Source organism: Strongylocentrotus purpuratus, unplaced genomic scaffold (genome assembly GCF_000002235.5).
Source record: "Strongylocentrotus purpuratus isolate Spur 01 unplaced genomic scaffold, Spur_5.0 spur5_scaffold_8, whole genome shotgun sequence".
NCBI classification, from domain to species: Eukaryota; Metazoa; Echinodermata; class Echinoidea; order Camarodonta; family Strongylocentrotidae; genus Strongylocentrotus; species Strongylocentrotus purpuratus.
This window is the reverse complement of record NW_022145614.1, coordinates 29393058-29495056: the sequence shown is the minus strand read 5'-3', so window position 1 is coordinate 29495056 and position 101999 is coordinate 29393058. Positions and strand designations below refer to the sequence as shown.

Below are 101999 nucleotides of genomic sequence, written 5' to 3'. Positions count from 1 at the left end.
GAATGAATTCTTTTTACATGAATTAACAAGGATCTAGGAGCTTCGTTGTATAAAACAAATGATGCATGTTTTCATTCGTTCATTATACGATCTATCCACCCTCATTGATGCTGTGTGTATCTATCGCACTCTGTCTAACGGCTTCGTGAAATAGATACAGTACATGTACACACAGCCTTAACTCGAGTGCTAATAGATAGTATAATAAACTTGTGCGCATGCATCATTTGTATAATATTGAAGCCATACGAAAATTGTGCTTCAAAATGATCAAGAAGTGCCTCAAAAAAAGTAAAAGCTTTTGAGTGACCGGTTGTACCATACTTGTTTTTCCCAATAGACTGTAGTGTTATGAAAACCGTTAGGAAAATGTAAAATTTGATTTTGATTACCAATAAAAAATATCTTGATAATCAGACAGGCGCTCGGCTTGTGAAAGTCATGGGGTTCCTGACTGACCTAAAGGTTAATAATTATCATTGCAGCATGAGCTAAATCCAGGAAGGTGTTTCACAAAGATTCTAAGTCGAACTTAACTCTAAGTTAGACTTAAATATTATGGAGAGCCATTTGTAGAATTATAATGAAATATATTCAAAAGCAAAAATTCAAGTATTTTAGACTTTTCATAAATTCCACATCAAGAACATGAAATCTCCCATGATAATAGAAAATAAGAATGATTTAAATCAACATTTTATGCCTTTTAAATAACTTTTACAAATTATTTTCAATGATGCTAATGGCTTTCCATAATTTTTAAGTTTAACTTAGAGATAAGTTCAACTTAGGATCTTTGTGAAACACCCCCCAGGATTTTGTTTCTGAATCTGTGACAAAGTAACCCGATCCTTTTAAAGGAAAAACAAATACTTTCAGACATATCCATTGATTGTGTATGTGTATTTTTTTTTCTGGAAGTAATCACAGTGATTTATCATGATTTTAAGCAGTTTCAAGAGCAGATTATTACGAAAAGCGTATGAAAAAAATTGTTAAACATACTAAAAATAAGATATTAGGATGAGTGATGGTCAAGAGCAAGTGGAAGCATAAAAATATCAAGTCAACGCAAAGCGTAGCATCCCCTCGCAGGGTACAAATGGCCTCTATACGTCAGAACAAGTACCTCCATTGGACTATACTAGGCAAGGAAGTTAACCACATTTTCACATATATAATTAGGTGTTTTTGCATATTTAATGAGCTATGACCTTTCACCTTTGACTTACATACTCAGAAATCGAACTTAGGCTGATCATGTATTTTGATACCATGAACCTTCACATCAAATTTCATTCAAATCCGTCAAACAATACTAAAGTTATGGATCGGAAACCAGATTCGCATATTTAATGAGCTATGACCTTTGACCTGCATACTTGAAATTGAACTTACAGTAATTAACTTTGTATTAACCGCACTTTTTTGCCGCCGAAAAAATTCAAAGTCGGGGGTGCGTCTTATACACGGTACACACAATTTTTTTTGTTTTTTGTTGTTGATGTATGCCCCTCCACCTGGCGCTATGCCTGGCAATGTCTCCCAGCTCAGTAATCGGTGCGTTGACTCCCCAATCGGAAACTAGAACTATTTGGTTTGAAAGTAATAGTTCTGATAGATCTCAATATGTAGTTTATAATAATAATTCCTCCAATTTTTCTTCCATTACACTGGGTACCACAAGGTTCTATCCTAGGTCCTCTGTTTTTTAATTTACATTAATGATCTTACACATTGAGCTGCATCTCGCAGTCCAGCATGGGATATTTTTTGGGGGCGAAAAAGAGGGGTGCGGTTAATACACCGTTAATTACGGTGGGCCGTATTTTGATACCATGTACCTTCATATAAAAAAATTCATTAAAATTTGTCAACATTACTCAGGTTATCGAATGGAAACCAGATTCACATATTTAATGAGCTATGACCTTTGACCTACATACTCCGAAATCGAACTTAGGCTGAACATGTAATTTGATACCATGAACCTTCATATTAAAATTCATTAAAATCCGTCAAACGATACTAATTACTAAAGTTATGGATCGGAAACCAGATTCGCATATTTAATGAGCTATGGCCTTTGACCTACATAGGCTACTCGGAAATTAAACTTAGGCTGTGTTTTGATACCATGTACCTTTATATCCAATTTCATTAAAATCCGTCATACATTACTTAAGTTATCGATCGGAAACCAGATGTATATTTTTTTGCATATCAATGTTGAGTGTAAGAGGAAGACTCCGGAAGACTCCGGAAGACTCCAGAATGATCACTATTATATACCTCACTTAAGAAATCCAGCCATCTGATTGGTCGAAATTGCAGTCATGGTTTTAACTATTCCTGTAAAATTCCCGGTAAAATTCCAGTTACCGGAAAAATAGTTTAGTCTTAGTGAAATACCCATAGGTTCACATGTTAAAAACTGGTTTGAGCGATCGAGGATACCGTACGTGTGCGAAGAATTGGTCGGTATTTTTGTATACGGCAATCTTGATCGTACTGAATTCCAAACAAGGCAAAAATGGCTGAAGAAACTGTCCCAAGATTTCAACATCTTGATCATGATCAAATGCAAGACTTGCTGCCAGCAAGAACACCAAAAAGGGTACGTGAAATTCTCCATAATTTTTTTTCAAAATAGATCTACCGGTAGTAGGCCTAGATTCTAGTAGTAGGCCTAGTGCTAAAATCCTTCCCCTAGAGATTACACACATCCCTATGCATTGGCCATTGCGTGCTCATGCTTAATTGGTCGATGTTTTAATTACCAGAGATTCAAACTAATATTGCTCGTGATCCTGAAGGTGATACTCAATAAGTGAGGTGTCATATGAAAGCACAGGTTTTTCTCCATATTCCCCAAAGTGACGGCTCACCCCCAAAATTGTAAAAATATCTTGCTTAGACTAGAATCTAGATCTAGTCTACTCTCAAAGATACACTCATAAAAAACAACCGTGCAGATAAACTAGAGAAAGGCCAAGGTGGTGTCATAAGTTGACTCTTTTTTTTTGGCATATAAAAGTTATAATGACTGCTTTAATATTCGAGAAATAGTTAGCGTATAAAAACAACCATTTCTCTCGAAGCAGTCATTAATACTATACTATTGAATTCTAAATAATTTTGAGGAGACATGTGGATTATTTAACGTGCACGACATCTAGTGAGCTCTTTAGTGGAGAAGGAATAAACATGTGAAGATTGGATGATTGGAATAGAGAAAACGCATGAGTAAAATTAGTGGCTTGGTGATTTACTCTGCGGGATGGAACGCCTCAGTCCCACACATACACGCACTCACGCATTCTGGTAAACGACTATTTTATATACCTTTCTACTCTTCATTACTGAACCTTGTATGAATCATTTGAATTTGATAACACCGATATATATGGTGGCTCCTAAGGGACACGCAAACGCAAAATTTGACGTATACCTATGCAACAAATTTGTGGATTTTCACGTCAAAGACGTGAAAATCCACAAATTTGACGTATACCTTTGCTTGGTAATTTTTTCGTTTTTCTGTTCTCAATGGCCCTGAAGGGACACGCAGACATAAAAATCTGCGTCCAATATTCACGTCTGCGTCTCCCGAAAGGGACACGCAGACGTGAAAATCTGCTGGAAAATCTGCGTCCAATGTTCACGTCTGCGTCTCCCAAAAAGGAAACGCAGACGTGAATATTTGACGTGAAATTTTTTCAGTAAGCTGAGCACCAGGAAGATAAGCGTTCTGCTATGTTTTAAACAGCGTTATCTCGACATTAATTGTACACCACTTCATTCTATTTCATGGACTAAAATTGATATATACTATAGAAGGCCTAGATGCATTACGCTTTGAAATTTGTAAACATATTTTGCCTGTACCAAGCAATTACTTCTTTTTGTGCATCTTGTTACCATTTGCCCCCCCTCCTATCACATCCTTTTATTCTCTCTCTCTCTATTTCTTTCCATCTCTCTATCTCTCCTATCCTTCGATCCTTCCCATTCTTTCTGTACTAAGTGTATTCGAAATTCGACAGAGAGAGCTAGAGAGAGAGAAAAAAAAAAGGAGAGAGGGGAGAGACAGATTGGGAGAGAGAAACGTTGAAAGAGGAGAGAGAGAGAGAGAGGGAGGATAAACCATAGGGTTAGAGATTGGGAGAGAGAAGGGAGAGACAGATTGGGAGAAAGAAACGATAAAGAGGAGCGAGAGAGAGAAGGGGACATTGGGAGAGAGAAATAGAGAGGGGCAGACAGATTGGGATAGAAAGAGGAGAGAGAGGGGAAGACAGATTGGGAGGGAGAAAGGAGAAAAAGACCGAGAGAGAGAGAGAGAGGGAGGATAAACAGATTGGGAGAGAGAGAAGGGAGAGACAGATTGGGAGAGAGAAACGATAAAGAGGAGTGAGAGAAAGAAAGGGACATTGGGAGAGAGAAATAGAGAGGGGCAGACAGACTGGGATAGAAAAAGAAGAGCGAGAGGGGAGAGACAGATTGGGAGGGAGAAAGGAGGAAAAGGCCGAGAGAAGGGGAGAGAGAGTGGTGGGACATTAGGAGACAGAGGAGAGAGAGAGATGGAAAGAAATACACAGAGAATAAAAGGGTGTGATAGGAGGGGGGGGGGGGGGGGCAAATGGCAACAAGATGCACAAAAAGAAGTAATTGCTTGGTAATGAGAGAAGAAGAAAATCAACAATTTGAGCTAAATTCAATGTATTTGTATTTCTTTGTAATTTTGTTGTCTATATATTTTGTCTGAATTGAAATTGTAGACATGATGTTTAGGAGCCACATACATATTCTACTGCTCTCTATTAACATATCATATCTTCACCTTCTTTTTTCCCCTTTCTCTCACTCCTCTATTTCCCTCCTTTCTTTCTCGCTTCTCTCTCCCAATCTGTCTCTCCCTTCTCTCTCCCAATCTGTTTATACCCTCTCTCTTTCCTCTTTCAATGTTTCTCTCTCCCAATCTGTCTCTGAAAATAGTCTGCAAGCACAAACCCTAATTTGACACTTTATCAAAAAAATCATTGTGCCTTGAGAGAGGCCTAGCCCAGCTACGTACAGGTTGTGTCAGGCTATAGTACATGGCCTATGGTAGTCTTATAGTGCAGACTCTTTTTCACGACTGACCAGGGTTTGTGCCTGCAAACTACACTGCATAAGTATAGGTGTAGGGTCTGCAATAAGACTGTGAATCTGGACTGAGTATAAGATACCAGCTGGTAATCCCTTTATCAGTAACTAGGGGCTGACAAACCCATGTGCGCTTATCTTCATGGTGCTCAGCTTACTGAAAAAATTTCGCGTCCAATATTCGCGTCTGCGTGTCCCTTTTAGGCCGACGCAGACGTATATATTTGACGTATACCTATGCAAGGGTTTTATTATCTTTTTACGTCCAAGACGTGAAAAAAAAGATCTGCATCCAATATTCACGTCTGCATGTCCCTTTTGGGAGACACAGACATGAATATCGGACGCAGATTTGTTTTGTCTGCGTGTCCCTTCAGGCCCATTGAGTAACGAAAAACGAAAAAATTACCAAGCAAAGGTATACGTCAAATTTGTGGATTTTCACGTCTTTGACATAAAAATCCACAAATTTGTTGCATAGGTATACGTCAAATTTTGCATTTGCGTGTCCCTTAGGAGCCACCATAGATATACTCTCTTTGCATAAACGATTATATCATTTTCATGATCCTTGTCTTCGATGAACTTATACATGATGAGCTCTCTACAACGTTTTATATGCGACAGGGTGCAGTTGGTGTATGTGAACATTGATTTCATTCAAACGGACCTACGTTATAACTATGGATATTAATCATCACATCATCTTATGCAATTAATCTACTATATCATCTTGCTCTCCACTGGAAGGTCTACAATCAACAGTCTACTTAGATCTATAATCATCGTTCTCGTATATACTTGTACTTCATATTCCATCTATCTTCATATCATCATCATGGCGAAAGCCCAAGCGGCGGCTCTTGCCGCGCTGCCCATGACTATCTTAAAGGAGAGGAATTCCTCAGTTCCATCAAGAAAACAGTAGAATATGCTATTGAAAAGGCAATGAAAAGAAATGGCCAAGTTCCTACATCGACTTGAGCTCATCACAAAGTCTAACAATGATATCGCTGAGTTACTTGATCGTAACGACGGGAAGACAATGGAGATAGAAGTGGACCTTCAAGCTAAGGAGAGAGAAATCAGGGTTCTTAAAGGGTTCTTAACAGTAGAAATTCACAAGAAAAAGAGAGACTTGCTCTGGAAAATGCATTGCTATGAGCTCCGATTAAAAACCCCAGCATTTACGGCATCTGTAGACAAACTGGGTATTGACAAAATGGGATTTAACTAGCTGGATACTACGGTAGTGGAATTGGCATTGGACCAAACCAAATAGCAATCTGAAGGGAATTCATACAAAACTTGTATAAAGATTATCCTCACGGTTTGGGATAAGTGGAACTGCTTTGCAGTGGTTTATATCTTATTTGACTGGTCGTTCTCAGTCTGTCTCAATCAATTCTGTCTCCTCGGCGAAACATAATATGTGGTGCGGGGTCCCACAAGGCTCTGTCGCCGGCCCGTTACTTTTTATTATGTTTACGTCTCCCTTGCAAGATATCATATTGGCTCACAATATATCATGTATGACATATGCAGACAACGTGCAATTGTACCTAACATTTGATTCTGGAAATCGCTCTTCTGCTGTACAGAAGATGGAAAATTGCTTAAAGGATGTTAGAACTTGGGCATTTCAGAATAAGCTTTCTCTTAATGACTCTAAAACCGAATATCTTCATTTTCATTCCAAGTTTTGTTCTCATGTCCCACAAATCAGTTTACGAATAGGGCAGTCTGTATTAAGACATCCATTATGGCCCGTAATCTTGGTGTTGTTATGGATTCTTCCCTTACTTTGTCTAAAAATGTTGATGCCATTTGTAAATTGCTTTTGTAGCTATAAGGAAAATAGGAAAAATTCATAGGTTTCTCGACCAGAATTCAGCCCATCGTATTATCCATGCTTTCGTCACATCTAGGCTAGATTGTTGCAATTCCCTTCTCTTTGGTCTTCCTGCAAAAATAACCTCAAAGCTCCAGTGTATCCAAAACCCAGCAGCTCGTCTTGTTTCTTGTGTTCCTCGTACTTATTTATTAAAAATACATTAAATAAAGAAACCTTGTATAAAGAAACCTTATAAAGAATCATTGTATGAAGAAACGTTGTATAAAGAATAATCGTATAGCAAAATGAGCGCACAGACTAGAATATATTGTACAAAGAAATGAACGTCATAAAAGAAACTAAATTTGAAGAGGTCGAATGACATGACAGCTGGCCAATCATCAGTGAGCGCTCACGATAAGCCCCGCCCAGTTATACCATTTGCTTACAATATCACGTTCAGACTAGAGAAGGACGCCGATTGTTCATTGACTTTTTGTTCGAAAAGATGCTCAAACAGACATTCACGATGCTTTAATTGTTATAAATATGACATTTAGATAAGGACAAAATTGATTACTTATCGTATAGCTACATGTATACGATTCTGGTACATACAGTTGTACGATGACTTCTGGTAGTGTGAACAGTGGGTAAAGGTCTTCAATCAAACTATACAGTGAAGAATGTGTGATGTGTGTTGTATCCATTGCCACCAGGCTTCTAATAAAGGGACCATTTTCCAGTGCATGCGCATACAGCTGGTTTGGACATCATTACATTGGTAGATTAGATAATGAGGATACAGCACACCATACGCTCATTTACACAGCAAAATATAAAAAAATTGAAAAAACCATCGTTGTTTTGAACTGTTATTTACACTACTGGAAAAACCAACAAGTAAAAACGTTGGTGTTTGATGTGTGCATGTGCTACTTGTTGGTGCCCTGCATGTGTTAGCACGTAAGCGAGGAGAGTCACGGTGTTTTGACAGCGAGGATTTCAAAAATCACGCTCCAGAGGTGGGTTTTTAGATTTTAGGTTTTTTATCATGTTAGAAAAAACGATGGTTTTTGCATTCAGTGTAAATGCACCTCATGTTAGATGGCTTCTTGTTATCATGATTCAGGTGGTAAAAAGAGAGACAAGAGAACCTACAATGTAATGAACTCCCAAAGAACATTAACAAAACAAAACACGTAGACTGTATTGTTCTTTTAACACTGATTTATCCATGACATCAAAACAAAACCAAACAAAACCAAACAAAAGGCATGTTTCAGGTTTCGTTTTTAGACATAATAAGAAATATCGTGGGTTGGATGGATGCAGTCTATATTATGGGCCAGACAGTGTTTGTATGTAGTTTGTGAAGTAACAAACCCTTGTCAGTTACTGTGTGTAACAGTGTCTGCAGTTAAGACTAGGCTGCAGCATTCTGCATACCGGTAGGCTCTGTAGTCTGTAGCTGCTCCCAACACAACCGGCCACTGGCAGACCTAGGCTCTGCTCAAGGTTTTATTGTGGTAAAGTGTCAAATTAGAGTCTGTGCTTGCAGACTATATCTCCAGCTGGGAGTCAGTAAGGTTTGCCTGACAGTGAGCTAATGAACCACCAGCACTAAAAATAGATGGCTAGAGGCTCTAAGCTACTGTGACAAAAATCTAAATTATTAATGCCAATCCAGTCATTTAATCAATTAAGTTTTCATGGAACTATCCACAATTTGTAAGCTGTTAAAATCCAGCTGGCTATTTAATAGTACTTATGAATTTCCAATTCAGGTATTAATCATTAAACCATTACTCCAGTTAAATTGCCAAGGAAGTGGTCGGATCAGTAGTTACAACTACAGTGTAGATCATACAAATATTGTACATGACATGACATAATTGTAATGTACACAGGGCTGTCAACCCTCCCGCATTTAGAGGGAGTTTCACGCCACCACGCTCATTCTCCCGCCGTCCAAATAGCTCGTAGCGGAGACTCCCGCCAGCACACCTTTCCTCCCGCTCTCTCTCTTCGATGTAGAATCTCCCCGTTTATGAAAAAACCTCCCGCCAAAGCTGCGGGACAAAAAAAAATGTGCTCTTACCCCCCCCCCCCCCCCCCCCCCCTTATTCAGCAGCTGGGTGAGTCGTTGCGAAATTTTTGGCGTGATTTTTCAAATTGTAAAACACCCCCCTTGTAAAAATCTTGCGAACGCCACTTCCGTTCAGCAAAACAAAAATGTGCATACGACCTCCCTCGAAGCAGTTCCCCAAAGTTGACAGCCCTGTGTACATGTACAGTACCTGTAGCTACATGTACCAATGAAAAATACATTCATACATGAATTGACAAAGAATTTAATTCAGCGTGCTTGCAGAAGAATCCCAACTTGTATATACAACGATTAAAGAATATGCCGGTTCTCAGTATTTCAGTGTATATATATGAGGTAAGATAAACAAAAATACTTTACATGTTTTGAATTTAAAATAAGCATATCAGCATACTTCCTCTATCATAGAGGAAATGGAAAAAAGGATCAATGAACCAAAGATGCAATTCTTTTGAAAAATCATGGATCATGAAAGAACAAATATGAGGCCAGTCATGCATCAAATAAATGCATTTATCTCTATTTTGATCTATCAAATCTACATACTGTAATGAAACATACATTCCGTTCTATCAAAAATATACAGTAAGTAGGTACTGAATGTGATGTCAAGTGTTGTATATTTTCCTTCAACAATTGAAAGTTTATATCTTGCTATCAATAAATCTGGTATTATAACTAAAAGTACAATAATTCAATGCTGTCCTCTATGCTCACATGCATGTAGAAGATGAAATACATGTATACCCGGGGGGATACTCAGATTTGGTTTGGACAGGGGTGTGCCACTCATGTCTTGTTCGGAGATCTGAAGGTGTTGAGAAGCAAATACTGCAAGGAGCAGTCGAAGGAAAAGGGGGTAGAGGTCGTCCACCAATATCTTGGACTGATGATATCAAGAAAGTGTCTGGACAAGGAATGAAAGGTGCAACACAAATGGCAGGTGAAAGAGTTGCATGGCGTGCTCTCGTGAAGGCCACAGCAGCGCTTTACAGCGCCACCTGAAGTTGATGATGTTTTTTTTTGTGCAAAAGTGACCCATTAGAGCGACACACCCCTGTATGTCCTTATATGTGAGTACCCCCCCCCCCCCCCCCCCCCCCCGGAGCATGTACATATCAAAATATCATTAGATCCGAGGAAATAGTTGTCTGTTGATGAACTTTATATGTACATGTGATTGTGTGATTTAGAAATGTTTCAATAATATTGACATTTGTATTAATCTATACTATGATTTCTGTGGTTTATCATGAAAACAACTTCCCTAATAATTTTTTTTTTTAATTGCTCATGTTAAAAATTCAAAATTTCCGTTTGCAGGTTGTGATTGCTATAATGTTGTTAGTTCCAGCTTTACTACCGGTATATGCTTGGTTTTGAAATGTTGAATATTCACTTTTCTGATTGGATAGCTAGTCTACTTCATTCAAATAGGGACTCTCTCTGGGTCTATAGAAAAAAGACAGTATGTCAGTCACATTGTTCAGGATTTAATTGGGAAAACTGCTGCAAATTTATTTTGTAATCATTATTTAGGGTATTTTCTTTCTCCACTTTTATTAACTGTTGCAATGGCCTTTGAAGAAAACAAAAAGCATGAACCAACATGAAATTCAGAATTTTACAGGTGATGTTGAACACAGTGAGAGGTTACAGTTCACAACTGCGATGTACTACCACGGAACTATCGATCGCTGAGCTACCAAGTGTCACGCATTACGAGAATCTGAAAACGCTCTCACGGCTCTCACGCACGAGTCGTGATTTCGAAAAAATGCTATACGCTATACGTGTTATACCCTCGCCCGCGCATTTGTGCGCCGAGTCATAAAAATGTCACACATAGCTGATCTTTGAACTTGGCGTCTTTGTGATCGTCACATCATGATATGTTTTTCCAGGATATTGCTGTAATGTTCAGCAAATACAGCAGATCTGTGTGCCAAGTACCAATTTAATGTAACAAAATATTACACTTCATAATTTAAACTAGAGCATGTCAGTGATTGATGTCAGTGATTATAAACACACTGTAAACATAGACCTAAATGTACAGCGTAATCTGAATCAATCCAAATCCAAATCAATCTATCACCTTAAGAAATAAACTCTCTCTCTCTCTCTCTCTCTCTCTTGAATGTTAAAATCAACATCCGGCCTCCTCAAGGTCGAGAATGGCAACACACAAGATGGTGGCCTAGCTGCAGTGTTCAACTAAAATGTAATAATAACAAGGATTGAATGTTTGGACAACAACACTACAAATTCATCATACATGGAAGCTAGTGTATATACACCTATGAATAATATGTCATTATGTGTAGACTCTATTCTAGCTCTATACATCTACAGATAAAACTGACATAGGTCTAGAATCTATAATATTTCAATATAAGTGTGCTTTATTTATATATACTATGAGATGGAGATAGCTCTCTTCAATCATTCAATATATTTGATTTCTGCTTGTATGCACGACTTTGATAAGATGACTCATCTCTGACACTGTACAAAGTCAATGGCAATGCACCTGTTATAATCCCAATCAGTCACCAGCCCAGCGGAAAATCAACTTACCAATGCCCGAGCGCACCCCGATAAGGGTTCCATTCTCGTCCGTCGGACTCTGCAGTGTTAAATGTCCATTGAATTCCAAATCGAAGTCTTCGTCGCCAAGCTCACTATCCGATGTCGCTGAACTGACTGGGTCGTCGATACTGATGTCGCACTCGAGCTTTTTCTTGGGACTTGGAGCAGCCATGCTCGTCGGAGTATTGATTGTTTACGTTTAGAACATGGCCGGTGTAAATCGGCTTTGCATCAAAATGTTAATGAGCATCCATATCCTTATGTACATTATGCTGTGGAGGCTCTATTTATGAGCGACCAACGTAAGAGTCCGTACCAGTACCTATACCCCTCCGCCCCGCCCCCCCCCCCCTTACGTATTTTCCCTCCTATTTCAGAGATCTTCTTCTTCTGTATTACTCTCGGGGCTAAAAATCTTCTCTGTTTTTGCCTTGTGATATATGTGTCAAGCAAATAAAAAGTAAGAAAGACAAATTGCATCTTGGAGAACACAATCTTTCAACAAAACAAAAAAGGCTGATCAACTTCCTTCTTGAGGGACAATGATTAAACATATGACTTTTCACTCTTAACTGAAGATACATTCAAACGGTAAAAAAAAAAAACATTCGCCTAAAATAGATTAAAGTACAGCTCTATGTGTCATCTCCTTACCGCCATTGGCGTATTATTATACCTTGTGCTTGTCAAGTGCCGGTGTACAGTGCAAGTAAAAAGGCTCTTAGTAGTAATAAACCAGCTACTTGCTTAAGATACTGAATTACCTATGACAACCAATAAGTCTAACTAGTACAGGGCCATTCATCAGGTCTGTTCCTGATCATATAAAGCTCAAACTATAACTACACTGACCTTTTATAAAAATTCTATCTGTAATATTTCACACACTTTTTTTTCTCTCCCCCTGATATGGAATGGCCGAGAAAGGCAACATTTCGCTCGTTTGTCCTGAATATATATTTATGCATAAATGCTATCATCTCTCTGTGTTGTAAAATGATCTAAAAAAGAAAAAAAATGCTATTCATGAAGCACCTCCATCACTTTGGGACTAAAGAGCACAAAAAGGGGGCCTCTCAAGATAAAAAGGATATTTGGGTAATTTGGGACATGCGCTAAAACAAAATAATCTATTCCACAAATGTAAGATAATTAAAGGCATGTCTAATCGTTTTGGGGACCCCTTTTGTCATCAGTAAAATGTACATCAAAGTTTGTTTAAAGTTGATAGATTGGATCAGAGTAGATACTTATCAAGTGAAATGATACTTAAGATGTCAATTTTTGTTCATCACCGATTACAAGTGGTAACAAATTGGACCCAAAATGTAAGATGACATTTTCTTCATTGAAGCACCTTTACGAAAAGTACAAAGAGAAGCAATAAATAAATACATCTTGGAAGAGATTGAATCTTTTTTTTTTCTCCAAAAATGAAGGAACATTTATTAATACATTGTATCCATTGGATGCCTGCAATATCATCATTATAATACAGTGTGCAATACTAGCGAGATTGCAAGACATCATTCGGTTTCATCATGACTATCATGAGGTTTTTAAATGTCTTTCATTAGATAAAAGAACGGCATGTCACAGTGCATAACATAGAAAAAACAGTAATGACATAAAAAAAAACCATAATGGTTCACCTGATGGCTAATTTGACCTAAGATCACATATCCGCAGAGCAGAAATCTCGCATAATTATTAAGATTTCAAAGACATGAATGATTAAATGCATATTACCAGCATGACTTTTCTTTTTTACAAGGATCAGCGACTCAACGATTGCTCCTGCAACTTTTGCTCAAGGCTTCATTTTGTCAAAAGATGCAAAGCTACAGCTTGAATGTGATCGGTTTTAGATTTATTTCTGTCGTAGGTCAGCGTTATGGATTGACCTTGGATTGACCTTTGACAAATTGATGATGACCCCAGAACAATTGCTGCCAGTGAGTGTGTAGTATGATTCTTTCAGTACAGCCATTCTCATATTTAAACATAAACAAATACAAATATCTAATTGGGAACAGCAAGAGCATTACCTCTATGATAGTGTAATGCCCTCTGAATTTCATCAGTGAACGGAGTATTTAACACAAAAAATAAAAGTGAATGTAGATTTTTAACATGATATGTCTTTCACATTGAAATGCAAGACAATATTTATCACACTCGCAACACAATATCATTTATTCTGAAGATTACCATTTTTGTCATAATGTAATGCAACAACCATAAGTGTGAGCTGATATCTGGTCCGGTACTTCAAAAAGACTACAACTATGTAACATATATCATTTTCATGAATTTTTATAATTTTCAGTACAAATACATCACCGTGCTTCAACGTCAATTAGCAATAAAGTGATGCCTAAAGAGGCACACATACAAATAATCTGTACACAATCTCAGTCAGTATTCAAATTGATGAATATACAATGCAGGTTTCCATCACATCGATGCAATTAACTTGCGACTCATTGCTACTCAATTCTAATGATTCATTACCATATTTTCTATATCACAACAAAAATCAAACTTCACACAAGTGACTGTCTATTAACAAGATATGACATGAGCTGAGCGAAACGATGAAGAACCAAATGAATTAATATCCCTTTGATTCCATGGTATCTCAAAATATACAAATGACAAAGGATTTCTTTAAGATTAAATAAAAAGAAAATGAATTGCAGAATGTTACATTATTGAAGCAAAATTGCAGCCAGATACTGGAACAATTCATTTTTCAATATGTACTTCTTCTTGAAATAATTATGCAATACACCATTCTTCCCTCAAAATGTGCATATGTCAGGGGAAGAATTTATATTTGCTTGCTGTTTTACAAAATTTATTTCTCCTGTGGATTTCTAAACTTATTCTTTCTCTTCACAAAAAGCAGGAATGAAAGGAACTGAATATTTATTTCTAAGCAAATTGTGCACGCAGAAAAGGGACATTTAGTTCACTTCAAAGAATATATCATTCTAAAATAGACGGAAGTTGCAAAAATATTCATGTGAAAACTCCTTGTTTGCTTTACTTCCTGTAAACTTCCTGCTTTCAGTAAACACAACCAACTACATGTACATATAAATTACAGATATTCTACCACAACACATCAGATTTCAGGGTTGTGACTTATGGAAGTGACTGTCTAAAATAAATGCTAACATGATTAAATTATTAATCCAAATCTTCTGAAGAGTAAATACAACATCATGCACTAGTTCATCACACTTTACGCCAGGCAGCCGATTGTGAAACTGCAGCTATCAAGAGGATAAGATATATGTACACATGTTCAACATCTATACTGTTGGCCATAAATGTGGAATAATTTCTTCTTACATCTAAACATGAAGTGATTGTGAGAATGGGATTTATTCTTGATAGATTACATCTTCTCAAAAAATTGTATTGATCCATTTAAAGAGCCATAAATATTGATCGATAACATTCTGAAAAGATCAAGAATAAACCGTACTGTCGCAATTATTTCATGAAAAGAGGTAAGATTGAAAATCATTCCAACTTGATGGGCTACAGTGTATGTTAAAGGTAATACAAAGTTTTGGGAAATTTTGAAAATTGGCTGGATAGTGATTCTTTACAATTTTGATATTTTTGGATGCCCCTGTGGATGTTTTATAAGCACTAGAAAATTTAGCCCGTAAAACACCTCTGCTTTCGAGAAAAATTTACTGGTGCTCCCGGTAAATTTTAATAAATTTCAAATAGCGCCTACGGCCGTACAATGGTAGCTGACACAATGAAAATCTCAGAATATATAGTTTTGATATAAAACGGGAATAGCTAATCGCTCGATTTTAGTCAAGAAACATTGTCTTATAGCTTAATTAATATCTTGACCTTGAGAGGGAGCTATACAACACAGAGAGTTTATTATTTACGACAACGATCACTGAATATTGCAGGATATGCATATGCTTTCAATATGTTCATTAGAACTAAATTCATGACCCCATACCAAAACTTTGTATTACCTTTAATATCAACAATGATGGCCAAAAAGCTCAGAAACAACATAAGCACCTAAAGAAATAGTACATTATTTAAACTTAATACCTCATAGCCACACAATCAGTCATTTACGTTCGTTCTCATAATGCATGATTGCATAGACACTCCCTATGCTTTCACGACCAATATACATGTATGTATTCATGATGTAAACACATTCCAGTCACTCAAAAATATTATTTTAAAAAAAAGAAGAGAACTTAAACGAGCAACATAATGAGAAGCCTATCGAATGTTCAAATTCTATTGAAAAGACTAGAATGTACAGATATCTAAGGAATTACTGTATTTGAGCTTGCAAATCTTCCTGAAAATATCCACAATCACCTCCTTAACACACTGCTACATTGTATTAAACAGTGGATGTTCACTTTTAATTCTGGTACTCAATAAAACCTTTATGGCTATTTTCTATGAGTATTTTTAGTCAGATAGAAAACTTGAGATTTGAGGAATTTAATTGGATAATGAAATAGAATTTTCACAAGTATGCATGTCCCAATAATTCATACATCATGTTATATTAGGAATACAAGTGTGTTCATGTTATCAAGCAGCATTTTCTTTTCAGCCCCAGTCCATTACTGGTGAAGTTCGCATAAAATATCAACTAATTTCCCCTTGTGGTGGAATTGTGTACAAATCTAGATTTTCTGACACAAAGTCAAAGCAATATGCCACTTCCAATAGAGCTTCGATCTGATGCTGTAACTTTTCATGCCAGTCATTAAAAAAAACAGCAACATGGCTATTCCACAACCCAACTATGGATATAAAATACCTTTCTGTTTAAGCATTTTTTTTGGGGGGGGGGAGGAAGGATTGGCTTTGGTAAAAGATATATTTCCTTACAGTGATATTCATGATTTTCCTTTTTTTTCTCAATAAAAACATTTATTGTAGAAATTTCCAGAGTTACACTGCTCTTTGCCGCCCCTGCACCCCCCCCCCCTTTCCCAACTTACGGTAATGTAAGGCAAGGTCCCCCTTTCCCTACAAAATTTACACATATGGCAAATTTAAAATCTGCATGGGGATTCATGAACTCTGCTTACTTATGCCTATAACAAAAATTACAAAGTATACAATAAGTAGGGGAGCACATAAATTTAAATAAGTATTGTAACATTAATCAAATTTGAGGCATTGAAATAGAAATCTGATTATGCTACTAAACAAGACACAGTACATATTATGTAATAGCAAAGCCAAATTAACACACAAACAAATATAGAAGGGAAAAGAAATATTTTACCTCATGTACTTATATTTGTATAGAACACACAAAACCTAGCTTCAATTTAAACCTTAATCCCATCAATATACCAATGCTAAAGGTCATTGTAAATCTTATGTCTTATGTAAATGGTGTATTGTCCTTAGCTTGGCATGTTATACAAATGCAGCAAAAGAGAAACAAGGACGAGGAACTTATTAAGCGCAGTATCAAAACACAATTATGTATTCAAAATGACAGGCTCCATATTGCCAATCGAACTAAGAGTCTAGCAACGCACGAGACACGACCTGCTCCAAGAGCGGACAGTCCTACAAATTTAGTTGCAGAGGGAGGATTTGATAACCTTAACTTATGGATACACACATCAACATGCTCAAACAATAGTTGTGTAATGTTCTTAAATACTTGATGCGATATGCAAGCTACGTGTATACAACCAGAGAAAATATGTGATTGAATTCAACATCTCTATTTAGTGATGCACTTTTTTTGTCTTCTCTTGCATCTCACCAAGTCCAATTAGCTTTGCACATTGAAAATGTTTTCAAGATGAATGACGACTGTTGAGAGCTGTGTGACGCATTCAGAATCCTCCATGTAGGGGTGTAATGAAGATGATCGAAATCGAACACAGAAACAACAGCAGAGAGAAATAGAACAAGAGAGAGAGAGAGAGAGGGAGAGAGGGAGGGAGGGAGAGAGAGAGAGAGAGAGAGAGAGAATGAGCTTCACTTCATCTTGGCTTTCTTCTTCCTGATCAGGTCTTCGACAGCCTGGAGTTGCTTCAGGATCTCCTCTCTCCTGGAGATGGATTCTTTCTTGGGGGCGGCGGCGGGCTTGGGGGCGGGTTTGAGGGCCGGCTTGGGGGCAGGCTTTAGGGCGGGTTTGAGGGCGGGTTTGGAGACCTTCGACGCCGGCTGGGACTTGGAGGACGGTGGGGACGTCGCTCGTTTGCGATCGGAGCTGCTCACCTTGGAAGAGGCTTGCTTGACGTCGGTGGAGGACGTCGCCTGCTGCTTGACAGTGGACGATCCTACCTTGTGATCTGTGAGGAACAGAGGGCGAAAGCATGTGGAAGAGAGAAAGAGCGAGCAAGTGATAGAGAGCATAGAGAGAGGAGAAGGCGAGGGGAAGAGGGGGAGAGAAAGTAAGAAAGGAGGTGAGAAAGAAGGAGCAGGTAGCAGAAAGAAAGCCGTGGGAGAGGGTTTAGATGAAAGAATGAGAGAGAGAGAGAGAGAGAGAGAGAGACAGTGTTAATCTCATACAATTCTTTATAAGAACTTTTCTTCTACTCAAGGGTAGAGGCCTTCAAGGAAATGAAACATCCAATGCCTATGAAGATGATGATGATGATCAGGGTGATATCAAAAATTGAATTCTGTCCCCACCCCCCCCCTCCTTTTTTTTGGGGGGGGGGGGGGTCCATTTTTCCCAAGGATTATTTAATAACCTGGACTGATTTCCATCTTTTCTTACTGCAATTAACAAAGAGCATGTTTTAATTATGATTTCTTTTTTAAAACATATTTCATGATTAGGAATTAGACTTACCTCTCTCAGGTGCTATCTTAGATTTCTTCTCTGGTCTTGTATTGCTTGACGGCTCTCCTGGACGTTTCTTGCTTTCTTCTGTAGTAGGCTGTGGGATGGAGAAACATACACCAAGTATGATTAATTCATTCATATTTTTAGTTCTCACACAATTACCATATACAGTCAAACCTGTCTGTAGTGACCACCCAAGGGAAACACAAAAGTGGCCTTTGTAGACAGGTGGTCTTTGTAGACAGGTTCCTTTAGTACATGTTTCAATGAGAAACCGTTTTCAAGGGAAACAACAAATGTGGCCTTTGTAGACAGGTGGTCACTAAAGCAGGTTTCACTGTATATTTAATATCCTATGTCTGTTTTAAAAATATTATACAAAACAAAATAATATAAGAACGAAAGACCATATACACCTGTTTAAGAAAAATAAATTATAGTGCCCATTTGAGGAAAATAAAAGCCTATTAAAAGCTCATTCAGATATGTAGCGGCAAAACCACAGCAGTCTTTTTATGATGACCTAAAGTATAATACTGTTAAGCCTGCATGACTCAAAGTCGGACAAGTCAAATTTTTTAATCCACTTTTTTGGTTACACTTCCTAAGTAGGACTATTTTTAAGTGGTCCAACACATTAGACTTATGCAGACTTAAACGTATTGTCTTGCAGCATATCAAAGGGTCAAAGCAGTTTTACAAATTAAAAGCATGCACTTTTATATTTTTAGTACCTATGCGGGGGGAGAAGGTGCCCGTGGTATTCCCCCTGCCCCTAAAGTCCCACACGTTCGGTAAACATGTAGGTACCAAGGGTAAACATGTAGGTACCAAGGGTAAACATGTAGGTACCAAGGGTAAACATGTAGGTACCAAGGGTAAACATGTAGGTACCAAGGGTAAACATGTAGGTACCAAGGGTAAACATGTAGGTACCAAGGGTGTTCAACACTGGTGAGAACCCTGAGGAACATACCTTGCTTATCAGGTTGAGTTTGATCTCTTTACGAGCAGCATGCTTTAGAATGCCCTGCTGATTAGAGGAGCTCGGTCGACTGGTGCTAGAGCTAGCCACAGGAGGTCCACGTTCTTTCATCCTGTGAAAATAGTGTGGCATATCAAAGGTAAGATTTCTTGACGATGGATAACTGTTCAAATAATTATTGTTCAGCAATTCTTAGATGCGTTTCAAAGCACACTGTCCCTGAATTAATGATTATACTTTGCTCCAAGATATGCAGCGAAGAGTAAGCACTCTATTAATCAATGGTAAAAAGGATGAATGAACAAATTGTTTGGTAGGGAACAAAATTTGTTTAGGCCTAACATTTTCCATATTTTCAAAATGGATGCCATGGGTCTTGTGGGACCATCAATGAGATATAAAGTTGCCCATGGCAAAGGAATAGAAGGTCGTACCGCGAGAGATCATCTATAAATGCAGAATACTACTTTGAACATGGCATATATGGATCTGACCAAGTAGTAGAATAGGTGCATATGTCTTATGGCTCTACTGCTCAATTACTTATTGTAGCAATAACAACCGTAGAACGTTTTGTAAAACATATATTCGTCTCAATCACTCTGATTAATTCATATATATGACCGAATTCATATAAAGTTCTAAAGAGTGCTGTCTGAGAAACAATATTCATGACTATCTTGAAGAAAAAAAACTGAATAAACTCCCCGATACTTACTTCTGTTCTGATGGCTTTGCTCCAGTCTTTCCTTCTGTCCCCTTTGAGGGTTTTGCCTTTGGCTGCTGCGTGGTAGTGCTGCTGGGTCTCTGAGCCGCCTGTACCTTGGTGCTACTGCTGGGACGCTCTCCTGAAGATGACTTTGACAGAGACTTGCCTACAGGTCCACCTCTGGGCTGCACCTTTCCTGTTGCTGCTGCTGATCTATCAGGGGGAGGTTTACCAACGGGTACCTTGGTAACCTTCTTGGATACTGCTGGGCGGATCGGTTGAGCAGAAGGTTTGGACGTAGGTTTAGCCATCTTGTCTTGCTTTATTAGAGGAGCTCTGGGTTTAATAGAGGAGGATACAGCTGACGATGGTTTGGAAGGCCCTTTAGTACCTTTGGTTCCACGCTTCTGGGCTGGAGGCATCTCTGTGGAACTAGCAGATGATACTGGGCTAGCGAGATTGGCATACATGTTCTCAGAATCTGCACTAGACACAGATGACCTGCTGCTGACAGAACTGCTTCTTGAGCGGGACCGGGAATGCGAGAAGGACCTTGAGCGGCGTGGTGGTGGTCTTCCTGCAGCTAGTCCAGTTCCTGACCTGTCTCCTGCTGGCCTAGTAGCTGCTGACCTAGGAGCTCCTGGCCTAGGAGCCCCTGGCCTAGATGGTGCTTGCCTGGCCGTTTCTGGCCTAGCTTGTCCTGATCGAGGTGGTCCTGATCTATCTGGTCCCGGTCTAGGGTGTCCTGGTCTGGGTTGTCCTGGCCTAACTTGTCCTGGCCGAGGTTGTCCAGGTCGAGGTTGTCCAGGCCGAGTTTGTCCAGGCCGAGGTTGTCCAGGCCGAGGTTGTCCTTGCCTTGGCGCTCCTGGTCTAGACCTGGTCATGGACCTAGACCTAGATCTGGAACAGGAGCGAGAAGATGAGGAGGAGCCGGAGTAGCTCCGAGAGCGGGAGCGAGACCTGGACCGACTATAGCTACTATAGCTAGATCGACTGCTGATGCTGCTTAGACTCTCTGATCTGGATCTGGAGCGCGATCTACGGTTCATTGGCACTGGCTTTGGGAAAGCTGATTTGCCCTTCATTGGTGGCTGTTATATTGAAACGAAAAATAAATAGAAAAGCACATCAATCAAACTCTAAACCTTGTAAGCACTCAATTGCAAGTAACTTATCACACCCCCCCCCCCCCAAACATAAAATAAATAAGGCATTCCATGAAACATTGAGAGTATAACAATGCCAGATATCTTGTCTACCTGCAACATTGTCCCAACGAGTTCATATTCACGGCGGTCATTTTCATCATAATCAATTTCCAGCAACTTTTTGATATGTTAGGCTGGCCTAAAATACTTTACAACTTATAATGATTTCATGATAATAATCATAATTTTTGATCAAAATTAATGAAGAGAATTCACAATGATTGTAAAAGATGTTTCTCAAAACGAAGCCTCACTAAGTGGAGCATACCTGTTTATCAGACATCTTGGTCGGGGAAGTCTTGGGTTGAGGTGCACCAGGACCCACAGGTTTCCTGGCTGATGGCTGCGCACCAGGAGGCCTTCCAACAGATTGCTTGGCTACCACTGGACGTCCAGCCGTTGGTCTGGAACCAGGCGGTCGTCCCTGGGATGGGGCCTGACCTCTCTGCTGCTGGGATTGTGCTGGTTTGGATGATCTGAGGCAAGAAGTGAGACATTAAAAATGTAAATCTTGACAAACACCAAAATTTAGTAAAAAGAGTAATATTTCATTCTCATTTTAGCTTCTCTATTATTACCTCTGACTTTAATATCGAAAAGTAATGCAAAAACTCTTGCTTGCTAATAGTTTTTTTTCACATTATTAAAGAAGGAGTGAGATTTATTTTTGTTGTGTCAATAAAATTCAAGTTTTCAGCCCATTTTTCAAATATCCAGAGATAAATTCTTTTACTGCAACAAATTTTCTACAAATTTTTTCCATTACAAATTGTTTCTAGAAAGGATTTCAAGTCAGAATACTTGAGATGAAAAATGAAATGACTTGCCAGTCATAAGGCACACCTATGATGTTCAACATTTGCAGTAAAAAATCTTTTGATTACATTTCTCAAGCTTCCTACAAACTCACGGTACTGGTTTAGCGGTAGACTTCACAGCAGGCTTTGCCCCTGGTTTGGCTATAGGCTGCGCTGCCCCTGGCTTCGCTACCGGCTTCGCCCCTAACCTTCCCTTGAGTTTAGCTGGTGGTGACCTGCTCCTGCTGCGTGAAGAGAAGCTAGAATAGGACTGGGAGCCAGGAGACTTGGACCTTGACCTTGACCGGGAGGAGCCACTGTAAGAGCTCCTGGAGGAGCTTCTGCTGCGGGAGGAGAACGAGCGGGACCTGGACCGGGAATCTGACCTGGATCTGGATCGAGACGAGCTGGAAAGAAGAAAATGACGGGGAAATACAATGAATCAGGCTTCTAACCATTTATTATTGTGTCCAACCCTTTGTAAATGTCGGAGTAAATAAGCAAAGTCACTGAATCACGAACATCGATTTAGAAAGACCTTGACAACTAAAGCTGAAAATCAAAGCTTGATAAAGCAATTTCGGGTTAAAATATTTAAATTCTCTTCAAATTTTGTATATAAATCTGAAGACTGTTTAATTTGAATTTTTTGGTTGAATCATTTGTCATGATAACATCCATCCTGCCAAGTTTTCCAAACTGCAATGTGGGACAACTGTAATCAATTCCATTAGAGCGAAGTGTATAAAGGCCAGGGGTCCAGAGCCCCCAGAAATTCATGGGTTTTGGCACTTTCAGGAAAGGGTATCTAGAGGCCTAAAAATAAATATTTTTCGTGTTTAATTTTTTTGATGTTTTTTAACAGCATTAAAAAAAAAGATTGGAGAATAGTCCCCCAAAAAGCGAGACACTTGGCAGGTCTGTAGCATCCAGTGATACTAAACAGAACACACATTAAACTTACTATGATCTGTCGCTATACGATGCTGACGAGTTTGATCTTGATCTTGGGCGACGCCCACCTCCAACTGTTGATCTGCCTTTCTTTCCAGGTGACTTGGTCCTTGCCCAAGGATCCTGCCAAGAATCTGGTGCTTTGTCCTTACCAGCCTTCCCAGCCGTGGGACCACCATCTCCCGCCTTGATCCCTGGCTTGTCTCTTCGGGGCAAGTTCCTCATGGCCCCAGGACGCTCATCGCGACGCTTGTCCGCAAGGCCTCCTGGACTTCGCCCGCGACGGAAGGGCGGCTGCTGCTGCTGCTGCTGCTGTGGAGGACGCTGGCCTCGGAACTGTTGCTGGCGGTTGCGGTTGAAGTTGTTCTGCTGCCAGTCGTTGCGTTGTCTACCCTGGTTCATCATCCTCCTTCTAGGGTCATTGAACTATTTCAGGGTGGGGCAAAGAACAGTGATGTAATAAAGGCTTGTATTCCATACATGGAATACTCATAGGGCAGGGGTGATAGTGAGAGATTAAAAAAAAAGTTGTAGAAATCAGAGCGCTCGCAGGAGTTCAAGCAACTCATGAAACCAGATGGAACTTTGACTGCACGCAGTCGAAAATGATGCCTCCGTCATAGAGCAAGTTTACAAACCAAAACAGAAGAAATTTTTCGAATTCAAGTTTCATTCAAGATTACAAGCAATTTCTCATATACATATATGACCCTTTGATCTTTGACCTCATGACCCTAAAATCTACTCAGTTCATTGGCTCTGCAAGATACATATATGATCTAAGTTTGGCAGGAATCCATCAATCGGTTCTTGAGGTAACACGATCACGAGCTGTTTTTGCATATATAATGAGCCCTGTGACCTTTGACCTCGTGACCCCAAAATCTAATCAGTTCATCGGCTCTGCAAGATACATACATGATCAAAGTTTGGCAGGAATCCATCAATCGGTTCTTCAGATAACGCAATCACGAGAACGGGACGTACGGACGGACCCGAAAACATAAAAAAGGCACCTCATCCCCCCTAATTTTAAAGTGGATTTACATCGATCTCAAGGCCTTCCCATTTTTTGAGAAAAAATATTTCAAAAACTCAGGAGAAAAATTAGTTACTGATAAGTATTACAGGAGAGACTAATAGGGCAAGAAAAATGATGACCACAACACCATACTCACATCTTGTTGAACTCTGTAGACCTGTCTGGGAGGGGAGGGTTGTTGCTCCCTAAAGTTGAAGTTCCTCTCATAGTGTTCAGGGGGCATTGGATAGGGGTATTGCTCTGGGGGGTATACATCACCTTGCCTGTAAAACAACAGAATTGCAAAGAGAACAATTATAAAACAAATGGAAGTGAACTTGAATACGGAATTCACATAATCTGCAGATTTCTTTCAATAGCAAGCATGATATATATAAGTTCTGCAGTTTGGGTAAAGATCCAAGAAATGCATAATATGTCTACCTATTGAAAATATCACAAGATCCATCTCCACAGAGAAATATTCACCCTAAAACCAATTAAAAATTTACGCTAACTAAATTTTCCTCCAAAGAGAACTTGAAGATAAAGTTGATTTCTTGTCATGCGATTGCATTGTGAAAGGGGGGGGGGGGCTTCTAAGGCCCCCTCCCCTATGATCTTGGCCGTGAAACGACCTATCGCCGCAAAAATTTGCATGCATGTCAAGTGAAGTGTATAGAATACTATGGTAATTTCAATTTTTTCGAAAAATTCAAATTTGCATATTTATGGTAATTTATGCAAATATGATAATAACATTCACATTTTTATCCATAAATCATATATTCTTCATATTTAAACATTAATTTTCACTACATATGCTATTTAGACCATTTGGGATAATAATACAGCCAAAAAAATTGGAAGAGCCAGGTTATTCCTTATGATATTAAAACCTTACATTATCTATTGTTTTGATAATTTCTTATGTATATCTTTGTTTCTTTAACTTATGTATTTTATTGTTTTTGTTGTTTTATTTCATTTCCAACTATAATTCAACTATTTTTACCCCAAAAAGAACACCTAAGCTATAAACAAGACCAAATAACCAATGTTTTATCTTTTTATTTGGAAAATGAGATTTCCAAATGTTTTGTACACAAATCACAAAAATGAGCGATTTTTGGGCTGACATGCAAAGACAAATGCACACGTGACTTTGTAATGGTAGGTCCGTTTTTCAAACAAATTCTTTCAAAAGATGCGCAAGACTCTAAAGAAAAAAGTCACAAAATTTTCTTGCATTAAAATATTATCGCGAAAATTGTCGAGGGGGGGGGCTTTAGAAGCCCCCCCCCCCGGGCTAGATAGGGTTAAGGCCCTATGAATACTTGTAGGCCATGACCTAAGTGATTGCAAATGACACGTCATCCCAGAAATGACCTGAAAGTTTAGCTCTATCTGAACTTTATAAATACATCAAATGCAAATTCCAAAGAGTCTAGTGTTTGCTAATTCTAATACATTGTATAACTCTTCAAAAAGACCATCTTTGACACAAGAACTTACATGGAAGCGTCATCATTATCGCCTTTTTCTGGGAAGAATTCATTCTCTTTGTCAAAGTCGTTTTCTTCATCAATCATGTCCCCTATGGTCTTCTGTTCTTCAGGAAGAACACCCTTTTCTTTCAGCTCCATGGCCTTCTTACGAAGCTGTCAAGAAAAAGAAAGAAAACCCTCAGTATAAAACATCGCAGATATTATACTCAAATGATACTGTTTACAAAATAACAAAAGAAAAAAAAAGATTAAACATCTTCTTTTTCATTAGCTAAGCCTCGTGGCAATTTGTTCTTTATAAATGTCTCCTGTTCTCCCTTAAAGGCATTGCTTAACAATGTTTCCAGTTTTACAAATCTAAGAAGCATGGCCCTACGTGTATCAGTGTTATCAGCTAATTTCATTAGCTCAGACCAAAAAAAGATCAACAGCTTGTTTTCAAACACCTCTGCAGAAATTTGTTTGCATTTGTTTGCAAGGAATATTAAGTATCACAGGCTATGAATCATACTTGCTGTCTATATAATAATGTGTAACTTCAAGCACAGTTCTTACTGGCATTGTTTTAATTATATAAACTGCCACCCCCCCCCCCCCCTAGATTCTGCATGTTGAAATTGTTTCACATTATGATTACATCTCTTGCAGGTTTGGAGATAGGGGTATCGGCAATAATTAATTATTTCAGTTGCAATGATTTTCTCCTTACTTTTCTTCAGAATCTTACCCCCGTCTTTGAGAAGAAATTTCAATGTGAGAACAAACATCCATTTAACATAGAGCCTCAACCCTTTTCTTTTCTTTTGAGGTAGTATTAAATAATTGTTTAACTTTCTGGACAAAACCTTCTCACCTCTCTGGCGTGTCTAAGACCCCTCTCCCAGGCACTCTCAGGGCGTGGCTCCTCCGGTGGTGGGGGAAGGAACTCTTCTTCTTCCTAGAAAAGGACAATTCATCAACAAAGACAGTATAATGCTATCAGCTATTAGCCACTTCAGAGAAATATGTAGTACTTGTGCAAATGACCCAAAATACCCACAGACCTTAAATTACACATGAGGATGGGTAAGGTTGATGCTTCCCTTTAATTTCTTTAATTAGCAATTTCAAATTACCACCAGCTTATGGAGCATTGTCAAAAGATTTGCTTTATAGGAGTTGTGTCATAATTGCACATTTGTCTTAAATATTACAAAGAGCTCGTACACCTACACATGAACATACAAATACAGAAACAAATAATAAACATTATTATATAAGGCTTCCTAGTAGTACAATAAATCAGTTTATTCAATATCTCTAGTGCAGTACCCGGATGACTGACCAATATTGTTTTCGTATTTCTCAGTCATCCGAGAACTTCAACTATCGATATCGATATCATGGTGATATCACATAAAAACAAAGCCATATTTACAGAGGAATTTCAAATTTCGTTATTTCGCTAGTCAGACTAATATAGATAATAACAATATTGTATGGCTTTGTTTTCTTGTGATACAAGAATATATTGCTCTCGCTAAGATATTAGACTCGTCTGATATTGTCATAGCTCGAGCAATATATTCTTGTATCACACTCAAAGCCATATAAGTACAGCTCACAATCTAGCCATGAACAAGTGAAATACTTGATTATCAAACCACTCAGCAAGGGCAGGACTTCTGAGGTGTTGCGCAGGGATTGCTTACCTCAGGAGGAGGGGGAGGCAGGTCTTCCTTAGGAGGGGGTGAGGGGGGCTCAAGGGGCTGCCCTAGTAACACGGCCTGGGCATTGTGAAGCTCTCTCCTGTCAATTAATGAGTAGTTGCCTATTGGGAGGAGGAAAAAAATGAACAGAAAATATGAAGCCTCTTTGGACCTTGTGGCAGATTAGCTCTGTGCTAAACAAGTAATCAAATAAAGTCTACTACTACTACTACTACTACTACTACTACTACTACTACTAGCTACTACTAGTAGTACTTTTGAAACAGATGAATACATTTCTGACCTCTGTAAAGCAAATTTATATATTTCTTTACATCAGTGGTAACACAGTGTGATACAAAACTGTACCGGAACTAACTTGAGCGGTATTCAGGAGTTAACCATCAGTGCATAACTATTTGCAGAAAGAAAAAGAAAAAATCTAATTTTTCAGGTTTTAGTTAATGATATGTTGTAGTTGGAACAGAAATATCATCACTCAACTCTGACCACCAATGACAAAGATTTCCACTATAAAATTCACTGAAAACCATACTTTTCATATTTATACAAGTTTAATTTGTTTTTTTAAATGGTCGTGATGATAAGATCACAATAATGTACTAACCCTTATCATTGATGCCCGGGTGTATGAAGCGACAGTTATTCCCCCAAAAGCATTGCCCTCTGGTGTAGAATCGACATGTAGGACGAACGTCCGGTTTCTTCTTCTCCACCGGGTCTTTGACCTCTCCTTCTTCCATGTCATCATCCTTGAGAAGAAACAATGAGCAAAGTAATGAACATACTCCATGTATTAGTTCAAAGGATTACAAATATGTACACATGTTCTAGCAATAATAATAATATGAGATTTGTAAGGCACTGAATCCATTTGAAATCAAATGCTAATGGCATACCAGTAATGTTCTGCAATCAATCAGCACTTAAAAATGTCATACATATAACCTGTGTGAAGCTTTGCCAGGGTCTCATATATGCATGGATCTACTGTACTGGCTCAAATTATAAATTGATTATCTAAAAAAAAAAATCCACTTCAGTATACACTGTAATGCACTGTATATAAACATGGAGTCCTGTTTCTTGATTCTAGAAAACATTCCAAGAATAATTAGTACAAATTCTTTGACTACAGTAAAGTTTTTCTCCATGCCCACATGTTTACTCTACCGTATTTGCCGGTGTAAAAGCCACAGTATTTTTGGAAGAGAAAATATCAAAAAGTCGGGTGCGGTCTTTACAAAAAAAGAGTAAAAAAAAAAAAAAAAAAAAGTCAAAACCAGCACAAATTTGCACGTATGGGACTAAAAACCGTAAAATAACAATACCACTATGGTACAGGACATTTCCAAACATCTTACCGACAATTTTATCTTGCATTGTTGACATGAAGACGAAAATAAACGTCCTAACACAACATTTGCCGATAGATCTTGATCTAAGTTCGTGCCAATGCATTGCAAAAGTAAAGGAAGGGACCGTCCAACGGAGCTGCCGCAAACATCCATCCGAAGTAGCCATTTTGTTTTTCCATTTCATGCAGTTTCGCATTACACCGTACATTGTGGTAGGGGTATATCGGACACCAAATCTGCTTGCGATCACTTTTTTAGCTAAATTTCCGGTAAATTATAAGAATATGGATGAATTTGGTATCAGTTTGTAAAAAAAAATAGTGTTTTCGAGAAAATTATGATTATTTTGTTTTGTCCGTTTTTTGTTTTTCCTCTTTGAAATGTCAAAGTTGGGGTACGGCCTATGCGGCGGTGCGGCCTTATCGCCGGCAAATACAGTATTTAAATGGTGTTATTCTGCATTTCTAATATTGAAAAGAAAGTTTACACAACCAATTGATATATTAGACATGAAATTATGCAACTGCAAAACTTAATAATGGGATTAGTAAATACTGGTCAGTTTTGCTTTCCAATATACAAATTGTACATGTACAATGTAGTTCTGTGTTGACACATTTACAATTTTTGTTCATCCCTCACTTATGTGAAACCCTACAATCAAACTTGTACCTGCAGTAAACAGACCATCAACACATACATATAAGAATAACTTTGATTTAAAAGCAATTGTCCCGGACTCACAATGAGATACAGCAAAATTTTAGGAGGAGCAGCAGGACAACCTTGTTTTTGATAACTTTAAAAAAAATGAACCCTCACAAAATGGGCCTGTCCTACTCGAGCCATGTCCAATTTCATGCTGCCTTACAACTTTAGCAAATGGGATAGTTTCAAGACCATAAACAAGGTGATGTTTACAATAACACATCATGCATGTAAGTATTGCTTTTTCACATAGCAAGACAAACAGCTAAATCTTACAGAAAATTTATAAAAAATTTACTGGCATCTTTGAAAGCAGATTCCAAGTTGCCCTGTACATTGGTTTTACAGTAAACGGTGTATAAACCGCCCTCGTGTATTAACCGCACCCCTCTTTTTCGCCCTAAAAAAAAATATATATATACATGTATTATAGTATTAATGACTGCTTTGAGAGAAATAGTTGTTTTTATACGCTCAAGGGAAGGTTAGAATTGTGCTATTGCCCCGAGGCGTGCCGAGGGCAATAGCCCAATTGTAACCTTCCCGAGAGCGTATAAAAACAGCTATTTCTCGAATATTAAAGCAGTCATTAATACTTTTATATGCCGAAAACAAAATAAAAAATAAAAAAAATAAATAAAAAAAAACATTTGTCAAAGATGGGATTCGATCTCTTGCGTACCAAAGGTGATGTAACAAAAACCGCTGCCTTAGACCGCTCGGCTATCGCGCTCTGTTGCCATACATAGCAGTTTTTTCTTATATATACATTAAAATGGATTGAAAACGGCTTCGCGTGGTGGAAGCTTCGCGGCTGCTCCATTAAACAGGCCCTTCTTTTACTTTTGCAATGCATATTGGCACGAATTTAGATCAAGATCTATCGGCAAATGTTGTTTTTTTGTTTTTGGAAGTTTATTTTCGTCTTAATGTCAACAATGCAAGATAAAATTGTCGGTAAGATCGATCGAGATTCAATTGTATTGAAATTACCGACCAATTCCTCGCACACGTACGGTATCCACAATCACTCAGACCATTTTTTAACATGTAAACCTATGGGGTAACCATGGAGACTGACCTATTTTCCCAATAACCATGGTTATTGGGATTTTGAACTGTTTTTTAACCATGGTTACCGGGAATTTTCGGGAACAGTTAAAGTTTATGAATGCAATTTCGACCAATCAGATTGCTGGATTACTTAAGTGAGGTATATAAATATATATATTGCCGACTTTGTCACCAGCAAGCCAGGTCCGTGTTAAAAAAACCCACGCGGGAAGGCCTTTCATTTAAGTGCGAGGTGCAGCTGAATGTGTAAGATCACTAATTTAAATTAAAAATAGTAGAGGACCTAGGATAGAACCTTGTGGTACGCCGTGTCATAGAAGAAAAATTGGAGGAGTTATTATTATAAACTACATATTGAATTCTATCAGAAAGATTACTTTCAAACCAAGATGACAGAAAAATTTGAGTGTTGTTCTAGTTTCCGAGTGGTGAGTCAACACACCGATTACTGAGCTGTGAGACGTTGCCAGGCATAGCGCCAGGTGGAGGGGCATAAATCGAAACTTAAAAAAAAATAATAATAATTTGGTATACCGTGTATAAACTAGGCCTGAGTCATGTCGGGATTTTCATAAACCGGGTCCCGACGGCCTTGTACCGATCGGGACCCGGTGTCCCGAAATCAGCTCGCAGGATTTGTCACTTAAAAAGCGCATATCATCAGTATGTCCCTTAAAAGTGACCTTTTTTATCAATCAAATTAATAAACACATGCATACCTCGGCTCAGATCGGTATATTATTCCATTTGACATTATTTTCATCCATGATTGGCGATGTTTAGTGCCATTTTCGTGCCTCTAAAAATAAAAAAACTGGGGCAGAAATGGAAAGACAACATTCGAGCCGCCATTTTGATTTATGCAGGTTGAATAAATCTGGTCAAAAAATATGAATGTTATAATAATAAAACGGCTTTCTAAAAATTTCTTCTATACAATACACCGATCATATAATATTTTAAAGACAAAATAAATATTTATCTCTTATTTTAAACATCGCATGCTTTTTTTTTAAAGCTGAAAATTACTTGGTAATCAAGAGTTTCGATACGGAGAGCCGTTGCAAGGCAAGTTCAGACTAGTCTCAGAAAAATGCGCAGTGCTCCTCGTAAATAGCTGTAATGCGTGCCAGAACGAACCCAAACAAAGACGTGATCGTAACGAGAAAAAAATCATTAAAAACTACGAGAGCACAATTGGAAAGACAACTACTGCTCAAAATTACCATAATCAGATAGATAACTTGGACAAAGAATTCAATAATCACCCAAGAAATGTCACAGAAATTGTGATAATCGAGGAGTAACTGGGTACATTTTTATCGCAAGGAGCCTGCTGCAAATACTTGAATCCTTTGTTATACTGCTTTTTACCGTAGAGGACGGTATTTGCCTCGTATAGCCTCGTGTTCAATTTAAACACGTGTAATTCAGATATTGCAACAGGCCCTTCCGATAATGATTGAACCTATAGTAACTTCTTAAATATCACTATTTATATGTCTTTTCTTGGACAACTATTGTTTTCTTCCTCCAAGTTATGTATCTGCTTACGATAATTTTGAGTAGTTGTCTTTCCAATTGTGCTCTCGTAGTTTTTAATGATTTTTTTCTCGTTACGGTCACGTCTTTGTTTGGGTTCGTTCTGGCACGCATTACAGCTACCGAGGAGCACTGCGCATTTTTCCGAGACTAGTCTGAACTTGCCTTGCAACGTATCGAAACTTCTTGTGATTACCAAGTAATTTTCAGCTTTTAAAAGAAGCATGCGGTGTTCAAAATCAAAGAAAAAATATATATTTTTGTCTTTTAAAAATTATTCGATCGGTATGTTGTAAAGAAGTACTTTTTAGAAAGCCGTTTTATTATTCAAACATTAATGTTTCTTTCAACCTGATTTATTAATCCTGCCGAGAGACCCGGCCAGTACAGTAGCTAGCTAGCAGCTGGCAACAACAACCCCATGGGCCAGGCGAACTGCCTTGCAATCCATATTTATATCACTTATCAGCCGTTCGGATTGATTGAGGATGAGCTAGAATATGATTATGGTAACCATTAAATACTTAAGTTTTAAGGTGGATTGATTTTAGTGGTGTGCAAAACTGCAATTTCTTTCATATTTTTTTCGGAGCGTCGGTTCTCAAAAAACGAAACCGGGACCCGACGGCAACGGTCGGGTCCCGGTGTGATCGACCGTACCGACTCAAGCCTAGTATAAACCGTACCCCCCAACTTTGAATTTTTCTGGCGGCAAAAAGGTGCGGTTAATACACCGTTAATTACGGTACATTCATCAGACTAAAAATAGCACATCTGAAAAGAAATACTTACATCTAATTCTCCATCTTCTCCTTCGTCTTCCTCTTGACATTCACCATCATCGTCATCTTTCAACTCTCCATCACCTTCAGATTCCACAAGCCCTGCATCTTCCTCTTGCTGATCGTCCACCTTTTCCTCCTCAACCACAGAATCTTTCTTTTCCTCGTCCTCGTCCTCCTCCTCCTCTTCATCTGCTTGCTCCCCCAAAGGTTCCTGGTGATAAGGTTGTGCATGGTCATCGACATCTTCCTCAAAGTCCAGCTCATCACCATGATCCTCTATATGATGCACTTCAACCACTGCTGCAGCTGAACGCTCACGGTACTTTCGGGATGTTTTTAAAGGCTCTGTTGGCACTGTCAAATCTAAATGGTCATCATCATCCTCATAAGCATCACCTCTATGGTGATCTTTATGCACTTCTTGCTCATGATCATCTTGATCAGGCTGAAGTCTATCATCCTCCTTCTGAGTTCTTAAATCAATATCCTCAGTACTTTGGTCACCTCGCTTGTTATCATTACCATCTTCTTCATCACCTGAAAGTTTTGATAACCTACTACTATCATCATCTCCTTCTTGGAATATTTGCTCTCCATCTCGGTATTTCTCTTCTGCTTCTTCATCTTGATGTTCTTGAAAAGATTGTTCTTCATCTTGAAGTTCTTGAGCAGATTGTTCTTCATCTTGAAGTTCTTGAGCAGATTGTTCTTCATCTTGAAGTTCTTGAGCAGATTGTTCTGCACCAGAAGATGTACTAACTCCTGTCCTTTGATCATAAGAATAATCTTCCTGCCCATAGCAAGGCACAGTCGGTGATTTCACTGTTTCATCAAGCTCCTCGCTTGATTCGGCAACATCAGCACTGGAAGTGGGCGCTTCATCGTCTCCTCCCCTATCAAACATGTCAGACTCCTCGTCTCTACTCTCTGAAAACTCCACTCCCTCGCTGTCTTGTGTCATTAAAGGTTCACTTTCATCCGCGCTCTCTGCCGTACTTGTCATTGGACTGGCCGGTGTTGCAAGTTCTACCCCGCTACTCTCCTCCTCTCCTTCTCGCTCTAGTCTTTCGCTCTGTAACCTGACAGAGGACTCAGTCTCTGAGGGAGTAGCATAGTCAAACTCTGCTGCTTCACTCCCACTCTGCGCAGTCCCAGGGCTTTCAGGTGGAGAGCCAGCCGGGCTACGGGGACCCCCTCCTTCTACCCCTTTGCCTCCTGACTCTGAAAATCCACTCATTTGATGGAAGTCTTCATGGCAACTGTAAAACATGTCTCCTTCCCTTGCAGATTTTTCACCAACATCTTCTTGGTATTCGTTCCCTGATGTATAATCCATCTCTTCTTCTTCCTCTAGCTCCTCCTCCTCCTCCTCAGTTCCTTGGACGATTCTTCCGTTCTCTCCATCATCATCAAACTGATGAGCAGTGTTCCTTACTGTCGAAAATCCATCTTCTGGGATACAAGGTTCCATACCGTCCTGCGAGATTCCGTCATCTTCACTTTCAGAATCCATGCTTGTACTGAACTCATTGTCATCCATGATTTCTGGAAGTATTCTGAAGAAGAAAAAGAAGGAAGAAATTAAGAACATTCTTATTTGTACGGCATAAATATGGGTGCTAGTGTAGTTCCGTATCCATTTTTAGCAGTTTCATATCCATTCTTAGCAAAGGAAATTTAGCCCAATTATTTACTAATTTTAATTATAATCATATATCACATTTTTCACCTGAATTTGGATCACATCCAAAATCGGGAAGCCTCCGTTTAAGGCTTTGATGTCGACGTCGTCGCTCAGTAGGCCTACCGTCTCTACGCTATAGCTTTGCAACTCAAACTGAAGCTATCAGTCCAAAATTATGCAAACTTCTTGTATGGTTTATGGTATTACGAGCATGCACGATACCATAACCGATACGAGAAGTTTGCATAATTTTGGACTGAGCTTCAGTCTGAGGTGCGGAGCTATAGCATAGAGACGGTATACTGAGCAAGGACGTCGACATCGAAGCCCTAAACAGAGGTTTCCCGATGTCGGATATGATCCAAATTCAGGTGGAAAATGCAATATATGATTATAATTAAAATTAGTAAAAAAATTGGGCTAAAATTCTTTTGCTAAGAATGGACATTGAACTGTTAAAAAAAAATGGATAGGGAACTAGACTCTACACTAGCGCCTAAATATGAACATGATGAACCATGAATGATCGAATGATCGTCTAATTATGTGAGCAGTGGTTGGACACACAATTCACCACAACGGCAAAACTAACCATGACAATTTCACACCAGCTGCAGCTTCAAAGATCTCATTCTCAGGCTCTGGCAGTGGCAGTTTACATCGTCATTTATCTGATCATGCATGCACTGCCACGGCCACTGATCTGCCTGTTCACACAGCACTGCACGACTCGCAGCGACAATGCACTGCTGCTCCTCTGTGCTATTACTAGGCCCACACCATTTCAATCACACAGGCATTCGCAAACTGCAAAGAGACCGTCGAAAACGTCATCTAAATTCCGGCTTTGTCTACGATCTATGAGAAAATGAGTGCATCAGTTATAAAGAATATTTATCAAATACCATGACTTACAGTATAAGAACTCTCTAAAATCAACGAATAGATGTTAAAAACTAGTCATATTCGTAATTCACATCCTCATCTTGACATTTTGCCTGGCTTTATATTGACTACTCAATGATTCGGCCACAGTTTTTTCGCCCGATACAGAAATCTGGATCGCCCTCCAAGAGATTTGTATGTATATATTTTATATACAAATTTTACATAGATTCAGGTTTCATGAAAATGGGTTGTGCTCATTTTGCAAAAATGTTGAAGAAACTTATTATCAGCATGTATTCTTGAATGTAATACAATAAAGGAAGTCTGGGGGAAATGTGCAGATAGACTTAATTTACCAATTCTGAAGAAATTATCCTGGAAAGAAATTCATATAATAGATGACAGCAGGCGCGTATACGTACGCAGGGGCGGTGTTTGGGGGGTTAAACCCTCCCCCCCCCTTTGGTATTTTTATGTGTGTAAACCCCCCTAAAAAAAACCTAAAACCCCCCCCCCCCCCCCCCTTTGGATTTTTTTAAAAAATTTTATTTTAATTATTGAAAAAAAAAGAAAAAAAAAAAAAAATTCACCCCCATGGCTGACCTAAAAAAGGTGACCTTACCCCCCCCCCCCCCCAACGGAGCAAAATGTCAAATTTTCAAATTTCGAGACCAAAAAAAAAAAAAAAAGTGTCCTCTTACCCCCCCCCCCCCCCCCCCCCCCCCCCCCCCTGAGCGACTTTTCGGCTGGCCTGAGTCGTTGCGATTTTAAAAAGTGTCCGCTTCCCCCCCCCCCCCCCCCCACTGAGCGACTTTTTGGCCGGCGCGATTTTCAAATTTTCCTGAGTCGTTGCGAAATTTTGGACCCGATTTTAAAACCCCCCCCCCCCCCCCCCCCTTCAAAAAATCCTGCGTACGCCACTGGATGACAGTACCATAAAAATACAACAATTATTGAACCATATTTTGATTTTTAATTAAATATATGATTTTCCAAAGTAGATAGAAGGAAAATGCCCCAAAAGCAAAAGAAATATAAGATAGATTACTGGAAAATAGAAATGAGGAGAAAAAACTTTCAGTAAAAAGGAATACCCTTTCAATAATCATTCAGCGAAATGGGAAGTCTTGTAAAGTGTTGAATAAATGTATTTAGTTGTTTTTTTTTCAATATACAACTTCTTGACCCTCTCCTTTTCTCTACTACCCTCACTTTTCTTTTCTCATTTTTGTTGTTGTTGTTCGTTTGGTGTGTGTGTTTTTTTTTCCTTCGTCCTTGTTTTCGGGCGTTTAGTGTTGTTTGGGGCGGGGGGGGGGCAGTAGGTGTTCTCTTTCTCTTTTTCTTCTTTTATCATATATATTTTTCTTTCTTTTTATCATAACCCTTTTCTTTTTGAAGGAAATTTTGAAAAATTATTGTGGAAAAGACAAGAAATAAATTTAGATGTAAGCTGGACAAGGAAATAGAAACAAAATTACTGATATGCAATTTCTTTAATAATTTTGTTTATGTGAATATTTTTCTTCTGTAAATGTGTAGCAGTGCTAACGTTTAAATTTCACAGATAGGACATACATGACATATTCATAATTCCTGCAAAGTTCTACAGCATTTGAGGTTGGCTGCAAAAGGGACATAGTACCTTTAACATTTACCTATAGTTACAAATAAATGTTCATATAAAATATATTTGCAGATGATGTACATAGAAAAGTCAAAGTTTATGTTCGTTCTTCAATTTTTATTTTGAACACGTTTGTTTTGAAAAGAGTTGAAGAAACGAGTGTTAATGTCGTTATCTTTCACGTAATGACGCAATAATAAGTGAAATTCTACCTTCCAAGTTTTGGGGATTCTCAAAACTATAGAGGAGCTTTGATTTGATTTGATTTGATTTGATTTTATTTATTCATCATCAATAACATCAGTGATTAAACATTTGAATACATCGTGAATGGTACATGTTCATAAATGAATATTATAGATCATATTAAAGAAAAACCTAACAAAGTATTGATATGCTAGACATATGTCTTTTCTCATAGAATATAGAAGGTGATGAAAAGGAGCCAAATAATAGCACATGTGCTAGTCGAGTCTGGCCCCTGTTCTTAGCACACACTTGGCAAAAATAAATATATCATTATCAAAAAATAAAACTTGACAGTAGAAGTATACATGTTGAGTAATACCGTAGCACAATTTCTACACTCCAAATATAATTATGAAGAGGATATACCAGGTTAAAAAGTCATAGATACATGTATCTACAGATTATTTATACAAAAAATTGCATTTTTTTGACAAAAAAAAACAACAAAAATGTAATATGGAGATTATTTACAATATATACATGTGTACTTGCATAATTCAATCACTTATTCATCAAGTAATCGTTGAGATGTTTACGAAAAGTGTTTCTAGACCCTTTGTTTTTGATTTCATCGGGAAGTTCATTCCATAATCGGGTTCCTACACAAGTTACTGAAAATTTGCCTTGTGTCGTTTTATACAGTGGTATACGTAGATGGCCCTTTTCTCTTTTTCTTGTATTGTATCTATGCTCAATTTTATCACAATAATCCGTCAAACAGTGAGGTAAATTATTATGTACTAGGTCATACATAAATGTACATAGAGACAACTCATAGAACTTGTTAATATCTAAGATTTTCAATTCGTAAAACAATGGTGCTGAACGACTCATAAAATGGCTAAATGTGATTGTCCGTATGGCCATCTTCTGTGTATACAGTATGCAATTTAAGTGAGACTTGTAAGTGCTCCCCCACACTTCAATTCCGTATGATATATGAGGTTGAATAAAGGTTTTATACAACAACACTAGGATATTTCTAGGCACAAAATGCCGTAAGCGGAAGAGGATTCCTACTTTTTGTCTGATGCATTTATTAACCATTTGTATGTGGGGTTTCCAAGTCAAGTGTTTATCAATCTTTATCCCAACAAAGAGCGAAGAATCAACTTCTATTATTTCAGCTTCTGATATAGCCAGTTGCCCTTGAACATTAATCTGCCGTCTCTGGTTTCTTATTAGCATATAACTCGTCTTTTGTAAATTAATTGTCAGTTTATTAGCATTACACCAGTCTGAAACAATTTGAAGATTTGTGTTCACTTCAGTCATATCAATTTCTTTTTGCCCTTCAGGAAATGTATGGAATAAGTTTGAGTCATCCGCAAAGAGTCGAAAATTAAAGTAACGTGTAGCAAATGGCATATCATTAATATAAAGTAGGAAAAGCGTTGGGCCTAGGACAGAGCCTTGCGGTACACCACATGTTAAAGGCAGCATGGGAGATGTTACATTTCCGTACTGTACAAATTGAAATCTTCTATAAAAATAGTCCTTAAACCACTGTAATGCTATTCCTCGTATTCCATAGTGTGAAAGTTTGCTGTATAAAATATCATGATTAATTGTATCAAATGCTTTCTTAAAGTCTACAAATATCCCAAGTGTGATTCTTCCCTCATCCATTGAATTCCTCAAAGTGTTAACTAAATTTATCATTGACAATTTTGTACTGTATTTTTTACGGAAGCCATACTGGTGCTCATATAATACATGATTTTTTTCAAGAAAGTCAAGAAGCCTATTATTTACAATTTTTTCAAAAACCTTCCCAAGAACAGGTAATACTGAAATAGGTCTATAATTTCCTGCTTCATCTTTAGGTCCTTTCTTATAAACAGGTGTCACTTTTGCTATTTTAAAGGCATCTGGGAATTTACCAGAGGTGAAAGACAGATTGAAAATAAATGTAAGGGGAGAAGTTACATAGTGCACAGCATCTTTTATCAGCTTGATTGGCATATTATCATACCCACTAGCTTTCTTTACATTCAAGGCTATTAAATGGTTGTTAACCTCAGTCTCAGTAACTGGTTTCCAGAAGAAAGATTTGTCTACACCATCGTCTAAAACTTTCTCTGTATTACGATTTGTGTTTGGTATGGCATTCGCCAAATTTGGACCAACATTAACAAAGAAGTCATTAAATGCATTTGCAATATCTTGTTCATTACACAGGGTTTCATTAGTACCAGTATCATTCACACACAATTTATCCACCACTGTTGGCTTAAACGAATTGTTTCCACCACTTAAAATCTCGTTTACAGTCTTCCATGTTTTGCTAGTATCACCCTTATTTTCAAGGAATATCCTACTATAGTAATTTCTCTTTGAGTTTCTGATTATTGTAGTTAACATATTCCTGTACTTCTTGTATGTTGTTAAATAGACAGGATTGTGGTTGGTGGCAAGAACCTGTGAATACATTGTATGTTTCTTTTTTATGGAATTCATTATAGCTTTTGTAATCCAAGGTTTCTTAGGTTCGTTCTTTCTCCTTTTACCGTGTTGAGCTACAACTGGTGCATGCTCATCACACACTTTTGTCATGATTTCACAAAAACGGGAGTATGCGAGATCAGCATCATCCGCTGCATAAACTGATTCCCATGTTATATTGGCAAGCTCAGCATGGAATTTTGTAACATCATAGTTCTTGTAAGAACGAGACATTAATTTTCCTCGGCAAGACTTTTTCTTAAATTGTATATTAGACTTAAAAATGGTAAAGATCGGAAAGTGGTCTGTAACGTCAGATTCAATTATTCCTGCATGAATACTGGGAACATTCATATTGGTATATATATGATCAATCAAAGAGAAGCCATGTTGCGTTACTCTAGTAGGAAAATTAATCAATTGATGCATGCCGATACATTGCATGGAGGTGAGAAAGTTATCAGCTGCCATTTCATCGCCTAGAAGATTGATATTGAAGTCTCCAGTTAGCACACATTGACTTTTGTCTAATTTCAGATCATGTACAATACTTAACAGACTATCCTGAAACTCATGAATATCTGTATTTGGCTTGCGATAGATGACACCAATAATGATCTTCTTTTCATTAATTACTACTTCCAACCAAAGTGATTCAGCATGTGCTACTTCAAAATTTCCCAAAAGCCTGTATTTAAGGGAAGAGTGAATGTATGCACCAACACCTCCACCTCTTAAAGTATGATTGCGGCATTTCACCTCTAAAGTATAGCCTTGTATGCCCAAGATGGATGTGTCTGGTACGCTCCACACTTCAGATAAACATATTATATCAAATTTTGATTTGATACTACATTCGTATAACAGTTTTAGGTTTTCTATATTTCTATTCAAAGATCTGATATTGACATGTGTAAGAGAAAATGCATTTTCAGTTTTGGTTTGCAGAACATCATCAAAATTAACAGGAGTTAATTTGTGTGAACTAAGACACAGATTGAGTTCATTGTCCTCCATTTTAAAGTCATTTTTCTATTAATGACTTAAAATTACTCAGATAAAAAGAAAATCAAGCAATGACAAATAGCTTGAAGCGAGCGTAATCCATATCATCAAGTCCAAGATCAAAAAGGTCATCAGGGTTGCGAATTGTTTTAAAATCGCCATCATCCATCTTGCAGACAATTGTTCCTGACCTTGTCGCCACACTCTTGACTCCATCTATCTTTTTGGCCGCCATCATCACCGAGTACCTCAGCCTGGTTAGGTCCTCATTCACATACACCCTCGTGAAGTTGTCCTTGTCTTTCAGACCAAAACGTGCCTGGTACAGGGCATCCCTCCTCCTCCTTGTTGTGAAGCGCACAACAGACTGACGAATCTTCTCCTTATCTGGTGACCACTTCCCTATAATTTAAAGGTACTATGTCCCTTTTGCAGCCAACCTCAAATGCTGTAGAACTTTGCAGGAATTATGAATATGTCATGTATGTCCTATCTGTGAAATTTAAATGTTAGCAGTGTCCTCATATTCAAATTATGCAAGGAAAACCGTTTACTTGCTAGACTTCACTGTGAGACACTATTGAGTGACTGACTGGCTTTTTTTCTTCTTTGGTAATAACATACATGAAAAGAGTTGTAAAGGGTACATGAGCATTTGTCTACATCAATAACCCACTTCTTGTGATGGCCAAGATTAAACTGATTGAATCTTTGCGCAGCATAAAACGTGTGACCATTCGGTACAATTGTCTGAAAATCAAGACTATTACTTTTGGGCTCTATAGCCCTAAAGTCGATTTGACAACTAATAGTCGTTATTTTCCCACTTGAAGACATTTTCAAGCCCCACCTTTTTTAGGGAAGTTCTAAATTAGTATTATCTTTCAAATGCAGTTGGAATTTAACTTTTTCATTTTTTGGGGCCTGCAAATGGGACATAGTACCTTTAAAGTTCACTTGCAAATTTTGAAGATTATTTGTAATTTTGTATCAAATGTTATAAATTATGTGAAATTTTCTTTATGAGAGAAGAGAATAAAAATCTATGAAAACAAAAAAGATGCGCGATGTCGCATTGCAGTGGCTGATCCAGAGGGCCCCCTCCCCTGTGAAAAAACAGCTAAAAACACGTTATTTTTACCTTTATTTGGAGACGAGCCCCCTCCCCTGGTGCTCAAGGGGGGGGGGGGAACGCAATTTTCAAGGGCAAAACAAAAAATTACAAAATAGTGCTCACTACCCCCCCCCCCCCCCCCGATGAGCAACCCCCTGCCTTTGGACCCTTGGTGGGTCCAGGCGAGGTGGAGCCCACGTAAACTCAGGGGTTTTAGGTATTTTATTACGGTCAGATGAGTATATGACACTGGCACTCAATCTTTCTTTCTTTTCAAAAAACGTTCTGCAGGCCCTGACACAAGGGCTTCTAAATAAGCATATTTTTGCCTGACTGTGTATTTGGGAATTTGTAATTCCCAACGTATAAACAAAATACAAAAAGAATTGAGGAAAATCCCAGAAAATCATGTCATTTCAGCAAAATTTGTAAATCACTGGTATCGAATTAGAAATAAATCACGTTTAAATTGTATTTGGGGGCAACTCCCCTCCCCCATCAGTGCGCCAGTATTCAGGGGCTCATGTCTTCTCACTGCCCTACTAAAAAAAAAAAAAAATAAGCTTTCCCATCCTCTCACAATATTTCCACAATATGCGTGTATCGCTATTATAAAATCTACATTTATAAATTTAGGGGCATGCGGAATGTATAGTGATAGTTTAATTTGATTTGATTTGATTTGATTTTTTTTTTTTTTTGGGGGGGGGGGGCGGAAATGTGTTTGGCCCCTCCCCACTTTTTGGTTTGGGAGGCGATCGCCCCATGCCCCCCCTACTTCCGGCCCTATGATGACATTTATTGACCATTAACGGATTATGGTTGGTGCAAGCATGACCTTAGAGTTGGTCAATTGTCAACACTACAATCATATTGAATGTCGTCGTCATCAATATCGACAACAACATTCTATTCTGATCATCGTCAGGCGTCAGCATCAGTTTGGTGGTTATTTTTTTTTTACTTCTCTGTTTTCTTTATAGGCCTGTATTTTACCCCTCAGAACTAAGTTCTTCTTCTTCATTAGTTTAGGCTAAATTTGTGTTTTGTTTCAAATCGGCCCAAAAAACCAAAGAAAACCCCCACCATTAAATTATACCCCTACTAAGTCTCAATCCCCAGTGGCGGGGGGGGGGGGGGGAGGGACTCCCCTGGATCCGCCACTGATGCTAGAACTGTTCTCTCGGCTCTCACGGGGTAGATAAAGCTGTTTCATGTTCATGATAATCCCCAAATCCTCTAAGGCAGGGATAAATGAGCGTCAGTAATATGCACTATTTTTTTTTTTTAACTCCCGAAAATGTGAAAATGAAAAGGCCCCCCCCCCCCTGGATCCGCCACTGCCACTCACCACCCCCCCCCCCCCACTCCGGGGTGCGTTATTTTCTTCTGCGGCACAGATTGGGGCTTTAAAAAAAGAGGTATTGATTTAACCCTAACCCTAACCCTAACCCTAACCCTAAACTTTCCCATAGGCACAACACGCACCTAACCCCAATCTGTGCCGCCGAAAAAAATAACGCCTCCGGGGTCGGAGGGACCGCATTTGTATTCCCAAAATCTCCGGTAAAGGGGTACTTTTGGGCGCGACAATGTCCGGTCCGTATTGAGTAAGGGGTGCTTTCAAATGAAGCTAATTAGTAACAAGCAAACGCGTACCCTAAAAATAACGAGTGGGGAGGGGGGGGGCAGAGTTTAGGTACATATACTGCTGTGTATCCAAAACACAGCAGCTCGTCTTGTTTCTTGTGTTCCTCGTACTTCTCACATTACCCCTGTTCTTCAAAAACTTCACTGGGCTTCCTATCACTTCTCGCATTACCTACAAAATCCTCCTCCTTACTTTCAAGACTTATCATGGTTTTGCTCCTTCATATCTTTCTGATCGAACTCCTTCCGAGCTCGATACACTCCTATCCGGACTTTGCGATCTGCTTCTCAATCTCTCCTCTCTCCGTCTCACACTATTTCATACAAACAATACGGTCAACGTTCTTTCGTTAATGCAGCTGCATTTCTTTGGAACAATCTTCCACTTCAAATTCGCAATGCTAGCTCTGTAAATACATTTAAAACAAATAGCTCTTTTGACCTTTGGCCTTTTTAAATATTTTGTAGATTACCGTAGGATACTATTAATTCATGAACTATTTGTATTTTGGTTGTAAGTGATTTGTAATTATGTACATGTATTATATTGTCATTTGCAAAGTTTTAATGGTAATTTAAATTGATATAATTTGTAATGCAAATTTCTGTTTCCTTTACTTATCAGCTATTTTCTTCTAAACCGCTTAGAGGCAATTTGCAATTTGCGGTATACAAATAACTTATTATTATTATATATATATATATATATATATATATATATAGGCTCATAAATGGGGATAAATGGCCATCCACTTTTTTAGGACATTTTGCGAGTCATGATAGAAAAGGCATTCTTTAATAGCGCAGTAATAACGAACTGTTCACAATAACAGAGCGAAATATTGAGCCAGTTTTGCTTAGGGCGTAATGAAAATCTTGTAGAAACAAATCAATGTAGACTCTAGGTCAAAGTCATGATCATCAGATCTAGGCCTATATGAATATTTAGTTTGATCCTCCAATTATGATTAATTCGAAACGTTATTTTATCATATTCCTCAATCGACAAATGCAGTGATAAAATCAATTTCGAAACCTCTTATTTTGCTTAGCTAGCTAGCTAGCTCAGCTCAGTACACATGTAGCAGATAGTGACGTCACATTTCCACTTCCGGTGTTACTGTAATAGAAAAACGCCGGTTCTTGTTGTGGCTGGGCTGAATATACCATTAAAAATGTTTTCGGCTGTCTCTAAAGTAGGAGTTGTTGCTCCGTTTGTGTCCGCCACATCCCAAAATGTGGGATCTCAGCTTAGACAAGCAGTTGTCGCAGCTCCATCAATTGTTCACAAATTCACATTACCTGAGAGGGAAGATAGACTTACAAATGTGAAGCTCGGTGCTTTGCTACCAAAGAGTCACGGTACGCGGGTGACGAGTGGAGTCGAAGGTAATGTGCATTTTAGGGTAGTGGAGTGTCAAGTGTAGACTGGATACATTTTGTATGAATTAAACTAAAACTGTGAAAGTGACCAACAAATCATTATAAGTCGTACATTTTTATAGTTTAATTGCTTAATATCTATCCAATTGAAACAAGATAGACCAACTGATAATTATCAATTCAAAAGGAGTAAAACTAGATAGATCTAGGCCTATAGATCTAGATCTAGATCTAGACTAGACCGAATTTTCCGTCTCTTTCGTTCGTTAGCCTCTTATTGGGGTAGGGTCGGCTCTCTCTTTAGAGACGGAAGCCGTTTATACACATGTCCTTGCTAACGCCACGGCCAGTTCTGGTCGTAGCGTTTTGCCCCCAAAATCCCCCAAAATGTCATTTTACCTCGAGCATGTTATATTGTAAATTAGGCCTAGGCTATAATAAATCAGTTCCACTTACCAACTTGACTGAAATAATCAGTTTAATAGTCCCTTTTTAGGAAATTATGGGTCAAAATCGAAATCCATTTTGAAAATCTTTTTCAACATGGATTCCGATTTTGACCCATAATTTCCTAAAAAGGGACTATTAAACTGATTATTTCAGTCAAGTTGGTAAGTGGAACTGATTTATTATAGCCTAGGCCTAATTTACAATATAACATGCTCGAGGTAAAATGACATTTTGGGGGATTTTGGGGGCAAAACGCTACGACCAGAACTGGCCGTGGCGTTAGCAAGGACATGTGTATAAACGGCTTCCGTCTCTAAAGAGAGAGCCGACCCTACCCCAATAAGAGGCTAACGAACGAAAGAGACGGAAAATTCGGTCTAGATCTAGACTAGAGTCTAGACCTCTAGATCTAGACTAGACCGAATTTTCCGTCTCTTTCGTTCGTTAGCCTCTTATTGGGGTAGGGTCGGCCGGCTCTCTCTTTAGAGACGGAAACCGTCTATACACATTCCCTTGATAACGCCACGGCCATTTCAGGTCGTAGCGTTTTGCCCCCAAAATCCCCCTTCTTATTGGCTATCACTGGCAAATGAAAAAAATCCTTAATAATAGAAGGTTTGACTGTATGATTTTGGTATCGGATCAAACGGAAAATCTCAAGCTTTCTCCTGGCACCAATATCTTATAACATTGAGCAAATAGCAACCAGCGATAGCCAATCAGAAGGGCCCTTGTAGGCGCCAATTTAAGAAAATGAGGCAGAGCCCGGATCAACGTAATGCGCATGCGCTAGATGTAAGCTAAACTTCTACGTGCGCGACAAACCGGCTTCGAATTTTGTTAGTGGCTTTTTTTTTTCCTCATAAAGAGTCATAGTAAAGGCTAAAGCACTTTGAAATCAGTCAAGAATTTAACTAAATATGGAAATTTATTACTGGAGTGATAATGATTTTCTCATCTTCCATGTGTTCCTGATGATAATGAGGTAACATGCGATTGACCTTCTGATGTTGTTCGTGCCGCAATTCGTCCTTGTTTTCACGAAGTGACGGTAGTGAGGAAAATCGTAACGCAAAGTGAATGCAATTTTTTTTCACTACCGTCACTTCGTGAAAACAGCGACGAATTGTGTACTGAAAAAAAAAAAATTCTTGAATTTTGCCAATTTTGCCCTACTTTACCATAAAAGCTATAAGTCTAGTTTACTCAGACGCATTCATGGAGTTTGCTGAATTTAGTAAACTCCTTGCGCATGTGCCTTGGTATACCAATCTCTATTATCAACATTGCCAGCTCTTGTGAGAGGTCATTGTTTTTGTAATGTAAATCACACGTTAGCTCATTATCATACGAAGAAGAGAAATTAAAAAAAACCTGTAAACCCAGTCTCTAATGCCATACAACATCAATGAATTGAAATTTTGAATGGACAGTTACATTGGTGCCTAGGGCCTAGGCTAGAACCTACAATGTAGATGCAGAAATATCATTCATATAGTTGACATTTTATCAATTAACAGTAATAGATCATTTGAGTGATATTTGACAGGGGAATTCAGAGACCGTTTCCCATGTTATTAGAGATTTAGCCTACAAAAGGACAAAAGAAACAACGCCAACAACAAGGCAGTAGATGGTCAAAAGGAGTAATTCATGAGGAATCTGCTTATCACATTTTCAATTTGAGCTGTGGTAATCTTTTTGCAGCAAATGTAAATAAAGAAAAATTGGTATCCCGAATGGGAGACCGTCTCCCAAATAGCCAACTAAAAATCTTGATAAAAGCCTCTTGACAAATGACAATAGAGACAAACTCCCAAAACGTAATGACAATGTGAATAGAGTTGGGGAGAGGGGGAGGCTGCCTCAAGTGTATATGTACGTACATTGGGAAATGATATACATCTAATACATGTACATGTATGTCTTTTATTTTAGCTGCCGGACATGTGAGGTTTGCACACACAGACATCCAAGTACCGGACTTCTCAGAGTACAGACGTGACACAACGAGCGATCCCAAGAAGCCGGCAAGTACCTCATCGACTGACCGTCAGATGTTCTCATACCTCCTGGTTGGTGGAGGAACCATTGCAGCGACATACGGTGCAAAGAATATTGTCACTGATTTCATCCAGACCATGAATGCCTCTGCAGATGTCTTAGCTATGGCCAAGATTGAAATCAAGCTGGAAGAAATTCCAGAGGTAAGGATTGGCCAATAATAAAAAATTTACTGTCGAAAATTTAAAACATAAAAAAATTGTAAAGTAGGATGGAAATGAAATATGGAAGAAAAATTCTTCAAGAAATGCTGCGTGATTGTAGATCTCTTTATTTTGTATTCATCTTGAATAATAAAATAAATATATATGACGGTTCTGCATCATTACTGATAAGGACATTTATGCAAAAACACTTCCAAATTTTGTGTATTTTGGTTTTCCTAACTAGTGTTTGTGTTGGTAAATGTTTGTGGCAATCATTAGGGTGCATGTACATGTGATCTTGTATTTTGTGAAAAGGCTCATGGAAATAAATAGAATTTTATCAAATTTATATCTGAAAAATATCAAGAAGTCAATGAAAGTGAGATTTAGTAAGGTGGATCACATCAGGTCAAATGAATTAATGAAATGTTTTTTTGAGAAAAAAAGGGTTGTGATAACATTCTAGCCAGTGTAGTGTGAACTGTAAAAAAGAAAGTGATGAAAAATGTTATACTAGAGAGATAGGAATGTAATAAAATGCTGCCATAAAGATTAGATGTCTTCAAAGTAGAATTAGTTTTCATTACACTATTTGAAACCAATACTACATTTCATTGGGAGTAGGTAGTTAGTTGATGAATATATCTCCTTGCTGCCTGTCCCATGTGTTGGCAGCTTTATCATGCATTTTGAGTACCGTAAACCCAATGTTTCTGTCTAATCGACAGACCTATTAAAGCTTTAATCGTGGAGCTTTAGTAGGATATTATACTTTTGGTGGGAGTTTCTTTTCTTCTTCTCATTATTTTTGGTCACATGTTTTCAGCAAATATACTTTCCATTAATAAATACTAATCATCAGTTGTGTTTCCAATACAAAGCTTATTTTAACCATCTGTCTCAGCAGGCTAATAGCCACCCTGAACTCCAGGCACAATACAGCTGTCATTGTGTGTAAAGGAAACACAGTATACAATGTACAGTCAAACCTGCTTTAGTGACCACCTGTCTACAAAGACCACCTGTTTACAAGCACATTTTTGTTTCCCTTGAAAATGGTTTCTCATTGAAACATGTACTAAAGGAACCTGTCTACAAAGACCACTTTTTGTGTTTACCTTGGGCGGTCGCTGTAGACAGGTTTGACTGTATTTGTAATTGTTGTCATGTCTGATTGTGTTTATTTTCATTATGCTAATGCTACAGGGTAAGAACATGACCTTCAAGTGGAGAGGAAAGCCCCTCTTTGTGAGGCACAGGACGCAGGAGGAGATTGACGAGTGCGTGTCCGTCGATGTCGCGTCACTGCGCGACCCCCAGCATGACAAGGAACGTGTGCAGAAAGACGAGTGGCTGGTCCTCATCGGCGTGTGCACCCATCTGGGCTGTGTACCCATCGCCAACGCCGGAGAATACGGGGGCTACTACTGCCCTTGCCACGGGTCCCATTATGACGCCTCAGGCAGGATCAGGAAAGGACCCGCACCCCTCAATCTAGAGATCCCCGAGTATACCTTCCCCACAGACGAGATGCTTATCGTAGGTTAATGTTGGAATGCAAAGCTGATTCATAGCATTTATATCGTCATCAGGAATTTCAGCATGCTTGTCCACAGAGCCCTTACACTTCCGTTACCTGACTTCAAAGCTATGCCAAACCAATTGAAAACTTTACTCCAATTAATATCTACCGGTACCATACAATAGTGATCATACTTAAATTATCCTTTTCCCTTGTACTTTTGTAGCCAGATAGAATTTAATATTTCTTGAGGCTCATTCATACCAAATAATGCAAATAAAGTCACGAAGAAGTAAATGCACACTAATTAAGAACTGCCGATGTCCCATGTGACTTGCACTTGTACTGGTGTAATACAATTAAAGTTTGTCACGTGGATATGCCTTGTCAGAATAAGTGGATGTAGAATTTCACATAGGTGATGAATATGCAAGGTCATATTTGAGTTATTTATTATTCTATAATACTGGACAAAATAAAGAATGAATTGGCTTTGTTTTGGTTTTCTGGTGCAAGCATTGTGGGAAGGTATTATCCGTACAAACAGCAGATTGGGTGTGCTGTGTATGTGAACTATCGCCGAGTTTATTTACATAATGCTCCACTTATGTGTGATACATGCCTAGTCTTTTTGCTGTTGTATTGTAAAGATATTAGGATTTTACTAGTGAGACAATATGTGTGTTTTACCCATGTACAAGAGTTGAATAAAATTGGAGAGACCTATATTAAAAACATGTTCAAAGTTGATCCGATTGTATTTGAAATCTTTTGGTTGTATGGATGTACAGAGGCCTATGGTTTGAGCAATTGACATTTCATCAATAGAGTGGTGAAGTGTGACGTCATCAAAAATCTATTTCTAGAATTTCTCAATTTTTTCTTCATTTTCCGAAAGAGCATCAAAAATAATGTCCAAATGTCGAAAACCAATTGAATATGTAAAGTATTGGCTGAGATATATGTCCCATAGGAACTCAGTGTTATTTGCTCTGGCTCGTAATGGTTAGGAGCCAGAGTGTATAACACTGAGTTCCCATAGGACATATATTTATTCAGATGGTCATATCTCAGTCAATACTTAACATATTCAATTGGTTTTCGAAATTTGGACATTATTTTTGATGCTCTTTCGGAAAATGAGGAAAAAATTGAGAAATTCTAAAAATAGATTTTTATGACGTCTCCTTCAGGCTCTTTGGAGATGTATCTTATGGTAACAAAGAGTTTTTATATAATTATTTTGATAAAACAATCCACTTCTATTTCTAGAAGAGTAGACAAAACTTGGCAGACTGAAAGAATGGTATGGGAAGATGGTGAAGTCATGTGAAATACAATAAAAGGGGTAGAGAGACAGACAGATGGGGAAACAGTGTTTAGTGGATAACAGACTGCATGTGTGACAGAAAAGTGGAGAAAGACTCGAGAGAGAGGCGTGTATGCAAGTGAGAGAGAAAGAGAAGATTGAATGAAAAGTGGGGGAGAAAGAGAGGGTTGCATGTGCATGAGAGCAAAAAATGTACATAAATGTACATTTATGAGAAAGTGTGAATATAAAGAGAAGGGAGAGACGGTGGTTGTTGGGAACCGTAGAAAGATGAAAAGACAAACAAAATGAACCCAAACTGTACACAAGCTATGAATGATGTTGGGTGTATTGTCATCCTAGTCTAGTGGCAGATTTCCAAATGGGTTTTTCCAGAATTTCCTAACCCTCAAATCTCCTACACCATCATGTATAATGAATGAAATATAGGATAAATGAAATGGTCTTTAATATTATTTATATCTAAACTATTAATACATTTAATTCACAATACATCATCTTTCTTGTCAATCCCGCACCACTCTTGCTTGCTGCTCATCCAAAGTGTATTACACATTCTATGAATACATCTCACACAACTTTTATCAATTCATATTTTCCATCTATATAATGATTTTTTTCAAATGACAGACACCGCACCTGTACAATGAGTTTAGTTCACTTGTTTAATAGCAGTCATAAAGTCTTTCCATTAATCAACTATCAGTTTGAACTGATTACTTCTTTGAAGTACATATACAATCATCTATTTCTTAGTCCATACGTCGGTTTACCAGTTATTAAAATGTCACAATCTTTCAACAACAAACATTTGCACTTCCAGCTGAGTTTTAATGGAAACACTGTTTATGCTTTGCAAGATACTGAATTGTGCAAAGTGTACACCAAATCCAGTATCATTATCCTGTGATTTAAGTTTCCTTAAATCTGCCCCAACATTACCCCACCTATAGCTAGGGGCTCACAGCTTACAATGAATTCCTCACAACCTGGTACCCATTTACAATATACTTGTATAACCTATTATATATACCGGTATCTTATCATTATATCTTTGGATGAATGAATAGATACCCTAATATGGGCAAACATGGCGCTCTTCTAACTTAAAAAACTTGTAGATGAGCAACACTGACAACATCCGAATCATGGAGTCCCATTAGTGAAACAGCCTTTTGCATATATCATGAACGCAGGTAAATTATCAGAAAGATAAAGAAGATATTGAGTTGTATAATCCATATCAAGTTTGCCTTTGAAGTGTAGATAATAGTTACAAGGGAGGTACAGTGAATGTGTGTTATCAGAGAGGAGCAATATTCCATCACCGGTATTCTAATCATCTAATAATGTTGTACTATTACCACTATGTTCTGCCCTAGCCCCTCCGGGCTGTCGGCTGCCTTCTCCCGCATTCATTCTCCCTACTCTCATACCACCTTCCCAATTCTTGATGTTGTCTTTCCATCCCGCAGTCCGTCTACCAACCTGGCACTTTCCAGTGCCCATGCTTTGCGATCTTTACAGAGATCCTTCCTTGTAATAACTATTCTGGTTTTGTTTTCCTCCTTAATTCCTACGACTTCTCATCTCAACATTGAAATGCAAGACTAAAGTTTACAAATCACCTACAAAATAATTTGTTTATAGTAAGAATGTATGAATTCAACTTAATTCAAATTCAACCCACGGAACCGAAGCCAGACTTGGGTTCCATGCAGCCCTTTTCTATGCAAAAGCATATAGGTACCTCAAGTAGTCTTCTCACAAGTCGCATTTATATTAATTGAGAGTGCATTTAGACTTGCAATATCTCTGTATAGAAGGAATACTTGAAACACGTAACTTAAATAGTACCTGTATAGCGAGATTGATCCCCTAACGTACAAAGCAAAACATTTTGTGTGATTGGTACACTTTAATAACTTAAACGCATAACATTCAGTACTTCTTCACCCAAAGTGCCTACAATCTTCAATCACAAAGTATTCCTTTTTGATTGAGCAATACTGATTTCTTCTTTCACTTTGTTGAAACATACATTTCACATTGCTGCAGATCACAAGTGACTAGCAAATAAATATTCTTGAAATGAACCTGTGACCTTTTAAGTGAGCTTCAATTAAATTTAGACTATCCTTGCTCCACAATATAAAACAACAGTTATTTTGTCTATAGTTTGAAAGTGTTTTACACAGTTCTACACATATCAAGTAGATATTTTCTTTCAAAACCAGAAGTGTGTTAGACTTTACATACAGTCAAACCTGTTTTTAGCAACCACCTGTATAGAAACATCACCTGTCTATAGAGACCACATATTGTGTTCCCCTTGAATCTGATCTCTCATTGAAACCTGAAGTAAAGGAAAATGTACATAAAGACCATGTTTCATGTTTCCCTTGAGCGGTCTTTATTTACAGGTTAATGCACTTCTGACTCAAAGCGGAAACATGTCCTGATGAAAGGCCCTGTTCAGATATGACGAGACAAAAACACATTTTTTTTCTTCTCCCCATGATGATGTAAAGTGTAATTAATGTCACATTTCTGTGTCTTAAAACACAAGCCGGACCTTTGTTGCACATCGCTACCATTCATTGACACCTTAAAAAAAAACGTCACAGTTTTTGTGCGATGGTTTACCCCGTAAACGCGCCTTTACAGATGATCAATCTGGTACCAAGCACAAAGCAAGTCACTTCTAAATTTGTAAATCCAGGTGGTAACTAGGTTGTAGTTCAGAAACAACATGCAAATAGCTCTGACACAGGGATGCCATTTAGAATCGATCAGAGGGCCTGAAAATCACCTAGAATGAGCTATTTTGAACACAAAAAAGCCTCAACTATGGCCTGAAAATAAATCATTAGGGCCCAAAAACTGGCATCTCTGTCTGACAGTGAGCCTCAACAGTTCATATTCCATCATCAACAGCTATCATCACATCTGATAAGTAGCTGAACCTCCGTTGACTGCATTGTAGATGTAAGTGTTGTTGAAAGGCACAAACTGACGGGTCACGACCTTGATGACCTCTTGAGCTGCCACGCCCCCAATGAATGCGGCCACCGAGTGGAGCTCAGCTGCACCATACCGACAACTGAAAGAATACAAATCATGACAACGGTATAGTAAATTCCACCTCTAAACATCCTCAAAACTCCCATACAAAGATATATTTGATTATATATATAGTGGTGAGTAAACACAAATGGAGAAAATGATTTGTAGCTGGTCATAGTATTGAAGGGGTAGTAAGTTTATCCATTTTCACTAAAATTATCTTTGTGATACACTGGTTATGTATTTATGATAGTGGTGCAATTTTTCCAGCCAGTGCTATATAATCAGCAACAGATGAATGAAACTATGAGCATCTTTAATAAGGTTGATCTACAGTAACCAGTTTGTAGTTTGAATGAAATAAAACGAGAGAGGTTTGATGTGAGAAAAGAGACATTGAGATCTTTCACAAATTCATTTTGAGCATCAAAAAAAAAAAAAAAGGGATAAATTTTGTATGAATTATATTATGATTTGGCATGAGATGCAACTTTTGGGACTATAAATGGATATCATACCTTCACTGCATCACAATTATATACATGTATTTGCAATAATACAATTCGTTACTGATATTCAAATGAGGAATGGAAAAATTATGTACTAACAAGTGGTAAGTAGTACATATGGTTGGAAATACTTGCATAAATTTAAATACATTATATACTTGTCATATTGGATTTCTTACATTTCCCTGAAGTAGTCTTCCTTGATGGTGGCACTGATGTTCCACTCCTGTAGTAAACTGTTTGCACAAGCCTGATTAATTAAAGAGAAAACACAAAATTAGATCCGGATTCCTTTCTCCATTTAAAATGATAAAACAACAACACATAGAAACCTACTGGAAATACCTGAGAGTAATTTATCTCTTTAGAATGAAAGAGAGTAACGTGAAACTAAATCGGTCTTCAAGGGCTGAAGTTCAACAAAGGAAAATGTCCATGTGTGCATAATCTTTTGTTAAAGTTTAAAGTGACAAGCCTAATTTAAAAAAAAATAATGTTATGACTATTATAACATCACACATTTCTTTCAAAATTATAAAATGGCTGCTTAGGAATAATATTGGTTAAATTCTAAATTGAATTGAATTTGTATATCCACATTTCCATTAAAAAAACAAATAACAATATACAAGATATACATAGTAATTATTTAATAATTAATGATACAAATAACAATAACAACATTCACATATTTCTTCATGAATCAAGTTTGTACAATCAATACTGAATTGAAGGTCTCAAAAAGGTTTATGATTCATTTGAATTAATTGCAACTCATCTCAAGTTTGATATTAATTGCAACTCCTACAATAAGAAACTTATAATTAGGATCTTCATTGGAGGACATTTGACCGTAATTGGAGGACAAATGACAGCTCTTTACAGGACAGACCCCTAGCAATGGTCTAAATCTTGACTTAATATTTACCTTTAATCTTCCAAAGTCCTCTTCTATCTGATTGTCACACCATCCTGGGTATTGGTTGTACTGGTTAAAGAACTTATCTACCGCCCTCAACGCCACATGCAGACACATCTCACTGTCCGGGTTCTCTAGATTCATGGCTGAATGAGAGAACACAGGAAAAAAGAAATCAGTTGATGAAAGAACATGCAACAATTTAAATGTATATATTTGGATTTTTGCTGAAATTTCTTTTCAAGCTAAATTTGTTGAGGTTAAAACAGCATAAGGCTTGATTTCGACAGAGATATCCAGTTAGGTTTCAGGTCGCAATTGGATTTTAGATGAAATTTAGGGTAAGGTTTAGGGCTCGGTATAGTGTTTGCCTACTGATCCCAAGTTGAAGTTAGGAATTCGGTTAGTGTAGGACATAGCAGTGTTACTAGAGCACCTTTTTGTACAATCTTTCAGTAACATGAACTGCCATTAAAATCATGAAGCAGAAAAAAATTAAAATCTTTATTATTTTTCCTATTCGTTTTACCATAGATTTTTTCTCTCATCGATGGATTGAAGATCAAAATGAGTGGAGACTTTACCTATATCAGCTACATTAGCCTTCTCTGGTATGTGCTCCTCTGCTAATGCTCTGCATCTCACCAACCGGAGGAAGGAGGCATTCTTGCAGAAAAGACGGATCTCAGAGTCCTGTATACTGTCTGGAGACTGAATAAGAACAAGCCATCACAATATTCTTAATTTATATATTGCCTAATACATCTACGATGCCTCTAAGCACTTTAAAAATATGTTATCAACCTGGTTATTGGATTCAGACTTGCTTAATATTACCAAAGTGTTATTCAGATATATGTCATATTCCAACTTTTAATACTCCAATATAGGCATTATCACAAACCAAAATGCTGCATGCATTTTTGGCATGTCATTTTTTTGTGCCACTGCATTCTGCTAACCTACATATGACTAAAACTGATCATTCAGCTTAATAACCAAGATATTGATGAATAAAAGAAATAAGGTTAATTAAATTTTTCACATATTTACCCTCCCCAGAGAAGCCAATATTTGTTGTACGCGTACGGATACTGCTGACACATCATGTCTTGATTGCTCTAAATATCTAAGGAAACAAAAGGGAAAGAAATAGAGTAAAGATCAAAGGTATAGTACATTACAAAAATAAAGAAAACAATTTGAAAGAATAGAGAGAAAGAAGGCAAAATTACATTCACTACACTTACATAAGATAAAAAAAAAAAGAGCAATATATAACACAGAAATTAAAAGTAATGTAAAAATAACAATGGGTCGACAATTCGACATAGAATAAAAAGAAGAAACTAAGACAAGATATATAATGGTTGTGGAAACAAGATTACATTGCCTGTTATATTTCCTTTCTGATTGCAGGAAATGTGAATAAGATAGTAAACTGTCATAATTTCCAATCTGCTAGCTTTCAGTACAGTGAAACCAGTATTCTGTTTAGGGAGACAAGAAATGTAGTCTTTATACCAAGGTAGTCTTTCTGTACAGGTTCCTTTAGTATAGGTTTCAACAAGAAACACTGTTCATGGGTAACAGATATTATGGTATTAATAGGAAGGTGGTCTTTCTATATAGGTAATTGCTACAGGAGGTTTTATTGTATTCATTGAGATTCATGGACTGAGCAGGAAAAGAAAGATCCTGCATACTGGGGGTATCTCCATTCTATCCTTTCAGTACCACAAAATTTTCATTTTGAAATACCCAAGACAAATAAAAAAATTCCTAAAAAAGAAGCAAAAGCCTGAATTTTGCTCACACATTCTGGAGCTGTATATATCTCTTGGAGTCAGCCGTCATGTCTGGGATCGACCCTCGTAGAGGGAGGGCTCCGTTTCCTTCATTCTCAGTAAACTGCTTGACCGCCTGGGCCAGGATCCAGTAATTGGAACTCTACAAAAACAAACAAGTCCAGTCAGATCAAATATGACAAAAATTTACAATTTTAAAATTTAGAATTTACAATTCTTCTCCAAGGGGGCTACTACTTGGTCAAACTATGGTGTGCAGACTTTTGTGTATTATAACCTAAAAACAGAAATCTTCATAACAACTGATCCTTCTTCCTTCAATCATATTGACTTTTTCCCAAAAAAGTCCCCTCAGCCCCCTAGAGATGCACATTGTGCCTATCTAACAATTTGTTTTCACCTGGGCTATATTTTCTCTTTGTATGTCCTATAGACAGTACCATACATAACAGAATAAATTTTTGTTTTACCGCACATACTGATCAAACAATATTTGGGCTGGGCATACCAGTATCTTTTTTTTGGGGGGGGGGGGGAGAAATAATTTGCCGATCAGAGAGCAATTTTTTTCTTCACACCTAGTAAAAAAAGTTATATTTACAAATTTGTTGACAGAGGTAAAAACAAACATCAGCCCCTATTATATTACTCCTACATGAGGGTCAAAGTCATCATTAGTTCAGCTGACCTCTGAGTTTGGGCCTGTAGACGCTGGCCCATTCTGGGAAACATACAACTAAGTACCATAACAATGTATAACACAGGGACCTTTTTTGTGGGTTAACACATAAAAAAAAGGACCAATCACTTTAATAGACCAACAAACTTTTGAAGCACCAAAATTGTCAGACCAGACTCTAATGGGTCCAACCTACCTCTGAGGTTAGACCTGTACAGGCTGGATCATGTGGGGTCTACTGGATCTACCTTTGGAGCATGGTCTCAGTTAGGGAAACATTCTACACTTAAGTAACAATTTAACAAAAGGACCTGATTTGTGGACCTACCTCTGAAGTTAGACCTGTGCAGGCTGGATCATTTAGGATATCCTGGACCTGGCTTGGGATCCTGGTCTTGGTCAGGGAAACATTGACAGCCTTGATGGCTTCATCAAAGTTCTCCTCCATCTCAGGAACACCATGTTCATTCTTTAGAATACCTTGCCTGATGATATCCTTGAAGGCTGTTTTCTCTTTGTAGTTCTTGGGCATCTCACCATCATGCTGTATCACGAAACAAGGACAAACTACTTTATGTTCCTATTCTAGTAAATAATTTTCAAAGTACTCCCTCCTTTCTCAATTTGACATTAATTTCACAAATGTTCTATTTGCATAATGTAACTTCACTCTTGTGACCTGCTATCTTTCCAAACTCAGCTTAAGGCATACTTATTCCTGTATTCCACATATTACAACTAGCCACTACCCCTGTATTTCCCAAGTGATCAGGCAACTAGAAATTGGCACTCAACAAATTCCTGGATAACATTTAATCTTGATTGACTAGATGAATGTCATCAATTAATCCTGCTTTTAACAAGAGTTAGTTTATCATTCCCTTTGGAACTCATACATTCGCAATGAAAACTTATCTCCCACTTCTGTTCTGTAATATGAGTATATTTTTTAGGCTTACTCTAGCTCTTTTTACATACCGTATTTGTCGGCGATAAGGCCGCAGCGCCGTATAGGCCGCATCCCCGATTTTGACATTTAAAAAAAAAAAAAAAAAAAAAAAAAAAAAAAAAAAAAAAAAATCGTTTTTTTTTTTGTTTGTTTTGTTTTGCTGCCGAAAACCCACGCGTGGAAGGACCTTCATTTAACATCGAGGTGCAGTTAAAGGCGCTGATTTGTGCTTGTGAACTTGTCACAAATAATAGTAACAATGTCGTTTTTAGAAGAATGTGTAAGATCATTAATGTGAATTAAAAACAATAAAGTACCTATGGTACGAGTGGTGGTACACCATTTGTTATAGAAAAAAATTTGAGGAACTATTATTATAAACTACATATTGAGATCTATTAGAAAGATTACTTTCAAACCAAGATGACAGTCAAATTTTAGTGTTGTTGTAGTTTCCGAGTGGTGAGTCAACACACTGATTACTGAGCTGGGAGACATTGCCAGGCATAGCCAGGCATAAATCGAAACTAAAAAAAAACAAAAACTTTTTTTACTCTTTCGCCGCATAGGCCGCACCCCGACTTTTTGATATTTTCTCTTCCAAAAATACTGCGGCCTATACGCCGGCAAATACGGTAATCTTTTACCTCTTTCCTCCACTCCTCCAAGTACTTGTGTAGCAGGATGAGGTAAGGAGTATGCATGTGGTCCTGAAACAAGAAAATCCAAAAGGGTTATACGCTAATATAACAGATCTAGCAATACATACACATACAACAAGCTACGAGATAAAGCAAAAATATACTTATTTTGCATGATAAATAATAATCAAAATAGCCACATTTATTTTGCATACGTATCCATCTCAGGGGATGCTCAAGGTGCTTACAAAGTAGTAGTATACCCCTGGCTTTAGCCTAGATGCCCTCAGGTACTAAAAGTATTCAAGGAATACATTTCTGCTTGGTACCCATTTTAGTACACCTGTGTGGAGAGTGGCAAACGTAGATTAATATCTTACCAGAGGACTCAAGTGTCGTGGCAGGACTCCAGCTGTGAACCATGTGATCCACAAGCTGGTGACGTATCCACTAGACCACAACATCTTTACATAAGTATCAAACATGAATATCTAACATGAATAGTGCCACATAATCATTATTCATCATTACCCCCTTTTAAAGGTAAAGATCAGTTTTGGAAACGCCCCCCCCCCCCCTCTCAAAAAAAATGAAATGGAAGCTCTTATTACCACTCATGTGAAAGAATATGTTTTGACTAATACGTGATGATACAAATTGTACCGGAAACCGCCTACTAATTGATATACAGTGTATATTTGGTAAATTATTATATCTATTCGGACCTGATATATATCGTGCATGTGTCGCGCACATGTCGCATAGTCCCATATACATCTTTCTGTGTACAGTGCTTGTAACTTTACCAAGACTGGGCCAAATTTTTTATCATTGTGATGATTCCAGACCCTTTCAGTACACACCAATACTTATATGCTAGATGATCAACCTTTTCTGATCGATTCCACAACGTTTCTTTCACAATGCAATAGCGTGACCAGAACTGGTCTTTACCTTTAATACCATTTAATTGATAATGCACTTATGCACCTTTCTTCCAGCAATCGTACCCCCTCAATGGGGTCGTAACTTACCTGTTTTGTCATAGCACTGAGATCAAATAACTTGGCAAACTCTACGAAACTAGGGAATGGACGGTCAAGCCTCAGGTCATCGTGGGCGTTGTCTGGGTGGGATTCAATAACTGAAAGTGACAAAAGTACAAAAAGAGTGACCAGTGAGTAAACACAGGGTGAAGTGAGTTGGTCTTGTTGTCAACTCGTGTCTGCCTATTGAAAACAGGGTTCTGCCTCGTTTATTTTAAAATTAAAAAGCAGAATGTGCTGTCAATCTCTTGAAAGTACAGCAAAATTCTTTCCTACACTGTAAAACCCTGGTTCGAGCCTGAGCCATGTCTTTCTGATTGTGATGTTATAGTTTGGCACCCAGATCTAATAATCAATTCTAATTGGCACAGGGCTGTAAAGATCAAACTGCAAACACAGATCTAGTATTGAGGCTTCTTATATCGCATCTGCAAGATACGTGTTGACAAACTGAAATCAGGCAATTCATCTACTCTTTGTATCACATTTCTATAAACATGGCACATCACACATAAGAAACACAAAATAACTGACAATTTGCTTGATGTTAATTGCAACAATCGTTAATTATTTGTTTCTCATTAAACTTTACACAAATCAATAATTGATAATCATGATTTTTTTTTTACCTGTATGCTCCTTGATAGCCAGTCTCATGTATCCTAGGAAACCATAGCAACGGCACACCAACAGAGGAATACTATTCCTCCACAAAACAGCAGCTAGGTCCAGTAGTGTTCTGAAAACAACGAGTAGTGACAATTTAGGACATTCTCTTTTAAAGGTATGGGATTGCACAACAACAGCGTACATAACATTATTGTAATTCAATTGCCAGGTTTTAATTTTGCTCCTAAAAGTATGGTACATTGATTTCTTGTAATGATGAGAAACAATAATTTCAAAACAATCAAACAACAGATGATAAATAAATGACATCAGCCAAGTCATGTTGGTAGAAAATAAGTACCTAAGCTGAGTAAGAAGCAAAGAAGGGTGAGAAGATTGAGCTAAAAGTCCCAACCAAATGTTAGCTTTCCTTTAAAGTTAATTGATTTTTAGAAAATATTACTTTCTTTTTAAATGATAAATCCCATTGCCTACGGGAACCGGATGGTTCTTGAATTAAGACTATGGGAATTAAAAACTTCAGTAGTCGAAAGATTAATAGCATTAATTACAATCTTTTTTGGAATATATGAGGCCAATATATATCAAGAATAGATAATAATAATAATAATGTTCCATGTTTATATAGCGCTCAATTTACACAAAAACACAACATATGTTATCTATATTTTAATACTTTACCTCTCTGGTAGGTCCGTTGCTATGACAACATTGAAGTTATCAAAGAAACTAGGGTTATTTTCCAGAAGTTGCTCCACAGACTGCAAGAGATGAAATATTGAAAACTTAAAATGCAGGGTTACATGTGCATAAAACGTAACACCAATGTTGATTTATTCGTTATCTGAATTTATGAGTAATGACATATTACAACGTTATTCTTCCATATGGGACAATTTTACATTTCAAATTGCATTAGACATTTGAGTGTATGATGTTTAACATTGTAATGTACAGGGTTACTGTATTTCATCTCCTGTATTTTCTTCTGTGGATAACTTTATGTGGAGTGGAATACATTAGGAAATTGTAATTTCAGAAGAACATATAGTTGAACATTATCTTTCAAGAAAATTTAATGAAGATATGATGAAACACAAAAACTGAATTGAACATTGACAAAAATATTAACATGGGTAAAAGATTACATCATTAAAAACAGACTTCAAGAACCCAATTGCATTTTGTTTAACTTCTTCAGTGGTTGTCCACATTAATTACATTTCTTTTAAATAATCACAGTTAATAAGATATTTTCTGGGATTTTTTACACTTTCATGGCCCTATGATCTTTTAATTTTGACCTCTTCCACCCAAAATCTAATCAGTTCATCCTTGCATGCTCATACATACTTCATCCAACTCAGGTTAGAATTGATGTTATGCTTTTCAAGATATGGCAGTAACAAGTCATTTTCTGGTATTATAAACACTTTTATGATGCTATAAACTTTGAACATCGACTTGTTCTCCCAAAAATCTATCAGTTTATCCGTACATGCTCATACATACTCCATCCAATTTTGGTTAAAATCTGTTTTATGGTCCTTGAGTTATTGCAATAACGAAAAGCAGATAGACGGACGGACAGTCCAAAAACATAATGCCTACAGCACCACCTTTGGTCGCAAAGGCATACAAAAAATTGATTAAAAAACAACTTAAAGAGAAGGTTGAGTTCTGCGAAGAGGTGAAAATTAATTTGTGAGCATTTTCATCGTTATTATGCAAGTTTGTTTGTTTGTTTGTTTGTTTTATTTCCACTTTTTCATATCAATACAAAGAAACATACAAATGAATATAATGAATAACATGTAAGTTTGACAAAGTTTGTTTCTAGTTTAAATAAAAGTTTCATACTGTTACAAAAGGAAAAAGCAGGAGACCACATGTCGTAAGCGTAAATGCTTGAACATGACCGTGGCCTCTGCCGAGTTAACAAAATAAAAGAACAACCCATGCAACTGCATTGTATTCAATGTTAAATAAGATATAAGTGAAGTGATTAAAAGTGAGCATGGCTGATTTAATTTTGAGTGAAAATAACAAAACAAATTTAGTGAAATATTTCGTGTTGAGAAGTGCATTTGTGCAAGGTGCAAAAAATTTAGCTTGGTGGAAGGACATCAGATTAAATTTGTTCCCTGAAAAGCAAGGCTCTTCAAATGTGTTAATATTCTAAATATGTAGTCCCAAATACACTGTACATCTTTCTGTTTACAGTGCTTGAAATTTTACCAAGACTGAGCCAAATTTCTTATCATTTTGATGATTCCAGAACCTTGCAGTACACACCAATACTTATATGCTAGATGATCAACCTTATCTTTAATATGAAGTGTGAAATTAGGAAGGAAATATATGCATACAGAAAGATAATGGATTGAAGTTTTTCCCATTAACATACCTTATGCAGTAAAAATGACAATAATAATGATAATAAATCGTTGTTCCCTCACCTCTTCCACAAAGTCTCCTCTGACATCACTATTCAATTCTTGAAGCAACTCTGTAGCTACCTGAGCTCTCGCCTGACCAATGCTGTCCTTTGTCATGAAAAAACTGAGAACCAGAATAAAAAAAGAGATATTTGAATTAACAGATGCCATAATATAAACAGTGTTTAAGGAACAAGGGGATTATTTATTTGTCAGCAATATATGAGGTTTCTCCCGAAACGAGGGACATAGATAAAGTGGGATTAGAGTATTAAAGAAAATGATGGAATACTAGAATCAGGCTGCCTAAATGACAATATACTCTTCTGATGCACATGTAGATTTGTCTAATAAATCGTTGTGACATAAAAATATAATGTTAGTGTTCTAAAAACCTTCAAGAGCTTATTAGATAATTGTTATAAATAGCATCAACTTTGACAAAGAACCGATGTGGCTGATCAGCAAATTTGACACTAGACTTACAATTTGAATTTTTTAATTATTCTTTTTAACATCAGTAAGTTGAATAAATTGTATTTTACTGCTGTTTAGGCACACATAGCTGCATTACTATCCTAAAGCTGTGCTATTGATTCTCAACATTTCAAACACCCCTGTACAAAACTCAACTGATTTCGCTTGAAATCGGTACTTTAGTAACAATTGATGACACCTAAATAGCAGTAAAATACAATTGTTTAATGCATGGTCATACTACTACACGTCTCTCTGACAGGATTGGATGCTTACACGTACAGTACAGTACACACACTTGCATTAATACTTTACTACTTGGCATGCACTGTCCTCCCTACTCACTTGTTGCCGACATCTTCACCTTTGACCTTTCCACCGTCCACAATGGTGAAAGAACCGATCCCAGGTAAGATGAGATTCTTCAGGGTCTCTGTTCCAGTAGCTGTAGCGTTGATCAGACAGACGTGAGCAGATTCTAATGCTGCCTGGCCATGGTCACCCCAAAGTCTGGATATGAGTAAACAAAGGAGCGTTAATTGATCTTTATGGTGTCAAGTTCACAAAATTTTGAATAAGGTGTCAGACCATATTTTTCACCAAAAAAAGGGGGAAAAATTGCTCCATTTACCAACAGGCAGGGCAAACATGAGAAAAGCATAAAACAGGAATTAGACATGATTGAAACTGTGCACGAGCGACGAGTTCGTAATGACATGCACAGTTTTTCCGTTATAATCATTTTGCCTTCGGCGTAGACTAGAAGGGTTGAGATTTAGATGACGTCACGCGCAGCGAGGGTTTAAACGTCCGCTGCAAGATTTTTATCATGGATATCGATTTTGACCCATAATTTCTTAAAAATGGACCATTAAACGGATTATTTCAGTCAAGTTGGTAAGTGGAACCGAAGTAGTTAAGTTTTAACCTAATTTACAATATAAAAGGCATCGGATATGCATCCTGCGAAAGGAGTAATTCGGGGATAAGTTTTGCAAGTTTGGTGTACTGATTTGCCCACATAACCCTACACATTTCACGGGATAGTCTGTTTCGGTCTCTAAAGAGAGAGCCGACCCTACCCCAATAAGAGGCTAACGAACGAAAGAGACGAAAAATTCGGTCTACGGCCGACCCTACCCCAATAAGAGGCTAACGAACGAAAGAGACGGAAAATTTGGTCTAAGCAATGCCGCACAAAACAGCGTAAAAAATGTAAAATTCAACTTCTCATCCACCAAATGAATATGAACACTTGTATTAAACAACCTTAAATACATGTATCAACGTTATCGCAAACAATAAAATCACAATATATGAAGACTTAATTAGACTACTAACAATATGGTAGATCTAGGGTATTCTGCAATTAGTCCAAGCGATTTTTAGTTTTTTAAGTCATCAAAAAGTGATGTCAAAAATTGTCATGATCATTAATTATTTGTGATTTGCTTATTGCTTAAAAACCTCAATGTAGAGAAATTTTGAAGTAGAATAGAAGGGGGAAGGGGTGTCACTTTCAAACTCTCAGATCAGCCTCAGACTTCCAAAATCGAAACACTGCAGCGCCGAATTCTAAGGAAGGACTGACAGGAACACAAATGTAGATGAATGGGACTGAAGAAAATATCAGTGTTGTAAAAATAACATCAGAAATCAATAAATGTTAAAAACACTCAAAAACTTTTCAGGCTGCATGCTAAGACAAATGTATGATTTTGATTTATATCAAAAGAATACCTCAGCTGACGATCATATTTCTTGGCTTTGTCAATTACCGGACTTCCCCTGGACGCTGCCATTTTCTATTTTTCTTTCACGCACTGCTGCACTCTGGCTCATATGTACGTACGCGTACACCGTACCGCGCGCGGTGCGTGTGGTTTAGTGAGGGGGGGGGGGGGGGGGGGGGGGCATAAACAACTAGAATGAAAAGCTAAAATAACATTACGTCAAATACGGAGTCATTTCAGGAAGTCGTCTCTGTTTTCTCATGATTAATTTATAACTACTTTATTCATTTTTTTAACAATTCTATGATAGCGATTTGAGATTAAATTTTGTATTTCTGTCCCCTTTATATAGTTTGTTTGGGGAATCCAACCCTTGACCTTGTAATAAGTTCATTTGTAAGAAAGCAGAACAAATTAGATAAACATGCAGACTTGTGATCGTTTAAAATAAACCCACCAATTATGATAAGAAGTTTAGCGTTTGAAATAGGAGATCAGCTAGCTCTCAAATTGACAGCTAGTTTAGTCATAGGCCGCGGTTGCGACGGGGGGGGGGGGGGGCTACGTCCAGGGGCGTCGTCAAAGGGGGGGGGGTGGGGGTGCGACACCCCCCCCCCCCCACCTGTCAAGATATTGTCGGTAAAATTGCGCTGCCGTCGGGAAAAAAGAGAAAAGGGGGAAGGGAAAAGAGAGAGGGAAAGGGAAAGAAAAGAAAAAAAGAAAAGGAATGAAGAAAAGAAAGCGAGGAAAAGATAGGAAAAAAGGGGAAAGAAAGAAAGGAAAAGAAAGAAAGGAAAAGAAAGAAAGGAAAAGAAAGAAAGGAAAAGAAAGAAAGGAAAAGAAAAGAAAGATAGAGAAGAAAAAAAAAGGGAGGAGAGGAAAGAAAGGAAAAGAAAGAAAAGAAAGAAAAGGAAAAAAAAGAAAAAAGAGAAAATGTGAAACAAAAGAAACGGGGGGTGAAAGAGTGAAGAGAGGGTGAGGCCCGGTGGGGTCACTCCCCTGCAAAGAGTGACACGTATGACCGTTACCACCAATGCATATAACCCCCTTTTGCGGTCAATTTCAAGGACATTTTGTGAAATTTAACCCCCTTTTTTACGTCAAAACAAGGACAAAATCGTACTTTGGAATACCCCTATTTATAAGATAATACACTTTCGCAAATTTACCCCTATTTTACCATATTTCAAGGACAAGGCTCGGCTCCGAGAATTTTTCTTCCCGGTTTTCTCTTTTCCCTTTTCCTGACCCCTATTTATCAACTTCGGGGACACCTGCGCATCCCTATTTTCTTTATTTCGAGGAATATTTTGTCCGCGGACATTGCTTGAAATTGACCCCTTTTCCCGCGATTTTGGTAACGGTCATGCGGTCCGGAAGTCACATTGAGTGACCCCACCGGGGGGGGGGGGGGAGGTAAGAGCCTGAGAAAGGAGGAAAGCATGGAAGTAAAAGAAAGGGGGGGGGGGGTTGTTCGGTGGAGTCGTCTCGTCAAGGAAGCAAGAAAGACACGGGTAAATATATTGCTGTGTCGGGTCAGCTGTGTCGGTATTCTTGCTCGATCCTCGTGTACTATATCAATGCAGAAGTTTGAAGTCGGTGAGATGCATATAATAATTGTCGGTCGGCCGACAAGTTTTTTTCCCTACGAACTGTGACTTTTTATCCGCTGTGACGACTTCTGGACTGGTATTTTCTCGAAGTTTCACTTTCCTATAATATCAGCTAAAGAAATCAGAGGTATAACATTTTCGGGGAAACTAAAAACAAACAAGGTTTAAGAGTCAACAACGGTACGACGAATCGTCTTCCTTTCTCGCGCGGGAGGGGAAAACTTCATTTAGAAGAGTCGAGAACGGTACAACGAATCGTTTTCTTTCTCTAATAATTAAAGGAAACGTCAAAGCTTTTCGTGCTTCGCGCTGGAAGGGGGAAACTGAATTCAGACAAGGATTAAGAGTCGAAAACGGTACGACGAATCGTCTGCTTTCTCCAATAATTTAAGGAACCGTCAAAGCTCCCGCGCTTCGCGCTAAAGGGGGAAACTGAATTCAGACAATAATTATTAGCGCTTATTAAGAGTCGAAAACGGTAAACGAATCGTCTTCTTTTTCTAATAATTTAATGAAACGTCAAAACTTCATTCAGACAAGGATTAAGACTCAAGCACGGTTCAACGAATCGTCTACTTTCTCTAATAATTTAATGAAACGTCAAAACTTGCGCGGGAGGGGGGAAGATGAATTCAGATAAGGATTAAGAGTCGAGAACAGAACAGCAAATCGTCTACTTTTTATGATAATTTAATGAAACAGCAAAGCTTTCGCGCTTCGCGCGAGAGGGGGGGGGGGGACTTCATTCAGACAAGGATTAATAGTCGAGATCGGTACAATAAATCGTCTTCTTTTCCTAATAATTTAAGGAAACGTCTAAGCTTCCGCGCTTTGCGCGGGAGGCCTAACACCGACACCCCCTAATAAGCGTGCTTCGCGCGCTTTTTAAGTGATTCGCTCGCTCACTACCGCCCCTCCCTAAAATAAGATACTAGCTCCGCGCCTGCATTAAAATATATAGCTATTATGTTGACTAAGTTGACGAAATAATTCGTATAGATCTATTTGTGTCGTCGAGGAAAATGATCATTAATTTTGTATAGTCCATAGGAAAAACAATTTAGCCTTCGGCCCCGGGTTTATAGGGTTAAATTTGAAGATATTGGGACATTTCATTTTGTCGGTAATTGGTGGCTAGTTTTGTCGGTAGGCCTAATCGTTGGCCTCTAGCCCTCTACACCCCCCCCCCCTCCCCACTAAAAAAAAGTCTAGCGACGCCCCTGGCTACGTCACGGCGAGGCGATTTTATTGTATGCCTCGGGCACCAACTCCTTGGATATGCCACGCCATGGACTGAAAGCCAAACATATTGATGGGAGGGGGGTTGAGGGCAGTCACCCCCATAGAATTTAAACGTGGTTTATTTCTCATTCGATACCAATGATTTACAAAATAATGTTGCTGAAATTGCATGATTTTTCCCTGTGCTTCCGGAGCCTCTGCTCCCTGGACCACGACAGGACCCTAAGGCGGGACGCTGGATGCTCATCTGACCGTGATTAAATGCCAAAACCCCTGAGCTTCTTGGGATCTGCCCCCTGGACCCACCATGGGCCCTTAGGCGGCCAATGCCTAGCGAACTGCATGCCAGTGTCACAAATGAGGTATCAAAATATGCTCATCTGACCGTAATTAAATGCCTAAAATCCCTGAGCTTCCAAGGGTTCTGCCCCCTGGACTCAACCAAAGGCCCTAATGCTCATCTGATCGTATTTTAATGCCTAAACCTCTAAGCTTCATGGGGCTTTGCCCCTGGACCCCACGTCAATTTACGCTCCACTTTGCTCCACCTAATCGTAAATACTTTAGCCCCCCCCCCACCCCCTACTTTGAAAAACCGGTTCCTCTGGGCCTGCATGTAAGATGTAAGAGTGGTGTTGCGGATTTTTTTTCCTGCCCCCCAAACGTTTTTGCTCATTACACCATTGCTCCCTCTTCCTGCAGACTACCCTCGTCCCTCAAATTTCACCCCCTCCCCCGGTCATGAAAAGAAATCGCCGTACCTGGCCTCAGGCGCGGATCCAGGATTTCTTAGGGGAGGGGGCCCAACTTTTTTTTTTTTTTTGCTCCCGAAAATTTGAAAATCGCGCCGGCCGAAAAGTCGCTCAGTGGGGGGGGGGGGGGGGGGGGGGGGGGGGGGGGGGGGGGGGTACAGAGCACAATTTTTTTTTTTGCTCCCGAAAATTTGAAATACGCGCCGGCCAATAATTCGCTCAGTGGGGGGGGGGGGGGGGGGGGGGGGGGTATAGTGAGCACATTTTTTTTTTTTTGATCCTCCAAAAAAAAAATTCAATTTGCACCCCCCCCCCCCCCCCCTTGAGCGCCAGGGGGGGGGGCCCAACCCCCCAAAAAGGTAAAAATCACGTGATTTTACATGATTTTTTCTCAAGGGGGGGGGGCCCCCCTGGATCCGCCACTGCCTGGCCTAGCTGTCAGAGGGGTCCTTGTGAGTATTTTCCATATCATTTTCTTCTCTTTCTTATCCGAGTTTAGAAATAAGACGGTTTCGAAATATCCACAAAAATATGACATAGTCTTATAATACAGACACTATTAAATGTTTGCACAATGCACATTTTTATAGAATGTATGGAAACTATCGTTATTTCATTCTATTTTTTTATGGCAGGACTTCAAAAATTATTTATAAAAAATATAAGTTAAATGATAGAAAATAACGAATAGTCAAGAAGTAGTCAATTTTTGTTTGTTTATCAACGGAACTGAGCCGACTGAGACTGCGAATGCAAACTAATTATCGACTTCATTATTGATACGTAGTAGTCTAACGCAGATCCTGGAGATCGAAAGTTCTCGTCGTCTTGAGAAATGAGTAGTAGCGGGAATGTTTGAACGAATTTTGCTGCTGATCAGATGTGAACATAATTAAAGATTGAGTAAGTTCATAGTTGAATGATGTGTTTCATATTAATTATGGATTTGTTAATTTCAAAGCCAAACGAAGGGCAAGTAGGCCTACGTAAAAGTGAGTTTAGACATCTGTGGGAAATCCGCGAAGACTGCCGGTCTTGCATCATACATCCTGCCGAAGCTACCGGCGCGACCTACGCCGGTTTGATGACCGCTTTTCTGTAGCCAGTGGGAATTCTCCGGCGCGGCGTTGGCATTGCCATGCCATTGCCCTTGCAGTGACTGTTTATAAGGACAAGACTCGACAAGTTTGATAAATTGTTGAATAAAAGTAGATATAGACTAGATATAAGTTAGATTACATGGTAGCTACTGCTATAATGCACTTTTGCACTGGGGGCCTAAGCGATTAAGCAACTGTGATGATTCCGTTGGCGTTGAATTCCGTTTAATAAAAAGCAGAGGGATCGAGACAGAGAAAGCCAGGAAAGATTGAGATTGAAAAATTCAGTTTCTGATATTGATGGTTGTTCTGCTGCATGAGGCTGCGTCTGTCTCCACTGAATGCCTCTAATACAGAGACTGAAGTACATCGTACGGCCCGGCTTAGTGCGGGGAGATTTTGCAATACAGTTAGTGTGTGGTTGCCATTCATTGCGTGCGATGAAAAAACAAAGAAATTGACAATCATTGACAATGTTTAATTGTTAATGTTTCTCTTTAGACTTAACAATTCAGATGAAAAAAGGAGAACTTAAAAAAATCAAAAGTATTGCAGATTACGAGGTATATTTAGGATAAACCTCACACTTGCTTGGTGAAACATGACAGCCCTTTCAATTTGTAGAGGTGTTAAGGTCTAGTGGATAAGTCTGTCAACTCCAGATCACAAGGTACGGGTTGGAGTCCTGCTGCATGCAGCACTAATGTCCTTTTATTTGGCAGGATGTTAATCTGCAATTGCCACTCTCCACCCAGGTGTTTAATGGGTACCCGGTAGGATGCAAAAGTTTATGTGGTTGTATGAGCTGAGCAAGTGTGGGCTTGTAAAATGGCGAATGGCTGGAATGCTCCCCCGGGAGCAGAGAATGTGCATACATTGTGTGCGGGTAAGCCTGAATCCGATGATCGGTACTAATAATATATCAGTAAAGCGCTTCGACACATAGTTGTATTGATGTATTGGGCACTATATAAGAGCGGATTATTATTATTAGTAGAAAAAGTAAAAAGTTCACTTTACATTTCCTCTCTTATACACATGTCGCTCTTGTGTAGTTATGTAGCAGAAAATGATGCTTGATAAATAAACTAGAAAATGAATGGGGAAAAAAAAGCTCAAGTTTATTTACATGGACATGTATGAAGAACAAAACTGAACCAGTTGTTATCCCTTTGTTTAATAAATTGACACAAACTTATAATAATGATTTTGTTTGTTTGTTAGGGGGAGAGTACCCAGTTGATAAAAATTCAGAGAAGTTGGGAGCAAAGATGGCTGGCTCTCGGAGTATGAGCAGTGGGATGCAAGATCGTCTAAATCTGAGAGTTGCACCCCCATCCCTCACAGATTTTGATGGTAAGTACTTCTTTCTATTAATAACAAATATACTTTCACACTATATTGTGTTGTTGTATACTATGAAGTTTTGGAATCATCAAAATGACAAGAAATTGACTCTAACTTGCTAAAAATCACACGCACTGCATACGGAAATGGCAAGAAAGCTTTTCAGCTATTTCTTGTACTGTTTCCAAATTGAAGGCATTCAGAAACCAATCCTTTTTCAGGGGGCATTCTTACTATGATATTCTTCCCCCCAAAATGACATAAAAGAGTGAGAAAGCTTGCAAGCTAAGTCTCATCTTTACCAGAACTCTGCTACCATCTCTTGAAACTGTCTCTCCTAGATTCTGATGCAGTGCCTGCAGCCAACGCCCAAGCTCTGATGCAGATCCAGCCAGCGGGCTTGCACAAAGATGTCATCTTGATCTCTCTGCTGAAGGGGTGGTGTGAGGCTAACGGGAAGAGCACAAGCAAGAGTCAAAGACTCTACAAGAAAATGTTTCGCAAATTCCAGGAGCACCAGGTGAGATTGAGTGGGAAACACTTTTGAAGGAAATGATGGTTTAATTGTAGCCAGACGGCCCTGAACTCATCATTTTAAACATAGTTAATGCGTTGCTGCCTGTAAAATGAAGATTTGTTTTTCTTCACCCATTTCACCTGTACCATACTATAGAACAAGCTGACTCCCAATGTTTCTTGAATCTCTTATGCTAAAGACTTATTTGACATTGGTTTATCTTTATGGGTTGTCTGTTTGGTTTGTAAGTCAAAGATGATTAATAAATACAGTGTAAGCATAAAGATTTCATTGCAAATACACCGAGTTATGGAATTGTGGATTACATGAAATCACCCCAGAATACATACACTATTCAGAAGTCTCCTTAAGTAATGTTTTTAATCCATGATGTTAAAGATAAAGACCAGTTATGGTCTTGCGATTGCATTGTGAAAGAAGCGTTGTGGAATCAATCAGAAAAGGTTGATCATCTAGCATATGAGCATTGGTGTGTACTGCAAGGTTCTGGAATCATCAAAATGATAAGAAATGTGGCCCAGTCTTGGTAAAGTTACAAGCACTGTACACAGAAAGATGTATATGGGACTACACAAACACGTGGCGAAAAATCTGTCCCGATTTTTATGATGTTACATGCCATATTTAGAATATTAAGGCATTAAAAGAGTCATGCTTTTCAGGGAGCATTTTTTAGCTGATCTTCTTCAACACTTGCATAATACAATGATAACGCTCACAAATGATTTTTCAACTCTTCCCAGAACTCAACCTTCTCTTTAAGTAATGTTTCTAATCCATGATGTAAATAACTCACTTGTAACTCACTTGAACCAGGATTATTCAGTCTTTAGACTGTTGTTCCTATCCATGGTTTCCTTTGGTTGGGGTTGTCATCATATTTATCTGGGGCATCTTTCCACCATTTCTCAAGTCCAGATTTGAAACGATTGATAGTGGTACTCTCCACAACATTGCCTGGAAGACCATTCCACACATTGATTATTCTGTGGCTGAATGAGTTTTTCCTTAGTGTCTTCTGGCATTCTAGCTTGTAAAGCTTAATGTTGTATGTTTCTCTTGTCTTTTGAACATTTACTAAATCCTGTCTGTTCTTTCTACAGGTTATATCTCCTGCACACATTGAGGCTCTCAAGCAGTGTAACTATGACTTCCTCTTGAAGACGCTGGTGTCGTGGTCTCTTTCTTCGTCAAGCGATGTAAGATCATTTGGGAGAGTTTGTCTTTAGGTTACCCATAAAGATTTCACATCTTTGCCTTGTGCCATAAAACTTTAATCTCTTATAGATTTTTGCACTGTGAGCTTTCATGAATTTATCGCCTAGGTTCTTACGCATCTTTTGATACCAAATTTATAAAATGTTGGCAAACAGGTAGCATGCAGTGTCAGAATCGCCATGCTCAGGCAGCCAAAATGTACATTTCCCCGGATGTATTACACAATGCAGAATTGTCAATTCATGATATGTGAATAGTGACTATTTACTGTCAATTAGCATTAACTCAAAAAATAATTGGGATTTAGATATGTGATTTGAATATTATAAGCAGTACTGAAAAATAAATGCTCTCTAACTGAAGAACGTAGCCAAAAAACTTCTGGACTTTTCATTGCCTTGGTACCTGAAATTATGTACAAAACTGTTTATCATGACTTATTCTGTTAGATAGAATACTTTAGAGATATAGAAGTGAAGAGATTATTTGCGAGATAATCAAATCTTGTTTTATAACCAAACACTGTCGTAACAAAATCTCACTTGAATTTATAAGGTAATTCAGCCAGTTTCACTTCTTTGTATTCTGTTTATTTTTAGCAAACTAATTGTCTTGGTCCCAAGGAATCCATGATGAAACAGTTTAAAAAAAAAAAATTGTAAAGTAATGTTCATATCTTGTACTATTGCAGGATGCACCAGATGGCGGTGCTGTATTGCCCTTTACACATTTTATGCCGCTGCCAGATCACGATCATTCAAGCTTCTTCCATCAGCGCTATGAAGAAGACTTCATCCAAAAAGAACCCATCGGTGAGGGAGGCTTTGGCAAGGTGTACAAGGTATGTAATTTTCATCCTGTTTTGTTCTGCGTTTACACACTCTTTACCCAAGTTTTATTTTGCACCATAAATTACTGTCTACAATGAAAATGGTTTTGTTGCTGTTTTTCAATATGTTGCCCTTTCTTGCACAGTTGTACAGTTTCCAAGCTCTAAACTCTCACTTATATTGCATACAAACAATCAGGGTAATCTTAGCCTTTTACATTGTGGATGCATCTTTTAGCAAATTTCTCTAATAACTAAGACATTTATACATGTATGTTTGTTCATGAATTTCCTTTTTTTTTCTGTCAGGTTCAGCACAAGCTGGATAAAGAGCACTACGCTATTAAGAAGATCAAAGTTACAAAGAGGAAGTCATGCTCCCTTCAGGTGAGCATTTGCTTCATGATACCCCATGTGTTTTCTGACACGTTCAACCCAGATTACTATGATTATGAAAAGGGGTAAGGGGAGAAGGAGAAGAAGAGGAAGAAGTTAAAGAAGAAAACAAAGACACAGACAAAGAAGAAGAAGAAGAAGAAGACAAAGACACAGACAAAGAAGAAGAAGAAGAAGACAAAGAAGAAGAAAAAGACATAATGAGGAGGAGGAGGAGGAGAGAAAGAAGAAGAAGAATAAGAAGAAATGATGAAGGAAGAGGGGGAGGAGAAGAAGGAAAAGAAGAGAAAGATGAAGGAAATAATTGGGGGGGGGGGTCTAACCAGTACAGAAGAAATTATGTTGATTGAAATTGAAACCTTACTTGTAGTAATTTTTTCATAATCTCTTTTTCCAGTCTATGCAGAGAGAGATAAAAACCCTAGCCTGCCTGGACCATCACAACATCGTAAGGTATCATCAGTCTTGGTTTGGAGAAGAGGTTCAGCTGCTTTCTCAACAACGTCTTATGCTGGGCCTCGGGTAAGGGCATCAAACGGATTTATACATTGTTTACCGGTATACATTTATACACTGTTCTTTGACAAGACATTGATCTACATTTGCCACTCCATACCCAGGAGAGAAATGGGGTCCTGGTAGGATGATGAAAGCTTTGTGATAGAAATTGCCATATGCCTTCACAGTGACCATAATGGTAGGAATATTCCCCAGGGACGGAAGTGAAAAGGATATTTGAAAGCGCTTGGAGACATTATTTCATTTAAGAAGTTTTATATAAATCCGGATTTATCATTTATTATACAGTTTATATATAAAGTTGAGTACCGATTATTACATTGTAAAGACAGTGTCTTGAAGCAATTGGGAAAGAATGATTATGTACAGTGTGAGTCAAAAAAAATTTACACCTAGAAAATTGATGATTTAAAAAATCATCTATGAACAGTAAATTATTATTATTTTTTTTTTTTTCTGTTTTTATTGTTATTTTTGAAAAATTAACAGAGTAAAAGCAGCAATATAAAATATAATATCATCTTAAAACTACAAAACAGGCACGCACTCATGCACCCATAAACATGCACACACACACACACACACACACACACACACTCACATATTTTCCCAGAGGGCAAGTTTACATTTCAAAAAGTCAATGAAGATGTTAATGACAACAGAGCTTTGCAAGACTACTCCTAAATTTCAGTTAAACTTGATAGACCATTTCTTAAAATGGACTTGTAACTTATTTTTCTTTTGGGCAATTTTATATTCTATTTTTTGTTTGAACTTTACCATTGAAACAAATGATTCGAAAATAAGTTCTTTTCCCTGAAACCTACATGAGTAAATATAATATTTTAAACATAAACAGAGAAAATTTATACAAGAGGCGTATTTGTCCCTTGACTGTATTCCAAACAAAAAATTAAATTTTGACAAAGTCAGATTATAACTGTGATCAGTGCCAGTGTTAATCTTATCCACCAATTTTTCCCACAGTGGTACAACTCTCCTACAGTCACAAAACAAGTGATCTAAAGTTTCTGGAAAATCTGAACAAAAATAACAATTAGCAGACTCCTTTCTCCCAATCTTGAACAAAAATGCATTAAAACCAATAGCATTATGGAAAATTTTGAAATAAAAACTCCTTAACTGAGTCTCAATCGTGCAACAAAAGTTACTCGTATGAATAATCGACCAATCCTTCTCTTTGGGTTGATGGCCAAATAGTTCCTCCCATTTACTCTCCCTTTTGGCATTAGTACAACTATATTTCTTCAGCAAAATATTATATGTATACTTAGACATTTTCTTTTGACTTAATAGATCTTTAAAAATTTGATTAAATATATTCTCATCCACATTAAGAGAATTATCAAACCACTCCAAAAATATGCCATTTATGAGGGAGTCATATTTTTTTGGTCTCTAATAGGAATGTCAAACTCAATTACGAGGTCTTCAAATGTTTTGGGGTTACCAAAACCATTATGTAATTGAAAAATGGAATGAATACCCTTTCATACCAAACTGGATAGAAAAAATGTGTTCTATATTGCAATCTTACATTTCTATTCCACCAAATAAAATCTTGTAAATGAAACTGACATAAACCTAGTTCTCTTTTCATCTCTTGCCTATATAAATACCATGTCTTAATAGACGCTGTTAGTTAACTGGCAATTTTTAAGTTTTGCCAAAACCGAATCAGGGGCATCTGCCTTAAAAAGGGCAAGATGGTCATCACAAAAGGTAGAAAGAATATATATTTCTATTGTTTTCCAACAACTTTCATATTTATCGTCTAATAGTTTAGCCATCCACAAAACTTTCTGCGCTTGTGCAAAAAACTAAAGGATTAATCATCCTTAGACCCCCTTCTTCATAATCATTGCATAATATATCTCTCTTAACTCTGTCATTGCCATTGCTCCAAATGAATTTAAAAAGCAAACCATTTAATCTTTTAAAGAAAGAGTTTGGCAGGTCAATACATAATACTGAAAACAAAAATAACATTTGGGGGAGTAAAAGCGACTTTACAACAGCAATTTTGCCCAACAAGGATAGGCTTCTATGCCTCCAACAATTTAAAATCTGTTCTATAATGACAAGTCTGGGAACAAAATTCAGTTCGTAAAGCATTTTTGTGTTCAATGAGAAAACCACTCCTAAAGCCTTAAACGTTTTTGATTTCCAATTCAACCCTAATGCATCTTGTGGAATAACTGTACTGCCTTTCAGCTTTCCTATATGAATTGCATCCGACTTACTTAAATTAATGCGACAACCTGAAAATTTTGCAAACTGAGTCAACGTTTCAAATAAATGTTTAAAGGAAACTGTTTCCCCATTCAAAAAACAAGTTGTGTCATCTGCAAAAAGACTTATCTTCTGTTCAAAGTTGCCAACTGAAATTCCCTTTATCCCCGGATTGTGTCGTACTGAAATAGCCAGAATTTCAATAGCTAGTATAAATAAAAGAGGGGATATTGGGCACCCCTGGAATATTCCTCTTTTAATTGCAACCGGATTGGACATAAAACCATTGTTTAACACACAACTAGTTCTATCATTGTAAAAAGTCCTTATCCATCTTATAAAATTGTCTCCAAAATTAAAATAGTCCAAGACTGAAAATAAATAATCATGTTCTATTCTATCAAACGCTTTCTCAAAATCTAACAAAATAATTGTAGCTGGCTCATTCATATAGTCTGTATATTCAATTAAATCAATTATAACCCGAATATTGGCACCAATGTTGCGTCCCTTCATAAACCCTTGTTGATCTGTATGTATCAAAGAATTTATACAAGACTTCAAACGGGAGCTCATAACTTTGGCTAATAATTTATAGTCAACATTCAGCAGAGAGATAGGGCGATAATTCTTCACTAACAATGGATCCTTACCCTTTTTTGGAAGAAGCGTGATTATTCCACTTCTTTGAGATTGTGATAAAATTCCTTCTTGAAAGGAATAATTATAAGAGTGGAGTAATAAATCTATGATATCATTGAAAAAGGTTAAATAAAATTCACAAGGAAGACCATCTAGTCCTGGACTCTTATTTGTTCCCATATTCTTTAAAGTAGTCCAAAGTTCATTTTGGTTAAAGGTCTGTTTAGAGCAGAAATTGAATCATCTGATAAGGTAGGTATATTCAAAGGGGCGATAAAATCCTTGATAGTGTCCCTATCCTCAAGAGATACCTCTGAAGAGTATAAAGCTTTATAAAAAGAATGAATTTCCTGAAGTACTCTTTTAGGATCAGTGATGATTTGCTCATTGTTCGCCTTCAGTTGGCGTATAGTTTTTCTTTCATAGGACCGTTTTTCTAAATTGCAGAAGTATTTAGAGCTTTTTTCTCCGTGTTCAGCCCACTTTAATCTAGACCTTACTATAGAGCCAGCAGTTTCAGTATCCAGAAGTTCATTCAACTGTGCTTCTTCAACTTCTAATTTGCTATATAATTCTTGCAGTTCTCCATTTGAACTATTATCCTTTTTTAATGAACCAATTTTTTCTTTAAGTAAGGATATACTCTTTAGTAAATTATTCTTAGTCAAATTCTTTTCTTTTTATGCCTCCGCCACCGAAGGTGGTGCCGGAGGCATCATGTTTTCGGGTTGTCCGTCCGTACGTCCGTACGTCCGTACGTCCGTCCGTACGTCCGTCCGTACGTCCGTACGTCCGTCCCGTTTGACCGTTATCACAATATCTCAAGAACCATTTAAGATTTAAACTTAAGACTCGGGAATAGTATTTATCACCATAGGAAGACGATCTGATTAGATTTTGGAATACGTAGGTCAAAGGTCACAGGTCACAGAGGTCAACTTATGAAATTCCTTGTATTGAGTTTGTTAGCGTGATATCTCAAGAACCATTTGAGATTTAAACTTCAAACTTAAGGATAGTATGTATCACCATAGGAAGACGATCTGATTAGATTTTGGAGCACGTAGGTCAAAGGTCAAGGGTCACAGAGGTCAACTTATGAAATTCCATACATTAAGATTGTTATCATAATATCTCAAGAACCACTGGAGATTTAAACTTCAAACTTAATGATAGTGTGTATCACCATAGGAAGACAATCTGATTAGATTTTGGAGCACGTAGGTCAAAGGTCAAGGGTCACAGAGGTCAACTTATGAAATTCCATACATTGAGATCGTTATCGCGATATCTCAAGAACCACTGGAGATTTAAACTCCAAACTTGTTTAAATTGCTCTATGGCGGAGGCATCATTTTCGACTGCGCGCAGTCAAAATTCCATCTAGTTTCTTTCTACTGCAATACTCCATACAATGACCAGCCATTGTGCATTTGAATGCATCCCAAATAATATGTGGATTTAGATCACATTCAGCATGAAATTCCTTAAATTCATTAATTTTGTCTTTAATGAAATTGCAAAATTCTGAATGTTTCAAATGTGCAGTGTTCAGTTTCCAGTATCCCTTGCCCCGAGGTGAATCATTTAGTGACAGTGCTAGTGTTACCATACAATGATCAGAACAAATACCAGTCACAATTTTAGATTTCTTTACGCAATTCAACAAATCACTAGAAATAAAAATATAGTCTAACCTGGAGGAAACAAATGGAATTTTCTGATGGCGTGTAAAAATCTTATCATGAGTATGATCTCTTCTCCATACATCTACAAGACTTAGTTCTTCTACATACATATTAAAAGCAATTTTGGCACGAGCATTAGAGTGGGTTGCATTAGAACCCTCATAATCTAAAGGGCCTACCGCAATATTCAAATCTCCTGCTAAAATAACATGAGAGTTACCTATTTCATCTAACTTAGCAAAAACATTAACAAAAAAATCTGGTGAGTCTTTGTTAGGACCATATAAGTTGACAAGAATAAAGTGTACATCATTAACATTAACATGGAGGATAATATATCTTCCCTCAGGATCCAGGTGAAAAGATAAGACTGATATTTTCAAAGAAGCTTTAAACAAAATAGCCACACCTCGGCTATTGGAACAATAGCTGCCAAAAACTGCCTCCCCTCCCCACTGAGTACGCCACAGCTTCTCATCATCTATCCTAGAGTGGGTTTCCTGAAGAAAGATTATATCATACCCAAATTCTCTTAAAAAATTAAAAACTTTCTTTCTTTTAAAATTGTCATGCAGACCTCTGCAGTTAAAAGTATTAATCTGTAACATCATATAACAATAAAAACCTAGAGTAGCAACAGTGAGTTGACAAAACAAGTAATATCCTAAAAATGTACACAATTTGATTCATGATAAAGGACCCCTGGGAAAAGGGCACACACCACACACTCAGTGAAAAAAGCATACGCACAAACACCCACCAAAAACAAAACAAACTGGAAAGGCAGCCAACGGTATGAGGCAAGAATGAGAAAACCTTAGAGCCTCATAATTAATCATAATGAACCAGTACCAACAAGGATAAGAACAATAAAAACTATTATCCCCAATGGTGAATCGTGGGTAACCAAAAACAAGGCACCTCCAGGGCACCCCGAGAATTCCTAAAAAAGTTTAAGTGAACAAAATATGTTTAAAAAGACCGACATCACTAAACTAATCTGGTGTCCAGCAAGTTAAAACGTGTTAAGTTCAAGGCATGTTATCTTGTAAAATATAAAAGTTTTCTGTGAAAGTCAGACGGTTTGTACGAGACAGCCACTATGATAATCACAGTGTTTTTATGGTGTACTACAGTTGCAATTCAAACACCTGGCTTGTGAACCTTCAGCTGGTGATCTTGGACATACTTAATTGTCGCAGGGTATACAAAGAATGCTCGCTTTGCTTGTTGCTGCAACATCTTTAACTCAGGCAGGAGAGCTTTACGGCGAGCCTGAACGCGATGACTGAAATCCTCTGCAACAAACAACTTTGATCTCTCTTTGTACTTGAACCCCTCCTTGAACGCAGCAACACATGCCTTCCGGACCCTCACTCGATCTTGAAACGAACTGAAGCAAACATGAATTGGACGATCCTTCGGCTTGTACTGGCTGCCATTCTGGGGATGTCCACGAGATGATGGTGGACCTGGCGGCGTGCGGTGAGCCCTCTCGATCTGAACATGCTCAAGATTTTTGTCAATAGAGGCCAAAAAAGATGAAATCAACTCACTGCATCCACTGGCAGAATCAGGCTCCTCACCTTCAGGGAAGTTGAAAAAGATTAGATTGTTTCTTCGAGATCTATTCTCAAGGTCGTCAATCTTATCAAAAGCTGCAGCCAATTCCTTTTCCAGATGTTGGAACTTTTCTTCACAAGCAGCTTCATGAAAATCCAGTCTCTTATGCAGGTCATCAAACTTTGAATCCAAACGCCTTTCATATTCTATGAACCAAACAGGGGCTGCAGCGGCCGCGTCACTCACCCGGGAGCTGCCGGGGCCGGCTGGCGAAGACATGGCGTTGGATCGCTGACAATCAACGGGCAACTTTCTTTGCTTTTTCTCGATCGATCCACCGTTTTTGGACGGGGAGTTTAATCTCTTGTCCGGCATTAGGAAACACTAAATCAAAGAGCAGTAAAATCAGAGCTGAAAAGGCCTTCAAAAGTCCTGTTGGATCAAAACTTTGCTAAAGAGAGGCTCGTGTGGTATTTTCTAGAAAGGCGCCATCTTCGATCTCCATGAACAGTAAATTATTATACATCTTATGATAGAGGGTTTTATCCCAAATCGTTTGGTATCATTTTTGTGGGGTGTCCACGCTTAGATGAACAGGAGGCATTGTTTGCGTGCGTGCAAAATCGACTTGCGCCAAAGTTGCTTATGTGATGTTTGAATAAAACAATCGGGATTAGAGTATTAATTTGGTCTTTGCAGATCCAAATAAAATCCCTAACAAAATTAATCATGCCACACATATAAAATTTCGAAAATCAAATATCAACAGATATTTTGTGCGCCCGTGTGTGTGTGTGGCTTTGCTTCTGCAAAAAGCATATGCAATGCATTTCATTTGATACATTCAATTCGTTCTCTCACTCCGCTAATCCAAACATAATACATACTGTAGGCATCACTTTGGCGCAAGTCGATTTTTACACTCTTGCAAACAATGTCTTCTGTTCATCCAAGCGTGAACACATACCACACAAAAGTGATACCAAATGATTTGAGATAACACACTCTTTCATAAGATGTATAGTAATTTACTGTTCGTAGATGATTCTTAAAATATTTACCCAGTAGAAACTTTCTAGGTGTAAACATTTTTTTGACTCACACGGTAGTATGTAAGTGAGTAAATTGCTTCAAGACACGTTATTTCCCCATGTAATCACATTACCAGTAGTCAGCGTTATCTTATATTGAGAATTTTGAATCTTTAATTACAGATCCTTCACAGACATGGACAATGGTTTCGAAGGAGAAGAGGACGATGAGGAGGAGGAGGAGGAGGAAGAAGAAGTTGAAGAAGAAGAAGAAGAAGGAGAGGAACAGGAGGGGACAGAGAAAGATGAAGAAGATTCGTTCTATGAAAAGTCAAAGAATATATATTCTTGCCAAGAGAATGAAAGCATTAGCAAACTTGGTTCTACATCACCAATCATAACAGAACTTGTAGAAACGAGGAGTGAACGTCACTCCCAACAAACTAGTATGACCGTCTCTATGAATCCAGCAGAAACGGATCCGTTTGATTCAAACTTTACTGTCTCATTTGAGGACGAGAGATTTGACAGTGGTGAGTTAGTCAACAAATTCTTCTCACAAACAAGTGATAATGTAGACAACATCAGGCCCTTGGCATTCAACAAAAAGGAGGAAGAATTCGATGGAATAAGTGATAGTTTGGACTCATCTGGAACTTCTGGTAGCACAATTATTTTTCAGAATGTTGATTCAGATGCAAAGGACTGTGATGAATTCAATTTGCCGTCTCTCAAAGAACAGAACTCATCTGAATTTGAATTTGTAAGACAATCGCAGCGAACTGAAAAGCACATTGGAACCTCGTCCAAGTCCGACTCCTACGAAAAAATCAAAATCACTGCCACGACAAAGTCAAAGAAGATTGTGAAAAGTACGCTTATACCTGTTACGTCAGCAACTGCTGCAATTCTAAGCACAATAACATCATCGCTTAGCTCGTCAACTCGCATTCACAATAGGATTCGCACTGCACCTTTCCACTCACAGCAGCCAATTCGAAATGGTAAATTTCGGAGGTCAATCAGTTGGGATGGTCAAGAGTCTAGTCCTGAAGTCGATAATGGGTATTGGCCCCGATCAAGGCCGTCCTTCAAGAGACGTTACTACCTCTACATCCAGATGGAGCTGTGTTCAAGTACCCTGAGAACGTGGCTGAGTGAGCGCAACGAGAAAATATCAAAAACTGAGAGTAAGTAGACTGTTAGACCTAAAAAAAAAAGATGTTGTACTGCCCTTTGCGACCAACCCAAAAATCTTGAAATCTTGGGTCGGCTTTTAAATTATTTTTTTTAGAGAGAAAAACAGGCCTTATTGTAGAAATTTTAATTTCTGAGTCAATGTACATTTTCATGTAGATTGATGTAATTGTTAACTTGAATGCTAAACCTAAGTGATTTGTAGGAGTTTGTAGATTTAATTAAATCTTTGCATCTGCATAAGTTTATAATATTCATGTCATTAACAAAAATTATTGTATTACTGATTCAACGATTGTAGCCACGATATAGTTATTCATTTACTTTAAAGCCACACTGTCCTACTTGTAGCTACTTGCTCCCTCTATATAGAAAACAATGCCTAATCGGTTACCATTGGTCCCTCATGATCCTCCTTTTCCGATGTTAATTGAGAGCTGAGTTGATGAGATGTCCAGTGACCTTGCAGGGCGGTCAAATCCCTCCTATAAACTACCCGGTAGTACAGATAAGCTTTAATATGTACCACTCACTTTTAGTAAATTGTGTAAATTATTTCTTCCATTGTCTGATTGCTACATAATACTTTGTGTTTTTAATTTGTATTTGAAATCTAATTTTTTGGGTGCAATGAATAGATAGATAAACATGTTTGGTTTTGTTGTAAATATCCCATCCCCTGAAAAGTCTACCTATGTATATGTCAGAGAAAATAACATACAAATAACATATGCAGAGAACAAAGAAGAATTGTTGACTCTTGAGAAATCTTGCTTACATGTATGAAGTTTCGAAATGAGACAAAGCAATAAAGAACTTTGAAGAATATGAAGAATACATTTTCTTCTAGGCCTAGAAATGTTGAGTTAAAAAAAAAGCATTTTGTAATGCATTTTTGTGAATTCTACTAGGTGAAGCATGGATGTATCTTTCTGCAATTCGATTTCCCCAGATTTACATCGTCTATGCTCTTACTTTTGTTATATGACTTTGTAGATCAGTTTGATGTAGTGAATGAGAAAGAGAATCAGAACATCTACGTGCAAATCCTGGAGGGGATGAACTACATCCATGGACGAGGCATACTACACAGAGATGTGACAGTGAGTACCAAAAACCAGAAACTTTCATGTGCATGAAATGTTTGTAAGTTTAACGAGTGGCTCAGATCTGCAAAAGTTTCATACCACTGTATAATTGAATCACAGTTGTCACAAGAGTAATTTTTTTGCAATTTGAGAAAGAACATGAAATGTTTGTAAATTTCATGAGTGGGTCAAATTTGCAGAAGTTTCATACCACTATATAATTGAATCACAGTTGACACAAGACAAACTTTTGCAATTTGAGGAAGATCATGAATTATTTGCGAATTTCACGTGCATGAAATGTTTGTGAATTCCATGAGTGGTTGAGATTCGCAGAAGTTTCATACCACTATATAATTGAATCACAGTTGACACTAGATAAATTTTGCAATTTGAGAAAGAATACAAAATGTTTGTAAATTTCATGAGTGGTCGAGATTCGCAGAAATTTCAAGCCACTAAATAATTGAATTGCAGAAAATAATGAATACTGGTAGGGTATCATTAGATAAAAAAACACATTAATTTTTACCAATTTATTATCATAAGCCACCAAAGTTAGGTACAGTTAGGTATACTTTTTTGTTATGCCCACACATGATAATGAAGTTCCACTGCATTTCATTCAATATTTTTATGCCTCCGTTACGAAGTAGCCGGAGGCATTATGTTTTCGGGTTGTCCGTCCGTAAATACGTACGTCTGTACGTACGTACATCCCGTTTTCGTGATCGCGTTATCTGAAGAACCGATTTATGGATTCCTGGATTTTGGGTTCACGAGGTCAAAGGTCAAAGGTCACAGGGCTCATTATGTATGCAAAAACAGCTTGTGATCGCGTTATCAGAAGAACCGATTGATGGATTTCTGCCAAACTTTGGTCATGTATGTATCTTGCAAAGCCAATGAACTGATTAGATTTTGGGGTCACGAGGTCAAAGGTCAAAGGTCACGGCTCATTATGTATGCAAAAACAGCTTGTGATCCCGTTTTCTCAAGAACCGACTGATGGATTCCTGCCAAACTTAGGTCATGTATGTTACTGGCAGAGCTGATGAACTTATTAGATTTTGGGGTCATGACGTCAAGGTCAAAGGTCATGCGGCTCATTATGTATGCAAAAATAGCTTGTGATTGTATTATCATTAGAACAGATTGATGGATTCCTGCCATACTTAGATCATTTATGTATCTTGCAGAGCCAAGAATCTACTCAATTCATTGTAGATTCTTGGTTCATAAGGTCAAAGGTCAAAGGTCAGGGGCTCATTATGTATGCAAACATAGCTTGTGAACACATTCTCATTAGAACTGACAGATGGATTACTATTTAACTCAGGACATCTTGCAGAGCCAATGAACTGAGTAGCTTTTAGGGTCATGAGGTCAAAGATCAAAGGGTCATATATGTATATGAGAAATTGCTTGTAATCATGATATTCTGAGAACCTGTTAATGGATTACAATTGAACTTGAATTTAAAAAAATTCTTCTGTTTTGGTTTGTAAAATTGCTCTATGACGGAGGCATCATTTTCGACTGCGCGCAGTCAAAGTTCCATCTAGCTGTTTTAACAAACTTTTTGAATTGTTCTTTTCCACCAGCCTAAGAATATATTCTTGAGTAACAAGGATGATGGCCACCCTCTGGTCAAGATAGGAGACTTTGGACTAGCTAGGGAGGATGTCCTCACTGAGCCCAAGACCCCTATGAGGTTTAGACGGGACCAAGACTTTGACGGTGAGACAAATTTTGGAAACTCTTCATAAAATATTCAGCGATTGGAGTTTGAGCATTGATATCTCTCTCTTGTTACTTCGATTTGGTATCATTGAAAAGCCTACTTAATCCTCTTTATGATTATGTAATCATGGAATGCGTTAAACATGTTCATTGGGCAGAGTAAAAACCGAAATTTTGCAAGAAATGCATTTGTAGTGTCAAAATTAATAGAATATTTAAATGAAATGTCAACACTCAAAGTTGAATTGCAGAAATTAAAATTGTTATGTGAGTTTAAGGCACTGGAAAAACTTCTTGTTAGCAATATTGTAATTTACTTAGAATTGTACACTACACATAGATTATTAGTAGGGGAAACCCCAGTGTAGTGGTACACCTGTATATCCCAGTCGATTATACAAGGAAGAGAGACCCAAGGGTTTAATTGATTCAGTTTGTTTTTCCCCTTCCAGGCACAGGTGATGTACTTACTTTATGTTAAAAAAAGGATCACCAATAAGGCGTTGAAAAAAAGATTTTTTTTTTTCTTTGATGTTTTAACCAATCTTTATCTTTACTCAATAAAAGGATAAGGTAAGAATTCTTGGTAGAATGGCAAGATGCACGCATGTTCCCTTGAGCATATAAAACAGCCAGGCCTCTCAAAGCAGTCGATATCTCTATAATACAACATTATTTTTGTTTAGGCCTAATGCCGTAGTATCCTGTTAAATTAGTAGATAGTATTGGCCCTGAATCCCTTCATAGATCTGGCAGTATGCTTGCATGTATCAAATTGCTAAATAGACAAACTGCAGTATAGGTCAATATCGTAGAATTTAATATCCTCTATTTTTCTTCTGTGCCACATAGAGTGTTCTGTAGACCCCTGTGTCTCTCAGACCTATACATCAGGGATCGGAACAGAAACATATGCAGCACCAGAACAGCTGGATGGGACTACATATGACAACAAGGTACCTTATTCTTTTATTGAACCTATAAATTTGCTCTCTAACATGAGTTTTGCTCTATTCTATATCAGTAATTCGGAATATGTAGACGATGTGAGATTGTGAATTCTTATGGTTATCATGGTCATTGTGATAAGAACAAAATTCTTTTAATTTCTATTAAAAATCAACATCAATTCTCCCTCGCTTTATAACAGGAATCAGTTTTCTTTACACTTTTGGGGAAGACGTTTGGTAAAGTTCAAAGTGTTTTGTCATTTACGTTACCAAGTATCATGGAGTTTTTATCATACATTGACATCAAATGTGTAATTCATTTTATATTCGGTCTGACCTAAGCTGTAATAGGGCTATCAATTTAATACAATAATCAGATATTCTAAAATCTAGATGTGGTCCGTAACATATGGGACAAAACAGCTAAGACTTGCCCTTTTTGTCACATTTCAATACAGATGATAAAAAATGCAACAGCTCTAATGACTTGTGACATTGTTAATGCTGTGGTCTAGTGGATTGGTCTGTTGGCTGTGAACTACAGGGTATGGGCTTCAAATTCCTGCCTCAGCACTAACGTCCTTTGACAAGATATTCATTTCCATTTGCCGCCCTCCACCCAGGTGTTAAATGCGTGCTGGTAGGAAGGAATTCCTGGTATGCTTTGAGCAATGATATTGGTAGCCTATTAAACTAGAGCCGGGGTAATATTGGATCACCTTCCATTATTATCATTATGATGATGGTGATTATTATTGTTATTAATTTCATGGTTAATATTAGAATATTATTTTATTTATTATTATGTCATAATGATATATTTTTCTCTTTCTAGTCTGACATGTACAGCATGGGACTGATCCTATTTGAGCTTTACCATCCTTTTGGAACAGGCATGGAGAGACACAAGTGTTTAGAAAAGTTACGAGCAGGAAACATTCCAGAAGAGTTACAGAAAAGGTGGCCAGTACAGGTGATAATAAGATTCTGTTGAAGATGTAGGATTTCATTTAACTTACGTGTACATGTAGCTATGCCTTGATGAATAGAACAGCTGTGTCTTTTGCCTCATGAAATAGTTTTACTAGCTCTCTCATAATCAAATAAATGTGTGATATCACATGCTTGACATAACAGCATCGTGGAGGTGTTGTGGTGCATTTATATTTCTGGCCTAAACAGTCTTATATTGGCACATGGATAAGCAAGGTGCTCCCCAAAAAGGGATGGAGGGAGGGGGGGGGGGTCAGAAGACATTCATTCTATTCTTTGAAAATATTTAGTATCACTATGCAATGTTTGTATTCAATCTAACTTTGTTTTTCTGTAGCACTCTGCTATCCAATGTCTGACAAGACAAGACAGTCAAGAAAGACCCAGTGCGTCTGATCTCTTATCTGGTGATATGTTCCCATCAAAGGATAAGGTAAGAGATAAAATATAACGATGAAAGATTTAACAAAGCCTTCTCTATAATGTTGTTAGCTTTCTGTCGACAGCATGATGTTTTTCTTTCCTATACCTTGCCACATCCATTTATTATAGTAACAAATATTTATGTTGCATCTTGTAGTGCTATTTTATTTGTTATCAATACTACTTTTTCAACGACTATGTACAGGTCTTTCAATAGACTTAATGTGAAGTAAGCGCAGTTCTTTAGGCAGCTCATGCATATTGAATGAACCCTTTTTGTTGATTAAAATATGAATATATGCTAATGAAAATATATTTTAATCTCATAGATAATTCATTGTAATTTAGGATTTGTAAAAACCAAAGTTGCATCATAACATTAATAATCCTTTTATTTAATGGATTTTGTTCTTTGTAGATCATAGAAAGCCAAGCAGATGAGATCCAGACACTCAAGAAACTGCTCGCAGAGAGAGATGCTGAGATCAGTCAGTTGAAAGAGCATAAGAATCCTAAGAGTGCTAAGACGTAAAAGAACTATGTCATCAGACTGCAGAACCAGTGGTCAACAATAGGAATAGGATTCCTAAGACGTAAAAGAACCATGTCATCAGACTACAGAACCAGTGGTCAACAATATGAATAGGATTCCCAAGATGTAACAGAATCATGTCATCAGACTGCAGAACCAGTGGTCAACAATATGAATAGGATTCCTAAGACGTAAAAGAATCATGTCATCAGCCTGCAGACCAGTGGTCAACAATGTGCATAGTATTCCTAAGACATAAAAGAACCATGTCATCAGACTGCAGACCAGTGGTCAACAATATGAATAGGATTCCTAAGACGTAAAAGAACCATGTCATCAGCCTGCAGACCAGTTGTCAACAATATGAATAGGATTCCTAAGACATAAAAGAACAATGTCATCAGACTGCAGACCAGTGGTCAACAATATGAATAGGATTTCTAAGACGTAACAGAACCATGTCATCAGACTGCAGACCAGTGGTCAACAATATGAATAGGATTTCTAAGACGTAACAGAACCATGTCATCAGACTGCAGACCAGTGGTCAGCAATATGAATAGGATTCCTAAGACGTAACAGAACCATATCATCAGACTGCAGACCAGTGGTCAGCAATAGGAATAGGATTCCTAAGACGTAACAGAACCATATCATCAGACTGCAGACCAGTGGTCAGCAATAGGAATAGGATTCCTAAGACATAAAAGAACGATGTCATCAGACTGCAGACCAGTGGTCAACAATATGAATAGGATTCCTAAGATGTAACAGAACCATGTCATCAGACTGCAGAACCAGTGGTCAACAATATGAATAGGATTCCTAAGATGTAACAGAACCATGTCATCAGACTGCAGAACCAGTGGTCAACAATATGAATAGGATTCCTAAGACATAAAAGAACGATGTCATCAGACTGCAGACCAGTGGTCAACAATATGAATAGGATTCCTAAGACATAAAAGAACAATGTCATCAGACTGCAGACCAGTGGTCAACAATATGAATAGGATTTCTAAGATGTAAAAGAACCATGTCATCAGACTGCAGACCAGTGGTCAACAATATGCATAGGATTCCTAAGACATAACAGAACCATGTCATCAGACTGCAGACCAGTGGTCAACAATATGAATAGGATTCCTAAGACGTAAAAGAGCCATGTCAGACTGCAGACCAGTGGTCAATAATGTGAATAGGATTACTAAAGACGTAAAAGAACAATGTCAGACTGCAGAACCAGTGGTCAACATTAGGAATAGGATTCCTAAGACTTAAAAGAACCATGTCTTTAGACTACAGACCAGAGGTCAGCAACCTCTATTTAATGGCCACCTCGATACAAAGGCCACTCTGTGTCAAATACATCTGTTTCTTTGACCCCAAAAGGAGCCTGAATTGATGAATGCCTTCTTCATAGAGGTGTTCTAGGAGCTGGCATATAAATAGTCGTAATTGATCTAGATTGTTAGCAAAAATTGATAGTAGTAATAATATTACAACAGTTCTTATATGGTGCATTACACCTATGAAGAAGGTTTCGCAATGCTTTGATGTTAGGAAAAAGTAAGAAAGAAGTGAAACAAATAAAAAAGTTGCTGGAAAATGTCTTTGACTAATGTATACAATATCAACTATTTAATAACATTATGAGGGGCAGCATGCTCCATACCTGTTCACCATAACACTTTGTTGTGACCACAGCCTACAGGTACATCATACAGATCTTTCTGCGGTTCTCCAGTCAACTGCAAACTTACAAACTTGTTTTTTTGGTACAGCGTTGCATTTCCATCAAGGTGTGATTGGTTGAGTCAATCGTTCATACTTTACATGACGAGTCACATTAAATTGACATGTTGATGTACTATTGCTCAACTGGTCCATTTTTTAATCCAAGCTGTGGCTCGTTTGGTAAGGCATCAATCTACATTTGCCACTCTTTTCTCCAGAACAGAATGGCAACGTGTCAAGTTTACTAACAACCATATGGGGATTGCCATTACCTTGTATGAATCTTATGAATGGTGCACGTGTGATAGGAATACACCCTTGGGAGTGGAGATGGTGCACAAATTGTGTGTGGGTGACATAAAAGTCCTCAGGAACTTTGATATTATGTGCCATAATTGTATAATTTTTACTTGTGCAAAGGGAATGAGGTAGCCTATACTTTGAGGTATATGTATGTCTACCAATGTAGATGCAGAAGTGCAGAGTAAATGAATTGCTGAATAATGTTAAACGGATGGTGCTTAAGATCAGACATTCATCTTGAAATGTATTCACCACCTGTAATTAAACATGTACAGTATGTGAACTGCGAACTATCATGTTTATTTATCAATATTCATAAGAAGAGAGTTGTGTACTCTGTACCACTGTGATCTTTTCTTTGATTTCTTCACCTTGTCTTTTTATCATGATTTGTGATTCATGATGATAAATGATTTTGTTTGATTGTATCATGTGTGGTTGGAATTCTTCTAGTTCTTTTGCTTACTGTGTATACCTCTATAATGAAACAGACATCGTTCCATCTGACTGTGAAGTTCACATACCTAGATGTAAGCTCATGTTGAGTACTTTGGATGTATTGTGAGAACTATGTTATCTTTCATGTTACAGAACTGATGTTAATTGTTGTACCAACTGAAATTGTGCGGACTAAACACTTATTATGGTGCTCGCACAGATGTCATTTTTAAGGTATATGCGAATGCAGCCAGCTTTGCACAGGCAGTTTGTCCTAATATTGATTTGTTATGAAAATAAATATTGTTTTACTAGCATAAATGTAAAATAGTTTTCTGATATCCTGTGTAATTCAGTAAGGACATTATGTAAATGATAAAAACATTCATTTATGTAATTTTTTTATTTATTATTTATGTGGAATGTATGTCATGTCACTGTTTCTTATACAAATTCTGTGTAATATTTCAAAATAAGGGATTTCATGTTTTTACTTCCACTTTACATTTTGAGCATTAAGGAAGAATGTGAATAATTACACCTGGTTAATGTTTTCTCACATGATTTTCTGGCAGGATGGAGCCTGTTTATACCACTTCAACATGAAACCATTTACTATACATCAACCATTTTCATAATGTTTTCTTTTATTCTTTTGGCTAGTCATTTCATTCAGCTATAAGTCGGCAATACATTGTATACATTTGGTTTCACCATTACTGTTGAGTTAGTTGTTTGGTTTAACAGTCATTTTTCTGTTCTCAAATGCTGCGTTTATATGACTATGAACTCTGTAGGCATATTACCGTATGTAATTCTGTGTTTCGCATTCAATACATGTAATGTAGTGTCAAGAACCTTAACTTCATTTTTTTAATTACTCTACCAAAGCTCATAGATATTTTATGTACTAGATATCTTTTTCATTTGATTTTCCCTTCTTTTTAATTAGTTAGTAATTCAACTTTGATGGATTTTTTTCTCCATTCTCTGCTATCATTGTGAGGTTTTTATTCTCTTCTTTTGATTGTTCTTCTTGCTTTACTTTTCACTGTTTCTTGTAACTATTTTCAAAGTGGCATCTTTAGGAATAGAAGTAGTTTGTGGCAGTTGCAAGGGATTTTAAAAGTTACAAAGTCTATACATGTCGTCAGATATATCACTACTAAATTTGAAATGTATGTACTATGTGGAGTATAACATATGAAAGTGGCGTACACAGCTTAAATGTTCTTCTTCTTTGTTTTGTAACTTACATGTGGTTTATATCTTTGAAGTAAATACAAGTCTGAGTGCAATGTTGATTTCAAACCACCTAAGCACGCAATACTTTTGTCATTTTAAAGTACTGTAAATCCAGATGAAACAGTTCAATGTTATTGTTTATTTTTTTAGACCAAGTTGAAAGAAGACGATTCTTTTTTTGATCTTCCAAATTATATTCATTGAGATGTCATGGTTGTGATCCAGATAATGTGTGTCTATGGAGAGATATAAATATAAGTGAATACATGTGTGTTCATATGATATTTTATGATACGGTACTCCCATATTCAGTTTGGGGAAGCTGTCTTCTATTCAGATATAACCTGTTTGCTGCATAGCTGGTACATGTATATTTATTGGAAATAAAAATTGCCTCATTTTGGGGGGCAATTTCGAAGATGCAATGAATTATTTGCATTTCATCTCATATCAAATTGTGATTTGTCATGTGAGGATTATGAACGAGCTGAAATAAATAAGAGTATATCATTAGTATATTTGGGTCTTTATTGTGTATTGTCTGCTCACTAGGTAATGAAGATTGTAATGTTGTTTTTTGTACACGGATGATGATTTAGAATATTATTACCTATAGTATTATATTATTCAAAATCCTGCTAATGGGTAACATGGGAAATAATATCAGTGTCATTGCTGAATGTGAATTACTATATAGATAAGCTGATAAAGTTAAGGGGGATGTGGAGAGAACGATGTTGATATCAGTATGAATTGAATGATGACCTTTTTTCCCCTTCCTTTTCTCGATCAGAATATATGCTTTTCAATGATACACAATAATATATGAATGCACTTCATTAAGCTAATATTGTGCTCTGCAATGAAACAAAATGCTCTGACTTTTTTTAATTATTCGTTTTCATTTGGATTCAATTCAATTGAAAATTACTTCACGGTTCTCCAATTTGATTGTAAAGTAGAAAGATAGAGGGGGGTATTCTCTCTTGTTTTTGAGAAGGACTAGCAACAACTGCATGGTTAGAGAGATGGAGAAAAGGTTGCGTGAAAGATATTCTTTCTTCAAAAGGTGAAGCGCCCTAGAGATGAATTTTAAACTAGAATATGATACGAGAGCAAAGCTTGAAGAAAGCCTCGATGTTTCGAACAGGTCAACTGGTCGTCGTCGTGCTGTAGAAAGAAGAAATTAATGGTATTATTCATCACAGCTTCCGGGGGGGGGGGGGGGTGTTTCACAAAGATCTCAAGTCGAACTTAACTCGTAAGTGTGACTTACAAATTACGGAGAACCATTTGTAGCCTTAGAATAAAATATATTTAAAAGCGAAAATTCAAGTATTATAGGCTTTTTATAAATTCCACATCAAGAACATGAGATCTCCTTGATAATAGAAAATATGAATGATTTTAATCAACATTTCATGCCTTTTAAAAGAACTTTTACAAATTATTTTCATAGATGCTACGGGTTTGTGAAACACCCCCTTGGTATTATAAAGACGACGTTTTTTTTTCTTCGGTCTCCTAACACCTAGAAAATGACGTGGTAGAGGATAGCGACCGACACATCAATTGGAGTTGGTGATCGATGAAATACGTAGATTACTTTGATGAAGGGATTAACTTTATCTCTCCACGATTCAATCTTGATCTTCCTCAAACAAAACCGACAGACCTTCCAACTAATCCTATTACATTCTCGAAGATACACCCTAAACGCACCTGCGTATGAATTGTGTACCTTTTTGTGTACCTAGGGCTGGTCGATTTCTTTAAAGCTCCTGCATGCGATTTATTTAGTTTATGGAAACCATTTCTATCATGCTAAATTACGCTGACCAGGTGACTTTCATTCGTTTGTAATCAGCAAATAAATGGCGGTTGACACAGAAGACATGTAGACAAAGTCCATGAACAAAGGACCATGTTTCGTTATGTTATGACTGGAACAGGTAAAGTATTGTGTGAGTGTAGCTGGGCCTCGCCTTAAAATGAATTCGTGGTGGTAGAAAGTTATTTAGAAGTTTTTTTTCTCTCTCCCTCTCTAGAAAACTCGACACGTAATGCACGTATCCCCTTAATCCTCGAACTTTGCATTTGTATTTTGTAATACCCTAACATTTTGGCAAGCTTTGACCCATTAGCTAAAATATGCATGAGGATTTCATAACACTGTTGGTTTTAGTTGCAGTGAAGCCTCCTACTGTATCATGGTGGCGTAAATAACGGTAGCGTTCAGAAAAGGGACAAGCAATTTCTCTGATTTTATCAGCAAATTCTCTAAACCATCGGATAGCTTTAATAACATTTCTTTCTTTAAAGTATTCAGCGTTTCCAGTGTTTTCGACATATGTTTACGATTGGTGTAAAACCATCTGTGATGTAGGTCTAACGACGACGAACACCCGTTCAATTCCACCTCTTTTATGTTCAAAAGCACCGACAGCGCCAAATAATTTTGTGCAGACGATAATTTGTTTATTCACCTGCGTGTTTTTGATCGGTAAAGTTTGGCGCGCAGTTTGAGGAGATAGGGTACAAACCGCGATTAGGATTAACACGGGCAAGATCAAGTTTAGCGGATCTCATAAAGAAAGTGTTCAAGAGATACTGTCCAGATATCTGATAAGAATAATTTCATGTCGTGTGGTCTACATGTTTATGCGTTACGGTTCGGCACGCGCTGAAATTGTGCATCTGAAGGTTTGAAGGGGTCGGGGTGCGTCAGCGATTGCTTCAGGTTTTGGTGATGCTAATCTTGATCATATTCACATTAATAGTTGTTAGGCTGGACAAACATTATGGCTTGTCCTACCAAACAAAACGTAATGTATGCAACTCGCATTCTGACTATTGAAATACAATTATTCGTAACATGTGAATGAAATAATTTGTAACGAGGCGCTAAACAAAGAGTTGTACATCCATGGGTGTCGATCCCGGGGGGGATGGGGGGGATATATCCCCCCCAATATTTCAGGTGGGGGGGATGGCCTGTACAATCATCCCCCCCAATAATTCACCATCAAAACAACAAAAATGAAGGGAAAATTAATGATGAGAGCCCGATAAGAGTAGTTAATGGTTATTACTCGCAAGATGACCATCGCCGTATACACATTTTGCTATCTCATTTTCATAATACATACATAATATACGAAGTAAATGAGACAAGCGTAAATGAGACAAGAATAAATTGAATTCTCGCTCATACGGCTTCATCAGGAATTAATGAATTTATTCAATTTGTTCAATCAACAGCATCGTAGAAATGCAGTGCGCCAAATGCAAAGACGCAGCGTTAAAAAGTAGCAATCTGCAATGCACATCAGACAGTCCTGGACAGTGTAAACATAGATGAACTCTGTGACGAATTCGTAATGAGATCGGAGACAAGGAGTTTGCGCGGGAGCGGGGAAACTGAATTCATACAAGGATTTAGAGAACGGTACAACGAATCGTCTTCTTTCTCTAATAATTTAATGAAACGTCAAAGCTTACCGCCCTTCACGCGGTAGGGGGGGGGGGGGGGACTGATTTCAGACAAGGATTAAGAGTCGTGAATGGTACAACGAATCGTTTTCTTTCTCTAATAATTTAAGGAAACGTCAAAGCTTCCGCGCTTCGCGCGGGAGCGGGGAAACTGTATTCAGATAAGGATTTAGAGTCGAGAATGATAAATCAAATCGTCTTCTTTCTTTATTAATCCAACGAAACGTCAGAGCTTCCGCGCTACGCGCGGAGGAAGGGGAACTTGATTCAAACAAGGATTAAGAGTCGAGAATGGTACATCGAATCGTCTTCTTTCTTTAATAATCTAATTAAACGTCAGAGCTTCCGCGCTACGCGCGGAGGAAGGGGAATTACTCGATTCAAACAAGGATTAAGAGTAGAGAATGGTACATCGAATCGTCTTCTTTCTTTAATAATCTAATTAAACGTCAGAGCTTCCGCGCTACGCGCGGAGGAAGGGGAATTACTCGATTCAAACAAGGATTAAGAGTCAACAATGGTCCAACGAACCGTCTTCTTTCTCTAATGATTTAATGAAACGTCAAAGCTTCCGCGCTTCGTGCGGAAGAGGGGGAATTAAATTCAGACAAGGATTGAGAGTCAATAATGGTGCATCGAATAGTCCTCTTTCTTTAATAATCTAAGGAAACGTCAGAGCTTCCGCGCTTCGCGCGAGAGGGGGGGGGGGAACTGAATTCAAACAGGGATTAAGAGTCGAGAATGGTACATCTAATCGTCTTCTTTCTTCAATAATCTAATGAAACGTCAGAGCTTCCGCGCTACGCGCGGAAAAGGGGGAACTAAATTCAGACAGGGATTGAGAGTCAATAATGGTGCATCGAATAGTCCTCTTTCTTTAATAATCTAAGGAAACGTCAGAGCTTCCGTGCTACGCGCGGAGGAAGGGGAACTTAATTCAAACAAGGATTAAGAGTCGAGAATGGTACATCGAATCGTCTTCTTTCTTCAATAATCTAATGAAACGTCAGAGCTTCCGCGCTACGCGCGGAAAAGGGGGAATTACTTGATTCAAACAAGGATTAAGAGTGAACAACGGTCCAACGAACCGTCTTCTTTCTCTAATAATTTAATGAACCGTCAAAGCTTCCGCGCTTTGCGCGAAAGGGGGGGGGGGGGAACTAAATTCAGACAAGGATTAAGAGTCGATAATGGTGCATCGAATCGTCCTCTTTCTTTAATAATCTAAGGAAACCGCAGAGCTTCCGCCCTTCGCGCGAGAGGGGGGGGGGGACTGAATTCAAACAAGGATTAAGAGTAGAGAATGGTCCAACGAATCGTCTTCTTTCTCTAATAATTTAATGAAACGTCAAAGCTTCCGCGCTTCGCGGGGGAGGGGAAAACTGCGCCTCCCTGCACCCTACCCCCTAGGGAGCTTGCTTCGCGTGCTCACTACCGCCCCCCTAAAATGAAATCCTGGCTACGCGCTTGGGGAGGGGGTGCAACCTGCCACACGCTTCTACCTCTTGGTTGCTTTGATCCATTGCCGAAAATATTTTGGCACCTATCATCCCCCCCAACCGCGGATACAAATCGACACCCTTGTGTACATAACATTTGATTACAGTACGAAAGTTGCCTATACGTCGTGCAGTAGCTAATGCTATGTACACTATATCAATGAGTTATATTCGTAACTCCTTGTGTGTATAGTAATGGAATGTAATCTTGCTCGTCGTATATATGGATATCAACAGCTTTACAACAAAAACAATATGATTATGAAGCTATTTATTACTAAGCCAGTGTGTATGCTTTCTCTGACAGCAGATTCCTAATAATGGCGGAGGAAAGCTATTTTTTTAAGGAAGAGTTTTCCTCTCCACCTTGTTTGAAAAGTAGATAATTGGTACAATTAAATGACTGAGCATCTACTAAGATCACAGAAACCCTTTTCTGGTGTTGGTAGTGGTGTTGGTGATGTTGGTTGTGGTGGTTGAGGTGGCGATGGTGATGATGGTGGTGGTGGCGGTGGTGATGGTGGTGGTGATACTAATGATGATTGTGATGATGGGGATAATGACTGTGATGATGGGGATAATGACTGTGATGATGATGAAAAAGTGATGATGATGATGATGATGGTGATGACGATGATGGTGGTGATACTAATGATGATGGTGATGGTGGTGGTGGCGGTGGTGATGGTGGTGGTGGTGTGTGGGTGGGTGGGTAGGGGCGCTAACCTTATGGTACATTGATCAGTTATCTTAAAGGGAAATCCAAACATTATAGCAAACTACTATAGATGGAAGCAGAAAAATCAGAGAAGTATACTGGCTCAATATGTAATATCTCTGTGATGAAATGGTGGACAACTTTCACCTTTGTTCCAACCCTTACAAGGACTATCATTTTGATTTTTCAAAAAATATGGCTCTGGAGGGTCTATTCTCTTTAGAGGACCTATTCTATCCATTTTTAGTACTTGCCCAAAGGAGAGAAACAGTAGTTAATGAAGTTTGTACACCACAAACTGGAGAGTTATCAACGACTACTTTATAACCCATTGACCAAACTGTCAACTTGAGATTCGCATAGACTTAGTGATCTCATATTTCAAAAATTCATAATTTTCTCATTGTTGGTCCGATATATTTTAAACTTTCGCTATTCTGTTTATATTATCTTTCTGCTTTCATACAAATGAACTTGTTATAATAGTTGGATTGTCCTTTAATAGCCTTCTAGCTATTCATACTATAGTATTCAAGGTATTACCGTTATTCCCAATATCATCATTGATATTATCATGGTCATCATTATCCATGTAGTAACCGCCATCAATTTTTTTTTTAAGGGGGGGGGGGTTAAATTAAAATAGACAGAAGACCTACCTCTTGCCATTACAATTATAATATAATGGTAATCTTGTAATCTTTTAAAGCAACCGTCGCACTTTCGTTTATTCTTCCCAGTACTATCACGCAATCATCCTACGATCATTATTTATCACCATCATTGCATGAAGGAAAAAATACTAAACTGATATAACATAGACTGTTCTCTATCGGAACAAAGAATATCAGTGAATTAAATTAGCAGGGTCTCTATTTTTTGGTAGTAAAGTACTGATAGAGAGAGAGAAAGAGAGAGAGAGAGAGAGAACAATTATCATCCTATGATCATTATTTTCACCATTGCATGAAGGAGAAAAATACTAAACTGACATAATTATTATATAGACTAAACTCTATCAGAACAAAGAAAATAAGTGAATTAAAGGTTCTTTATTGTAGTAAATTACTGAGAGAGAGAGGGGGAGAGAGAGAGACAGAGAGACAGAGAGACAGAGAGAGATAATGAGAGAGACAGAGAGAGAGAGAACAATAAACTTTGCCAATTACTCAACTAAGCCCCACTTGAAACATAATGGTTTTTCGTAAATTTGCAAGCACATAAAATGTCATTAGACTTTCTTTTTTGGTAATGATCACATTGTTGCACACTGCGGAGTAAGTGTACCTTACAACCGGGCAAAACTAGTCGTTAAATTCCTCCGTAACATTAGTCAAGTTGGTGCTACTTTCGTGAAAGAAAAAACGTGCCCGACTCGAAACTCAATTTACCGAAATACCGTTTAATTTCAAAAGGTCACGTCGCCCAAGTTTTGAGATAGAACAAAACAAGTTGGCCAAGCCGGGATAAAAGAATGCCAACTCTCTCTGCTTTTTCCTCACCCATAATTCATACTGTGAGCTGAATTATGCCCCAATTGAAGTGTTTAGCTCTTTAAATGTGATGGCCAATTTTGGCGGGGTCTTGGTAAAGTTAAAGATTATACGAGCGCACAGAGGCTAAAAGGGAATTAACTGTAATTTGTTTGAATTTACTTCAATCAAACTACAACCACCTACCGATTACGCTGGCAAACAAACTGTATCAGACGCTGTTCATACTTGAACTATTAATCCATAGCAATTTGCTGTAGTTCTATTGTTGATTCTGTTCCTGTTTTCAACAAAAACCTAATACTGAAGGACATCAGGCATTTTCAAAGTCATTGCAAAAGTATATTGCTCTATAGCACAGGTGACAATTTGAAAACTTCCTTCTGAAATTTTGTTTGAATGTTTGATATGTGAGAAAAATTATGGAGCAAGATATTTTATAGCCCATAAAATCACTAGTGAAACTATCTTGCCATATGTTTGACACATATAGTTTTGATTTACATGTATTTTATAATGTTCTATATGCTTTACCTTCGTTATATCTTTCATTGTAGATTGTCCTAACAAAAAAAAAAAGATCAAACAAAAGCAATGTTTATTAGATTAACAGCACAAAGTATCAAAACACGAATATAAGACATTCAGAAGTATCAAAACTCTGTACTTTTACTGATTCGTTATTGGTTCCTTATAAACTTTGTTAAGATTGTTATAATTTCTAAAATAAACCGTTTCAATGTCAAACGAATTCCGTTTTATTTTATAGGAATAACATTAGAAATGTATTTATTTGTAAGTTGTAAAATTGCAATGTTCAGGGGCGTATTATTCTCGATACACTGTATCTTCAATTTATATTTCAAAATATTTCTCATTCATCTGTCCTGTTTATAATCCTTCTAAATTCCGAGCCAGATGTAAACATTAGGAATTTCAGTGAGCTTCTTGTTATAACAGTCAGTAGCTTTAAAAAATCCGATTTGTCTACACCCAGGCCATACAATAATATATCCGTTTAACTGTTCAATATCCTATTATATAGGCTATACCCACCGCAACTTCAATTTCACACCAAAAGCGCATTTGTGTTGCATTTGCGTTCATTTGTTTTTCTACTTTAGCTTGCTATGCATCTCCGTAGCCTATTGTGGTTGTTTGTTAGTGTTTTAAACACTGTTTCTCATTTGGAACCTTTGTTTACTTCTACAACATTAACGGAATTAACGGAACCACTGGAAGGAAGTCTCCTCACCTAATCTATTTGTTAAATCAAAACACTTGTTCTTTGTTAAACTCAAACAGAACGAATGAATTTAAAAAAATCAAATCTTCTCGTCAACTTCCGCGTGAATTTATTTGAAGATGTCAAAGCGATTGCGTAACACAGGAAACCGGAGGAACCCGTGTTGATTTTCAAATTGGCAGGTGATATTTATTACGTTAAACACTTACTTATGTGCAAAAGTGTCTATAGTCTAATCACAAACATAAAAGGTCTATTTTTTTAAATGTGTTCTATATACGTATAGCATGAGCTGTAGGCCTTTTTAATAGTAACCCTTTATAAGTTGATAATGAAATGTACCCAACTCTAGCGGCATTCTATATGAAAAAACTAAGTTAGATAATTTAGTTCTCCGTAGGATCAAACAGTTAGCTCATACTCTTTGTCCTATGTATATAAGTAATATTTTTAAGAGACGTGTGTCAAGATATGAAACAAAAATTGGTGAACAGCTTATGATAAATAGACCCAAAACAAATTAAGGCAAAAAGCAAATTACTTTTAAAAGAGGAAAATTATGGAATAGTCTTTCTGATGATATTGAATTAAGTTCATCAAATGAACTATTTAAAAAAAGGTTAAAACTCAATTCAGAATGATACTTTGTTGTATGTAATTTAATTGGACCCTATGAAAAACAGCTGTGTTGAATATATAGGGTGTTCCGCCCACATGTGGATTTATAAAAAAATTAATAAACTGACATTCACCTTTGATTAGGCAACACAATGGCGCTCTACAAATCCCCAGATTGGATTGGATTGGATTAGATCCACTCCATACAAATCATTTTCTTGTTTGAT

The 101999-nt window shown here is 37.7% G+C and overlaps 4 protein-coding genes across 6 annotated transcripts; 2 read left to right on the top strand and 2 right to left on the bottom strand.

Annotated features, from left to right (window-relative positions):
* Nucleotides 1–16388: 16388 nt before the first annotated feature.
* Nucleotides 16389–35603, bottom strand: LOC764558 (zinc finger CCCH domain-containing protein 18). Of its 3 annotated transcripts, XM_030975072.1 has the most exons (15): nt 35477–35603; nt 33592–34433; nt 32885–33561; nt 28018–28162; nt 27393–27511; nt 26555–26638; nt 25709–25854; nt 24351–24477; nt 23183–23598; nt 22332–22625; nt 21690–21897; nt 20223–21304; nt 19496–19616; nt 18526–18613; nt 16389–18019 (listed from the first exon to the last, which is right to left on the bottom strand). In XM_030975072.1, exons 2-15 carry the CDS (start codon nt 34415–34417, stop codon nt 17703–17705), a joined length of 4650 nt encoding a protein of 1549 aa, XP_030830932.1. In that variant the 5' UTR covers nt 34418–34433; nt 35477–35603; the 3' UTR covers nt 16389–17702. The 3 variants fall into 3 exon arrangements, with proteins under 3 accessions (XP_030830932.1, XP_030830930.1, XP_030830931.1); XM_030975070.1 differs by having other exon boundaries at nt 32885–34433; XM_030975071.1 differs by lacking the exon at nt 35477–35603 and adding an exon at nt 35154–35279 and having other exon boundaries at nt 32885–34433.
* Nucleotides 35604–44640: 9037 nt separating this feature from the next.
* LOC580369 (cytochrome b-c1 complex subunit Rieske, mitochondrial) lies at nt 44641–49851 on the top strand. The gene is made up of 3 exons (XM_775034.5): nt 44641–44925; nt 47308–47576; nt 48786–49851. Exons 1-3 carry the CDS (start codon nt 44712–44714, stop codon nt 49125–49127), a joined length of 825 nt encoding a protein of 274 aa, XP_780127.2. The 5' UTR covers nt 44641–44711; the 3' UTR covers nt 49128–49851.
* A 3146-nt stretch (nt 49852–52997) lies between these two features.
* LOC100894042 (NEDD8-activating enzyme E1 regulatory subunit) lies at nt 52998–65425 on the bottom strand. Its single transcript, XM_003728760.3, has 14 exons — nt 65334–65425; nt 63939–64103; nt 63138–63240; nt 61360–61439; nt 60678–60787; nt 60037–60146; nt 59009–59071; nt 57741–57956; nt 56742–56875; nt 55979–56054; nt 55510–55636; nt 54935–55071; nt 54186–54256; nt 52998–53534 (listed from the first exon to the last, which is right to left on the bottom strand). The coding sequence occupies exons 1-14, from the start codon at nt 65393–65395 to the stop codon at nt 53375–53377; spliced, it is 1614 nt and encodes a 537-aa protein (XP_003728808.3). The 5' UTR covers nt 65396–65425; the 3' UTR covers nt 52998–53374.
* Nucleotides 65426–69728: 4303 nt separating this feature from the next.
* Nucleotides 69729–90137, top strand: LOC100888225 (eukaryotic translation initiation factor 2-alpha kinase 1). Its single transcript, XM_030975258.1, has 14 exons — nt 69729–69836; nt 71258–71389; nt 71722–71900; nt 73022–73117; nt 73828–73977; nt 74275–74352; nt 74759–74883; nt 82241–83247; nt 84251–84357; nt 85947–86082; nt 86938–87041; nt 87871–88008; nt 88366–88461; nt 88870–90137. The coding sequence occupies exons 2-14, from the start codon at nt 71305–71307 to the stop codon at nt 88981–88983; spliced, it is 2415 nt and encodes an 804-aa protein (XP_030831118.1). The 5' UTR covers nt 69729–69836; nt 71258–71304; the 3' UTR covers nt 88984–90137.
* Nucleotides 90138–101999: the final 11862 nt, after the last annotated feature.

What these genes read in the sequence shown, in the direction of transcription:
- LOC100894042 (XM_003728760.3), bottom strand. Translation starts at nt 65,395, where the DNA reads ATGGCAGCGTCCAGGGGAAGTCCGGTAATTGACAAAGCCAAGAAATAT. An exon ending in GCAACGGACCTACCAGAGAG is followed by an intron (nt 60,788 to 61,359) that starts GTAAAGTATTAA and finishes CGTTGTTTTCAG; the next exon opens with AACACTACTGGACCTAGCTG. An exon ending in AGGACTTTGGAAGATTAAAG is followed by an intron (nt 54,257 to 54,934) that starts GTAAATATTAAG and finishes TTAATTAATCAG; the next exon opens with GCTTGTGCAAACAGTTTACT.
- LOC580369 (XM_775034.5), top strand. Translation starts at nt 44,712, where the DNA reads ATGTTTTCGGCTGTCTCTAAAGTAGGAGTTGTTGCTCCGTTTGTGTCC. An exon ending in GGTGACGAGTGGAGTCGAAG is followed by an intron (nt 44,926 to 47,307) that starts GTAATGTGCATT and finishes CTTTTATTTTAG; the next exon opens with CTGCCGGACATGTGAGGTTT. An exon ending in AGCTGGAAGAAATTCCAGAG is followed by an intron (nt 47,577 to 48,785) that starts GTAAGGATTGGC and finishes CTAATGCTACAG; the next exon opens with GGTAAGAACATGACCTTCAA.
- LOC764558 (XM_030975070.1), bottom strand. Translation starts at nt 34,417, where the DNA reads ATGGATGACAATGAGTTCAGTACAAGCATGGATTCTGAAAGTGAAGAT. An exon ending in TGCCTCCCCCTCCTCCTGAG is followed by an intron (nt 26,639 to 27,392) that starts GTAAGCAATCCC and finishes GTCCTTTTCTAG; the next exon opens with GAAGAAGAAGAGTTCCTTCC. An exon ending in TCGTATAGCGACAGATCATA is followed by an intron (nt 22,626 to 23,182) that starts GTAAGTTTAATG and finishes TCTTCTTTCCAG; the next exon opens with CTCGTCTCGATCCAGATCCA.
- LOC100888225 (XM_030975258.1), top strand. Translation starts at nt 71,305, where the DNA reads ATGGCTGGCTCTCGGAGTATGAGCAGTGGGATGCAAGATCGTCTAAAT. An exon ending in CTCTTTCTTCGTCAAGCGAT is followed by an intron (nt 73,118 to 73,827) that starts GTAAGATCATTT and finishes GTACTATTGCAG; the next exon opens with GATGCACCAGATGGCGGTGC. An exon ending in GGAAGTCATGCTCCCTTCAG is followed by an intron (nt 74,353 to 74,758) that starts GTGAGCATTTGC and finishes CTCTTTTTCCAG; the next exon opens with TCTATGCAGAGAGAGATAAA.